General features: G+C 46.7%; 2 protein-coding genes across 3 annotated transcripts; both read left to right on the top strand.

Moving 5' to 3' along the window:
- Positions 1–910: 910 nt before the first annotated feature.
- On the top strand, positions 911–19,827 carry LOC119379047 (endoplasmic reticulum-Golgi intermediate compartment protein 1). 2 transcript variants are annotated; one of them, XM_037648189.2, is made up of 9 exons: positions 911–1,045; positions 13,967–14,101; positions 14,169–14,257; positions 14,382–14,500; positions 14,880–14,981; positions 15,165–15,225; positions 15,351–15,451; positions 15,524–15,646; positions 18,678–19,827. In XM_037648189.2, the coding sequence occupies exons 1-9, from the start codon at positions 996–998 to the stop codon at positions 18,783–18,785; spliced, it is 888 nt and encodes a 295-aa protein (XP_037504117.1). In that variant the 5' UTR covers positions 911–995; the 3' UTR covers positions 18,786–19,827. The 2 variants fall into 2 exon arrangements, with proteins under 2 accessions (XP_037504117.1, XP_037504118.1); XM_037648190.1 differs by lacking the exon at positions 911–1,045 and adding an exon at positions 13,293–13,458.
- Positions 19,828–29,555: 9,728 nt separating this feature from the next.
- LOC119379050 (dynactin subunit 1) lies at positions 29,556–90,113 on the top strand. The gene is made up of 9 exons (XM_037648191.1): positions 29,556–29,710; positions 33,260–33,555; positions 47,940–49,510; positions 50,872–51,124; positions 53,647–53,882; positions 57,527–57,748; positions 61,572–61,714; positions 83,819–83,958; positions 86,404–90,113. The coding sequence occupies exons 2-9, from the start codon at positions 33,273–33,275 to the stop codon at positions 86,814–86,816; spliced, it is 3,261 nt and encodes a 1,086-aa protein (XP_037504119.1). The 5' UTR covers positions 29,556–29,710; positions 33,260–33,272; the 3' UTR covers positions 86,817–90,113.
- Positions 90,114–130,503: the final 40,390 nt, after the last annotated feature.

Raw genomic sequence — 130,503 nt, forward strand, 5'->3', positions numbered from 1 at the left:
TGTGCGTTATCATTAAGGTGTTTTCGATTGGGCTGCCCTATGCTCCGTTTATCATATGCAACGCTGTTGAAGCTGTGCAAGAAGTTCGGCCGGTTCGGCCAGCAAAATGTGTAACTCCCTGCGTCTCGTGGTCGGCTTTCGTGGTTGTAAATGCTCGTGAGAGCCGAGCACGAACATGTGCGTGAGTCGTCGCGACCGGCTGCAAATAAGATACCAGAAACCGAAAACAACGAAACGCTAAGTGATGTGGAACAATATACTGATAACCGTATAACGGAGTTTGTTTCAAGGCACTAAGCATCTTCATGTATTACTCAGCCTAAAAAAGTAAAAGTAATCGCATTGTGGGTGGCAAAACCTGAACTGTTTGTTGGTGCGTACGCATTTACTGCAAGAAGTTTCACTAGCCCCTACAGTGTTGCACTTGATGTGTGAAACGGAGTGTAGTTGAGGGAGCTGCACCACTTTTGGCGTCGATTTGACCGTGTAGTGCGCGCCGTTCACACATTACTTGATTTGATATCGAGCAAGGTTGGGTCGTGGACATAGTTGGCTACAACAGTTCTCTTGCTCTGTAGCTGTCGTGAGAATGGGAGCACACGTTCGATGCCCAAGTGGTTGAAACACTTTTAACGCGTTAGATTGTTTTTGATCGTGTGGTTTTCTTCTGAAGTGCGTTTTCTGGCGAAAAAAAAAGTTTTTTTTTTTAAGCGTCCACGGCCACCGTATGCTATCATCATAGCCGTTTCGTAACTATAACGAAAAGATAATACCCTCCCTCTTGCACATTGTCGAAAAGCAGCATAAGCTGTCCTTTACACTTCGGCGCGCGTTGTTCGTCACTCGAACTGTGATCGCTGTGCGCATGTTCTGCGCATCTGTGATGCGTGCGGTGGCACTCGACTCAGTCTTTTGTGCGTTGCGAGCCCTGCAAGCTGCGACGGCAGGCCTTTGTTGCCTGTGAGCATCCTCCCGGAAAAAAGAGCCCTGCCGCTATGACTGGATCCAGGTCATACATACCCCTGAAGATATCACCTCCAAGAAAGTAAGTGGTGCCTTGAAAGGTTACGGAACACTGACAGGGTGTCGAAAATCTCTCGACTCCGCTGCTAGCCAGGGTTCCCCCCTCCTTTTTTTTTTCTTCTTAGCCGCAGTTCAGTGGTGCACGCACAGAATAGTGCACCATGCGCGCCATTTCCCTGAATGCACTTGAACGCATTGCAATCGAGTGAGATTTGACGCGGCCCGATTGTTACCTGGTGTTTGACGTTTCAACGCAACGCGGAGGCTACAAAAGACGTCTGTTGTGGGGGACTTGGAATTAATTTTGACTGTCAGGGGCTCCCTGCTGCTGCAAGTAAGTTCGGCTCAATATGTGTGCAGTATAATATGTCCACTCGTCTTTCATCGTTGGTATCCTTTCGAGATAAGGGCATCGTGCAGCACGACAGGTATAGGCGTTGATAGTTGCAGACGGAATCACACTTGTCTAGAGCGCCCAACCGGCCGCTTCAGCTGCCGTTTTCTGCAGAAATATGCAAAGACCGACGCCGTAATAATACCTATACATACTCATACCGCATGCTAGGTCCTTGTGCTATAATTCAAGCATGAACGGAAGCTTGTAGCTAACGTGAGTTAGCAGCTGCGGACAACAACAGCGTCCATATCAGCCACGCACTCACCGCTCTAGACAAGTGTGATTCCGTCTGTACAACCAATGTGGTACACTCGATAATGATGTGTGCTTTATTTGCGAGAGAACGCAGTCTAAATGCTGGCAAAACGGTGCAGTAATCGTTGGTCTTTTTCGAGGAAAGTTTACCCAAGTCCATTGACTGTGAGCCATCGAAACCGCGCGGCATATGGCTGCGTCACACTGCCTGCTGTTCCGCTCAGAAAATATCGCGAAAAGGAAAGTTACGCAGGGTGTTTCACGAAATGCAATGGAAATTCCTTCAGATTAGGTCAGGTGAAATAACTGCTTTCCTCTGGATTACTATTGCCACATAACAGTAGCGTATAGGCAAAAAAGGAAACTAGAGTATAGCACCAGTTTTGATTTAAGCGCTGTCAAACTTGCGGTGAAAATGCGCCGTTGTACCTGTTACTTGCTTAACAAAACTTGTTTTTATGCATTCTAGCTCTAAAGTAGCCTGAACACCAGCGCATTTCGTTGCAAACTGCGAGAACGTGCATCTCGAAGCTAGTGTCGCCCTCGAAATTCTTATCCAAGTGGGTGACACTTTCCAAGTCACGGGCTGTGAATGTTCCTGTGAAAGTTCATTAGCGATTGAAGCATTTAATCAACTAACCCCCGCAGGTGTTCCAAATAAATTCGGGGCACCCCGCTACGGCGTGCCTCATAATCGTATGGTTGTTCTGGTGCGTGAGACCTCAGAATTCAATTCAGTTGATCAAATAGTATTTTTATTTGTCTTGAAAACAATGTGGCTTCTGCGCATGGGGCACATGCACAAAGGCATCGGGCTGCAGGATCCCCCACCCCCGAAATGAAATTCTGGCTACGTCCCTGTCCGAGAAGCATTCAGAAACGATTCGAGGTAATTACACAAGTACTTTTTGTTGGCTAATTGGTTCAATATGAGCTTCTAATTTTGCTGCGCGACGTAATCACCAAAAGTTGATTGTGTCGCTCGGGCAGCAACTCTAACCTTTGATCAAAAGGACGTCGTCGCGCGCGCTATCTCGACAGACATCGGTAGACGTCTCCGACCCTTGTACTATATAGTGCCTAGAATATACATATTCTAGACAGTATACTTGTGCGGCTGTGCTCTCACCGCTTACGCCGCGTTGAGACGACAGACAGCGAGAAAACCGTTTCGCTCCCTGGAGCGCCCGTATTCCCTTACGCCAGCGTTTTGTAGTTACGCGAAATGATATCCTAAAGGAGTTAGCTTTCGACCTTACTTTGTATAATATTCCAGTTTGTTGCTATCGCATTCATTGCTTCGTCCTTGCGGCGATTTTTTTTTCTTTTTGAAACAGTGATTACCGCCTTGTCGGACACAATTCAAGATAAATCATTTAATTGTCTCCATATTTTTAAGGCAACTCGAACGCATTTTGTGAAACACCGGATACGTATCTTTGTGCAAAGAGCACGCAGTAGCTGACGAAAAGCCGTGCACCCACTAACTATAGTCCTAAATTGGAGAGTCATATACTTCATCACTTCATCGAGCAAGGACATAACGTCACGGTTCAGTGGCCTTGTATTATATGGGAAGTGAACATTCCGATGCAGCTAGCTGCTCGATCTGCACAGCAAGAGGGTGTGCATGAATCCATGCCGCTGTCAAGAACAGATGCATGCAAGGAAAATTCGAGTGCTTGCATATGGAGCCATAAGATCCTTATCGAACACACCAAATTTCCAGCGCACATGTCTGCACAGACTGAACCCATCCCTTCTACTTCGTTCTCCATCTGGACTCTATTGTCGAATGTGGCTTGGTGTCGCCTTCACGAGATGTTTTGTCTTTCGAGTCGGTACGGATGACAGCGCTGCCTACAATTACTGCGGCAACGAGGAAGCCATTGAGCATGTTCTTTGCCGCTTTCGGAACAGTCTAAGAATGCCGAGCTCGTCGCACCGGAGGTTGGTCGAGGCTTTTTTTTTTTTTTTTCTTACGTGACTGTGGACTATTAGAGAGGCTACAATTTTCCCGTTCCCCACGTCTTTCTTCGCACGCCTGCATTTTGTCGCTCTCTTCTTTCCCCCTTTATTGTAGGGTAGCAAACGAGAAGTGTCAATTCTGGTTAACCTCCCTGCCTTTCCCTCATTTGTATGTAAACCAAGAGTATCTCACTTTTTTATGGCCCGACTAAGGGCTGCAGAGTAGTCAGATCTTTCTTTTCAGCAGATGGTGTTCGCCATTCGTCAGTGACGACCGCATCGGTTTCCTGCGTTGGTTCTCTGTCTGTCGGTTCTCAAATAGCGCGCACGGCATAGCGATGTGCTAATATATGAGGCAGTATCTCGGTTCTGTTTATTTTGAATACGGGAGCGGGTAACACATAGTATTGCGCCTGCTCAGCGCGTGCAATCTTCACCGCTCGCGTAGTCTTCTACGCCGTGTTGTCATTGCCGGCCTTCGGAGCAGATAAGTCGTTTTGCCCTGCGAATGGGCGCCTATCTGTCTGCTCTCGTTAGCAATCACCCCGAATAGCGACGGGATCAACTTATCGGGGCAATGGCGCACACCCCCCATCTCGGGTCGCGCACCTTAGCAGCCTCAATTATCAGCTGCAAGTTTACATACATGTGAGTACACTGCTCTATAGTGAAGCATGCGTCAATAGACTGACATTTTGACCACAACAATGACGGTCTTAGTTCCTGTGCCTCCCTTACTGTGCACAATTATTTTGGCTTCCCCCGGGGCTAATGTGAAACACGTCTTCTGAGACTACTCCCGTGCATACTTTGTTGCATATTGTATTGGACCGGCCACTAGCCACTTTAGGCTATCGGTCCACGTAATCCTTGTATATGCAATTTTCTGTTAATGGAAATAAAGTTTCGTTGATTGATTGAATGGGACCCTCAGGCTTCATCTCTTAGAGTTGAATGCGATAGCGATATGCGCACGCGCGCACCCACACACATGCACACACGCACTATCGCCTTACCACTCGCTAGCCTGCCTTCGCTTCTCGGTGAAAATCTAAACCACGGCCGCCGCCACATAAAATCAGCAGTTCCGTGTACGAATACAACCGATGAGCGAAGCTCCTTAGAAATGGGACGCAAACGACTATATACTACGTTTTGAAACTGTTTATTGCGACGCGCGCCTTGTTTTCTTGTCCTTATTTTATTTTATTTTTCTTGCGCCGCGCGCGGCGTTTCATTGTCTTTTTGCGCCGGCGCCGCATCTTTGTTGCAGGGAGCTTCGACGGCGGGGTGCGGGCCTAAGGAGCCTCGCTCCTAAAAATGAGGCCTATAATAGTGTCACCATCTTTACAATTACCTCGGTCAGCACTATAAATTGGTTATTCACGCGACGAAAACAAAAGTCGCGGAGCGGATATAAGTATTACGGGTTCGTATCGTCCTTTATAAGCCTTACACATATTAGCTTCCAAAATAAGGCTTCTCGATCCAGCTCTGAAGCTTGCGTGCATGGCAACCTTAGCGCCGTATCATGCATGAGGGAAGCCAGGAAGTAGTCATCATAAGCGCGCGCTGGGTCATCCATTAGGGGAAGCCACGCTTCACCGCAGAGCGCCCCCCCCCCCCCCCTATTGGTCGACTCCGAAAAAAAAAAAAGTTTTGCAATAGATGCAAAAATGAAAATGAAGAGATTAGTGCTTGTCAAAACGGTCTGCCTTTGGTCCTCGGCCGCCATTATATATCGTCAAAAACATGCATGTCCTATGGTCTTCAGGAACATGTCCCCATTTCGCACCTACACGTATCAGAGCTCACCTTGATGCGTGTGTGTCCTTGATGCATGCGTGTACAGGGCACCGGCTTGCTACAACGAAGAAACCACATGAGCAACGCGCATGACAGCAGACAAAGCCAACTTTGGCTGCACACGAGTATGTCTAAACTAACGCTGACAAATGCACAAAGCTATTAGTGTTGTAAAGTATATCGTTCCATTCTACGGTTTCTACATGTTTTAGTAGCACACTGAAACTTCCGTAGCATTTCCTGGTCATCGCGCGCATCAAAGCGCTGTCAGACGACCAGTCATCTGATGACGCAAGACAGCTGCGACGGCTCATGCTGTCCTCGCGATCTCTTTCCATCCACCAGAAATTGCATCGCCTCCGTAAGTATAAACTATAGTCGGAAAATGAACGTGAACTGTTGCGGATGGAACCCAGGAGCTTCGAAATCGGGCGTGACGATCGCGTGTGCAGCCCGTGACTCAATGTTCACAAGAATGAAACTTAACTGGCACAGTCGCCGCGCACACTTGAATGGGCTCCTCCCCGTTTTCCTGAAAAGGAGCACACTGCAATGCCTCCCTTTTCGCCCCCGCCCTTCCCCAGCACCTGTAAAAAAATTTTCTTCACAGCTAATGCGTCAGTGTAGCTTCTCTACCTTTCAAGGGAGGAGTGCGATTTGCTATCACGTGTGGCAGGTTGTCTTCGTAGATATGTCCGTAGGGATATACAGACGCTAACGGGAAGTTATTGCTAGATATCTGCGAGCAACATAGTCTTGTCGTAGTTATAACGCGTGTCCTAAATGTGGTGGGCAGACCGCACGGGAAGTGGAGACTGGCAATCGAACACTGACTGTCGTATCATGACAAAAGGAATATGACAAGTTCAGAGAAATGAGAATAAACCAGGAACAGATTAACAGATTGGGAAGTGATCACAAACGCATAAAATTGTAAATAGGATATATATATCACTGAAAACAATAGCATAGAATGAAGTTTGGCAGCTCATATTTAAATGACAACAATTATAGTCACAAGAGTCGAGTAAGAGGTAAGCAAAATACCGGGCAAAGACTGGGAGTAGAGTATAAGGTGCTACATCTAACGACATAAATAACGATAGAGAAGCAAACGATTAATTTGCTGGAAAGGAAATAGTCAAAAAGCTGGTGGAACTAGGAAATTCGGGAAGTGATCGAGGAACTACACGTGAAGCATCATGAGAACATATACAGGTCAGAAAGGCGAAGCGGCCGCAGGACGAAGTCAACAAAAGGTGGGACATATATCTAGAGGAAAAAATATATTGTATAGATATTAGTCGAAGCAAATTTCGCTGGATGACAGAAATCCATGAGAAGGCTGCACTAAGGGTACTTTGGAATCACATAAAATTGCCAGGAAGGAATGCTGTCACAATGCATCGACATATTGTAGACGAAGCAGGAAACAAATGCGAAGGCTGTATACGAGGCGCTAGCTGTTACATCCAAAAAGTAACAACCGATTCGTTTAAGAACGAACGGCCAGGGGAATCTCCTGGTGAGTAACAGTTTTAGGGATAAAGCAACGTAGGGAGATATACTGCCTGAGAATTTCGACTGCAAGAAGGCAGAGGAAGAAGAAAACGTCCAAAGCCACGGGTTTAGATGGGGTTCTCATCAGTCTTAAATTATTAACGAACTAGGACACAGCAGTGAAGAAACACTGTTGAAAGAAAACGCTTACACGACTGGCGAAGACGGGACAGTTGGCAAGGGAGAGAAATATAACATCTCATCTCATATCAGTAGCGTAGCCAAAAAAATTTTTCGGGGGGGGGGGGGGTTCAACCATACTTTATGTATGTTCGTGCGTCCGTTTGTATGTGTGCGTGCGTAGTATAGACCTACTCCATGTTTGTAAACAGCGGTAGGCGCCATCGATATATCTAGGGCCATTGTAGTGACGTCGCGGCGCGTAGGCTCCGCTCAGCCGGCCCAGCTCGAAGCTCGCTACCACCCTCTATGATCACGTGATAACTGACGCAGCAGGTGCAAAAGCTGCCTCCGAGCACCGCGCGTCGGGGCGCCTCCCGCATGTTTACAAGCGGCGGCCGCAACAGAAGTAGTTGCAGTGGCTGTAAGAGGAACTCTGAAATGAAAAATTGGGGGACGCTTAAGCTTCGCCTTTAAGAGTTGAACGCCATAGCGATATTCTGTTCCTAGTGCGCAGTTCGAACACTACGAGTGTTTAACAGAATGCGCGCACTATATATAAGGTGTGTGCCTTATGTAATGGGTAGCATGCTTTAAACCAGGGGCAATTCTGCGCGAGAAACTTTTTCGAAGTTGCGATGCACCCACTACGTGGTCTTAAGGGAATACGCACAGTAATGTGTGTGCCTTTTGTAATGGGTAGCTGTCTTTAAACCACCAAGTCGTTATGATATTGACGTGGTGTGACGCCCGATGGCAATGTACGCTTGTACCACGCAATATTACTGCGATATTACATCTCGTACTGTGACACCTGTATACAGGACGCGTATTTTTGGGAAGCATGGAAGTTACTTTCAGTGCAGCTCCAAGCAGAGGCGTGGCTGTGTGGCAGAACACCTGCTTGCCACGCAGACGGCCTGGGTTCGATTCTCACTCGGACCCAACATTTTTATTATTTATTTTATTTGCAGCTTTTTCGATTTTTCGGTCACGGACAAGATGATGATTTTTCGCTCACAACCAACGGCCCCGACGCCGACGGCGGAATTTCTGCGATACGAGCTCTTTAACGCTATCGCGTTAATATAAGAGCAATGTTTACGTGCAGCTCTAGCTCTGAGAACCTCATCAAAACATGAGGTACCAACGGTGGGAATGTGACTCATATCGATGTTGCGGCAGTCTAGGTCACACGTGTACGTTTTAATTTGTTAACTAATGCAAGAACGACCGGCCCAGCTCAGCAAGATGCTCTTGAGTACGATATGGAAATTCCGAGAAGTAAAAATACATAGTTACGAATTGTCCGTGTACTTAGATTTAGGTGCACGTTAAAGAACTCCAGGTGGTCGAAATTTCCGGAGTCCTCCACTACGGCGTCCCTCATAATCATATCGTGGTTTTGGCACGTTAAACCCCAGATATTATTATTATAGTTACGAATCGTTACGGTAAGTCCTCGCATATAACAAACGTGCCGGGGAAGTTATTCATGCAAACGACAAGGGCGATCTCGGCGACACTTTCATCCGTGATACGCTTGCGATAATGATTGTGCACAAGGAGGTTACGTACCTGTCAGGTCCGCGGGCCGCGGCTCTCTCCGTACGCTCAAGTCGAGACCGCGAAATGCGTACATCCTGTTATCAGACTCGGCAAGTTTCCCGAGTGTTGTTTTTCTGTGAATTTTGATAGACATGGAAATATCGTGAAGCGCATCGCAGCCAGAACAGCCCTGTCCGATACACATGCCAGGTGTGTCATCGCAGCCGCATACGATTTGGAAAAGCATAATCGAAGTCATCCTGTCGCTCGCTGAACCGTGCCCACGCAGAAACACATGCGCCATGACCGAGCCACACCTTCATTTCACGCGAGTGGAACGAAATCCTTTTGACGCGTCTAAGACTTCTGCAGTTATATCAACAATGGCAACAGTGAAGAATTCTTCGCGTATGACCATGCTATCCACAACGCTAACGTGCTTAGAGGTAAACGTGCTCATTATGCCTCCACACAAGGCTTATGCCAAAAAATGCGGTGCGGCACATTACAATGACAAAAGCTTGACAAAGCTAATCTTTTCTGCTGGGTAAGCCGCGGCAAAACATAACTGATCAGCCGGCGCAGGGTCGTAGCCAGAAATTTTTTTCGGGGGGGGGGGGGGGGGGGTCAGTCATACTTTATGTATGTACGTACGTGCGTTTGTATGTGTGCGTGTATATATACGCAAGCAAAATTGAGAATTTTAGGAAGGTTCGACCCCCCCCCCCCCCTCCCTGGCTACGCCCCTTGAGCCGGCGTCGGAGACAAGTTCTCGCCTTTTACAGCTGCGGCTGCGGCTAATTTCTTACGATGGTCTTCGTAAACAGCTATAGAAAAAAAAAAAACTTATTCCATCTTTCTTGTGCCTTCCTGCGCAAATAACCATGACACAGCTCGTCGGTACGCCGCTTTTTCTTCGTTGCACGACGACAAACAGCGCACGCACCAGTGAAAACGCAGCAGCAACTACGATAGCCACGGCGTCTTTTGCCTACCGCGTGAAACCATAGAATACTTGGCGAAACTATAGTGTTCTAGAGCGAAACTAAACGCCCGACGACAGCGCCGGATACTCCCCTGGTGGGCCGCTGAAAACGTCGAAGGTCGTCGGCTCGCGCGCGCGCGTTTTCAGCGGAGCGCGTGCTTCAGGTGATTGCGTTTCCAAGTTTCAAAGAAGGGCACGTCATTCCACAAGTCGGTACGCACAATTCTTATGCCGCGCAGTGCCGCATCAGCCTTGAAAAGATTGAAAAGAACTTTGAAACTGCATATTCAAGAGAAGTGCAAAGGCAAAACAAGCGCCAAGCTGTATGCAGATTCAAATCGTCCTTTATTTTGCGCGCCTTATTTTGATCATTGTCGTACGACAGACCGAGTGGTCCTTACGCATGCAGCAATAAAGTTTAGTCGACTCCTCCCACAATGTCACGCACATTCAGTACCTTCAGGATAGAGCAGACTGGAACACCAGCTGATTTGAAAACCCGTTGTGGTACTGCGCATACCACGAAATATTTAACAGAGATCGCGATTGCGTATCTGCACTGGTACTCTCCGGTAATCCTACTTGCGGTCTGCGAGCCCGTGAGGCAGCCGCGTGACAGAACGGTTCTGTATTGTAGATTCATAACATAAATGCTCAAATGGCGATTGTATTTTTTATCATTACTAACTCTATTAGTTTATTCTGATAAGCCTTTGAAAGACCTTGCATCAACCCAGATAGATAGATAGATAGATAGATAGATAGATAGATAGATAGATAGATAGATAGATAGATAGATAGATAGATAGATAGATAGATAGATAGATAGATAGATAGATAGATAGATAGATAGATAGATAGATAGATAGATAGATAGATAGGAACGCTCAAAGTGCCAAGGGTTCGCTAAGAAATGCTTCGCATTTAATAAACAGCAGTCACGTTTTTTTTATTCGCACTGTTATATTTTCGGAAACCGCAGGACCAGGAAAACAGCTCACGCCAAACTTGGGGAGAATTTATGTGCAAGAACGGAAAAGTGAAGCTAGCAAACGCGAACGCACTTTTCTTGTTTCGCCCTTGTACATTGGTAACAACTTGATGACGGCTAGTCGATTCATAATTAGAGCGAATAAAACAGCGCGACGAGAACAAGGACAACAAAGAACGAAGCTTTTGTCCTATCGTCTTCGCTCCCTTGTTGACCTTGTTCTCGTCGCGGTGTTTCATCCTCTGCCCGTCTCCGACCCCGAATGCACTACAGTGCTGTGTGACTCTAGAACGGCAGTGAAGAACTACGCCAAGGGTATGGTATGTAGTGAGGCCGCGCGCATACTGCGCAAGGTCGAAGACATCGGACGCAAAAGTGCTGCAGTGATTAAGTGGTTTCCGGCCCACGTGGGCAGTGATGTGTCGGAACGCGGGAGAACCACAACGAGACGGCCAATGTGGCCGCGCGAGGACTAACCAACCGCGCGGCTGTCAACACGGCCGACTCGGAGTGTTGGTCGTGGTACAGTGCTAAGGACAGGATGACGACCTTCAACGAAATGGTCAAATGGTAGAGACTGAACAGGCAGACTATGCCGCCACCTCACCCGGGGCTTACCCGGAAGGAGGCATGTGTTATACAGACAATTACAGACGGGGTCCCTGCTCACCCCTGTGCTAGCTAAGTACGTCTGTCCGAGTGTGTACGCCAGTGACGTGTGTATACTGTGCGCGAAGGAGAGAGCTACCGCGGCTCACATCCTTTGGGACTGTAGCGTAAATCCGAGAGAGGCCAGTGAGAAGACGACGATCACGCCGCAGCTAAAGGCTGCAACGAGGATCTACGATCAAGACACACAACTCAAGGCCGTCCAGCAGGTCTCGGCAGCTGTAGAGAGACAGCGACCGAGCGAAACCGAGGAGAAGGGGGGCGGAGCCCCAGGAAGGGGGCCGCGGCCCTCTCGGACCCGCGGAAGTAGCTCGGGAGCAAGGCCTCGAAGAGCACAACGCACGAGACTGACGTAATGGCCGCGTCGCGACGAAGGCTCGTCCTCTCTGCGTGGAGGGAGCCTCATCATCTCTGCAGGCGTTTAATAAAGTTGTTCTCCCCCCCCCCCTAAATTTAAGAACATTTTCGCCTCCATAGAAAATGCAGCCGCCGCGGCCGGGATTCGATCCCTTAATGCGTGAGAATATACTTATCGTTAACATGTCATGTAGTCAAGCATATCGAAATTTCGGAGGAGCCAAATCCATCGAGTTATCATGTAGTTGAGTGTGTCAAGCTGGTGCGTGATTGGTAAAGATACATAACAAAATGACTGGCGCGTAGGACGCGTAGACAAAAGTAGTAGACGGGGCAAGACGCAAGCGGTCTGTTATGTCACGTTTTCATGATGAATATGCCGGTTTGTGTAGTTCTCTATTTCTAAACGTCTTTGCCTGCGTGAGATTGACGTGATTGGGCCATTGTATAAATTCTTGTATGTTCCTAAATAAACTTACTTTGATCTTAGCGCTTGTGCACTCTTTCGCGCGCTTTCTATGTCACGCATCGAAGGGAACGGTTGCCCTCCATCATAATGATAGTACGAGAGCATACCGTAATTTTTCTTTCTTCATCTGTTACATGAATCTCTGCAGAATAGCCTGCGTTTCTTATCGTCAAACCAGTTTTTTCCCCGTATAGTACCGTACTTCAGTGTTGTACTAAAATTTTGCCAAGTGCTTTCCTAATAGCGGACAATTCATTGCATTTCATGGCTGCAACGGCGCGAATTGGCATGGACAAAGGAATAAGGGACGACACACGGCGTCGTGCATTCTCCCACCGAGTTCCCTTTGTCCAGTGGCGTAGTCAGGGGTGGGGGGTGTTTAAATACCTCCCGATTTTTTTTTTTTTTTTTTAGTTTTACAAGTGTCTTTGCCTGCGCACACCCCGAAACAAATTTCTGGCTACGCTAGTGTCCATATGCCAAGTCGCGCTGTTGCAGACACCAACTCACCCGCTCTCCCTGCCTTCTGCGCATTTTACACACACGTGAATTAAACTACTAGAGAGGCCGAATGGCGCGAAGCCGACTCTGTCATTGTCGGACGATGTATGTCACGTTTGAAGGAATGCGCGCGCGCGTGTGCGCGCGTAAAACTCTAGTTATGCTGCAACTTTGTTAGTAACCCTTCAATGCAGCACGACTCGTATTCCACATTCTGCGACATCAGCCAGATTGTCAGGGCATCACGCCATGGGTATCCCGTGCTGCAGATAACGACTCAACTTATGATTTAAATTTCGACAATTAACGTGCGGTACAAGACGACCGGCACAATTCAAATGTAATCAGGGGCGTTTCGATATGGTGCAACTTCAAGCGTTCCGCTCCTTAACTACTTCCTCGTGCAAAAAAAATTGTCGGATGCTGTTCGAGACCGTATCCGTGCAATTTTTAACGACCGTATACCGAGGCATGCTTGATGATATCGACGTCTCAGGATGCAGAGATGCAGACATACAATAGGCGGCACCGCGTACACAACCGCGCCAACCGCGCATGGCGCCAGCCAATCAACCTCCTGCACGTGGGAGAGAGAGTCTAGTGTTCTGTGGAGTCCGCTCGTGGCAGCACCGGCGGGAGCCGTGGTCGGCACGGCTGGGCCGCACAGCCGCACCGCACCTCCTTGCATTGGTGCGCCACCGCTGACAGTGCTCGTGGCCAGCTGTCCGCGTTGAATGTGGCAGCGGATTTATTTATTGAGCCACGCTTGATTTGTACAACTTTATAAACATGGTATTCGATGTCAGAAGGTATGTATGCAGACACTTAACAACAACTCCTCTCATGCTTATTTCATCCTCCGCCGTATTGAGTGAAACAATGCTTTCAATGATCGCAACACGCGGGGCGTTGTGCCTGCTGATCGAGAGTTATGCGGTACTTCTCGATATGTTGGCGTCGCCGATCACACTTCCAATATATTCCATTTAGCGCGGAATAAAACTGCTTGGTGGGGTGTTAGCGTAGCCAGTTGCGTAGACACGCCTGCCGGCGTGTGGGACGTGGCGGCAACGGCACCCCCCGCGAGCGCATCCGTCGAGCTGCATACGTGTACGTTTAGCAAGACTGGGCGGCATGCCAACACATTGATTTGCTAAGATGTGTGCACAGACAAGCTTGAAAAGCTAGACAAATATTTAGTACACTTTCACGTTTATCGACAAGGTTCAATTCAGAGAACCCAATAAGTTAAGCGACGATCTCGCAGGGGATGCCTCGTTACTAACACGACCACTGCAACATACGTTTTGGGCGCAGGTTTGATATCTACCGCAAGATTCCAAAAGACCTCACCCAGCCCACGGTAACCGGCGCTGTGATATCCATCTTGAGCTGCTTCTTCATCTCCATCCTCTTCCTGTCCGAGTTCATCTCTTATATGTCACCGGAACTGTAAGTTATCTGACAACGCTGCGATCAAAATCAATCGCAAGTCGATCACGCTGCTCTGCTTTTTCAGGGTCAGTGAGCTCTATGTTGACAACCCAAGCAGCGCGGACAAGATCCCAGTGTCTATCAACATCACTCTACTGAAGCTCGACTGCAGTGGTACGTGTGACACTCGTTACTCGAATCTTAAGTTAGCCTTGGAAGTTGGTGTACAAAATAGGCGATATTCTGAAAACACTTTATCGGTATTGACAACATACAATTGCTTTATCTTGATTTCCAGTGGTGGGCCTCGACATTCAGGATGACATGGGCCGTCACGAAGTTGGTTTTGTGGAAAACACGGAGAAGACACCTGTAGGTTCTGGATGTCGCTTTGAAGGAAAGTTCTTCATACACAAGGTGTGCTGGAAGAGTTTCTGCTTTTTTTTTTTTACTTTTTTTTCTGAATCATATTGCACCTTACACATTGGCAGTATAAGATGTTATGAGGCTAGAGGAAATTTGAAAATGTATTAAAGGTTTGGTGTTTGGTCTGATATTTCTGATCTACTCAGCATTATGATAATGAATAACCCTAGAAGTTGTCATCTGGACCCTTATTATTCATATATAAATTACTCTTTATCTAACTATGCATAAATAAGAGTGTCTAAAAATGTATCGTACTGCATCTGGGGTGTTGTCACTTGTTTATAATATTTATGTACATGTCTCAGCTATCCGTGCTAAAATTTACAACCAGCTATTCATGCTAAAATATCCATGCTAAAATTTTCAGGTGCCAGGAAACTTCCATGTGTCTACACATGCAGCAGCAAAGCAGCCAGACAAGATTGATATGACTCACATCATCCATGACCTCGCATTTGGTGTAAAAATGGTGAGTATAACCCTGCATTCAGGATGGAGCTGCTGTTTGTAATGCATGTCAGTAAAATACCAAACACCAAAACAGTTACATGAATAAACATTGCACTGCCACAATTAGGTAAACCCCTATACCAGAATCCTGGATAACCACCTGATGCACGCTCCTTACCTCTTTTCTTGTTCCATTCAACAGACTGATGAGGTGCGTGGCAGCTTCAACTCCTTGGATGAAATGGACAAGTCAGGAGCCAATGGTGAGCTGCTTCCCATCAAGGATGGGGTCACTTGAAGTCAGCTGCACTAAGCACGGCCATGACAAATCTGAGAGACTGCAGTATTCTTGTATTCAACTCTATGCTTGTTTCTTCTCCTACCACAGGAATTGAATCGCACGACTACGTCATGAAGATTGTTCCTACAGTGTACGAAAAGTCTAAGGGCGAGCGGATAGAGTCCTACCAGTACACATACGCCTACAAGGTACTTACTTCACCTTCTGCTGCTGTTGTGTGTCATAGGCGATGCTCACCTGCTCATTTGGCCTCTCTGCAGAGCTACGTGTCCATCTCACACTCGGGACGCATCATGCCTGCCATCTGGTTCCGCTACGATCTCACCCCCATCACGGTCAAGTACACCCGTCGTGGCATACCTCTGTACAGCTTTCTTACTTCGGTGAGTGATTCATGATTCCCCTCGGGAGCAGTGACAAGGCAGGTGTGTGAAGACATGCCGCAATAATGCCACAGCACGATTCCTTCTTGTCTGAGCACACTTGAGGGACGTAAATGTGTTCAAGTGAAGGACTGCTAAAAGCTTCGTGTAGTAAACAACTTTTTATTTTATTTTATTGTAAAATTTGATTAAGTGTTTGTATATGTCATTTATGCTAAAGAAAGAGCAACATCATTTTATTCGCTTTAGTGTCATGTTATGCTGAATATATCAGAAAAAAGCATGTTCCGAAATACTTGAAAAATGGGAAATTGCAAAGGGTTAGTTCCTGAATGTGGAAACATTATTTCAGAAATACCTTAGGGCGAAAACTGAACATAATGCCAATGATAACAAATACGTTAGTGCTATGCCATGTAGGATCCCATCTGATAATTACATTGTTAATATGACTTGCTATCAGAAAAGAAGCTTCCTTCCTGTACCGAGTGGCTGCTACTACTCATATAGTTATGATAAATGTTTGCTCTGATTAAATTCTTTTGCTTGCTTTTGTCACATTTTTGTAAGCAGCTATACATGCCCACTATTCTGCAGTAAATGGTAGTAATCTTGGCAATTCTATTACATGCCAGGAATCCAGTGCTTCTCAGTGAACATTGCATTGTTATCAGAGCTCCTGGAATTGTACAGGTGCACTACAACACCATGGCAAGACTTCTTGGGGGACACTTAACATGATATAGATAAAGTTGGCCCGCTTTCATGCTCCTCATAAACTGGCAGCATCAGTCTTACCAGTGTTTGTGCATTCATATTTTTTCCTGACCTAGTAAGCTTTCCTTCAATATTGAAAAGATCCTTTTAGGAAAGTAATATTTGTTTCCTGTTCTTATGCTAACATACCTTATACAGTACACTCTTGACTTAATCATGACTGGTCCGCATAAGTGGTCTGTTGAAAAAACTGGCTAAAATGTATTTTATTAGTGTCCACTTTCCAAAATTTCAACTAGTTTACGAGATACAGAAAGCTTCCTCTCTTTGTTTTTGGAGACAGTAGGAAAAAAATATGTTCAGCATGAAGTGAATATTGTCAGACAGCTAGATACTGTAATATGCATTAAAGGGACAATAAAGGCAAATAACAATTTATGTCAGAATGAAAGCTCAATGTATGACAACTTCTAAAACGGCAATATTATCAACAGCAGTGCCCTACTTACCGAGAAATTAAGCTAAATGTTCCACATGATGAGCGCCACGAGTGGGACATTTTCGAAGTGATCCCGATGACGTATGAGAGTCTGCCTACAATAAATCACTAGTAATCAAACTAGCAGCAATAAAAAAGAACCTTCCGTGCATCAAAAGACGTAATAAAATGCTGTTTGTTCGTTTCCGTTTGATTCATGGAAAAAAGAACCTCTGTGGCGTTGCCATGGGGAACGGCGCGCGTGGTTCAAAGGTTCCGTTTTCGCCGAACTGCGCTTCGCCCGGTGCCCTGCTTCGCTCACGCGGTCGCGTCTCAGTAGTAGTTTCGGGATCGCGTACTGCCGCGTGTTTTGCGCGCTCGTGAAAGTCGCTCTGACAGAAAGTTCGACAAAATGCTGCATGCAACAACGCCGGCACTACGAGCCCTCAGCAGCATACCGCGTTCATGGACTCAAGTCGCTGAATTGCAGCCCAGCGTCGCGAGCCATTGTCTCGTTGTCAAGTTCTCTGTCCACATTCATTGTGGCGATTGCTGCAAGCTTTGATGGCTTCGATGGCCGTTGTTGCTGCTATGGGTCCCGCTACTTTCGCTCTGCTGCTACTAGAGTCGGCGGCCGCGCAGCAAAGGCGGGCAACGTTGGGCACGGCAGCAGTGACGTATGAAAGTCGGAATTCAGGCGGGTGATTTGAAGTGCGCTAATGCGATGCGGACCACTAAAACGTGATTTTATTTCAAAATAAGCACTTCCTTGGCATAAAAGTAGCACTACGAGGTTTCTGGACCACTATTTCAACAATCAACGTCGATTTAATATTTGCCTTTAGTGTCCCTTTAAGTGCAACACTGCAAACAGTTCTCAAATCAAATCATAACTAGTCATTCTGGAATTGATCAAAATTAAATGTATTCACTATGACGACCATAAAGAAACAACGAAATCAAATAATAAAAAAAATCTGAGCAGAAAATGAGAATTTTGCTCTCAGCACTTTGTGATACACAGTTTGGGCTTTATGTTAAAGAAATAATTACAGCTCTAGAAGTTCTATATCATAAGATATCACTCCACTGAGCTAAATAAATGACCCAAAAACATTTCAGATTCAGATCATACTTGTTGCACAGTTAGAAGACTTAAGTGAGGCCTTACATGCGAACGAATAGCTGTAGACAGACAATACCGAAGCACCCGCATTCTTTCATTCTTAACCACGCGTGGGGCCCCGATTTGGAAACTGTGCTTTCACCGACACCAAAGCTTGAGTGCACGTGATCTTAGGTGCTCCCCCGCTGTAGGGCTCTAGTTATAGGCGGCCGTTTCGAGCTGACGCAAAATTGTTCTCAATTAACAACGCTAGCATTATTATACGATGCGTTAGAGCATTTACTATTCAGTTTTGGGATTACCAGACACAGAGCTACAAATTACAGTAAAAAAGTCCCAAACAAAACTTTCACTGTAAGAGGTCCTTTAACTATAGCCTGGAACAACTGTAGAAGGCAACGGCATTTCCTCCTTAAAGGCGAATGAATACGAGCCTGCACCAATGGGTGCATATTATAGATTGACATCATGAGCCAGATGGCTGGTGACTCCGCCATCAGGGAATGCGGCCGAGAACATGAGCGGGACTTTTGTTTTAGTCGCAGAGGCAATCTGCTTCCGTGCTTCGGTCACATGGGGGTGCCTCTCTGCTTTTTTCAAGTTGCGACTATGTAATCTTTTGACTTGAATTTTGCACTTCTTTGGTTGAAGGGCCCATAGAAGAGCTGTGTTGTTACTTATACGGGGCTTGATGCTTTTCTTGTGTACAGGTCTGTGCCATTGTTGGTGGGACATTCACCGTGGCAGGCATTGTGGATTCCCTGGTCTTCACAGCATCTGAAGTGTTCAGGAAGTTTGAAATGGGCAAGCTCAGCTAGAGGCGTGCCTGGGACAAAGCCACAGCTTCTGATGATACTGCTGTCTTCCTTTGCTGCTTGCTCTCAGTTACTCACTTGTGCCTGCACTCCATGTAGCGAAAGTGTTTATGAAATGGCTGCCTGCAGGGAATGCGAGACAGTCTGCTAAGACTTCAAGAAAGGGATTAGATTTGTTGTGCTCTAGGTGCATGTTGTGTGCAGGCATGATTGGGTGGCCAAGAAGGAGCAGTGGCCCGTGAGATTTCCTTTCTATTACAGAGTGCAAAAACTCGTCATGGTGCAAGGCTGGTGTGAGGAACAGCTGGTCTAGTGCCTGCAACTCGTCTGCTGTCATGGTGATAAGGGCACCACAGAGGCCTTTTGGGTTGACTCGGTGGAGGGCTATGCAAGTGCAAGAACATTGAAGAGCTCCCCAGTGAGGTTCTCATGGAGTGTGAATCTGGTCCTTCCTGGGTGACTAGAGAGGCCACGTTGTTTTTTGTTATTTTACCTCCAGCACACGATTACCATCTACTGCTCATTCTATGCATTACTTTTGTCGTGGAACCCAGAGCAGGGAACAAGTCATTTTGCGTGAATGTTCTTGGAACTGATGGTGGTTCTTTCGTTGTTGAAGACACTTCTGTATGTTTGTGCACGTGTGCTTAGCAGGTTTTTGTACTAAAGTTGTTCACAATGCAGTTGCTCTTGGTCTTTTCTGTTGTTAGTGTTCAGCTATTAAGGGCACGGTCTTTTTTAAAAAAGTGTATATCAGTATTTAGGCTATGACAATGTTTTTAGTTGTCTTGTTCATTCAGTTTTTTCTAAGGCATAGCAGTAGATGCATTATTTGAATTAGCTGAAACTAAATAAATAAGGAACTTGTGTTAAGGTTTGGTTCTCGCTACCTTTCATCAAGTTAGAAGGTTGAACGTTGACCTGTACAGGTCGGGCTATTCAGCACATCATGTACTATAAGCAGCATCATTTGCTTTATGTTGCAAGGCATTTATAAGTTAAAGTTCCTCTGTGTGATGCAAATAAATTCATTTCAAAAAGTGTGCTTGCTGGTGTTGTGATGTTTCAGAGCCACAGCATGCTGGTGTAGTTATTTCTTTAACGATTAGATGGATTTTCTTGAAAGCCATAATTTAAGTTTGCCTAGTTGAATGGGACGCAGTACATTGTCAGATATGGCAAACTACAGCGAAAAGTGCAGTATTTAGCCCGCTTGGCTATTGCTGGGCTGCCTAGTGGAGGGAAAAAATTTGTTGCAGTCATAATGTAACTAATGGTTGTGCAAACGTATATGTATATATATAATACGCTTTTTTCTTTTCTGTTCTGGTACCATGGTCTGATAGATATGTGCTGCACAGGTTTTTAGTTTTGGTTTTGAGGTTCGCAAACTCTTGTAACTAGGCAATGGCAGTAATGCACAACCAAGTGAGTACAAATATGCACCTCGGGATTTTGCAATTGGAATTACTTTTAAAGTTCACACTTTCTCTCTGTAATAAAGGATGCAACCTTCAAAATTTCATACTGTAGGATACGCATAGATGACCAGCACAACTTGGCATCCTAACTTGTAAAAGGGCTCATTAGAGGGGTCCTGAACCACTTTTCCAAGTAATCATCAAATGACCTCAGTATCTGAGTTCATTGCCTCACAAATCGATTGCCGCAAAAATTTCTCAAATCTGTCCAGAATGAGCAGAGTTGCAGGCATTTGTCGCGCTCTTTAAGCGCTTTCTCTCTTCTCTCGTCCCGACAAGCATGCTGGAAGCTACACAGGGAGGGATGGCACGGGGTAAAGAAGTTACGTCGGCGCGCGTCATGGCCTTGCGCACACGTGATGGAATGCAGTTGCTCCCTCTTTGTGAATATTCTGTGTGCAAGTGTGGCTACTGTGTCATGTTCGCAGATGATGGAGCGCAGCGCCTGCGCCACATGGCAATAAGCTCATCTGATTCAAATGATTCTAGTGATTTATGTCGGCTATTGGCCAATAGCCTGCAGAGGCCTCATACAGAGGCCTGTGCTCACTCCAAAGAGGGTGAGCACAGGCCTCTGTATGAAAAGAGGGTGCCGGAGAAAATGGCAACTTCGCACTCCACAAAGGTATGGCTGTTTTTCCGCAAGGAAATTATGAGGCAAGGGATCCAGGGGAGCGCTCCCCTGGACCCCTTCCCTCTATTTCCTTGTGCAAAAACAGCCATACTTTTGTGGCTTGTACTTGAACATGAACCGACTAGCCCAGCAACGTGTACTTCTTGTAAGCTCTCATTGCTGCGCACGACTGCGAGATTTGGCTGAGCTTTTCATCACAGTGTCTGCTTTCCGCAGGATGTGTTTTTTCACCAAACAGAAGGGTGGTTCATGACCCCCTTAAGAGTTTTGCCATTTCTACTGTGCACACCTTCACCTCAAGTTGTTAATGTGTGCATGGCCAAGTTGGCACAACAGTGGTCTTATCCCTGCATTTAAAATGCAGGGGTACGACATCTTATTTCCATTGCTTTTATCAAGTCTGTCTCGAAAACGTGAGCATTTTCTTTATGGATGAGCAGCTAGCTCTTGACAGCTTGTATTTACACCCTTTCAAGACTCTTTACCACTCGCTTGTGGGATCATATCACTAAGTAGGAATAATATGTACAGAGCCTATAGCTGGTGATAGGCTTTCTACACTGCACATGAATTTGTGCCAATAACCACCAATGTCTGGTGCATTACCCATGGGCGAGGTTGCCCTTCAGCAACATGAATTTCTGTTGGAGCTAGTTGGTGGGGATTAATCATGAAAGAAGATAAGTCTTGCAAACACTAACTAAACGTAGCTATGAGCTTAATTTCTAGTAATCTGATCCTCTTTCCATGTTCTATTTATCTGCACAATCCTGCATCTTTGAGCATGTGCAGATAAGTTTTTTTATTTTCTGCTGTAGTGCACCCCTCCATTTGATTAGTCTGTTGTCTGGTTCTCTACTCTTGTGTCGCTGCTTTCATGCCTCGCATTCTCTCGTGATGATTACTGAGGTGGCAGTTTTGGTTCATTGGAATTCTATAGTAGCTAGAAAAATAAATAAATCGTTGCATCTCTTCAATATGAACAATTTTTTCTGGTGGATTGCAGGTTTGAAATAAAGTGCATTGTGAAATTATTTTGACCTAGGACTTTATCGACATTTTTAGAACTAATTTTCACAATAATTCAATTATTACTTTGTCGTGTTTAGTTTGCTATTATAAATTTGAAGAGCACATTCAGCTGCTCTGTTCTGCAGTTTTTTAGCTTAGTGAGATATGACCGTATTCAATCAAGCTTCAAAAATTGGTGAAATGACATTGCTTTTCAGATGTGCCTGGTAAGTTGCTAAAACCTGATCGTAAGAATTGCAACTCTCCAGCACCTTTCTTCTAATAAGCATAGCATGCCTATTCCATTACAAGCTTGTGGTCTTCCAAATTATTGAACTGGTCAGCTTTCTTTTGAAACATTTGCTTCCTTATGAAGGTGACATGGACACATTTTTAACATTCGAGGACCTATCCCACTTATTAGACCAAGCTTCTAGTCTAGAAGCTTGGTGTAATCAAGTCTCGGTGTAATCAAGAAGCAAGTCTAGATTGACGCAGCTGAAGATAGCAGAAGTTATGTTGGCATAATAAGCAACCTGCAGGCATACTGTGAAGCTGGTTGATGCACAGTAGGGCACAGGTCGGCAAACTCGCTCGTGAGTCGACTCACTCAAGCTCACTCAGACTCGGTTTGACCCATGAGTCTCAGTATGAGTGAGTCCGGGTGAGTAATATTCTGATGAGTTTGAGTCCGACAGAAAAATTTTGGTGAGCCTGAGCCCGAGTGAGCCCTAAGGGCAAATTTTGATTTCTTGAGTGAGCTCAACATTTTTTTGACGACCAATGGTTCTTCAGCATTACTATCAGCCTTATGTCAGTTCGCGTTTATATACTCACATCTACTCACATCTACTCACACATACTCCAACGCACTAGCATTCACGCGGCCACCTGAATGTTTGTTAATTCGAGGCGGGAGTTTTGACCTCCCCCGCTTCCCCCGCAAACATTTTCACAGGAAATTATTGATAAAAATATCTTGCATGAGTCATATCTATGAATAAACAGGTTGTTACTAGATTGCAACCACCAATATGTCGTATTTGAAGGTGCGAAATCAAAAGGCACCAGGTAGAGCACCGATTATACGAGACATTTATGTTAAAGAGCACTTACAACATGGTCAAAAATGCTGATTATATGCTAACGGTCTCATGAGTCGGACTCGGTCAGACTCAGATCGAGCCGCGAGTCCGAGTGAGTAATATTTTGGTGAATTTGAGTCGGAGTGAGTCCGGATGAAAAAAAATTTAGTGAGTCTGAGTCCGAGTGAGTCCGGTTCATAAAAAATTTGGTGAGTCCGAGTCCGAGTGAGCCCTAAGGGCAAGATAGATTTCATGAGTGAGTCTGAGTGAGCTCCACATTTTTTGCAGACCTATGCAGTAGGGTATCCAGACAGGGCAGCCCTTATAGTTTCCATACAAGAAGAAATCACACTATTTGTGTCAAAATTATATCGATGTTTTCAAGGTGTGCAAAATTTATCAAATGTTTTGTTTTTGATTTGTTTGAATATGTTTTTGACCATACAGCACCCTGCACCACTAGCACCTTACTAGCCACCTATGCTTTTGCGCATCTTTCATTTTGTACATGAAGCTTTCCTCTTTCTCGGGGATTGACATGAGACGTTTTCTCAACATACTATACATATATATATTTGTGGATATAGCACAACTTTGGCCTTTGTGCATGTATCTGAATAAATAACTTGTTATTGGCTGGGCTCCATGCTGGCTCCTGCCTAGTAGACAACTTCAGCATATCATATGTGAACAACTGGGTGTGTGGCCATTCTTCTATAATGCCCAAACATGAATCTGCACTACAGAAGGGGTGTGATGCCCTAAATGTATTTATATGCTTGTTATACTCCTCTGTGCATACTCCTGTCTTTACTGGGTCTCCTACGTATGCTCAGCTGCATTTCCAAGCTGGCAGACAGACTCGAGATTGATGGGAAATTTTGTGCGCAAAAACAAGACAATTCACCAGGGCGAGAGAGACAGGATGGACGTTCTGGTGAATTGTCTTGTTTTTGCGCACAAAATTTCCTATTAGCTATGCACCATGTCGGTGAATATCAAGTTTTGTGGACTCAAGATTGCCTGCCATGAATTTGAGCCACATGCTTGAACTTGGAATCAAACATGTCTTTCAGACCATGAGCATCTCCATTCAAGGTACTGTGATGCAATGCAAGAAAAAGATAAAGTTTATGAAAAAAAGATGAGACAGAAAAAGCGTTAGCTTTCAACTGACCTTGCATAGCGCCTTGAATATAGTACACATAGTACTCCACTGAGTCATGTAAGTCTATTGCGCATGGTACACCTGAAGGCATAACATAATTACTTTCCCCAAATGATACCCATCACAAACTACAAATGGCATTGCATGGGGCTACCATTTCCTTCAATACTTCTTGATCAATGCTCTTTTTTTTCCCACAAATATTGTATATTACTTTTGTCGGCGTGACATAGCTAGACGGTGCAGCTAACACATACAGGGGCCGTATTTTGACGCAGTCACTTTCGGAGATGTCACTTTTAGTGTGTTCCTCAATTCACCTGTTGAGCAAAGGTGGGCAAGTAGTCACTTCGGTAATTGGATGTGCGAGATTCTATGCCACACAAAGCGACAATGTCGCAGAAAGTAGTCGTTTCAGAATATGGTCCCAGGTGATAAGGCTGTGCCCAAACATCTGCTACTACCTTGCTAATTCAAATGAGCTTCGTATCTTTTAAATTCTAACAATGCATTGGATATGCATTTTTTACTTAAAAAATCACAACAGATTAGGGTATTTATCTTTAACACTATCTCTTGTTTCTCCGTTCTTCATGGGGCTATGCAACATGAATTTTATTCGCAATAAAACTTTGTTTACAGACACTGCCATATGTGCAATCCTTCAACTTGATACAACCTCAATTAAAACGAGCAGATAATGGAGTCAAGGAAGGTATAGGAGACATTAATTGAACTGGTTTAAGTGTATTGTAGTAATTATGATATAGATGTGAAGAAAGAAAGTGGACGAAAAGACAACTTGCCGCTGGCAAGGAGTGAACATGCAACCTCTGGATTCAAAGGTTGAAGGATATACATAGAGCGCATATTGTGCTCTGTGTGTGTTATCGTGTTGCTTCCTTTGTCCCTTCCTATGCGCAATGCTACTCGTCCTAATGAACCAACAAGCCCAAGTGGAAACCCTTTTGAAGTTCATTTCTTGTTCATCGGGCCCCTCTTTTCTTCGTTCTTGTATTGCACTCTGTGTGTGTTATCGCGTTCCTTCCTTTGTCCCGTCCCATGCGCAACTCTACTCATCCTAATGAACTACCAAGCCCAAGTGGAGTGTTATTCCCCATTCGGGTTTTGTGGCATGCTGTGTATCAAGAGAGCTCGTGGTTGCAATAGCTAGGCTGTCCTGGTTTCGATTATCGTGTCAGATTAGTAGCTTTTCTTTCTTTTGACGCAACTTACTTTTTCGAAGTGTATTATTGTGGTATATTTGTAAATCCTGCCAATGGGCGGGGGAAAATAGCAGGCACTATTAGACACAAAACATACATACTAGAATTTGGATAGTGTCTAGATGACGGTCCTTGACTCGTGTATTTGACTCAATCCGCATAAATTTACTCAACGAGGAACAAGCCAAGGCCTCTCAGAAGCCATGAACCCATGCACTGCACCTACTAAAGCATTCATTATGACGTGGAACAAATTGCTGTGTGCAATCTTGACAAAATCGAGATGCGTGCTTAGTGTTCCATTTAGGCGGAACAAATTATGGCCCGTCCTGATGAAATCAAGACAAATTGTGCAGCATTCTGTCCAGTGTGGGCTCCTTGCTTGTGTCAAGTTCACCTGCAAAGAAATGTGGTTCATTGGGTTCTTGCGGCATGCTCTGATGTAGTATCAAAGCGAGTTTTCAGAGCAAAACCACTAATTGCTACATAAGCTTAAGTTCTAATATGTCATCAGCCAACAGCTGATGTTCGTCATTGCACCATATTGCTGCCTGCTGTTCACTGAGCATGTGAACACTCTCAAATGTGATGCAATAAAGAAAAAAAGTTCTTGCGGCATGCTGCCAAAAAATCGGGCTCATGATTGCAATACATGCTTGCCATTGTTACAATCGTATTGTACAATGTTTGATTTTTTGCCATGTTCAGCATTGTCTCAATGAATACGATAGTAGGTGTAGTGATGTTTAATGGGGGAGTAATGAAAACCAGACACGTATGCAAAAACGAGACAAGTGCTGGTTCTAGCATTTCTAGTACAGTTCTAGCAAGTCTTGGCTGTTGTTGCCAGCGTATGGATTTGTGGCTTCTGAGAGGTCTCAGTTAGTTCCTCATTGAGTAAAATATGCAGGTCAAGGACAGATGTGAACATGATCCAATTTTTAGCCTAGTATGTTTTGTGTCTAACAGCGATCGCTGCCTTTCCTTGCCCACTGATGGGATTTGCCAATATACTGCAATAATACACTTAAAAAAATAAGTTTTGTCAGAAAAACGAAAGCTAATTTAATGCAAGAATTGAACCAAGGACAGCCCCGGCTGTGGCGATCACAAGCCATGTATCATATGTAGCATACTACAAACAGTGGCGTAAATCCAGAAGAATCTCTAGGGGACGCACACAGCTTGTCATGGTGGCCATTTTGTTTTTATAAATATGGGTTTTATTTTTATTTATGTAAAAATTCAAACCATCCTTTGAAATAAAATTAAAAAACGAGCATGGGTTTCCAGCTCGCGTAATTGCACTGTTCTAGTGAGCGTTTTCTGAAACCGGTCAAGCGGCACGTGCGATTTCAATTGTCTCACACAGCTGAGGGTCATTGAACACATGTAAACATTACAAAATACACTGGCATTAAAAAAAGTAAGGTTGAATGTGCTATACTTAACTGTCAAGCAATTCAAATATGCGGTGTTTAAAAGATGAATCTCAAAGGAGGACATTTGCAAGGGCCACAAGGAAATGATGCTTTGTAGGAGAATTTATTGAACACAAGGAGGCGCACAGGACAGAACACTTGACATATTGTTTGCACTGCAACGGTGGTCAAGTGGGTAGTGCATCCGCCTCCAATTTGGAGAGTACTGGGTTCAATTCCCAATGCCACCTGGTACTTTCTGGCTTTTCCAGTGGGGAGATGTACCCCAGCCAAGTGCTCGCTGTTGTGGGTACTCATTTCTCAAGAAGGTGTCTTCTCCTTTCTGCTCTCCTTCCCCTTACCCCCAGCAACACTGTGCTGTGCTCCCTCATGGGAGCAGAAATAAGCGTCTTTCTTCTTCTCATACTACTGCTACAATTTCATTTCGACTTCCTCTGGACGGAATGCTATCGTTCTGTACCAATAAAAAAAAGATACTGTTTGTCATATGGTTTTCGTTTACTTTTGTTGTTCTGTTATAACACAAGCTTTCCTGCAATATTGGTGTTTTTGCTAACCAACTTACTTTTATTGGTAGCCTTGGATAGGGTGCCCTTGCAGCCTATGTGCTAGTGGACCTCCTTCTGTATAACTATTCTGTATGGTGTGATACCGGTTATACACCAAGATCTCAATAAACCTGATTTGTGAGAACTTGGCTTGCAGAAATAACGCCGGAAACGCCACCGGACAGCCTGTGAGTGTTCCCTTCACTGCGAGTTTGTCCCACTGCATTACACAGCTGCGTTGCGGTGAAGCAATTATAAACATTAGCACAAAACTCTCTTCACTATTGAAACTATGGAAGCTACAGGATGAAATGCAGCTGAACACCGTAACAGCATAGTGCTGAGCTCCACATTTGTGCATATTGCTCGCATCCTTGGCTTCAATGCAGTACTTAATTAACACCTCACAGTGCTATAAATTCGAGCTGACGCTGACCATATGATGCCATTATAGCTCCTTTTAGTCATAAAAATAAATCCCATGAATGCACGATAGCGTTAGTTTGAACGCGAAATAAAACGCGTTAATTGCTTCACAGCAACAGACGCGCGTGCAGAAGCACATGACATATGCAACACCTCTACTTTCGACGTACGTACTTCAAGGGCGCACGTGTTATGTGTTGACGTTGCTAAAAAGAATGCACACTACGACGCGAATTCAGTAGGTAGTGACACACAGCGCCGGTTCGAAAAATGCGTTGCCGATCGAAGAACGCCACTTCGCATGCTCGGGGGCCTCAGTCACGGGAGCTCACCCACGGCCGGGCTAGACAAGGAGCGCGCGTGCGGTCTAGCCCGGCCGTGGCTCACCATAGAGTAGAGCTCACGAACGCCCGCACGCCTCACGAGCCGGCGCCCCGGCGCACGGGCACATCCGCGATTTTTTACATCTAGACTAGAAATACCGTATTTATTCGAATCTAGGCCGGCCCCGATTCTAAGCCGACCCCCGAAATTCGCAACGCCAGAAAAAAAAAAAAAAAACTTAATCAATGTACTCGAATCTAAGCCGACCCCCCCCCCCTTCCCACTTTGGCATATTATTTTTTTCGAAACAAAAACAAAAAAACATGAATAAATACGGTACCTAGCATGTACCTAGAGTTGGTCACGTGATGAAACCCTTCGGCTGCTTCGGCTATGCTCTGGATAGCTTGATACGCACTTATTCTCTTTACATAAGCACACATCAATCACGCGAACATTTGGCCAGAAGGAGGATTCGCAAGCATTAACCTACGTGGGCGACGTGTGCCATCACGGCAAGCGCAGCGCGCACAGCCTCGAAACGAGGTAGCTCTCGCCCTCTCAGACTAGAACCTGACTCAGACTAGACGCATAAAAAAGTAAAGCAGCCGCGTCCTTCGGTGTTTCGATTTCGGTTTGGTCGGATTTCAAAAGAGTTACATCTTGCTTTTGCCGCAATTTTTTCTTTTCGTAACTATTTGTGTTGAAGCTACGTCAAGGAGGTAGAAACTAACAGGCTTTTGTAGATGCGCTGGGAAAGCAGGAAAAATTGTAGGTACAAATTGTAGGTGCCAGGCCGTCTGCCCCGTTCTGTCGAAGCAGCATTCTGCGAAGTGAATAGAGCAGAGGTGGTTGGTTGGTTGGTTGTTCCTTGGCAACCTGGCGCAACCCATCGCGGGGTATCGGCCATGAAACGGGCGGCACCTTATTTTAGAGATAAAATTGTTTTACATGGAGCAGAGGTGGTCAGAGCTGGTCGAGCTGGTAACCGTCCTTAGCTCTCTAACCACTTCTTCGACCGGCACGTTCCCAGGTAGAACGCTGCGCGCAGTCTTTTGGAAACATGTAACACGGATAATGACGTCATGGAATGTTGCGTTTGCCAATTCCTCGATAAACATCCATCAAAATTCGATATCCATGCACCGGAGAAATATGCATGCACGCCGTCAGTCTTGACTTGCAAGAAAACACCAGAAAGCTCGGAATTCTAAGGGCGTTCTGACTTTCTACTCGTACCAATATTGCTCGTACGTCCAGCTAGACTGCACCCACTTCGTGTATACACTTAAAAATCACGTACAACGTCGTGTCAGCGAACATTTAAAGCGTAAAATTTCGTCGCTACAACTGCACGCATGTATTACATGTATGCGCACCTTTAAAAACAGACAATCGTCAGCGAACTAAGTGAGGACACTTACACGTGATATTACGCACGCAGCTGTTCTGAGCCGGGTGGCCGGGTTTAGCCGTGACAACGGTGGTGGCCGTGACCGTCTGAAGAAAAACTAACAGCCACTGGTCCTGTTGCGATGTGTTTCGTTCACGAGCTGCGCTGACCGACTTGTAGGCGCCGTAAGGTATTTACTGTTTGTAAATTCTGCAGATTGATTGCTGGGTATGTCTCAACGAATGGTGCTTATGTGACACGGGACTTCAGTTAAGCCCACCTATTACTTGTTTCTGTTCACAGAAACAAGCAATGCTTGTCTCTGTTCGGTGGGTGTGCCTGTGGATGTTTCTATGTGCTATTCCAAATATTTTGTTGTGGTTTAACCTTTATCATTTGAGAGGGGCAGGAAAAAAATACCCACTCTACAGAGGTTACGTGTCAGCTCGCAGTATGAGAAGCAGTTAGTTTTAGACATTGAATGAAGCATACGCGATGACAGGTCTCTCTAAGCGTGCACATTTCACTTGCCACTGTCAAGTGTGAGCACATGCTCAGGATCTTCCTAAAATTAATTTGTGGAACCGTACTTTTCGAGTTCAACTCGCAGTCGTCAGCTAACCACAGTCCAGACAGAACCTAAACATTCTTTCACAGCTGACCTCTTGTCGGATGGTCAATATTAAAAGTCATCACGCTGCAGTGGTACTGCAGCTCGAGCGCGTAGATGTCCTCTGTCGTTAATATTTCTGAGCGTATTTCGGTGACCACAAGTTGCGTTAATTTAGGGAACATCTTAGCATTTCTCGCGCACCTCGGCAAGCCCCCCAAAACTCGCAATAAGTAGCTACATCGTGAAAATAGTGTACGTAAATTATTTCAACGTCTATTAATAGTAGGATTTCACATATGGATTTCACCTTTTGAATCCATGCATGGAGGACTTGTTCAAATTGAGTAACTACGAAGAACCAATCTCATGATCACCACTTGGCGACTAATAGGTTTTAGCCCTGTTGCTTATTCCCGACTTCATTTAGTACATTGCTGTCTTCAGGTTAATAAGCTAATGATTCGTCTCATTTCTTCCCATTCATGTGTTTATTCGGCTTGAGCAGTGCCCCGTCCACATTAATACCATAGTTGGCCGCTCCAAAGTAGCAGAACGAAATGGAATCAAGCAGAAATTCATGTTGCTGAGATCTAGGTCTGTCGAACAGTTGACATTGAAAGGTTTGATAGTTACGGATTTCAATTTATGCTTGGTAAGCACTACTAAGGTCTCCACTAAAGATGCCTACTGCATGTTGCACTTGCCTGAATTACATGAATGTTATCCTTCCGATTGTGGTGTAAACAGTTACAGGCCTCTCTGGCCTTGGCTTGTCTGCGTGTTTGCTGATTAATGGAAATTGGTTTAGTATTTACATTCTTAAAAGATTTCAATAAATATCATCACACACTAAACTGCACTCTTACCATGTCCTGGATTTGTGCATTTTCAGGATTCTTTATATGATGTTATACATTATACAAATGTTCAAGAGGAAGTGCAAGCAAACAGTATTCAAAGGTTGTTGAGGTGTCACCGGTGGGTTTTGAAGCACGGGGTCAGTGACATTCTGGAATGTCTGAGTAGTCTGTTACGTTCATAATTTCAATACAACCACCTCTTTCACAAGTGCTTGTGGTTTCAGAAAACACTACCAACGAGCAAGCTTCTTCAACACATCCACTTGCACTTCTAAACACTGAAAAATTTTGTAAGCGAGCTTCTTCGTGAGCATCTGGGCTTTTTATGCAGTCAGTAATTGTTTTGCAATTGATCTTTAAGTCAGAGCTTGACAGTCCAACATTTTTCTCAATTTTTTCGTACCGCTTCCAAATGAGCAGTCCAGATGCCTCAAGTCAGCCCCGTGTGCCATGGAAAAGGGGATCTTTATAAATCATTTTAAGAGCAGCTGGTTCACATAGCACAAACAAGTGCTTGCCTACTCAGGTTTCGTAGATGTCAAATCTTGCCAGGATTACTTTCTTCTATGGAATTCATAAACAGAACTGAATCTTAAATTGGAGAACTCTCTTTTTCTCAATTTTGAAGGTTGGCATGGTTTGTAAGGTGCCTCACTTTGAAAGAAAACTTAATCCTGTTTTCTCGTTGAAAAATGAGCTAGTTGACTGAACAAGTAATTGACTGATTTCTTGCACTAAAGTGATTTACAAAAGAAATCTAATTGACAAAAAAGAACTCTTAGTTTGTAATTTTTTCCTGGCACATGAAATTTTTCTCAACTACTTTATTAATAACTCCCGACTTTTGGGTGCCAGTTCCTTTTCTGTGTGCCTTTGCTACTGTGCAAAATAACTGTTGAAGCAGCTGACAACTGTATGCCAATAGCTCTTAAAACACTCTACTCTGTTTGTGGCTGTGCAGTAATACTGTGGCTGGCCCTTTCTAATACAAGGTCACTCATGCTGGCATGCTAACATGAGTATGCTGTCATCATCATCATCCTATTTATGTCCACTGCAGGAAAAAGGCCTCCCCCACGGATCTTCAGTTATTCCTGTCTTGCGCCGGCCGATTCTATATTATGGCTGCAAATTCCATAATTTCCTCATGCCAACCTAATCCTATGTCATCCTTCATTGTGCTTCCCTTTCCGTGGCACTTGCCGCTGCGGTGGTACAGTGGTTAAGGTGCGTGGCTGCTGGCCCGAAAGTCACGAGTTCGATCCTGGCTGCTGCGGTCGTATTTCGATGGAGGCTAAATGCTAGAGGTCCATGCACTTAGATTTAGGTGTACGTTAAAGAACCCCACGTGGTCGAAATTTTCGGTGTCTTCCACCACGGCATGCCTCGCAATATCATATCATGGTTTTGGCACGTAAAACCCCAGATATTATCCCCTTGGCACGTATTCTGTACTTTAGCAGACCACTGCTTATCTGCCCTACTATGGCCTACATATGGACTCTATTCGCATGTAGTCTATTTTTTCCTCCTAATGTCTGTAGAATATTGGGTATTTCCAGTTGCTCTGTAATCTACACTGCTGTCTTCCTATTTCTTAACATTAAGACAAACATTTTCTGTTTCATTGCGTGTTGCATAGTTTTTACTTTATTTGCAAGTGTCTTTGTTAACCTCCAAGTTCCTAATGTCATGGGACTATAAAGGCTCATCTGAACACATGATTTGGAAGAGGCGGAGGGTAAAAGAAAGGGACGTAGTAACCCGATTGGCTACCCTGCACAGGGGAAGGGGAAGAAAAAGGTCGCTGTTGTTTCTGTGGACGTAGTAAGTTCCTTGCTCTACATCGGAGACTGTCAATCAGTCTCGTAGCCTTCAGAAATTGCTGCAGTGCTGTCAATTGCTTTTCGCAACTGTGATGTGCAATCCCATGGTCCCAAGATCTTGATGACAGTGAAGGCTTATTTGTGTAGATGGTTTAGAGTTGTATGGAGGTGAAGCCTTTCAATTTCCAAGGCTATGAGTATTGTACATCTTGCACATGTTAGATTTTTAAAAAAATGATATTGCATGCATTTTACATGTGCAAATATCTTTCAGGGACTGTCGGCAGTTAAACTGGTATAACATGCAGTCTTGTTCATAAAATGCGATATTTAGAGTGAGTTGCGCTTTAATAGTGCAATACCCATGTAAAGTGTAGTTTGTGTGCTTGGATGCAGTACACAGGCCCAACTGTTTAAGTGAATGTTGTGCACGTGTTTAGGGAGAGGTGCAACATGACAACTTACGACGGCAAGGTGATTGAGGTTGGGGCCCGTGTGGTGGTAGTTGGCAAAGATGTGCGTGGTCGAGTGGCTTTTCTCGGCAACACAAGCTTCTCCTCGGGCCGATGGGTTGGTGTGGTCCTGGATGAGCCCAAGGGCAAGAACAATGGCACTGTCCAGGGACGAACCTACTTCTCCTGCTCCGACAACCATGGCATCTTTGTGCGCCAGTCGCAGCTGCGGATCTTGGAGGAAGAACCTCCTGATGGCACTCCAGAGCAACCAAAGCCCCTTGGTAGGTGTACAATATGACTTTTTAACACACCTTTGCTGAATTTGTTTGTAGCCTTACAAAACGTAAGATCCAGAAAGTTTAATATGTAATTAAATTGAAGGCAAACAAATTTTAGTCTATTCCAATTTATTTTTACTCAGATGCTCTGTAAATTAAGCCGCTCTGTGCCGAATAGAATAAGCATTTTGAAAGGAAAACATCGTTCAATTGCATGCTGCAAGCTATACAGGCATCAGGCTCATGTTAATGGGGCCATGACATGGTCATCCAACAATTTGCAGTTTTCAGTGAAAAATAGAAGTATAGGGTCTATCATGCCTATACACATATGAAAAATGGACTGTAAAAGAATATTTCTGTGCAGGATAAGCCCTAGAATATTTCAGTGCCAATAAGGCCTGGTTTATAGCCCCGGCGTTGGGCAGAGCTATAAACCCTGCCCACTGCCTGTGATCGCTATATTTCCATGGTGTTTGTGACTTCATGTGCTGCATGGAGTGCCACCGTCGTCTTCTACCAAAGTTTTAGCCGCTGCAAATCATTCAATTTCAATGCTTAGCTGAACAAAGCTGAAATAGCTCGTATGCACGCACAATTGACCATGGAACAAAATCGTTCACTGGAGCGAAGACGCTCACACAGAAAGGAGCTTGTCACATTACAGCTCACGAGTGTGCCGGTGTTGCCAGACTCTCTGGCCACGCACGTGATTATAAAAGCATTTATAAATTAAGTGCTCTACCAAATACGCTAAAATTTTGCCAGCTTGTTTGCGAACGCACAAGGATTAACCCACATAACATATATGATTGAAAATTGGGTGTCATGGCCTCTTTAAGAACATTCCTTGTGTAACAGTATCTGCTCCAGTTATTGTGAACCCTATCTGTAACCTCGCTTTCATGGAATGGGCTCTATTTAGTCTTTCAGGTGTTCATTATGTCATACCATAGTGTAGTCTGGATTATGGCGCAAGCATTTGTGCAGAACTTGTGAAGCCTTGTTATTTTGGTGATTTGTGAGAACGAGAAGGTGATTCGTACAACAAAAACAAAATGTACCTGCTTCATTGGGCTTCTTTCTGTGTTGTTGATTTTCCAGAAATTTTTTTGAAGCCTTGTTGCCTTGTTATTTATTTTTTAATTTGACAAAACCCGTTGTGGTAGCTTATCGTACGTATCGTGCTCCTGAGCTCGGAAGTGCATGTTTGATGCCTGGCCACTGCTGCTGCTGCATGCTTATAGGGGCAAAGCGCAAAAATAAATGTGAGATTTCACTCACTTAGATTTGGGTGTAAGTTAAAGAACCCCAGCTGGTCAAAATTAATCTGAAGTCCCCCACTGCAGCACGCCTCATAATCATGCCACGCTCTTGGAACGTAAAACTCTGAAATGTAGATTAAAGGGGCCCTCGAACATTTTTGAAGCACCTATTTTTTATTTGTGGGTGTAGACTTATTTGTAGACTGATGGCTGGGGGAAATCTTAAGGGCATAGGGTAAGCCCTATACACCTTATGCATTTTTGGCCATTTTCAGGTACCGTTTTCTCAGTGACTGCAAGGGATACCCACATAATGCATATACCATTTTCTTCCAAATATTCCGCTCTTTTAACTGAAGCAGATTTATTTAAATGTGACTTATATTACAATTTTAGTGAATTTTTTACCACTAGAACCTAAATTCTGTGTTAATTTGCATCTTTGAAAATTTGTCACACAAAAACTGTAATGTGAATAATTTCAATTCTGCTTTGGTAGTTGTATGCATTTGTGCAGAATACAAGAAAAAATAATTAACTGGTTATCTTGGAATATATAGGAAATAATGGTACCTAAGTAATAAAAGACATGGTTTTGAGATAATAGAGTTTAAAGTTAGCAAACAGCTGAAAAACGAGCGTACGTTGCCACAAGCACTGTTCAACTAATTTATTTGGTGGCTACAAACTTGGCAATCATTGCCAAAGTTAATTTTTCCCTTTAGTGCCTCTCGTCTTGCTTGCCTTGCTTCTTTTGTGAGCTGTCGTGCAGCTGTATTCGTAATGTATCGTCGATTGGGGTCAACTTTTTCCAGCAAATTGACTGTGTTTTGGCCAGGCTTCAATCCTAATCATTTCAGAATTTTGGCTCGTGCGTCCATCATTAAACAAAAGAACAACATCCAATGTCGCAATCCTTGAGACTCTGAAGCCTAAACAAAGACAGCAAAGACTATGCGACACAGTTTCGATTAGCTTAACACTTGCACCGCACAGTTCGCACGCGTAATTCGGTCTAATTGCATCACAAATAATATTCATGTCCATTAGAGCATACCCGTTGTCACCCTGCACGCGATTGCCTCGAAGGACGCTGAAGAGGCTGAGAAGTTCATTGATGAAGAGCTTGCTGGTGCATCGTTCAGCACTTCCGTACGTCGCCGGCATTTATTCGCATTTACAAGAGAACTGTATTGGTTGCCACGAACTGTACACTTAATGAAGACCTCCTTTACCCTCAGCATCTCAACTTATCAACAGGCACTAGAGACACAAGGTGTAATGAAGCTAGGAGAAAGTGTTTGAACGGACGCGCTCCGAAGAACAAGTGCGAATAAAAAGGCGCACAGCGTTTTCGGACTGCCTTACAAGTTATACCTGACAATTTCCTATACACAGCGGACTCCAGACGAACATTTTGGCTTTCGTACACAAAGTTTGTTTTTTTTTTTAGAAAAATGGACCGTAAGCACGGAGCGCATACGAGGGGCTTGTCCTAGGGTGCATGTTCACTCACTATTTGCTTTCGGAAAAGCTGGTTGTCAGCCACAAAAAAAAAAACTTTTTAAGAAAAGCACGAATGTGACAAATATGTACAAAGGGACGCCCTTCCCGAATTGCAAAGAAAAAAAATGTTTTTTTTTCTTTCAAATTTTGCCTACCCTGCGCCCTTAACATAGATCAAAGCAACAATATCAATAGGTTTAATGTTTTAATGAAGTCACTAAACACAATGAAGTCACTAAACTGTTTACAACCGCATCAATGCTTAGTGGTGCTAGCCAGAACTACTGCGGGCGGAAATGACGGCAAAGAGCGCAGGCCTATGTTTGGATAAATGTAACGTCAGAAGTGATTGTGGCATATCGTCAAAAAAGCGGGTATAATATTTTTTTTTTGTGTGTGGTGTGTGTGCTTTTCCATTGAACACCAAATAGACACTTTCGCAACAAAAACGATCACTACAACTACAAAACATGATAGATGCATTGGCTACTATTTCGCCTCTGGCTTTATGCTTGTGCGGGTAAGATATTCATACAAAAGGCTTCTCTTGTTTCCTTTTTCTTCTTGCTTGTGTGCGTTTGCGAGCTGCCTTGTTTCACACATGCTGTACATGTGTGAAACACATGTACAGCATGTGTGACGTCATGTGGAGTATTATTGTTGCATTAACGTCATGTGGAGTATTATTGTTGAAGTGGTGCAAGTATCCTTCTTTGAGTATGAGACTGTGAGTTTGAGGAGCCTGTTTTGTTTGCTGTACATTTTATACTAACGCAAACATATAATGTAAAAAAAAAGCTGAGCAACTTGAAAACACTGCATGGGTGCCGAGAACAACTGAGAACAAGGAAAAAAAAGAAGGTCCTGTCTTCTACTTTTTTTTTCCTTGCTCTCAGTTTGTGCCACAAATCTTTCGTTAAGTTTATGGTAGTATTAGTGGGGGAAAAAAAATAAGCCAGTAATGTAACTGTAAAACATGGAGATACAGATCTTAGTGAAGCAAGAAAAGAAAAAGTGGAGCTAGACTACAATAGAGTGGGGAAACTTTGATTAGATCCTACTGGACTAGGTGACTAGTATTTGTCACCGCTCTGAATGGGCACACCGTTAAATATCCTTGATCACGACTGTTGCGCTGGCATGACCCTCCCCATGCTTGCCCCCCCCCCCCCCCCTCTCTTTCATCACACACACACACACACACACACGCACACATACACAGGTGTTGTATTGAAGGAGTGTAGACGCCAAAATCTTCTATGAAGATGTCAAAAACTCCCGACAGGAGGTACGAAACCTCAGTGTGATGACATGAATTACAGTGGAATCTTGATACATTTTTCATGGGAACCGGAAAACAAAATGTATTATGCAAAAATCGTATTAACCAAACAGGTTAAAGAAAGGAAGAAAATATGCATACTCCAGCAGTTCACTTTTATTGAGCAACGTTCAAGTAGGTGCTCAATTTGCGCTGCACTTCTTTTTGCGGCGAAAAGATTGCCTGGAAGCGATTTTTTGCACTGCAGTACCGACACCGTTGCGGCCTCAGCTGCTCTGCAGTGTGTAGGTCGTGGATTGTTGGAATGTGGCTTGAGCTAGTATACTGAAGACTAAACGTAGGATTTATAGAAATATCGGTCAAGCTCCACTTTCACGGTCATATTATCCACTCTTGGGCACAAATGTATAAAGTGCATGAAAACTCATTATTTCTAAGGGACGTTTGCCGGTTATAAAAATAAAAACGTATTAGGCCGAAAAACGTATTATGCAGATTCATATCAATGAGATTCCACTGTAGTATCACGGGACATTAACGTCATGTGGAGTATCAAAGTTGTGACATAAGCGAGCCGATGTGCCATCTACCGCATTTCACGCGTGCATCTCCACTACCAAAACTTCAGCTAACAAAACTTGCAGCTGCGGGTTCCAGAAGCGAGACCATGTCGTCCTCACTATCGGTGCCAGGGGAATTGATCCCTTGGCTTCGGGCGCTAAAATGTTTTCATTCTACACATGGTCACAGTCATCGTATTCACGATACACATCTCTGATGTCTCACCTTTTACAGCTCTCTCCTGACATTTTCGCTAATAGTCATCGCGACAAGTCTGGAAACGGAGCCACACTTCACTCCCTGAATTCAAAATTTATTTGACTTGCTTGTTCTCGGTCAATTCGTCACGGCATTCGCAGCAAGCATGCAAAGATCATGCTGAAGTCGGTCTCGTCTCAAGTTACCGTCCGATCTTGGTGCCTATACTCCTTCAAAGAGGAACTGGAATAGGAGTTGGTAAGCACGAATTCAGAGAAGAGGTGGCACTATTTTCAAGAATTATAATATTTACAATTATAGAGAGCTTTAAAATAGGGCAATAGGTGTGCGGGGCCCCAAAGTGATTTGCACGTGCTGGTTTTGGGTCGCGCAGAAGGTACGCATTTTCGAATACGCTTTTGCACTCACTGTTTCCGTCTTACACTTGCAGTGCTACGGCTGCTAGAAAAGCTAGCTGTAATGAATAATAATCAAAAGCTGATACAAAAATTTGCCCTTGATACACATCTCCTTTAAAATTGATATTTAAAAGATGTGGTGGTAATGAATTCGCTGGTAATCACAATCAGTTCTGTGAGTCTGATTTACCTGTTGTCATCAGCCATCACAAACTTCGAGTCGCAAGCCTAAACAAACAAGCTCTTTCATGGGCAACCAATATCAAGAACATCAGCTATTTTTCGACCAATATTTGTTGTATGCGTGAGATGGGAGAAAGCAAGAGCCTGTGCCAGCATTTATTTGATAAGAACATCATCAATTACTCGGAAATAGGACCAGGCTGTTCTAGGACAAGAGACGCCACTTTGATATATGTCACCATGTTCTTTCACTCAAAGCTTTTGGGGCAAGTGTTGGGGCTCCCTGCTAAATTCGAAGTAGTGTGCCCAATGCAAAACCCACACACAGTTCACATCTCGCATATGCACAGTGGCTTCAGCTCTGATTCTTTGGCTCCCCAAAATGTTTGTGGCCCCTATTCTGAAACTCTATAATGATTATTAAAGCCATTTACTCTGGCACTCCTATGTAGCGAAAGTAGGGCATGTAGGCAAGAGAGCCATTTTCAAGGGGTGCATGCTGCTGGGTCATTGTCGATTGAGCTAGACTGCTGAAATTTTCGAGGACACCAGCATTGTTGAAGGCCGGTGTCGAGACATTTTTGAGGTGAACTTGAGTTTTTCCACCTTATCACTGATCCCAGGTGTGTGTGCCACTATTGGGCATGTAAGTGCAGACCTGCCCAACACTCATGTGTGTTTCCTTGTGGTACATGTAGGAGGAGGTCGCAAAAAAATTTAAGGAAAATCAACAAGAAAGAAGCTTGCTAAAGCAGGTACATTTTGTTTTCGTTGTACAAATTATGACCTTCTTGTTCTCACAAAACACCAGCAACCGTAGTTTTGTTCCTGTGGGCAGTTGAGGACGCAAGGTGTACTGCTGATGAGATCTTCCATAGATCTGTTAATGAGATCCTCCATAGGGAAGCACAGTGTGGGTGTTGCACCTTCCAGCAATGTGTGCTGCTTGCAAGGCTAGTTGATGCAGAGGCAGTAGCCAAAAGAATGAAATTCTTTCAGCTACCCTCCCTGAAATAGGTGTTTGTACTGCCATTCTCAAAAGTTAAGTAATGTATACTACTAGACTGGGGCATTGGTGGTTCATCTGTGCCATTTCTTCTAATTTACTACACTTCTACTTGTCAGCGCCTTGCTGAGCCCATACAAGTGCAATTAACGCCAACTGCATTAAAGTTCACTAGTATTTTCATCTGCTTCTATGACAGTGGAGCGTTTTTGGTCTGAAATGTTGTTGGTCTGTCACCAAACAACCCGAAAACCTTACCAGACAGCTGCAAAACTCCTTTCCTCTCGCTCTTTGCACACTTGTGCCTTTTTTTTTCTCTTCAAAGTAGAGAGAGTGGATCAGCCTAACCAGTTAAAGCATGATCACTGTCACATCTGCGCATGGCCTTCATTGGTGATTTTTTAATCTGGGTGGTCATTTCTATTGACATGGAACTGACAATAATACATGGACTAATGATTTAAAAAAAGAAATCTTTTTCAAGTCACTGTGCGCATCGTGTTGTAGTTCTTGCTGGCCATATGGCCACTGCTTTAAAGGGGTCATGAACCACTTTTCCAAGTAATGATCTAATGGCCTCAGTATCGGAGTGTACTGCCTCCCGAATCGATTGCCGCAAAAATTTCTCGAATCCGTCAAGAATCAGCGGAGTTACGGGGGTTTGGCGCACGCTCCCAGCGCTTTCTCTCTTTTCTCGTGCCGACGAGCGCACTGGAAGCTAGACAGGGAGGGATGGCATGGGGGAAAGAAGTTACGCCAGCGCGCACCATGAAACGCGATCGCTCTCCCGCTGTGATTTGCTTGCGCGAGTGCGGCTACCGTGTACTGAGGAGTGCGGCGCCGGCAAGTGGCGGCACCCCACGGCAAGAAGCGCATCTGATCCGAACGCCGCTCTCGATTTACGTCGGCTATCGGCCAATAAGCATGCTATGTCTCTTGCGACGTACAGCGGACAGACGCCCCGCCCACCGACGAGAGTGAGAACCGGCCTCTGTTTGAAAAGAGGGTGCCTAGGGAAACGGCAACTTCGCGCTCCGCTTGTGGCCATTACGCGGCGCGTACGACTGTAATATTTGGCAGAGCAGTTCATAGCCGTGTCATCTTTCTGCAGGATGTGTTTTTTCAATCAGCCCAAGGGGTGCTTCATGACCCCTTTAAGGGGATATGTGGGCCTTTGAAAAAATTTTTCAAAATTTGAGTTAGAATGATGAAAATTTCAAGGTTTATGTAGTTTTGTATGCTGAACTTAAATACACAGCTTGTTTTAATATATGTTATACCATTCTTCCTTAACAGAGACATTTTGGTAAAAATCGTTTGTCATCTTTCCAAAAAAATGTACTGCATAGTTATTGCTAAACTCCATGTCATTATAACCTACTGTAACCAAGGAGTGCCAAGCAACAAGTTTCATCATTCTAGCTTGTCTAGAACAAAAGTTGTAGGCATTTGAAGTTCATGTTTGCAGTACCAGCTTGATTACTTTGATCAAAAGTGACATTTGTTTTAATAAATAACATTATCTTGCATTACTTGGTAGTAATACGGCACTTACCAAACACTTAGGTTCTAAACAAAAGAAGAATGATTAAAATTGGACTTGTGGAAGCCGAGAAAACGTGATCAGAAGATTGCACACTGGCTGAAAAAATGAAACTGAGAAAATCAGAAAAAACGCAAAGCATTGTTTTTAAGAGTTGTGCAACCAACATAGTAGGTTTATTTGATAGCAAACTCATTAATATGCTCCAGGTGAATAATCACTGCATGGTTTTGCTTGGTGACGGCGCTTTGCTGCTTGAAGGAAGCTGGCCGAAGCTGCCCTCTTCCGCTCTGCACTAGCGAGACGTTGACAGTCTTTCTCTTCTGCCCTTTGGATGCCCTTGCTGCTTTGCTGTATTTGCATTTCTTGCAGAATCCGAGAGGAAGCTTCTTTCATGCCGGCATTGTACCTCATGACTGCCTCTGCGACCGCAGTTTCTACTGCAACTAGGGAGGCATGTTTAGTCTTTGGTATGAGAGACCAGATCACAGAGTGCAGAGATTCGTTTGCATTTTGCGTCTTGCCTCGGTGGCAGCGCTCCAGGAGTCTTTTGTCAGCAAGTCGTTCATAGACAGGCAGGAGCGCCTTGCTGACATGTTCTGGCAAGCTCCGGTGCTTTGGAAGTGGCTCTCCTCTAGCAGCAGCAGCATTTTGCTTGCACCACGAGTTTGTACCACTTGGGCACAGGCTGTGGTTTGGGTGCTCATCTGTCGAAGATATATGATAGTACGTTGCCATTACGGCTTTGTGCATACTATCTACATTGCCCACATTAGACTTCAGTGCCCAGCTATAATACTTAGCTTTGTAATGAGCTCACCTGTCAAGCGGCCTTTGCCACTCAAACCCCCACCATGCTCCGTTTTGTGCTTCTGGATGAGGTTGCGAAGGGCAGTGCCCATCCGCTTCTGCACATGATTAATGCAATCTTCCTTTGCAATGTTTACGTAACCATAAACTTTGGCGTCTTCGAGGGCATGGAAAGATCTACTGTCACCATCACAAAGTATTGTGGTGTAGCGCAACCCATGACGTGCCAGGGAGCGCTCAAAGAGGGCAACAGCCTGCCTCTGGTTCCATCTGGCCAGACTTACTTTCGGTATTTTTTTGGCACACCTGATTGGCTTTCCAGGCACTGTACCCAGGATCATTTTCTGGTGGTGCACGTTTGCAGCCATGGCAGAAGTTTGACAGTACCTTGAAGTCAAGCACATACCCCGAAAATAGCTCTATTACCGCACCCACACCAATATGAGACAAGTGGCCCCTAGTCATCCAACTGCCGTCGAAACAAACCGCGACGTTTCCAGTATTCCCGAAATGGAGCGTTTTGTACAGTTCCTTCACTGCTGAAGCAGAGTCGGACATCACCCCTTTGCAAGCCTCCATTGCAGCTGGGTTGAGCCTTTCCTTCAGGTGTCCTTGATATGTTTTATGATGCAGGCCTCTGTGGGATATTCCCATAGCAGAAAATAAGTCATTGAGCGCTGTTTGCCCATTACCGGTGCTTTGAACTGCACGGGCCGCGAGAATGTTGATCTCGAATGGATTGCACTTTGCCGTTCCAGACACGCGCCGCGAGCTCCACCAGGCTCAATTGCACCGCGATGCCGTAATCTTTCGCACCTCTGGAAATGGAAAGGGTACCTCCGCACTCGTTGCACTTAGCCCTGCTGCACAGTAGTTCGTTAACGAGATCGATGTTGACGACCGTGTACGTCGCGGCCGACGTTGAGGGGGCCGTGTCGTTGCGCATCGTTGCGAGGGTCCGCAGCTCCCGTTCAGTGGCCGAGAGAGACGATAATGCGGCAATTTTTTCGTCGGCTTTTTGTTGGAGCTGATCGCGATCATCGTTGCTGAGGAACGTTGTGTCGATTCTCCGTCGCTGGTCCTGGCTGTCAGGTCCAAGGGAGCCGGCGGTGGGCATAACGATACCGCCCGACGTCGTTGTGCCGGCCGTGGTCTCGTCGACCGATCCGCTTTCCGATAGCGCGCCGTTGCCCGATGTTATCACCGTCGGCGAAACGAAGGCGTCCGCTAGCCTTTTAACGCGTTTCCTGCGCCTTTTCCCGAACTTGTGGACGGTGCGGTACTTGCGGTACGGCGGCATGTCGCACGCTCGCGCTCGTCTTTATCCGATCAATCCGCTTCAAAATGGCGAGGCGACACGCGTGAACGACGCGCGGGCTGGCGCGGGCAGCTGAACACCTGCGCGTCGTGCGGACCAATGAGAAACCTCTATCCGAGCATTTGAACTTAGCGCGCGCCGCGCGGGCGGATCAGAAGCCTCCTCTTTACCACGTGATGACCACGTGATGCCAAGCAGCCAATGATGGGTTCGCATTCTGCTTTTACTATTTTGTGCTTTTGTCTGCTGTGACGCGCCACAGGAAGCTCGTTTTTGGCGGGAAAAAGAGCTGAAGGATCGCTCTTTCAAACGAATCCAAGATGGCCGCGTAACGGCGGCGGCCTGTGGAATGCGACGGCGCTGAAAATGGTCGTTTTTAGCAATGTTTTCGCGAGAAACCGTGTCGCATTAGCTTGTTTATGTGACAATTTCTTAAAAACTACGCGTGTGAAATGCCCAAAACTTCGGATATAGGTGGAAGGGACCCCAACAATAACGAAAATGACAGAATTTAAAAGTGCATTTTTTCGCGATTTTTTCGGTCCTAAAGACTCGCGTCCCCCCTTAAAGGAGTGTAGACGCCAAAATCGGATGGTAACCTTACACAAAACTGACTACAGCATGAGCTTTGTGTATTCGCAAGGAATGCTGTGACGAATTCGAGACAGCTTAAAGCTGATTTATTTGAATTTCGAAGTCTAGAAACGAAGCGTGTTTCTTTTACCAAACTTATTGCGATAACCATTAGTGAGAACATCAAAAGAGAGCTGCAAAAGGTGTGACATTAGAGATGTGTATGGTGAATACGGTGGTATGAAAACAATGGTTTTTCACCTCCACTTGCTTGTGTCCAGGCTCATGGTTGGGTTCCCGATGCTGATATAGACGGCATAATGGTTTTGTTGCCTGGAGACACGGCTGTGCGTGAAGGCACACATGTAAGATGTAGCAGATGGCAGATCGGTTTGCTAATGTCGCCACTCTGGTACTCTTTGTCATGTTGCTGTCACGTGATTGTCACACAGAGCTTTCCTACCTCTTGGTGGGAGTTTCTCAAATCCTAATCGGAAGCGTTTGGTGTCTACACTCCATTAAGCATCACATGTTGCATACAGTGTCTTCACGCAAATGAAGTGTCAAACATGCATAAGTTTATTTTGTTTTTCACATGAAAAGAATGTTGCATGTCAATTGTGTGGCAGAATGTCCTTCGATTTACCTATTGTAATGCTAAGCCTAAATGCCTAAGTAGTGCCCTTCTGGTATGAAGTGTTGCCCCTTGCCCGCATCAAAGCATGCATCACATGATTTGATTGCAAAACCGACATAGTGCTGTGGCAAAAGGGCACGCATAGAAACTGAGCTATACGGACAATGAAGTGCTACGGGCCACGAATAACATGTTACTACACCTCATGTGTATTTTACAAAACTTCATTTAAACAGCCAATATTGTCTGCAATTGACAAGAGGAAGGCGAGTGACTCTCGAATTTCTAAACTTTCCAGTGAATCCTCACTGATGTGTTGCTAACTACACTCAAAAGCATAAATTAAAAGCTTTTGTAATTGTAATTGTAATTGAGAACCCAGAGTGGCCGCCCTGGGTCCTCGAATTGCAATGACGAGGAGCCTTGAGCACTGCTGCTGCATAGGTCTTTTGCTGCTTACGGCCTACTGGAGTGTGGGTGCAGTATGTGTTCACTTCACTAAATCCAAAATTGAATGCAACTTTTTTTCTCTAAATCAATAAGTTGTGTAATTTAATAGAGACCAAAAGAGGGATGGGGTTAGATTTGTTCTTAGTCATAGGCATGGCCAGAGGGGGTGCCCTCCTAAATTTTTTAGTTTGCACCTGTACACATACACACATGCATGCACACACACAGAGACAGAAACACACTACACATACAAGTAGAGGAATTGGACTCCCCTCCCCCCTCCCTGATATAAAATTCTGGGTGCGTAGTGCTCCTGTTTCAAGTATTCGTGGAACACTTAAAGTTCCATCTTGGGAACCCACTTTGAAAACTCCTGCCCTAGATACACCGTCCATTTTGACTGGTGTTAAACCGCCATCTTGCCCTGACTTGAGTATACACAGCAATAGAGAATATACATTGTAGTGAGCTTCCTGACAGCATCTGTGAGCTCGCAATACATGGTCTAGTAGGCATTAATGATTTGAGCGTGTGCACTTGCTTCCACCCATGGTGTATGCATTGTACAATTATTTGTGTGCTTAATAATAGTTGACAATTATAAGAGGGGCATAAGCCATTCTAAGTTGCATTAATGATGGAATATACTCTGCACGTTGGCAATTGCAAATGACTTTTCTTTATGAATAAATAAATTAATTTATCCACAGTTTTCATTTCTGTGCATTTATTTTTCTTACCAATTTGGAGGCTTGGAAATACTCCCCCCCCCCCCCCCTCCCGATACACCTCCATTAGATAGCGATATACTACTTTACTGACCACCACTAATAACTTGTATCATTGGCCTCGCGTTTGACGCGGGTGCAGGCACAACATTTCTTCCCATTCTCACAGTTCTCTTTACTGGAGTACAGGCACAAAAATGTTGTCCTACTGTTTTTTTCTTCTTGTTTATTAGGTAGCTGTTGACTGCATAATTACTGTAAAGAGCCTCGATTCCTTGAGAGCATTACAAATAACATCAAGGCCTTTTATGCTACCCATTCTAAATACACATAAATCACAGTGAAACTTATAGTGGCATCTACTTGACAACTATGAAGATATGTTCACTTGGCAAGATGTTGTTTAATGATTGTGTGCCTAACTGTAGTCTTAATATTATGCGGACAGGTTTTTGTGTTCTTATGGTTTCCAAACATAAAAAATGGTGAGTAAACTGCTCCCTAATCTAAATTACATAATACATTACATGCTTGTATAAGAAAATTCTTGGGGGATACCATCTTATTTTTGTGATGGGCCTTCCACAAATGCTGCATCTTTTATTTTTTTAGTTGTGTTGGTATATCACTGTATAATCTTGCCGTTAGACTAGGCGGTGGGGCATAGAAAACAATCGCAATGCCTGCACATACTTTCCCACTTCTAGCAATAGATTTGCTCCAATATGGGCACTGCTCATGGTTGTTGTAGCTTACGTGTTGCTAGTTTTGCATCAGTCTTGTGATCATACAGCAGCGTATGCTAAAACATTTTCAGCACACTTTTGGTTGTTTGCTGCAGAAAGCCCATATGTCATATGCATGATAATATTGTGCACAGCTTTACATTTCAATAAGTATAGTGGCTAGATCGCAAGTTGGCTTCTTACTGTAAACAGCAAGAGGGAGAAGGACATTTGGCACATCGGAGATTATTTGCAACTTCCTTAAATAGTTTATGTGCATCTGTGTTGCTTTCTTTTCTCAATAGCACTGTTCTAATCTTTCTGGTCGTGTATCCATTGGATGTCAGTGCCACTAGCACAAAAGCAAAACGCTAAACAATGGAGATAGTGATCCCACTAGTAAGTGGTGTAAAAAAATGCGTGGCATTACGTTTCAAGCCTCAGCGCACAGTGTGCAAGTATTTTAAGATGTTCAAAAAAGATGAGCAAGCTTGCACAGAACTTTCTGACCATGAATAGCAGAAAAAGACTGGGTGATTCCTGTGCCTGTTGCAAGAGCTGTGCAAATGCATGGCAATAGTGCAAGACAATACGGTTGATGCATTTTGATATGGTATTCTCGGTGGGCTGCTGCTAGAAGTTTGTTTCAGTTTATTAATATAAGTTCAACATACAAGCATTGATTACAGATATTATGCAGATGAGTGCAAGTGACTTTCTTATAAGGTGTACTTAATTTTGCTTAAGTTGGCATTGCAAATCTGTTCAAGAAGTATGGTCGTGGCATTGTATTTAAGAGCCCAATTCTTAAGTTATGGCTTCTTGCTATGTTCATGTTTTACTTTCAGGTCTTTTTGTGTGTCAGTTTCAATATATAGTTTATTTTGCCTTACGTCATTTTTGTATACTGCAGTGTGGCCAGCTCTAATGTGAAGTTGCTATGTTTTTTATTGCAGCTTTTTTAGTAAGAAAGATAGTCCTTAGTTTTGTGTTCTGCCTCTCTTGCTCAGCTCGTTAGCAATGAACCAACATAAACTTCTTATTCTCATTGCTTTGTTGAAATGGTTGAGGAAAATGTGCCTGTTGGACTGCGCTTGCTGTGCTCCACATCACAAGGTCCTATCCAGCACTGCTGCCCGTAGTCGCAGGGAGTGCCTGCAATAAAAACTTGCTCTCTTTGCAGCCACAACCACTCCGGGCCCAGCTGCTGAGGTTGTAACACTTGAACAGCCAGAGCCCCTCACTCGCACCTGGGTAGTGGAAGAGGCTGGCCAGGACAAACAGGCTGCACAGAAGGAGCAGGATGCTGAAAAGCAGGCTCTCAAGGCCCAGATTGTAGACCTACAAGAGAAGCTGGACACCCTGATGCAGAAAAGGCAGGAGAGCAAAGCGCAACTTCGAGATTATGAACGCACACGACTGCAGCTCCAGCAGCTACTCGAATTCAAGACCAAGATCACAGAGTCCCAGGCTGAGTTGCAGAAACAACTGGCACAAGCACGGCGTGAGGCTCAGGAAGCTCATGACGAACGAGAGCGTCATGCTGAGGAAGTGTCCGACCTTGTAGAATCTATTGAGATGGCCACAGTGGAGAAGGAAATGGCTGAGGAGAAACTGGAACAGCTGCAGCAAGAGGTGGACCATTGGAAGGAGAAGTACGAAATGCTCGAGTTAGATTACAAAATTCTTACTTCTGAGTTATCTACAGGTGAACCCAGCAGTTATAAGGAACGCCAGTTAGCTCAAGAGAATGAAAAGATGCGTGAAGCACTTGTACGTTTACGTGACCTTACCACTCAGTTGAAGCATGAGAAGCAGCAGCACAAGAAAGAACTTGATCGATGTCGTGCTGAGGTACAAGAGCTGTCACGGATAAAACAACAGCTGGAGGAACGGTACCAACAAGCAGAGTGTTCCATTACAGAGTTGCAAGACCAACTGGACATGGCTTTGGGTGCAGAGGAAATGGTAGAACACCTGACAGAGAAGAACCTAGACCTGGAAGAGACTGTGCGTGACCTGCGTGAGGCAGTGGATGACATGGAGAAGCTGCATGATCTCAATGAGGAACTGCTGCAGCAGGCACGTGAGACCGAGCTTGAGCTGCGTGAAGAGCTCTCTCATGCACAAGTGCGCCTGGCAGACAGCCACAGGCGAGTTGAGGCAGCTCATGAGGCCCTGGCCGACTGTGAGCAGACTTTGGCCAAGTACCAAGCATTGGTGGCTCAACTTCGGGAACAAGCTCAGGGCTTGGAGCAACAGCTTCAGTCTGAGCCGACGCCTGTTGCTGTGGAAGCTAGCGAGCTCGCGCTGCGACTGGCCCAGGGCAAGGCGCATGCTCGCGCCGTCGACCTAGAGCTGCGACGGCTTGAAGTGGCTCAGGCCAATCGGCATGTGGACTACCTTACAGCCTTCCTTTCCGAGAACTTCCTAGCGCATGAGCATGAAGGTGTGCTAATGCTGCTGCTGGTAGCACGTCTTGCGGCCAAATGTGGCATTTTGGCCAAGCAACTGGAACAGCGTTGGGCAGGTGCAGCCCCAGGGCCAGGACAGCCCCTTGAGTCGGTGCAGTATGCGCATTCGTGCTTTGTACGGTTCCTTCTAGGCCGACTGCAGGGTCTTCTGCATCAATATGCCACTGCCTTGGACACTTGCAGTGTGGAATTGTTTGCCAAGACAGCTACTTTGTATCCTGAAATGATGGGCCACGAGAAGCTCTTGGACCTGTATGTACAGCTGCTTCGTAAGGATGAGGTGAGTTGCTCCTCATAGTGTTTGGCCTCGGGGCAACTTGAAGACTGAAAAAGTGTGCAACTGGATTACAAGAAAATGCATGCTTTCTTTTTTCTTTCTTGTTGCTTGGTGGCTATGCGAATGCATACACTGAACATTATGACAGTGAACAAATACTGGTCAACAGGGGCGTAGCGTAGCCCCCCCCCCCCCCCCAAATTTTCAATTTTGCTTGCGTATACATACACACACACATGCATAATACACATGCACGAATGTACATAAAGTATGGTTGAACACCCCCCCCCCCCCAAGAAAAAAAGAAAAATTCTGGCTATGCCCCTGCTGGTCAGCTTCCATTAACTTGAACGTCATGGTGCTGTTGATATTGATCTTAGTATCTGGTACATAAAATTAAGAGATGCAGAAATAATGCATCCAAAAACACAGGTGCTTTATTTTATACAAACTTCTGATGTGTCACTGAACCTAATGCATATCCAGTTTTTCTGAGTTTAAGGAGTGGAGCAGGAAAATAATGTGCACCCAAAACCCCATGTGTGATCAGCCTTATAACAAATGTTGCATTTCTTATGTTTACCTTCACAGTTTTAATGTTTATGTAAGGTCGTGTCCATCATAATTTTTTGCTGCTTTTTATTGCCACAGGCCACATGACATCATGTGTGTTTGATGTCTCCCATTTCCTGTGCTGCTAAGTTCTTTCGGAATATGCGACGACTAGCTTTATTGAAGAGAGTGCCTTTAGTAAACCATGCTTCATAATCTGCTGTGTTACTACAGCAGCTTGCCAATGTCGTGAATACTACAATGAAAACAGTACAGTTTTAAAGTGAGGCCTTCTTTGTTGACCTTCTTGTTGATTCACTTGGTTGGGCCAGTTTCTTGCTTAATTGACACTGCATCATAAGAAGTATGAAAGAAAAGGCGAAGCTGAAAAATGCATGCATGAAAGGTTCTAGTTGTACCCTGTGGCATCCTGTCTAAACAAAAATTCAATGCTCAAAGAAGGGCGATGTCACATGGCACTAGCATTTGGATTTGAGGCTTCAGCATCAGCTGGATGGTGTTACCTAACGGCAGGTGGAAAATGCAGACACAAAAATCTATGGCCTCCGATATTTATGGTCATCTTCCAGGCTGTGGAAAGGTACAATTTGCACATTGGGGGAATTTGTTGGCATTTTGTCACTTGAGTGAAAACCCTACACAGGTTATGAGTGTGGTGTAAAGCGACAGTAGAGTTAAACAGCTTGTGCTTGTTTGGGTGTGATATGCCGCTGTAAAGATGGTGACACTAGTCTTTCCTCTCACAGACAATGCTCCTTTTCATGCTTAATGCCACTCTTGTCTTTTTGCAGCTGGATGAGAATGTGTCCCTGGGGAACCTGGAGCGGGCACTGTCCTATTTCCAAAGTTTGTATGCTGTACACCTTTCCAATGAGCGGCAGGATGAAAGGCACTTGCTCGCCCAAAACTTGCGGTGCCTGGTGCTAGCCTGTGAGGCTGTGAAGTGTGCCTTGGGCTTTGTGCGCCATGTTCTTGGTGCACAGGGTGGTGACCTTGCTGCCTTGCTTGATGCTGCACTTGCCTCTGCCTCTGATTTGCTGCAAGGTATGGTAGCACTTCTGGGTCTCTTCCCTTGCCTTTTTTTTTGCCATATAATGACCTTGAGATGTAATAAATTACTCATGATTACCTTATTTGCTGGAATCGAGTCTAGCTTCCTTCTCAATGCCATTGAGAAGAAAGAAGCCAGTTGTGCTTGAGAAGATGATTTCGCTGCTCGAAAGCTGCTCGAAAACAAGCGCATCGATTAACAGGTGACAACATGCACAAAACCGTCTACAGAGCGCGCGTAGTGTGCACATGGTCCCAAAATAGACCGTTCTCGGGCACGGCGCCGCACGACCTCGTCTTTACCAACTTCAGGCTAGATCCAATCGAAGAACCATTGGCTCTACATTTCACGGACCACAAAGCAGTAATAATGAAGGCAAAACAGAATCCACAACTGAACACGACATTCGAGTTATAACCAATACAACACGTTGTATATAACTGTACACACGCGTTGTCACTCATTTACATGTGCGAGTGGGCAATGTCACGGAAGATTCACGGTTATCAAACGATGCCCAGTGCTTCGCCCACTCATCATCATTCACTTTGTGGATATGCGTGGATGTTACAGTGCTGCTGTAAATGGCATACTTGCTTGATTTCGCGGCATGCATCCACAAGCAGAAAAAAAAAAACACGTGACCTCCTTCGAGCAAGCGAGCGATGACGTCATCAATTTATGTGAAATATACAGAATGGTAAAGGCATTCCGTATAGTATTTCTCATACGTAAGAACTCATGAAAGAAGGTAGGCTGTGCAGACATTTACACAAGAGAATAGGAAACCAGACAACACAAAGTTGGCTTATTTCATGACAAATCCCTACAAACTAGCTCATCTTTCTGTTTTTATAAGAATTTGCCCTGAAATATTGCTGTAGTGGAGTTTTTGGTAATTCATGCATAATTTCCAATGCACAGAGCAACAATGACAAAAAGAAATGGTGCATGCACACAGTGCTGACTTAACACCAAAAGATATACCAGTGGAATAAAACTTCTGGAAACAATAAGGAACGTAAGTAATAAGTGACAGGGAATTTCAACAAATTAACGAGCGGCACTAAGAGTGAAAGGAATTCCTAGTACCTGATATAGGCTGATTCAGGGAATGTTTGAAGCTTTTGGACAGAACGAATGAATCGTCACAGGGGTTGAGTGAGGGTTTTTCACATGGTATTTGTATTGGACATGGATGACCTTCCTTTTGCGTCCGATGCTTGACATGTTTCTTACCGGAAGGACCACAAACTAGGTCAAGGTTTATAAATGCTAGAGGTTAAACAGAGAATGAAGTGTTGAACAATGAACAGGCGACAATGCGAGCATTTGCAGGGCTGATTGCATACAACTTCTTTAACACCGACTGCAAGGCTATTGTTTTTTATGATCTGTACAATTTGCTTTAAAATATATTTTATTCTTACAGCCTTTATTCTGTGCCTTATATCTCGCAATGTTTTCATGCGTTTTCATTCAAATAGAACAGTTGTAATGTAGATCAATAGTGGTTGCCGAGACAGTAGATTATACAAATTGAAGTTTGTTAAAAATATTTGTAAAGAGACCTTAAGCTTTTGCAGTACAAGCTACAAAAAGATATATAGGGATCTTTAAAGTCAAGTTTTATTGTGCCTTAGTAATCATATGATAATGTATTAAATTAAATATGATCATTAAGTGTGCTTGAGCCACCCATTATACACATTGTTGGCAATGTAAGCAGCAGTTCAAAGCCTGCAAAACAATTGGTGTACTCAACTGAATCATGGTTGACTTGCTCTAGAATATTAATGTTTATATCCCCTATAACTTGAATTCTTTCACGTGATATGTTGATTAAAGTATTATGTATTGCTGACCAGAATTTAATTAGAACTAACAGACAGTTATGCCAAGGAAAGTATAGGGGACGTTACTTGTAGTAATTAGGATATAAATGTGAAGAAAGTGGACGAAAAGATAACTTACCGCCAGCAGGGACCGGCGCCACAATCGGCGCTCACTAACACTCCCAAGTTTAAATGCACATATATACCCCATAAAGTGGACGGGAGGATGACCGCCGCCGTAGCTCAGTGGTAGAGCATCGGACACGTTATTCGAAGGTCACAGGTTCGGTCCCTGCCGGCGGCAAGTTATCCTTTTGTCCACTTTACTTTCTTCACATTTATATCCTAATTACTACAAATAACATCCCCTATGCTTTCCTTGGCATTATTGTCTGTTAGTTCTCATTAATATAGTGTTTAACAACGAAAAACGAGTCCCTAAAAGCCACCTCCTTTCCTTTGACAAGAATTTAGAAACAGAAGCTGGTGAATTATGTATACTACATCCTGGAATAGTTTTTTGCCATCAAGTGACATAAGTACTTTATCATTCTAGGAATCTTGAAGAGCATTCTAGAGGCGATTCGGAGGAATGTCTAGTGCGTGGCAGTCTATTCAGTTGTAGTTACGGTGTACAGCCCATTCATTGATTATATGTTGGGTGGGTGCGTTGGTTGCAGCGGTACGCAAGGTTCGCCGGCGGATGCCTCATGATGAAAGCCCCATCACATTGGGAGCAGACGCTAAGGAGCAGCTGGAGGCTGAGGTGCGCAGCCTGGGCCAGGTGGTGCAAGCAGCATGTGCACTGCAGCGTGCAGTTTCATCCCGCATTGAGAACGAGCTCCAGTTACCTCTGGACAAGATGAAAGAACTGGCTCACGAAGCCACTGACCGCGTCTATGGCAAGGAGGACCAGGTAGTGAGGGAAAAAAACACCCATTGCTTTGTCTTGTCATGAAATGCCATTTGGCAGATTTGCATATTTCTGTGTTTAAATAGTTTTCACTACTTCACTTGTCTTTTGAGCCATTTCCATACAACATTGCCTGGCTGAAGAGAAGAGTAAAGAGAAATGTCTAAGGAACTTTCCCATTTTTAAGTTTTGATAGAATGTTTCCGGTCTGCCGCAAGAATATTCATAAAGGTCTAGTAATACTGGAGAGCAAAGCAAATGAGCCGTTATGAGGTGATGGTGCGAGTAGGTAAGCAGCCCTCCTTGCGTGAAGCTCAGTTCTTTTTCTTTTTTTTATTAGTGTCTGCAAGTGACATTCCTCTTTGGCCTTCTTCCATGTAGGAGCAGAGCCCACACAGTATTTGTCATTATCCTCACTTTCATTCTTTTTTCTACGTTGTTTTCTTGCTTTGCACACTGTGTTTTTTGAGGCAGTTTTGCATGTTTCGTATTTTATAAAAATGTTCGGAGTTATTTGCGTTAGTGTTGGCTGTTTGTGTGCCGAAAGCGGTCCATGCAATAGGGAGGCAGGTGTCCATGATAGCGTTTTCTGATGCACAATGTTTGAGATGGGGCACATAGGCATTCATTTGAACTTTCAGCTGTTTTTCGGGGTGTATAATGGTGCAATGCTTTGCAGATACAGTTGTGGCAAATCAGTTCTGCGGGATCCCGCAAGGTGGCGGAAAGGTTAAGAAAGGGAAAATAGACAACCACCCGTTTATAGCACGAAGCGGATTTCTCAGAAATACAGTTGTCATCGTGTGTTCTATGGCATACACTTGTTTGCTTGCAGAAGAGGGCCCTTTAAATTGATGTGAAGTACAGCTCGTTTCTGCATGTCTATTAAGAAAGACAACAGTGCTGCCCATATACCTTTGTAGTGTCACTTGGAGTACAGTGGCTGTTCGTACACCACTGCCTTTACACATTCAACTAATTTCGGTACCTCTAAGCAAGCAGGCATAGTTTTGCAGCAAGGATTTGTTGACTGACACTCTTTGCTCAGTGCATCTGGTGCTTATAAAACTGATCTTGCGTTCACCTAACTTGTGACTGTGATGTCATATGCACATGTGGCAAAACTGCAGTCACAGCTCCAAGCTGTTATTTATAAGGTGCTGTGTTGAATGGTTTGTTAGCACTGCATCTGTCCGCCTGCTTGGATAAAGAGATGGAGATTGCCTTTTTGGAAGCAGCCACGTGACATTTTCACTAGAAGCAGCATCGGTTGGGCATGGTGTAAGAATTTTCTTAAGAAGAAATTGTTGAAGTTAGCACATTGTTGCCTTTGGGTGCATTCGCACCAGTGACCGAAAGGGGTCACAAATGGTTCCTTTGGTCGAACAGCAACCCTTTTGGTGCAGCCGTTAACGGACTGATTCTCCAGCTCCGCGACTGGAGTCACAGAGCTACTGAACCAGTCAGTGGCGCAAGGGCATGATGGAATACCTTAGAGGTTATTTTTATGGCCGTGACAACGAAATAGACGTAAACAGAAGCGATCGCAGGTGCGATGAAAAGCGGGTTGCAGTCGCCGGTGTAATCATCGGTCACTGTGATGATTACACAGGCATGTTGATTATAACAACACACCCAACACAGTAGAAATACGCAGGCATTGAAAACGCTAGGCTCTTTCTTTGTTTGCAACATGGGGTAAGTTGGCAGAGATATATAATACTGTTTGAGCAACTGTGAACATGTGTGTGCACACACACACACACACACACACACTCACACACGCACGCACGCGCGCGCACATACGCACGTCTGCCCATTCGGTGTGTGAAATTCGGTGCATGTCGCATTGAGATACTATAAAAATGAGGCGAGTTTGTGTATAATGATGAGTGGCTTTCGCCTACTCATCTGCCATATCATTTTTCTTGATTCCGCAGTGACTGGGAATCCACTGAAATGCCATGTGATGATCTGACTTCATAGCTTCTGAAAGCTCTTTTAAGATTGTTGATTCTATATGTATAACTATTTTTCCTGAAGTGGCATTTTCCACACAGGCAAGAGCCGCCAGGGAATCCGTAATTACAACCCACCTTCTTGGCGTCGTTGACAGTTTAATAAAGCTGATGGCTAGCAAAATGGCTACAAGCTCCGATGTTGTTGAATAGAAAAGACGCTCCAGCCGACATGCATATTCTTCATGTAACTCCGGAATCGTAAATGCTGATGTCGCAGTCTCTTTGGTGATGGAGCCATCAGTGTACACGAAAGTGTAGCCCTGGTACCTGTCAAACAGGTGATGTGAGGCCAACTGCAGTGTGGCAAAGGCTGGTACGTCATGTTTACTGCGAAGTCCTTCTAGTGACGTTTCAATAGTTGGTAGCTCTAGCAACCAGGGCGGGTAGTTTAAATCCGGTGGCCAATGTGTCAACGCAGGAAGTCGTGAAATGGTCTGTTGGTACACATGGGTGTATTTGCGTTCCGGGACGGTTTTCAATTTGTGATATGAGTGGATGTAAAGGGTGTTGCGTGACTAGGCGAAAGAGGTGCCGACAGGTCTCCACATTTCGAATCACATTAAAGTTGGGTTCTCATGCCTCTGCTAATGTCAGGGAACTTGATGTTGCCTGTGGAACTCCCAGACATACGCGCAGGCTTCGTGCTTGTAGCAGCTGAAGTCTGTGTAGAGACGTCTGATAATGTTATGGAGAACTGGCGCGGAGTAGGCAACCTTCTGTCGGATAAGAGCGCAATGGACGTGGAGTAGTGACTCCGACATTCCGCCCCATTTTGTTCCCGCTGTGGCTTCTGTGATATAGTGTGAACTTTCAACAGGAGTTGTTTTTCAAAGTTGTCATTGCTGATTCTTCCATGTTTCTTCGATAAGAGGTCAGCTGCTACACTGAAACTCTCTCAATGCATGCGTTGGAGGGAAGGGCAGTATTATAAATTAGGAACACCTTGCACACCAGCTCGCAGTTGTGCAGTGCTTCAAGGCTAGTAGTGTCCGTGTCCTCTATGAAGCATCGCACTTTGCTGTTGCTGGCCCTCGGGGAAGGCGTTGCAGGTAAGGCCAAAAGAAAGATGAAAAAATAGGCTCTGTAGGGACCCCCCCGTCGCTACAGAGTGGTCGCATATTTTTCGGGACGAGAACTGGTTACAACTTGATTGTGGAAAAAAAGTAATTGATTACTGGTACTCAATTACTACAAAATGTAATTGGATTACCCAGAACATTACAGTTTTCAAAAAGTAATCGACTATATTACAAAATTATTGGAAAATGTAATTGATTACGAGTAATCGATTACTTGTAACACATTATGTACAACTCTGGCGGTCACCTCCTTTCATTGAGGTAACTGCTGACTGGTGGCAAACAAAGGACCACTGCTGGCCAATGGGGCAGACTGCTGACCAACCTTGGTGGAATGGGGGAACAGTGACAATGTTTTATGACCAGCCACCACTCTGCCCGGGTGGCAGAAAAGAGAGGCCAGAGTTTTCCGAATCGCAGTGGTGTCACTCAGCTGCATCAGGAATGGCTGAACTTGCGTGATGTTACTACTGTAACACGTTGCATTTGTTTGGGACTGTAGCATAAGGATTGTGCAAGCCAAATGGAATGCAAGCATTTCTCGCAGGGGCCTGACTGCTTGCGTGAAGCACTGGCAGCTGCTGTGAGCACATTGGAGGGCATGGCTGATGCAGTACAGCCACAAGAACCCCAGCCCAAACCTACAGCCCCTATCCAACTGCGAGCTCAGGCAGCACGCCAACAAGCACGTGATCTTGAAGCTGTGCGTGCCAGTTTGGAAGCTCGAGAGAATGACATCATTGCCCTCAAGAAGGCACTGAAGATCAAGGTATGTACACATTTTACTACACACTGTATCAAATGTCTAATCTGGGAAAAAGTAAGTTATTATACCTATGCTGTATTGCTATTCACTATGTTAACTATGCCAGTGTCTGGGTGACTTCTCCGAATCTGATGCACTCTTGTGGCCTCGCAGACCAAGGTAGTTGTGCTGTAAAGCGTGCGATACTTTTCTATTTTTTCTGGAAATTTCTAAAAAGTTGCCATGCTGGGAAATCACCCACTGTGGTAGCTTAGCGGCCAAGGCATTAGTGGCTCAAAGTGTTCATAACGCCTTTGGCAACACAGGTGTGCTCACTTGTCTAGCAGTACATTCGAGTGGTTGTTTCAGAGCGGTCTGGAGGCTCTGAAAAAATGGAGTAAAAGAGCAACTAAACATTAAGACTAAAATAAGCGGGCCAATACATAAGGAAGGAGGAACATGACTTGCATAACTACTTGTTCTCATTGTAGAGCTTCAAAGCTGTAAAATTCATCACTGTCAACATGGTCAGAGCACTCTCAAATGACCACCCGAATAGGCCATAAAGTAAATCATTGGAACTCATCTTGACCTTTGCAGTTGCAAGAGGCGAAGCCACAGCAATCAGTCAGGTCAAGACAAAACAGATCGACAAAACTAACAAGAAAGCTATAAAGTTACAAACCCTGTGGCTTTGCCAAGGTTGCTCAATGCTCTTGGCCTTGTGTGCCACTGACGGTGGTGTTGCTCGGGTTACATGAATAGGGTAGCCCATGCATCTCTCCTGCATGTTCCAGCTAAAAATATATGCATTTTCATTTGTTTTGCTCACCCTTTGCCTGCGTGTTCTCATAGCACGGCACTCTTGAAATTCTACCTGTATTTTTTCACGTGTTAGTTTTGTAAATATCTCCGTTATGGGGTCAACAAATGTACACAGCCATTTTTATTTAATGCGTATAAGCACAGCCGTAGCAGTTGGGAACATTATCTTGTGGCTCAGTAGCGTAACTAATTGGTCCAAGTGACATTGAAACATCTCTTATGTGAGTGTGAATGTCGCACCAAGTGAGTGAATAAGAATCTATGCACATTTGGAAATGAAGCATGATCTTAAGGGGCTCATCAGCCAAATTTTGTGTCGATTAGGTGGACATTTTGTCAAGTTGAACGCAGATGATATATTTTGCTCATAATTATAGTTGCACAATGTTCCTGCATAAATTGTTAATTTACAGCATGTTACATTGGCATGGTGCTCTTTGGCCACATTTGGCCCTTGCACCATGAAACACCACTCACAATGTTATCATTATAAAATGTAGTGGCACCAAAAATGGTTAATTTTTTATGAGCAGTTCATTGCAAGCATTAGTCATAGCTTGCTCTAACGTGTTCGCAGTAAACAGTATCATGTTCGCAGTAAACTTTTCAGTACAAAAACCTTGTTTACTTAGGTTACCATGATCACATTATTTCTATTCAATGCAATTGCAGGCTGCCAGAACCTACTCAGATAACAGCATTTTATCAGTGTATGAATAAAAATAGGTTCTATAAAGAAAGAATGGAGGAAAACCTGTCATCATATTTAATTGCTTCGTTGGCCATCCACACTTCTTTTTGTGTGTGTTGAGCACTCCAGTTACCTAAAGTGACACTAAAGGCAAATATTAAGTCGACGTTGATTGTTGAAATAGCGGTCCAGAAACCTCGTAGCGCTACTTTTATGCCAAGGAAGTGCTTATTTTGAAATAAGATAACGTTTTAGTGGTCCGCATCGCGTTAGCGCACTTCAAATCACCCGCCTGAAATCCGACTTTCATACGTCACTGCTGCCGTGCCCAACGTTGCTCGCCTTTACTGCGCGGCTGCCGACACTAGTAGCAGCCGAGCGAAAGTAGCGGGACCCACAGCAGCAACAACGGCCATCGAAGCCATTGAAGCTTGCCGCAATCGCCGCAATGGATGTGGACGGAGAACTTGACAACGAGACATGGGATCGCGACGCTGGGCTCCAATTCAGCGACTTGAGCCCCGATGAACACGGTATGCTGCTGAGGGCTCGTAGTGCTGGCGTCGTTGCATGCGGCATTTTGTCGAACTGTCTGTCAGAGCATCATTCACGAGCGCGCAAAACACACGCGGCAGTACGCGATCCCGAAACTACCACTGAGACGCGACCGCGTGAGCGAAGTAGGGCGCCGGGCGAAGCGCAGTTCGGCGAAAACGGAACCTTTGAACCATGCGCGCTGTTCCCCATGGCAACGCCACAGAGGTTCTTTTTTCCATGAATCAAACGGAAACGAACAAACAGCATTTTATTACGTCTTTTGATGCACGGAAGGTTCTTTTTTTATTGCTGCTAGTTTGATTACTAGTGATTTATTGCAGGCAGACTCTTATACGTCATCGGGATCACTTCGAAAATGTCCCACTCGTGGCGCTCATCGTGTGATACATTTAGCTTAATTTCTCGGTAACTAGGGCACTGCTATTGACAATATTGCCGTTTTAGAAGTTGTCATACATTGAGCTTTCACTCTGACATAAATTGTTATTTGCCTTTAGTGTCCCTTTAACCCTTTCAGACGCCACCTATGAAGAACTGTCTGTAAATGCATCAAATCGATACAACGTTACTTCAAGGCACTCGATAGTCTATTGCAACAAAAATAATGTCATAATGGGTTCATTTATGTGTGTTATAGTAATTAATTGTAATTAAATATATATTTATTGTAAAGTCATTCATGCTCTGTTTTTGCAATAATAGAAAGAAATCCTACACCGGAAATATAGTGCTAATTTGTTTTCGGGTATGTCCATTTGGAGCAAAGAAAAATTATACTTTTGACATGGCTCGTGGGAAGGGGCACGTTGAGCAGTGTATTGCCTTCAGCAAACTGATCATATACAACAGAACACAACAAAATGAAGTTAAGACAAATTTATTATGCGCTGAATTCATTTCATCCAAAGTTCAATGTATCTTGCTCTCTCTTAGTCCCTAGCCATTACAAATCGCAAAAACAAGTGGTGTACGCAATTGTGTACATAGCGTGTCAAAAGGTTAATCCGCTAAGTACAAGCGAATTCAATCTTCTCTGTTTTAATTTCTTAGCTTCAGATATGTATGACGTGCTTACAGAATGGATTCTGCAGAAAACAGTGACCTAACCAAAGGCATAGTTGCCGGTTTTTCTTACGTGCTTTAGGGATAATTTTCATCGCTGGAAGAACCTCACTGGTGAAATGTGTTCCCCACCCATGGTAGGGGCAAGGAATGTGCAGTCAAGTACCCGCATGTGAAGGTTGGGTGTTCAGTCCCCATCGATGGCGAGTTTTATACACATCTATGCATTTTCCCTTTGCCTCATGATCATGTCGTGGTTTTGGCTTGTAAAACCCCAGAATATAATCTTTATTTCATAATTGCTACACATCAAATAGGAAGTACAAATAATGATCCCTAATTTTTTCCTGGCTTTATTATGTGTTGGCCACGTATGCTCGTGTCTAGCAAAAAAAAAAAATGGCCCCTCGATTTGCTTCTCTTCTTTAGCCTTCGTTGGGAGATTGTTGTTTTACGCTTTGCGAAGCACACATGCAGCGAAAATGATGAGAAATGTACAAGGCTTGAAATATGTAGCTGCACTAAGTAAGCAAGAACTGTCAAAGGAAGCTTGAGTGCTCTGCATCAATACAGTGTGTGTGTGTGCTTTTTTGTCGAGCCTGAAAGTTCTGTGGAGTAGTATTATTAGTTTTCTTTTTTCGTTAAGATGTAGTAATAGCTTATGTTTCTGTATAATGTGGCTGGTGCTGGGGTGGCCCCTATGTTTTGCAGAGTGAAGAATGCAGTGAAATGTGTGTTCGTAAAGACATGGCAGAGAAGAAACTGGAGGTACTGACTCGGGACAGTGATGAAAGAGTAGACAAGGTTCAGAGACAGCTGGATGAAACAAGGATGCGGCTGCGCAAGAAAGAAAAGTATGTAAATTTTATCTGACCTTTGTGGTACAAGTTGAAATTTATAGAATTGTCGTAACATTTTGCTGCTGTGATTTTTTTTAAGTTTTAAAGTGTCGTGGAAGTGATAGGGGCCACCACCTTGTGAATGCTCGCTTGCACAAATGCCCCTAAAACTGTCTGTGGCAGTGGCATTACAAATGGCCGAAAATCCCTATGTCACATTCACTTCATTTCCATCATTAATATGTTAGAGCTTGCATTTTCCTGCCAGTGTGGGCCGTGCTCTGTTGATTAAAGAGATGTCATTTCATGCTTTCATAGTATTATTTTCTTCTGGTGTGAATATAGAAATTGGCAGTGGTCAGTGTTTAGTATGTAGCTTGCTGTGCTCACTTGATTCACTGTCTAGGCGACTTTCGTTTTATTTGGCTGTCTCCTTTCTTAACCATTATGCTTGCCTGTGTCAGTTGATAGAATTTAGCCAAGAGCTATTTGTTACAGCTTGATATCATTGGGCAATGCGAGAGTTGATGGGAGCTTCAAGTGGCTTTATGAGTGAGCAGGTTTGGAGTTGCATAGTTAGTTCTCTGCTGCATGTGAAGGTGTAATACTAAGGTTTGACCTCCCCGGTGGTCTAGTGGTTATGGTACTCGACTGCTGACGCGAAGATCGTACGATCAAATTTCGGCCGGGGCGGCTACATTTCGATGAAGGCGAAATGCTAGAGGCCCGTGTACTTAGATTTAGGTGCACATTAAAAATTTCCAGAGCCCTCCACTACGGCATTCCTCGTAATCATATTGTGATTTTGGGACATAAAACCACAACAATTATTATAATATTGACTAAGGTTTAAAGGGCCAGTAAGCAGGCTTCGACTTTTTTTCTACACCCCCCAAACAAGCTTGCCAATTCGTACAGTAGACCGCGGCGATCACATTTTCTGAATATTACAGCGCTGCACGCCGCGCAGACCCTCCATTTCGAAAAACAGTTCCCGCACTTTTTTCCTTCGCCGGACCAATCCCTCGTACGCGCAGTGACGCGAACTTGCCCATAGGCAACTTGACGTACCACTGAGCTCGTCGATTGGTCTAAACTAGGTCTCAACAAGTTAATATCACTTCCTGTTCCCACCCACCGCTACGAAACTGCGCCTTGTTTCTTGGCCCTGCAGTGATGCGATTTCGGCCACGCAGTTGTCGGGTTGTCGCGCGTATATTCCTCGCACTGCATAGCACCTGCACGCACTTCACCTTCGATATGAGCAACACGTGGAGGAACAGGGAGGAAGCGTTGTCGGCTGCAAATCGAGCAGAGAAAGGGGGAATCTCCGGTAGCTCTGACGGGTCACCCTTGCTTGGTTTTCCTATTGCACGCGTGGCAAACGGGGTTCTTTTCTCTCGCGCCCCTTCGTCGTCTTGGAAAGCAAGCACGCATTCCTGCTGCATTGTGAACTGTCACAAAGGTTCAAAAATACCGAGGAGCTGAAAACTGCCCGTCAAGTTACGGAGCATGTGCGACAGTGTAAACAATAAACAACCAGGAGCCGCAGCAAGCGAAAGGGCAGTGCGAGTGATCGAGCTCGCCGATGACGTCAATTGATGATGTCGTGTCACGTCGCCGAAGTGGGCGGAGTCACGACAACGGGCTACGCCTTCTCCTCCCTGTGGCGGAGAAGGGTGGCGAGGCCGCGCGAAAATTTGAAACCAGCTGAAATGGATGTTGTAACACCTGTAACTTCCTTATTATAGCACGTATTCGCAAAATTCTTGTGGCAGCATGTTCACATAGTAAAAGCACACGTATTTCTCTTCATTACAATTTTGGACCTCGGGGTTGTTTACTGGCCCTTTAAGGTGACTTGCATACTCTCAGTAATTCTGGCCACAATGGTTTCAGACACAGAAAGCCGTGAGCCATCACCGTACGTAATTCAGCATGCAGCTGTGCACGTGCTCAGCCTCCAAAGGCCTTCAAGGGTTGTGTAGCATGTATGAGCAGTAGACACCCTTCTCTGCCTTCGTATTTGGAAAAGGAGCAGCACAATGTATGAGCTCTCATCATTAGTTCAAGGCACCATAGACGACCTCAAGTCCAAGAGAGACCCAAACAGGACAGTGTAAAAAAAAGGGCGGGGGGGGGGGGGGCAGTTGATTTAGCCTGCCCTGTTCAAATCCACATGCAATGAAGCTCCTTCACCTCTTAGTCTTTCACCCACTGCTCCGATGTGCACAACGTGCAGGTCTCCCTGGGCCTCGTCCACCCTCTTTCCGTGAGAGCATGCAATGTCCGGAATGTTGTCAAGAATTTCTGGCTTAACTCGTCTCTGAGGCTTTTCTTGGCTAGGCTGTAGCCGGAAGTGAATTGAGAGTTAGGAAACAGGAACTGGAAGTGAACAAAAAGTCCAGAAATGGGAACCTGAAGTGAACATATGACTTGAAGTGCATGCCCAGAAGTCTGTTGAGTAAATGAAAGCGGCATAGTGGAAGTTACTTATGATCTGCCCAAGGAGGTTTAAATAAAACTTGGTGGAGTGAAGGCTGCCTATACTTACCAATGGGCCGCAGTGAAGCCGCACCGCGCGCGCGGCAGCCATCTTGCCATGGGCAAGAAACGGGAGCCAAAGCGGGCCCACCGCGCTGACCGCGTTTCTCCACCGTGGTTTTTAACGGTTATGGCATGCATTTAGAGAGAAGTTGTCAAGAATAAGAAGCCAAATGGTCGATAAGAATGCAGTCAGTTTTATTCTGTTTCTTTTGGCATTTTCCTTGCAAGCATGCACACCGAAGAAGGGTCAGTATCACTGCTTTTTTAAAAATAATTATCCTCGTAAGAGCACACCTCACTTCTTGGCACTCATTTTTCTGTTTATTTCATTCGTCATGTGACTGAGTCTTATGCATATGTGGAGTTGGGCCACTTTCTTTGAGCTGAATATAAATGTGGGTATCCAAAGCTCCACACTCAAGGATATGCTCATCAAGGCTTGAAAGCCATTTCTTTTCTCAAGACAAGCTCAAAACCTCCAAAACCAATAGTTTTGGCTTTGCAAGGATGAGCTTCAAATATGGGCATTCATCTTGCAGTTGACACTATTTCAAAGGATATATAGCTTTTCGATACTATTTCGTTGCCTCGGCTCTCTCTTATCCTGTCAATGAATCAATTAAAAACGCCCAAGTGGCATCCTAAGTCGTAAGTTTAAGCCAACGAGCATATACACATTCAGTCTGTCATCATACATTCCATTCCCAAAGTTTGCATATCTAACCACTTAGTCGCCCACAATCTCAATATGTTTCCTCATTTGTCATCAACAATCAAAGTACAGTAGAGTTTTTGTACAGCATTGGGCTAGCTTTTTCGAGACAGTGACTCATCTGTGAAGCCAGCATTTTCTTTGATGGAATTCTGTATACCGTTCTCGTATAGTGCGCTCTGCTGACAGTGCTCGATTAAACTTCGAGCGTACGTACTCATAAGCTGATGGAGAAAAGAATTGCAGCGTTAAGGTGACGGTACCACCGTTGCCATCTTGCGAATAGTTTCTGCTTGAGCCACCAGAAGATGCCACTAAGTCACGTTTGGAAAAAAAGGGAGGAAAATGCACTCTCCGCCGTCGTAGCATGCGGCGGCGAAGAGCCTGTTCCTGCTGCATTCTTTTCTAATCCATTCTTTTCGGGGGTGCCGCTGCTTCCATAATCTCCTTTGAAACGTTTCAAATGTGCGTGACGCCCCCCCCCCCCCTTCCCGCTCCTGAACAACAACAACAGCAACAAAAAAAGGCACGGACCCGAGAGCCTTTGTACTCCCGTGCAACTGTCCAGAAAAGAGGTGCCTCTCTCTCTCCTGGTAACGTATAACTACTAACAATAGAACGGTTAGGCGCCGAGCCGCGCTGCCGCAAGGGTTGCTTGGAAATAATGGTTTGGTTTCTGAACCGACTCTTTCTCTCCCTCGCTAAAAAAGAGTAGAAAGAGAAAGAGTAGTTCTCGAGGAAGTTCTTCAGTGGCCCTGAACACCGGCAGTGTTGGGTCGCGTGGAACAACCCCGACCTTGTGCACGTGCATAGTAATTATGGATTTCTCCACTGTCACCAGCTTTGGTTCGACTGTGAATGTAGTGTGGGTGTCGCGCATGGTCCGCCTGATACTTATGTCTCTACATTCAGAAGCTACCCAGAAAGCTCCTTTCCACTACTTCCTGGCTATCATTACACAAAGCCCCCTTTTCGTGCCTTGCAATGAGCCAAAAATGGTCATATTATATGCATGAACGAAGGAAGGGCTTTGCCTTTTTGCCAGCTAAAACACCATGAGCCTCATGGATCCCTAAACAGGCACCGCTTCCTTTTCCTCTGTTACATAGCTATTTGAAATCTTCAAGAATGTGAATGGGGATTAGGGTGACATCGGCCATGTTGTGGTGCATGCGTGACGAGCAGGCAGAGAGCGAAAGAGGAGGTCAAGCAACGCGACATACATACTTGGAGGGCGCACTCACAAACATACACGAACGCACTGCTCAGCTTTAGCCAAACGTATGAGAGGTATTTTTTTCAGCTATAAAACGAGTCCTCCTAGCACCGCAGCGAAGAGCACAAGTCGTAACACAGATGCGAATTGCGTCCTTTTGGGAGTACTGAATAATAAAATGTGTAAGGGCTCTTTCTTGGCGAAACCCAACCTATGTGTATAGGCCGAAAGTCGACACCCGAAAACTAGCTCAGCTTTTCGAAGAGGCTCTCCAATAAGGCTCACGGAAGCGATTGTTCTTGTACTAAAATTGTCATTTCTACCCGTAGGTTGGCTGCTATTGGCAAAGTTGGGCAAACTTATGCTAAGCAGCCAAGTGTGCAGCTATAGTACAGAACTCAATCTATGCATTGCTTGTACTTTCAGTGCCGGCCAAAATTTCCCAATGTGCATTATTATCAGTTGTCTACGTAGCGACAATGTAAAGTAAGAAATAAATAAAACAGAACACAAAGAGAGACGGAAGTTGAACGAAGAACGCATTCAGTGCGAAATCTCCACCGAAGCGTCAAGAAGGTTGATTCTGACAAGGACTTTTTTTTTTTTGCTGGCTGTCTTGCTTCTGCTAGAGGTGGTGGATGTCGCCGCATCCTTTTTCCCCGTCTTAGCACAGTACACATGGTTGAGAAAGTTTAGAGCCCTCATCAAGCGCGAAAAGTGCCCGTCGCCGTCTACACGAGTGCTACAAAAAAAAATCATTGGTTGAAGTCACGTTATGACGTCACAGATCACCAAAATTTTTGTCATCGGGACGTCATTACATGACATCGCTGCTTGGTCAAAGGTGGGCAGATACCCGAGGAACTGACAAACCGCGTGAGGTGCGGAAAGCTTTCGGTAGGGGTGGGGGAGAAAGTCGACTGAGAAGAAAAAGAAGGCGGCTTTGGCATTCGAATCCTGTTAGTCAAATGCATAAGGGACCTTGAGAGTTTTATTTGGATAGATATTTCGCACACCCCCTGCGCACTTGCCGGGCTTTCGCGAATGCGACGGCGCACCTGTCAGAACCTGATCAGTTCGCGCACATGGTACTGGAGATCTTTTCATTCGTTGCAGATCCGCCGCACAGTGGTGTGGTAAACGAAGTGATCACATAAAGCGGTTGCTTTAGGAAATTCGCACGCGCTCACCGATGCGAGCACTCATAGCGCCAGCATATGGGATGACCATAGCGAAAACTCGCGAACTTTTTTTTTTTCACGTTTTGCCGCCAGACATTTTTGAGATGCGACAGAAGCCCCAGAGCACGCAACTAAGCGCAAGGGTTTCAAAAAAGGTGCCCGCGGCTTCGCATAGAATCATTTTTTGTTACTTTGCTAAATAGTACACAGACTGGACTGGTCTCAAGCATTATTTTTTTTCTTGAGGCACCCTATGTGGTCAATTTGAACTGAAACTTCACCGTGGAACGAAAATTCTATATTTCAGAATCGGCGTCCAGATTTTGTCATTGTGGAAATCAGTATCGATATGTTTTTTCGAAACCTGACGTCAAACCCCTTTCACAAATGACCCAGATATAGAACATTGGAAAGGCGTTCTTTCAATGACAACGTTAGGTGACATTTTGTTCAAATTCGCTGTGCACCCCCCACCCCCCTCTATGTTTTTACCATCTTCGGTGTCTCGGCACTTGTGGGACTAAATTTCGTGATGGCAGCACGCTAGCTGAGTGAGACCCCTGGCTTAGCGAGTGGAAGCTGCGAAATCGGTCCCAGCACCGCATTTGTTATTTGGGGGGGGGGGGGGGGGGGGGGGGGGAGGAGGAGGAGGAGGGGAGGAGAGGAGAGATAGGCGGCTCACACATATGCCTAGCTCAGGGGATAATGGCTGCACCCAGTGAGCTCTCGTTCAAAAGGTCCATCGGAGGGGCACGCTTGAGCGCGTCTATGTTTTCTGCGAAAGCCTCATTTATACTAGGTGTCTATGGTGGCCAATGCCGGCGATACTGAGACGGTAAATGAGCTACGTCGCGCGCTCTGGCCTGTGAAGGGTGCCTACAAAATAAGACGTCACATGATCTACGTGAGCAAAAGGATTATCTGCTAAATTTAGTTTTGCTAGTGGTTGTTAGTTCATATAGCATAAATTGTGCGCGTGTTGTCTATTTCACGCAGTCCAAGCTTTATTCCTGTGTTTCCAAACTTCAGTAGGCGTCGGGACGCGTCCCGTTCGTTTTGCTGCGCGCGGCTGGAAACGCTAGAGTTCACGCAGCCATCCGCACTTTTCGCTGCAGTCGGGGAAATATGGCTCGCTAACTGACGGCTTGCAAAATAGTTACTGCGCATATGCCAGCAAGCTTGTTTTCCACACGAAAGCCTCAACCACAGACTAGCAGACGAATATTTTTTTTTCCCATTTACCACTAATCCCTGTCTTTCCTTTCTTTCGTTTTCCCCTTTCTCTCAGTGGATGAGAAAACTTACAATGAGGCGTGACATTCCTGAATTACGTTTTGAGAAGCCTTGGTGCTGATCCTGCACCTTCGTATGAATGTGGAGGGGTGAACACGCTTAGAGCAAGAAAAAGTCAGGGAAGGAGAAGTTTTACAGATGTTTGCAAAGTGGGCGCCAGATCAACACCCTCTACGACGGAGTTGCTTTGTCGGCACTTTCGGAAAGCGGGAGACAGCATGAACGAATGGATACGCAGCGCGCTGTTGAGTACACAACGAGCGCATAGCAATGGGCATTTCTGAGAACGGGTCGTCCACTCCCATTGTAGTGTGATGACGTCAATTGAGGCCTCAGCTAGTCTAGAGGGTGTTGGCCAGGGGTCGCTCACTATTTGCAAAGTGTCAATGGGCCTTTTTCAGGTTCGAACAGCGCCTTCAGTGGAGATCACCGAAATCGAAACTGGGGGTCCGTGGCCTCCGAAGTTATCCGCTACGCACCGGTAAAAAAATCTCGTGGGTCTGGTATTTTTCGGGATACTTTGCAAACGACGCCAGGTGCCCCTCAGTTCGCACCTGCCTCTCGGTTCACACCTGTCGCCGCCCCGTGCAACGTTTATAGAAACTGTTTGGCCCTGTGACCCCCCAAAAACATGCCGCGCGTCAAGTCACCACCACTTCGCATGCGCAGGCTAGTCTCTAGAAAAAAAGTCCATTGTTATCCTATCGTTCAACCGGCGTCGCGTGAGATAGTCAAACACACACACACACACACACACTGCCAAACAATCGTCACCTCCCCGCGAGGGGAAAGCAGGCTTCCAGGTAATGTCCTACGACCCTCAAATATATGAGGAGGCAAGGTCAGGTTCTTTGTGTACTTCAAAAACGCTTCTACGCTCACCCGAGTACAAAGGCGAGCAACCAAGCAATTCCTGGAATCCTCAGCACAATAGCCTAACCTGCTGGCTATGCATTCATGATGTACAGTGCAACACGCTTTCTTCCCTTCTTTCTTTCTCTTTCCCTCTCTTTCTTTCTTTTTCAGCAGCCTCATGGGGTTACATTGTGCGTTATAAGACGTGGCGACTAGATGTAGCGTCTGAAGTCTGGAGAAATAACCCATCCGTGTTTTGGCGGCTTAGTAATGTTTAGAGGCGTCACTTTTGACGAACGTCCGAACTGACGCGAAACAACTTGATGTTTTTTTCACAGATGGCGCCACCACCAAAAAAATGTTTGCGAGATTTATTATTTCTTGAAAATCTTTTCTTTCAAGCACCGCTTCGTAAAGTTAGTGAGCACTGGTGATTACAAGATACTACATGGTCCTTCTAATGTGCAATACTTGTTGTGAATTAGCCTACAAAAGAAAAAAAAGCAAATTTGCGCGAACCTGGCAAGCAGAAAAATGAGCTGAATTCACTGCTGTCCTACGAATTTTATAATTAACTTACGACAATTTTCTCTTCATAGAAACCTAGAGAAAGGCTTGCTGCTTGAATATTGAAGATTTCGGAGTTTCAGCTTGGATAGTTTTGTCCCTTCGTCGGTAATGCCTGACCAAGTAGAGGCATAAATTGCTGAATTGAAGTAGTAATAATTCAAGAACTGTTCATCAGAACACAAAACAACTTCGCGTAGACATAAAGTACATTGTAGCCTGGAAACCCATTCAATGTTGTTGTTCTGCACAGAACAGAAAAAAAGTTATTTACTCATAAACCTTCAATATTTTGCCCATTTTTATTGGAGCGTGCATCAATTTCTAATTGGTTTACTGGCAATATCTCTTCATAGAAACCTTGCATAACGCTTCGTTAAAAGGCTCAGCGAATTTCATTTCGTTATGTTGAATAGTTTTGCTGCACTGGCAGTACAACGGAGGCTTGTACAGCAAAAACGCTGTTTTTTGCTCACACTGTTTTCATTTGCATGAACTAACGCTCCAGACTAGGCGACAATACTAGCTATCATTAGAAAGCGGAGAACGTAAGCTTTCTAATGCAATACAACTCACATTCATCCATTGAGCAGAGAAAGCACAGTGAGCCAGTAAACAACGACTAAAATGTCGAGTGCTTGCCGCTGGAGTGGGACCGCCACCTTAACGCAAATGCCTGCAGCTCAGATACGCGCCTTTCTGGTCTTTTCGTGCCCTCTGGAGGGGTTGCTATATGTATGGGGGAAGACTGCAGTGAACATCCCCCTGCCCTACTCAGACATGAGCTTTTAATCCTTGATCTCCTTTATTATCTCTTGAGGATCGAGCCTCGCTCTTTTTGGTCAGTCTGCGATTTTTCTGCTACAGAATTTTAATGTTGAGCTGTTTTATCTCCCTTTGAGAAACATGAAGCATTTCTTCGTAATGCTGCCATATAGGGATGCAACTGTCACATCTTGAACAACTTTTTTCAATTTGAACTCATATAACGGCCGGAGTACACTGCGGCTTAGGTTAGGTCACTTTATTTGCAGCTGGAATGAGCATTGCACAGTTTAGACTTACTGGTTTTACGCGCTGCACTGCATAAAGCAAGCACAAATAACAAAAAAAAAGGCACGAATGTAGGAAAAAAGGAGTCCTTGTGTAGTGCCCAAATGGCGTTACTTAAGCTTGTAGTTGCAAGCTACCTTTTTATAACACAACAGGGCAACCGATAACGGAATCTAGGGAGTCACCTGTTTATATAATTTCAACGAATAACAAACGGTGTGTCCTTTTCCTATTCGCGCTCCGCACCAGTGGTATCAACAAGCACAAGAATGTGTACTATCACTGGGTTTTGTAAGTGTTTTATAAATGCGTCAAGCACAGTCGGACAACTCCCGGGTCACAGCCTAGTCCACTCGAAACAATTCAGCGAGAAGTGCCTCTAACATATGCTGATCGCCGTCTTTTGGCTTCATACTTCCCGTCAAACAGCCTGCCCAGATGTGCTTCGAACAATTGGGTCCTTAAGAAACCAGTTAGGAAAACAGAATGACCGTTCGATGTGAAATTAGAGACAGATTGCGAGCTATCAGCATTTGTTCCGGCATATAGAGAAGTTGTGGGGTCTGAGCGATATTACCATATAACCGCCGCCCTCGGAACACACGGACACAGTTCACGCCGTCGGGCAACAAAACGTGGAGGTTTATTAAACACTTCTTTACATATCTGGCGAGCATCGCCGGCCGAATTTGTAAACACGTAACACGCTAACACGCTAAACTTATGCGCTGACATTGAATACTGGGAAACAACACGCACCCTCAAGAGAATGTAAGCCATGCAATACAATGAAACTAAGACATAGATAAGACATAAAATAAGACAACATAATACAATACAAATGCGAAGGCGGCGCCGCAGATGCACGACTCACCACGAGGGCCCGAGGGAAGCGAGCCGCGGTACCGTCCCCCACGGACCCCGCGGCCGTCGTCCATCCGCGCGCGCTGCCACACCCCAAAGAGAGACTCACTCCTGTTTCTATGCGCCGGCCTAAATTCGCGGCGGCGATGCCGGCGCCACCGCGCTAAACTCGGTTTACAGACAGGGCGTCACTGACCTTGGACGAACGCCTCGGCTTACGCCAAGCACGTGCGTTTTAAACACAGCGGCCGCGCCCAAGTTACGGCAGGCGCCTTTACAGGGACGATATAGCACCCCCACATCCCCCCAACCTTAAATCAAAACCATATCCCGGAAAAGACTTAAAGCAACACAGCTACACAAGCTCTACAAAGAACATGTGGCGTAAATGTCCCTACAGAATGTCCGTGCACTGCGACACAGCTGCTGGTCGACACCGCTGCGCTGGCTTGACCTCCGTCCTGGAACCGCAAAGGCAACGTGGCCGTCGGCGCGAGAGAACGTCGCTCGCACCGACACGTCTTCTGGTTGCGGGCAGCACTCAACGAGGGCGCTGATTTGAAGGCAGCTACGCAGGTCACGGGCATGTCGGCCAACGGTGAAGACGATGTGCAGCAGACGGCCATCCGCGGGTTACAACTTCCACTGTGTACGCTCTCGAAAGAACGGTGCAGTCCGGCTAGCAATGACATCGGCGGTGACTGAGATGACAAATGCAATGAACAGTTGCTTTTTCTTAGTTCAATCGTGCCCTGCAAGCTAAAATAAGGGAAGCTGAGTGCAACAACTCGACGCCACGATCCAGCGGATTGTGTCTCACGTGCAACAGGCAGCTAAGCAAAGCCTTAGGCCTAACGACTCGCTCGACACAACTGGCATCCAAAACAAGCACTCGCACAGGCGCAGAAGGGGCAGCCGCGAGGGGACATCAGCTCTCTGAGGTGGCCCTAAGCGCTCGCTGCACACAGCAGCTTACCGAGCGATCGGCGTCCACCGTCCCAGACGATGTCACGACGCCCCGGCGTCGAGCCGCAATGCCAGTAGCAACGACACCCGTGGCCCCTGGCCACCCGGCTACACAAGCCGCGACTCCCAGAGTCAAAGAGATAGAAGAAAACTATTTACAGAAAAAAACTCGGACCACCTACGAGGCTTCTGTACTCACTCGCTTCGGGCTTGCCTACCATCCACGTTCTCTGTGCTTCGCTCTCCCAGGATGCGGACCATGTGACTCTCGTACCGACACTCAGCGACCTTCTTAAAAATAAAAATGAACCGCCTGCGAACAGATAAAACTTAGCGTGCCGACAAGTTCCAACACGCCACAGCAACCAATCTCAAAAAACACACCGCCGACGGTGGCGATGAAAATCCCCCCTTAGGCTTACTCTAACCCATATCACACAAATGCTGCCCCGAACCGCGAAAACTGTCGTCCGATGCTCCAAGAGCCCCACGTTGGGCGCCAGTGTGGGTTCTGAGCGATATTACCATATAACCGCCGCCCTCGGAACACACGGACACAGTTCACGCGGTCGGGCAACAAAACGTGGAGGTTTATTAAACACTTCTTTACATATCTGGCGAGCATCGCTGGCCGAATTTGTAAACACGTAACACGCTAACACGCTAAACTTATGCGCTGACATTGAATACTGGGAAACAACACGCACCCTCAAGAGAATGTAAGCCATGCAATACAATGTAACATAAGACATAGATAAGACATAAAATAAGACATAATACAATACAAATGCGAAGGCGGCGCCGTAGATGCACGACTCGCCACGAAGGCCCGAGGGAAGCGAGCCGCGGTACCGTCCCCCACGGACCCCGCGGCCGTCGTCCATCCGCGCGCGCTGCCACACCCCAAAGAGAGACTCACTCCTGTTTCTATGCGCCGGCCTAAATTCGCGGCGGCGATGCCGGCGCCACCGCGCTAAACTCGGGTTACAGACAGGGCATCACTGACCTTGGACGAACGCCTCGGCTTACGCCAAGCACGTGCGTTCCAAACACAGCAGCCGCGCCCAAGTTACGGCAGGCGCCTTTACAGGGACGATATAGCACCCCCACAAAGTTTTCATCAAGCTCAAAATGTTCTGCTTATAACTGAAACTTCATTCCAGAGTACTTTTTGATCGATTTATATAGCCGTACGCAACACACGATGTACCCAACAACGTCCAAACGCCATCACTCCAGAGAACAGCTGGAACATCTATGCGGCCGTTGCAGCATGCGTTGTAAAAGGCACGCTTTCTGCCTATGGCAAGGTGGCAGCGTGTGACTTCAGCTGAGGGGCGTCTTCTCCACTCCAACAAATTTTATTTTAACCCCCTTGGATCTGCCATTCCTCTGGATAACGAGGCTATGTTAATGGCAGCTTGACCTACTCGACAAGAGAGCTACACCAGCAGCAGCAGCAGCAGTCAGGGAAACCTGGAGATGTTTGCAAGGATAGGTTTGCTCTAGTAATTTGTATGCATGTTATGCTGTCTCTGATAAATTTTCTCTATGCTCACTTTCGTTGTCATGCCAGTTGCATTGTGCATGGGCAAAAGTACAAGGGCATGATTCCTGCCAACCAGGGCTGGGCAAAGATACTTTGAAATTGTATCGCGATACGATACAAGATACTCAGGCAAGAAGTATTGGAGATACAGATACAAGATACTGCCACAATAATTGTATCCGATACGATACTTGGCAAATGTATCTTAAGATACTTCGATACATTCTCAAATTTGTTATTATAGATCCATATAATGTAGCAGCAAACGCGTATATACGAAAATGTCTTGTTGAAAATTTCTTAGCTGTGACCTATTTTGTTTCACATGAATGAAATGTCTGTTAGTATCTCAAAACTTTTGTCCTTCTTGCTCGAAGTACATTAGTTGCCTTCCAAAACAACTTATTGGGTCTTGTTTTAGCTTCTTCACAGGACAGCTCTTTATACACTTCGCTGATAGCGGTTCTTGCTTGTCATTTTTGCAACTGATGGCAGTCGCTGCTCAACTTGCCGACCAGCTAGCGGGTTGCCATATAATCACAATAACGTCAATAAGAAGCCTTCGCACGACGGCACAAAAACCGGTGTGGACTTTTATGTTGTTTGCACAATACCGTATATCCGGACAGGTGTACAGCAGCAACAACGCTGGTAGACTTTTTTTTTGGGGGGGGGGGTGCGCATGGCGTATACGGGGTTTGAGACCGTTCGCTAGGGGCCCGGCCGGCACACATGACCGTCTCCATCCCATTTGTTTTTATTTTCTAAATAAGTATGTTCGTGAGCTACACAGACATGACTGGTCTCAAGCATTTCTTTCGTGAGGAATATGTGGTCACCATGTGCTGAAACATAACCATGGAACAAAAACTCTATATTTCAATCCGCGTCCAGATTTCACTCGTTGTATGCCTCGGCATCGATGTTTCTCGAATCCTGACTCCAAATCCCCTTCAGAAAAAAATCACACCATATCCACGAAGTGAATGATGATTGAGGAGCTGGCTCGGAGATAATCGGGTAAACCGTGAATGCTCCATACAATTCCTCTACTGTCATATAAAGACGTCACACGTTTTTATAGTAGCGATTGTGGTCAGGTTGTTGTCAAACCACAAGCGGTCGCAGACCTTGCAGCTGTGGCCGAACGTATGGTCGAGGAAATCGAGGAAATGTGGTTTTGCCTGCGTTAATGTCATCATCAAGGCGCTCGAAGAACAAGAGGAAGAAGACTTTTCTTTCGCGCGAGCGTGCGCATGCTACAGTTGGCTATGCTATTTGTGGTTTTGCCTGCGTTAATGTCATCATCAAGGCGCTCGAAGAACAAGAGGAAGAAGACTTTTCTTTCGCGCGAGCGTGCGCATGCTACAGTTAGCTATGCTATTTGTGGTTTTGCCTGCGTTAATGTCATCATCAAGGCGCTCGAAGAACAAGAGGAAGGAGACTTCTTTCGCGCGAGCGTGCGCATGCTACAGTTGGCTATGCTATTTGTGGTTTTGCCTGCGTTAATGTCATCATCAAGGCGCTCGAAGAATAAGAGGAAGAAGACTTTTCTTTCGCGCGAGCGTGCGCATGCTACAGTTGGCTATGCTATTTGTGGTTTTGCCTGCGTTAATGTCATCATCAAGGCGCTCGAAGAACAAGAGGAAGAAGACTTTTCTTTCGCGCGAGCGTGCGCATGCTACAGTTGGCTATGCTATTTGTGGTTTTGCCTGCGTTAATGTCATCATCAAGGTGCTCGAAGAACAAGAGGAAGAAGGCTTTTCTTTCGCGCGAGCGTGCGCATGCTACAGTTGGCTATGCTATTTGTGGTTTTGCCTGCGTTAATGTCATCATCAAGGCGCTCGAAGAACAAGAGGAAGAAGACTTTTCTTTCGCGCGAGCGTGCGCATGCTACAGTTGGCTATGCTATTTGTGGTTTTGCCTGCGTTAATGTCATCATCAAGGCGCTCGAAGAACAAGAGGAAGAAGACTTTTCTTTCGCGCGAGCGTGCGCATGCTACAGTTGGCTATGCTATTTGTGGTTTTGCCTGCGTTAATGTCATCATCAAGGCGCTCGAAGAACAAGAGGAAGAAGACTTTTCTTTCGCGCGAGCGTGCGCATGCTGCAGTTGGCTATGCTATTTGTGGTTTTGCCTGCGTTAATGTCATCATCAAGGCGCTCGAAGAACAAGAGGAAGAAGACTTTTCTTTCGCTGCGAGCGTGCGCATGCTACAGTTGGCTATGCTATTTGTGGTTTTGCCTGCGTTAATGTCATCATCAAGGCGCTCGAAGAACAAGAGGAAGAAGACTTCTCTTTCGCGCGAGCGTGCGCATGCTAGAGTTGGCTATGCTATTTGTGGTTTTGCCTGCGTTAATATCATCATCAAGGCGCTCGAAGAACAAGAGGAAGAAGACTTTTCTTTCGCGCGAGCGTGCCCATGCTACAGTTGGCTATGCTATTTGTGGTTTTGCCTGCGTTAATGTCATCATCAAGGCGCTCGAAGAACAAGAGGAAGAAGACTTTTCTTTCGCGCGAGGCGTGCGCATGCTGCAGTTGGCTATGGTATTTGTGGTTTTGCCTGCGTCAATGTCATCATCAAGGCACTCGAAGAGCAAGAGGAAGAAGACTTTTCTTTCGCGCGAGCGTGCGCATGTTACAGTTGGCTATGGTATTTGTGGTTTTGCCTGCGTCAATGTCATCATCAAGGCGCTCGAAGAGCAAGAGGAAGAAGACTTTTCTTTCGCGCGAGCGTGAGCATGCTACAGTTGGCTATGCTATTGTGGTTTTGCCTGCGTTAATGTCATCATCAAGGCGCTCGAAGAACAAGAGGAAGAAGACTTTTCTTTCGCGCGAGCGTGCGCATGCTACAGTTGGCTATGCTATTTGTGGTTTTGCCTGCGTTAATGTCATCATCAAGGCGCTCGAAGAACAAGAGGAAGAAGACTTTTCTTTCGCGCGAGCGTGCGCATGCTACAGTTGGCTATGCTATTTGTGGTTTTGCCTGCGTTAATGTCATCATCAAGGCGCTCGAAGAACAAGAGGAAGAAGGCTTTTCTTTCGCGCGAGCGTGCGCATGCTACAGTTGGCTATGCTATCTGTGGTTTTGCCTGCGTTAATGGCATCATCAAGGCGCTCGAAGAACATGAGGAAGAAGGGTTTTTATTCGCGCGAGCGTGCGCATGCTACAGTTGGCTATGCTATCTGTGGTTTTGCCTGCGTTAATGTCATCATCAAGGCGCTCGAAGAACAAGAGGAAGAAGACTTTTCTTTCGCGCGAGCGTGCGCATGCTACAGTTGGCTATGCTATTTGTGGTTTTGCCTGCGTTAATGTCATCATCAAGGCGCTCGAAGAACAAGAGGAAGAAGACTTCTCTTTCGCGCGAGCGTGCGCATGCTAGAGTTGGCTATGCTATTTGTGGTTTTGCCTGCGTTAATATCATCATCAAGGCGCTCGAAGAACAAGAGGAAGAAGACTTTTCTTTCGCGCGAGCGTGCGCATGCTACAGTTGGCTATGCTATTTGTGGTTTTGCCTGCGTTAATGTCATCATCAAGGTGCTCGAAGAACAAGAGGAAGAAGACTTCTCTTTCGCGCGAGCGTGCGCATGCTAGAGTTGGCTATGCTATTTGTGGTTTTGCCTGCGTTAATATCATCATCAAGGCGCTCGAAGAACAAGAGGAAGAAGACTTTTTTTTCGCGCGAGCTTGCGCATGCTACAGTTGGCTATGCTATTTGTGGTTTTGCCTGCGTTAATGTCATCATCAAGGCGCTCGAAGAAGAAGAGGAAGAAGACTTCTCTTTCGCGCGAGCGTGCGCATGCTAGAGTTGGCTATGCTATTTGTGGTTTTGCCTGCGTTAATATCATCATCAAGGCGCTCGAAGAACAAGAGGAAGAAGACTTTTCTTTCGCGCGAGCGGGCGCATGCTACAGTTGGCTATGCTATTTGTGGTTTTGCCTGCGTTAATGTCATCATCAAGGCGCTCGAAGAACAAGAGGAAGAAGACTTCTCTTTCGCGCGAGCGTGCGCATGCTAGAGTTAGCTATGCTATTTGTGGTTTTGCCTGCGTTAATATCATCATCAAGGCGCTCGAAGAACAAGAGGAAGAAGACTTTTCTTTCGCGCGAGCGTGCCCATGCTACAGTTGGCTATGCTATTTGTGGTTTTGCCTGCGTTAATGTCATCATCAAGGCGCTCGAAGAACAAGAGGAAGAAGACTTTTCTTTCGCGCAGGCGTGCGCATGCTGCAGTTGGCTATGCTATTTGTGGTTTTGCCTGCGTTAATGCCATCATCAAGGTGCTCGAAGAACAAGAGGAAGAAGGCTTTTCTTTCGCGCGAGCGTGAGCATGCTACAGTTGGCTATGCTATTTGTGGTTTTGCCTGCGTTAATGTCATCATCAAGGCGCTCGAAGAACAAGAGGAAGAAGACTTTTCTTTCGCGCGAGCGTGAGCATGCTACAGTTGGCTATGCTATTTGTGGTTTTGCCTGCGTTAATGTCATCATCAAGGCGCTCGAAGAACAAGAGGAAGAAGACTTTTCTTTCGCGCGAGCGTGCGCATGCTACAGTTGGCTATGCTATTTTTGGTTTTGCCTGCGTTAATGTCATCATCAAGGTGCTCGAAGAACAAGAGGAAGAAGGCTTTTCTTTCGCGCGAGCGTGTGCATGCTACAGTTGGCTATGCTATCTGTGGTTTTGCCTGCGTTAATGTCATCATCAAGGCGCTCGAAGAATAATAGGAAGAAGACTTCTCTTTCGCGCGAGCTGCGCCTGTAGCGGTCGCCCATGCAACTAAGGTTACGCTTACGACGCGGGACATTGCCCCAGCTCAAGAACCTGGCGAGCTAGCTCCTAAAATGACCTGTATATGAGATATGGGAGAGGCTTCCTTTCAAATGGCAACGTCATTTTGTTCAAACTCTCTCCGACCCCACCATCTTCACTGTCCCTGCCCTTGAACCTAAATTTCGCGACTGCGACCCGCCGGCTATAAGCTGAGTTTGAGACCCCTGGTGTACACGTAGATGACGTAAAACAGCAGTGAATTTCCATGTTCTAGTTAGCTGCTGGCGTAAGGGATTCTTTGTTGATACACTCACTAACGTGCAATCTTTTAGCAATTTTTCTTCAACGAGAGAACATGTGCAACACAGAAATGTCTCAGACGTATTGTATAGTTGCACAAAGCGTCGCAGGAGACCGCCGCTTGTCGCGCTATTGTCACTTATAGCTCCCATTACGTGGCGATTAGTAATACGAAAAATATTTAAGGCCTAAGACAGGAAAATAAATATAGGTAAAATATAGAGGTGGTTGTGTATCAAACATTCACATTGAATGAGTACAAAAACACAATACAGACGGTGCCCTTAATAGCTATGAGCATGAAGTATCGTCAACTTACCTGTTCAGACAATAGAAAATTCAGTGCCTACGGAAAATTGCCTGAAACGGCTCGCTGGGACGCTGATGAGTAAAACGGAGCATTCAGTAAAACAAAGATTCTCGATTCCCCTTCTTAACATCTTTAACATGGTTCTTAATGATTTCTGTTATTATAATGCAAACTCAATTTCGCTATTTTCTTAAGCGGTAAGCAGAATATTTTGTACTCTATACTAAAGGCACGCCTACGTAAATATAATTGCTTTCAAGATCGCCTTGGCAACGTGTAAATGTTTAAAGAGTAGTAGAAATAAAGCAGACAGAAGAATAAAGCAGAAATATTATTTTGGGGCGCGTTAGAAAAGACATATATACTGCAGGGACCAGACCGGAAAAACAGAGCGGAGACCTAGGTAATGTATGTGGTGCAAAATGACAGCTAAGGAAGCACTTGTGCTAATAATCAAATTATGATGTCATAAATTCTTTGAATAAATGTAGATGGAAGTGAAAAATATGGTACGCCAAGTTATTTTCGATTAGGTAAACGCTTGCTCTATTAGATCTAGCATCAGTACCAGTGGTGCTAAAGTTGTTGGAATCTTATGTGCATATATGTTAATTCATTGCATGCAAGTCAAACTTACACGCACGAGATCCTTCTAATCGCTGATACGTAAAATCCACGCGACGCAAAGCAACCCCATTCTTGCACGCATCACATTTCGTTACGGAGAAAGACTCACGAGAATCTTCAATAACGACACTGTAACAACAACAGAATTTGCGCGATAGACGCCGCACGCAGTGGAGTACGCAGCGCAGGACAGTGGCTAAGAGCAAGTGTCGCGGCATTGGCGCAACTAGAAAGAAACGAAATCGAGAAAACAAAAGGTACGTGGGCTGGGCGTAGACGTCCGCACGCTTGTCTTCTGATTTTCTGCCCTCACTGGATGACTCTGGCGTAAATATAAAATAACATCACTGCTCTTAGACTTATTCAGATGGCTTAGTGGCACCAGTATCAGCTTGAGAAGCGGAGCTTGGCCAGTGATTATTGTGTCACACGGTTTTGTTGCGATAGAAGTATCTTGTATCTTAAGATACACGATACATTTTCGAATGTATCGAAAATACAGATACAGATACTAGTCTTTCGAGACGTATCGCGATACAGATACAAGATACCAAAAGAGTATCTAAGATAGTATCTAAGATACATGTATCTTCGATACTGCCCAGCACTGCTGCCAACCAAGGGTCAGTGGAAGCTACCCACTGGACATTCTGGGTTGAGGGTCGATTAACAAGTGACAGCTTTGTTGTTGCTCTGTCTCATTGTGGGTGACAAAGGAAAAGAATGGAAAAATAGGCAGACAGCCACAAAATGGCTACACAGGCTGGACATCCTACAGGTTTTAGTGAAGTCTACCAAGGGGATATGATGGCTCACTCATCACATTTGAGAACTGTAGAAAGGCTCCGTCAGATGCTTATCACAGTTTTCAGCATCATTTGGCATTTTAATGAGATTCACTCATTTTAAGAATTTTTCTACATTTTAGCCTGATAGTTTGATTATGCACAGGGTCTTCATAGATTTAAAAATAAAACTTCCGCAACATTCTGGATTTTGCAGTGTAGTAAAATTCTATTCAGCAGCAGCCTATTTGCAGTCTGGAGCACACAACACACTATTGGGCATCCCCTTCCTTATATTCAGTAAAGCACTCCTTTGGGCTTTTTGGTACGTGCCAAGCATAGGAGACACAAGATGAATGTGTGGCACCAGTTCATGTTGTCTCCTTGCCTTCCGTAAGTCTTTTGTGCCACCTATGGAGTGCAAGGTTTCTCAACCTTCCTTGTAAGTTAATTAATCTTGTCTTAAAAGTGATCTCTCTTTTTTTTTTTTTACTTTTCAGCAGTCTTCTTAAAATCTGAAAGACTTGTTCAGTTTTGCGTTGTGATTTGAAATATCCTTGAGTCTTCCTGTTTTATTTTTGTTTTGGACAATTATTTCATGAGCTAATTAAAAAAAGGTAAAGAAAAACGTACCATCGTTTCATACCGCTATTGTGAAAAAAATCACCAAGTGAAAATTGAATTTAAATACATGGATCAATAGCCATAAAGATGGAGAGTGCAACAATGCAAAGCAATCTTAAAGGGACCGACAACTGATTTTTCTCGACAACAGTTTTTTACGGCGCGACAGGAAGCTCACCCTTTGTAGCGTTTGTAGCTGCAGTGGTTTATCCGAAAAGCATGTAGTTATTTTATAAGCAGTATTTTTCGATCTGAAAGGCTCCAAACACGCATGGAGGCTTGCTCCAGCAATGCTGAGAATTGATAGTGATGCCGCTAGCCCTTGTGAAAGCTGTCGTTGTTCTGCTTTTGCAGGAGTTACTGTAACTATGCTTAACCACCTTTATTTTGAGCTTTCCAACCATTTTTGAAAATAGCAAGCTGTTACAATGAGATGTGTGGCTTTATACACCTTCCCGGTACTATTTGTACAGCGTTGTGTGCGCCTGCGCCCAAGGTTGCCTGCGCCTGTGTCATGGATGGCTTGTCCCGGTGTCGTTACTCTCTCGATACACGAGCCAAGCCAAGTAATCGAAAACGTAACTGTGCATATGCACGGCCGCATCGAGTAGCAGCGCGCGTAATTTCTCATACGAAGTGTAGGTAGCAAAACTATGTCGCTCCAAAATCTTAGTGACCTGGAAACTGCGTGCACGGCTGCATGAGCACGCTGAAAAGTTGCTCAAGAGGCGCTGACGAGCATGGGATCATTACGTCACGCGAAGGCAGCGCCACTTTAATGCATACTACTAACGCAGGCCTGTATGTACATTATTATGGAGTAATACCTCTTACTATAAAGAAACGAACAATATTTCAATATTAACAAAAAAATTGTCGACCGCGTACAGCACTCAACGGTCACGTGGCTGTCTTCATCGGATTATTCACGTTTTTGCCCCAAGAGGCGCCACAGGTAATTTTTTGCGACTTTCAATTAAGAAATAAAAATATAAATCCATCTCTCACGAAAAAAACAGGTTTGGTTTGAGTCAGTGCGACGGACAATCTTTACATCAGTGGAGTCAAATCATTTCATATTCTGGGCAGTTGTCGGTCCCTTTAAGAAATGGTCAGTATAAGTGCCATAGTAATACACTGAGCTTCACCTTTTGCATAGTAAAAGCTGTGGCAGGAAATACGTAGAGCAATAGAATTAAATTTTGAAGCCAGTGCTTCATTTTAAAAGATGCCTCTGTAATAGCCATTATCCTACATGAAGATTTCTTCTGCACACATTTTAAAAATGTTACACTTGCAGATTGTAAATGTTAATATCTTTGAAAAACACATCATTGAAAAAGCAGAATTTCTACCTCAGAGGCATGCTATGAACTGATTATATTGGAATAATATTGCTCCATTAAGCAAGAACATGTGCAGGCTAGTGCAAAAAGAGTTGGAGATTTTGAAAATGCCATTTGAAAATACCAGACGAGGCTGTGCCCTTGGGAAACGTCAGGGAACTGAGCAACGCCAGGCGTATGTCACTCGTGCTGCACTGGCTATGCATGAAGTACCCAGTGTTCACAGTTGATTGGTGCTAGGCTATTTATTTTGGGCTAAGGCCAAGTTAATTCCTAGACGATACCTACTTTAAAGTTACATGGAGGGTCTATGCCAAGTGATGTTTTTTTTCTGCTGTTTTCTGAATCACTTATTTTTTGGTTGGAAGCTGACGCTTTGCCTCTTATGGGTCTCTTTTAATGTGATCTCTATTTTTGCAGTGTACCAAGTTCTTTAGGTTAGACTCTACAAGTTGGGCATGTTTTTGTTGTTCCAAAGCAGTATTCTGCTAATTTGCTTAGAAAACATACCTTGATTATTGTAACATGTACAATTTATTCATGTTATTTGGATGCAGGGAGTTTGAAGAGACCATGGACCATTTACAAGCTGATATTGATGCTTTGGAGACAGAGCGTGGTGAACTGAAAGACAAGTTGAAAATGATCTCTAAGAAGACTCTGTACAAGGGGCTGTCTGAAACTGTCGGCATGCCAGGTAAGTTACGTACCGGTGGTACGCAACCTTTGTCCTTTGGTCTTGTGCTGGCTATCTGTCACCAGTACACAGACATGGTTGTGAGGTCTACCAATTTTACTGAAATTCTACCGGGCCACAAATGAATGACTGAGTATTTTACCTCGTTTTTTTTAATTGAGCCTTCTGGGGAAAAGTATAAGTGAGCTTTATGAAGCTTCTAAGATTCTGTTCAGGTTGTCCACTCTTCATAAATAGTGCTATAAAATCTCATGTGATAGTCTGATACAGCTAATTTTGGTGCAGTAGATTTCTGCAGGTAAGGCTGGATAAAAGTTTTAAAAAGTTGAGAGCAGTGTAACGTGAGCAGTGTACTACGGTGCACTGGAGCTCTACTGCATACTTTTTATATGTTTGCATTAGTAGAACTTATCAGCAATCTAGTGCAAGATGATACATACAGGCTAGACCAAAGATCTTAATAGAAGTAGGTGCCGACAGCTTGTTGATGACTGAGGTTTCTTCCAAGTTGTCTCTAACATATTGCCGAAATTTTCTACAGTATTTTCAACAGTTCTCATGATAGTACTCTTGTCATTGGTCTGCTTGGCTTTCTAATAATATTTTTGCTTAACTTTTGCAATTCCTGGGAGGGAAAAGCTAGGCTGGGACAACCTGGGCAATCCATTTCCTTTAAACCAAACATTCTTTTACACTGTAAAGTTAGTGTAAAGTTAGCAACAATATGGGTATCGCACAGTCTTTCGGTTGCGCATGGGCCCGATTGGAATTGAGTTTCTCAATCGCAACTTGCATGAATCCACTAATCTCGATCAAGAAATTCGATCTTGATTTGGTTAGATACAGTAATCGAAGAAGCACCATTTACCATCACACCGATGCAAAGTAAATGCCATAAATGGGCAAGAATCCATGTCAGCACACATGTTGAACATAACACGCGTCATGAAACTCGTTTGCCCACTCACAATGTATATAATCAACTGCCTTGAATCCAGTAACGTGCTTTTTAATACTCCACAGCAAGCGTGTGGTGGTTTCAGTGAAGTGCCATAACGCTATGACCGAGCTTTTTGGCCAGAAATGGTCAAAAATACCATTCTTTTTCTATGGTATTTCCCTAATTGATTCTACATATGTTCAAACAACTGAAGAAATAATGAAAGGCGCTTTATTTGCAAGATACATGGAAAAAATATTTTGTTGAAAATATGCAAAGGATTGGCTTTTCTGCACTGCACCATGGATAGTGTTGGAGCCCCTGTAGTGCTCGGTGCATAAAATGCCTCTTCAAAATTAAAGAAGTAATGGAGAGTGACAAGTGAGGCTGTCAAAAAAAGCCTTGGACGCCCCAGTGGCGTTTTGTTTACCTCTGTCGGCACCCACTACCGATATGTCGAGATGCGGTTGTCATCCTATCTGATGGTTCAGAGAAGATATACTTCTCTGTGTCATTGCGGCCGCCCTCAAAGGGGAACAGAAATTATTGTTCACTCTCCGAGTCCGACGAAACTTCGGCAGATAAGCGCCTTTTTCTTCTTTTTTTCTGAGCGTGGCTGTTGCCGATATGCATGCGCATGCAAACCCAGGAGGACGCCATTTTTAATTCCAGTTGCCAGAGCTAAGTTGTTTCTCGACTGAAATGCATGCTTTGAGCGAGTTTTTTAATTTTTTGCGCAGCCATCTGTCAAAGCCAAAAACAACTCGGCAAAATGGATCAGGGTAGCTTGATCGCGGCATCGCGAAATCCTTGTTTCAGCATGGATGAGCCCAGCACGTCTTTGGTAGGGAAAGGGTTAATAAGTCTACGTAAGCATTACATGAATGTAACCAACTTAATATTTTTCATAGTTCACTTATGGAAGTTGGTATGTTTTATTCATAATTTAACAGTAGTCAATGCAGCAATTCTTAATGCATTGCTTTCAGCAAAACTTTTATTAGGGAAGTTGTAAAACAATCTTGTGATGATATTTACAGGGTTATTAATTTTTCTGGGCTGCAAAGAAAGTGCATCAGACCAAGAAGTGTACAGTACTCACGGATTGAAATGTGAAATAATTTTTTAAGTATGACGACTGCTATGAGCAATTGCTTGTAATAACTGAGCAATGTTGCTGCAAATCTGGCCACTAAAGGTAATGGCTGCTAGAGATAAAGGTGAAGGCCGCTAGAGCTGCGAGTATATGGAGTAATGCCTTACCTTTTTTTTTGGTAGGTAATGTTGGGTGGGAACATGTCCCCCCCCCCCCCCTTTTTTTTCTTTAGCGTGAGAAGTATGTAGTCACTTTTCTTCATCAGCGTCTACAACACTGGTCCACACCCAGCAAAAAACGGTGTTTAGACCTTACATAAATGGGGCATTTGTTGGTCTTTATTTTCAGCAAGGTCTTATTTTTGGTCCCAAAGACAAGCATGCAGTGTTGACGGGGTTTTCTTTTGCAGCAAGTACAAGCTGGCCACAGCTGCAGGATGTCAAGGCGGCATTGCGGCATGTGCACAATGAGAGAGCCAAGCTGGAAAGCAACCGTGTGAGCCAGCTGCTGGCATCATTGGCACCACTGGTGCCAGTACCACCACGTGCTGAGCAGCAGCGTGATGCATGTGCAAAGGCAGCACGTGCCCAGAGCCAGGCACTGTCCCTGTGTGTCCAGGTTCGCGTAGTGGACCTAAGCAACCGGCGTGCCTCCAGCTGTGCTGAGGAACCAAACTGGGGTGCCCTGGTTGAGGCACGCCGCTCTCTCGAAGCCTCACGGCATGAGCTGATGCTGCTGCGTGCATTGGCTGTGACGCGTGTGGCCGCTGCCTGGCGTGCCTTTCCTAACCCTGCCATGGTTCGCCTTCTTCAGGCACAATAGTTTCCTGCCTTATGATTAGCTCGACTAAGCATTGCCAAAATGGCTTCTTTTTTTATTTTCGGGAAGCATGGGCCATTATGCTTACACTTGTATAAAATCTTAAAATAGGGATTCTTTGTGGTCCTACAGGAGTCAATATTTTGCACCATTTTACTATTTTACAATTTTACTGTACGGTGCACTTCAGGAATGGAATGCTTTGACCCAGTATAGCTTCTTTTTCAAGCTGTATTTTGTAGTGGGCAGTGGCTTAATTAAAGGCACACGAGGGTAGCATCTAAGCATCTCCTGAGTGCACTGCCATGATAACTCGGTGAAACCCTTTATGGCTGTTCAGGCTTTCTTTTTTAATGCTAAACATTTATTTCATTTGTCTAGGAAACACAAGCATTGTTTTTTTGCCAAGGTTATTAAAGATGTTTCAGTTTTGTAATCACTCATTTCTTGTGATTTTTGTGCTAGAAATGACTTTTGAAATGGAAAGTATGCTATAAAATTATGGTAATGAAACAATATCCCTATTTAATGATTAGTAATTATAATTATAAATATTGTACATCCATATTTTTGAGAAGTAAGGTTTGAATGCTTTATACTTATGTCCGTTTTTGACAGCTAATGGTAATATAACCTGTTATTGTAAGCTTGGTATATCAAAAGTAATTAGCTCAGAGAAGAAGGTCAAACACGATGAGCTCTTCATTAGCGAAGGAACTCGTGATGCCCAAGCACAGTGCTGACTTCTGATTGCATGCTACCTATTGGCCATGTGATCAAACGGTGAAGCGCTGCGCAAGTATTTGCAGCATGACGTGGACACAGCTTTGGGTCAAAAATGAAGACACATGAGGCATCTCAACACGGCTAGATTGCACATGGGAAATTCTTAAAGGGCCAGTAAACAGGCTCCGACTTTTTTTTTTTACATCTCCCAAACAAGCTCGCCAACTCATGCAGGCAGCCGCGGCGATCACAGTTCGTGAATATCACAGTGCTACGCACCGCGCAAACGCTCCACTTCGAAAGCAATTCCCGTGCTCCTCTGCAGGGCCTGTCCAATCCTCTTCGTACGCAAAGTGACGTAATCTTGCCCATGGGCAACATTACTTTGCACCGACTTTGTAAATTGGTCCTCTGCACTACGAAATGGCGTCTTGGCCCTGCGGTGATGCAGTTTTGGCCGTGCATTTGCCACGCTTCTTCACCATGCCGCTAGGTGGACCCTAGCGCCACTCTGGCACAAGCAACACGTGGAGGAAGCCTTGCTCGGTCGTTGGCTGCATGCCGATGACATAATCGCTGACATCGTGTTACGTTGCCAGAGTGGGCGTAGTCACGACAGCGGGCGACGCCTACCCCTCTTGGCTGCCGAAAAGGGTGGGAACGCTGAGCGAGAAACCAAAAGAGGCTGAGGCAGGTTGTTCTATACCCTCTAACTTCCTTATTACAGCACTTATTGGCAAAATTCTTGCGGCAGCATGTTCACATCAATCAAGTGCGCAATTATCACTTCATCACACATTTTCGACTGCGGGGTTGTTTACTGACCCTTTAAAGGTGTCCTGAACCACCCCTCTTGCTTGGTATTATAAAAGCCTTGTAGTACATTTTACTTCTCCCAGAAATATACAGTCGAAAGAATTTGTCACAAAGGTATAGTAGAAGCGAAGGTATTGTGACTGCCATATATTCCTTTTGCTTACTTTCTCAATGCCCCTCGTTACAAGCGAGCGGAGCTCTGGTGGGGCGGCACTGTTGGAAGTGTCCTGCCCTCTGCGTTAAGTCACCTGGCTTCCGTGTTGTGTTGTTTTCTTTCCGCACAACTTGACTGTGCCGATTGGCACAGCTGTCAACCCACGCTTCCGGCTGCCTGTTTCTCGCTGTGCTGCTGGGCACTGCCGCAAGCTCTCTGCATTGTTTCAGTCCTCCAATCCACTGTTTGATTTCGATTCGTCACACACGTGCGTTGTCAGAGGCACATACGCTTACGTGTAGCTAGACACGTCTACCATGCTTTATGGGGCTGAGCCTTTATGTCCTCTGTGCACCGCTTGTTTTCGATCGTGCGTGTAAGTCAGTAGCAGGCACAATCGCACGATGATAAATCCCGCTCTTCGAGCGTTGGAGCTCAGCGGTGCACACTAGGTTCACAAGGTTTGAGGCCATTTATGACATTCAAAACTAATCAAATATAAACGAGGCACAAAGACCACGATGGCAAAATGTAGTGAGGCCAAAGTTTCGCTCAAACGTGGGTGTGTGCTGCGAGTTGAGCTGACGACAGTTGTCTTCTTCTGGAAGCGCATCATTCATACCAAAACTTAAAACAAAGTTTTTGCTTACTTCAGCCTATTTATTTAGCATCAAAACTATTATTCAAATTGGCAATAAAAAGCCGTGCATCTGATCCTAGTGGCATCCCTTGTTTGTCAGCTGTCAGCCAATAGCAAGAATCTTCCAAATGATGAAATTTGGCAGCGACCATTAGCTTCAAAGAGCAAGGATGAGCCTCTGTTTGAGGAGAGAGCACTTGAAAAACTGGTAACTTCGTACTGTGCTTGTGAACTCTGTGTTGCACACAACCACGAAATTTGGCTGAGCTCTTCATGGTAGTGTTTGCTATCCGTAGAATGTGTTTTTTCACCAAGGCCGAGGGGTGGTTCAGGACCCCTTTAAGGGCATTCTATGAACACAGTCTGCAATTGCGACCATGGTGTTAAGAGTCACAGTGTTAGGATGCTGTGCTATAACGCATACACAAGACACGACAGGACAAGCGCTAATGTAGGTCTTGGGTTGAAATCCTATGGAAATTTCAGTTTCCTTGTTTTCCCATTTGTTTGTTATTCCTAAAATATTTAATTATGTTTTAACTTTTTATTTCTTCATGTTGTCTTTTTTCTTTCTTTTTTTACATTCAGGGCACTGCTGTAGTGGCCGAAGGACTGATGCATGCTTTTTCTGCAATTTTAGCTTGTAATAGGGTTTCTAATGCTTAGGCAGTAAGATGAAAGTCCAAAGCTCGGCCCCCTCATAGTGTAGAGCAGCAAGTGGGTGCATATGTTGTTGTTCCAATGTCATTGTGGCATAAGGCCACTTTTAATAAATTTTCATTATTTAGTGGTCTTCTATGCAATGCATGCTTATATTACTTACATTATGTGATACTTTACCTAAGTGAAGCTCGCAGTCTTTTTTTTTTTTCTTAGAACCCAGATGTGCATGCTGTAACCACTGCTATCATTTAACTGTAGTGCACCTCTTGTTGGAAAAATAAATACGTTTCTTTGCTTGAAATAGTATCATAGACGCTCTTAAGATGCCTGTACGTCAAGTAAAGCAGGCACAGGACTGTTGCAGTGTTCTGATGTACAATGCAGTAGTCGTATGCATGCTATTTATCAAAATTCTGGTTTATATGTACAGTGTGCAGTTATTTGTGTGAGGGAATATAATGTAGATTGTTGTTTCTCCTTTCTGGGGTGTTGTAATTAGGGGTGCAGGTTGTATGTAAAAAAAAATACTGTATTGCTGCTCTGGTGCCTTGTATCCACAAGGCAAGATGGGCCATCAGAGTCTGCAAAAGAACTTTTGCTGGCCCATTGGAGGCACCCTGCTTGCTCAAATAGATTCAATATTTTCTACATAACAAAGGCAGTTTCGTGGCAAGGCAGTTATGTCATAACGAGGTTTGATTACACCTACCTCACAAATGTACATGTTGAACTGTTCCACAAGAGGCTGAACTTCCAATGAATGTAGATAAGGAGTCACAAGTTCCATAATTACATTGTAGATCAAAATGAAATATAACAAAGTAAGTCTAAAATGTTTACCATGACTGTCATGTCAAAGAATACTGTACGTTTCTTAAAAAATGTTTCATGTAATAAGAATTTTTTTGTTAAATGAGACTGTTATAATGAGGTTGAACTGTCATTAGGAACGAAAGTTTGTGATTGGCTGTCGCACATATTTCCCACTGTATCAAAGCTTTAGTTGGTTACGCGTAAACTTGCGGCAGCCTTATTTCTATCTTTTATGAGCTGAGAACTATATAAAGCATTACATCTATGCACTTTCATTTTAGGATCCTAGCAGTTGCATATTTTTCTTCCATTTATAACACTAGGCATAATTCATTTAATCTGTTTTGGCCAAAACAACTGTGCGATGTCTCTGTTGGCACACTGTTTCCTACCACAGGGAAACACATGCACAGTTTCTATTTCTCTATATTCATAATGGAAGTATAGTGGGAAATGTGGCAATAATGTCAATGTTCACCTCTGCTAAGGCTGTTAGGCAGCATGGGAATGAACATTTGGTGGTAGTAGTGCCCCAGATATAATGTTTACAGTGATTTACATGCGACAATTGAACAACCTAGCACACAGCGCGTTTTGCACCACCCAAGAGCACTGGGGAATTGCTGGGGAACCAAATGCAGTTGCATCCTGTCAGAAAACCCGCCATGGTGGTTATGGTACTCGACTGCTGACCTGCAGGTCGCGGGATCGAATCCCGGCCGTGGCGGTCGCATTTTCAATGGAGGCGAAAATTCTTGAGGCTCGTGTACTTGGATTTAAGCTCACTCTGTCCGCCGTGTGTGTGTGTGTGTGTGTTTTTATATATATATATATATATATATAATAGGTCATTCCATACTAAGTGTACCAGGTAAATTTTCGACCATCTCCGATCATGCTGAAAAAAATCGTGCTAGTATATGTAAGAAATAGTTATTAAGGCGCTATATTTCGGGTTCGGGAAAAAATTTTGTGTTGCCTAGAGGGCGCTTCGAACTCTGGGCACGGAAGTGAGACTGTGTCACGCTAAATAATTTATATAAAGTTACTGGTTTGAGCAATTACTCCGAGACGATATTTTCCTTTATCTCAAGGCGCTGATCTTTCACGACTATGATAGTTTATTCATTTTTGTTTTAACTTTCACTATTTTTGGCCTGGACGAAAAATTCCAAAATGCTGCATGTTCAGCGCTTTTTAGAAAAAGCACATATTTTTTCGGGAGTAATATATTCACATCGCGGGCCTTATAGTAGGTTCCTATAATAAATGATAAAAATACTGCGGGAGCGAATGAAGCAGAAACATTGCCACAATATTGTCAAAGTTGGAAAAAATGGCATTTTCACCCATAATGCGGCTTCATTGTCGCATGGTAGCGGTCGAAGTAAAATAATGGCTTATACATCGCTGTGTAGTATGTTTTGTTGGTATTATATACAGAAAGTTTGAAAAGAGTAGTTTTTGTTTTAAGCGAGAAAAAAATTTTCTAACCGAATAACCACAAGGCTGTAGGGAGTTTGCCTCGCCTTGACAGCATAGCACGTCAGCGCAAGATTCCAATGGGGGCTTTTTGGCAGCGAATAATGCAAGGCATAGAACTGTTTGTCACTTGTTTTAGTAATACTGCTCTATAAAATGTTAAAAATGGCAATAGGGCTAATATGGATGGGTACCTTCCCCCTTGGACCATCAAAGGGTAGGTATTATTCAACCGTTTCATAGTCCGAAGGGGCAGAATATAGTGTAGTTGATGGCCTGCAGGACAGCTTTAGGGCGCCGTGTTTGGCTTCTGATAATTAAGGTCTTACGTAATAATTAACGGTATAATTAAAGTATACTATGCCTAAGTTGTTTTTATGATGTTTCAGGTATAGGTCAACGCGTGATCGCTTACCACTGGTTTGCATGATGAAATGATATAACCTAGGTGTACAAGTTCGCGATGACTTGATATCGTGCCCATAACTGACACCTCATTCGCCATTTCGGGACACGATTTAACATTTTCCTCCCCCGTTTTCTTAATGCCTCTAGGGTGGTAAAAATGTTAAAAGCCCGTGACCTATTATTGGATGGGCTCTTAACATTTTTAGCACCTTCGGACCATTAAGAAAGAGGGGGAGGAAAATGTTAAATCGCGTCCCGAAATGGCGAATGAGGTGTCAGTTATGGGCACGATATCAAGTCATCTCGAACTTGTACACCTAGGATACATCATTTCATCATGCAAACCAATGGTAAGCGATCACGCGTTGACCTATACCTGAAACATCATAAAAACAACTTAGGCATAGTATACTTTAATTATACAGCTAATTATTACGTAAGACCCTGTATCTTAATTATCAGAAGCCAAACACGGCACCATAAAGCTGTCCTGCAGGCCATCGACTACACTATAATTCTGCCCCTTTGGACTACTTTGATGGTTCAAGGGGGAAGGTACCATTGCATAATTTTAGCCCTATTGCCATTTTTAACGTTTTATAGAGCAGTATTACTAAAACAAGTGACAAACAGTTGTATGCTTGTATGTTTCCCAGTCTGCAGCAGACACTAACCACTGTCAAAAGTGGGGGGGGGGGCGCCCCCCCCCCCCGACATTTCTCAGTGAGGGGGCTAGCGCCCCCCTTGCCTCCCCCCCCCCCCCCCCCGGTAGATACGCCTATGATGCTAGGACAGTCAGGCCCCTGTCGTCTTCGCAAACACTACGCCGGCGTGGAAAAACTTTGCGGCACCTAAAGTTACATTCAAATGAGCAATTAACAAGAATTCGTCAATTAACATTTTAATTATTAACTTTAGGGCCATTGTTTTTATGGGAGTTGTAGGGCGTGACAATTGATGGCGTGCCCACTTTTTAAAAACCTAAAAAAAAAACGCACGTAATTTGAGATAATCACCGAAATTCAAGACCCCGATCGAGGCGATACCGAAACTGAGCGCCCCGGGCGCGCAGAAAATTGGTGAGCCCTGCTACGTCAGACTGGAAGCTCACGTGGCAATTTTTGGAAAAAAAGGCGCGCCGCAGCAGAATATGGTCTCGAAGAACGGCAAGTCGTCACAAATACCCAAATAGACCGCTTATTATTTGCGTCTTTTACCTCCGTAAAAAGTTTTAAACATTTTAAATAGGTTTTATAGAGGCTTTGTGTTTCATGGGCAGCCACTGCGGCGCTACTTCTCGCAGACAAGCGAATGAGTTCTTTACACATTTTTCGAGTTTAACAAAGAACATTTTTTCTTTCACAATGGCAAAAGCACCACTCTAGCCACGAGGACTCTCTTGGTAAGCGAGAAAACGCAAAAAAAAAATCTCACCCCAGCGTTCCCCTTCCGTCCCCTTTGGTCGAGTCGGAGAAAAAAAAAAAAAACGCCATGGATGCAAAAATGAAGCGATGACGTTTTTCACAACGGCCTGCCATGGTCCTCGGCTTTCCGGGGGTAAAGGCGCGATCAGTAAACAGTTCTTTGCAGTGGCGTAGCCAAAGGGGGGAAGGGGGGGTCAACTCCCCCCCCCCCCCCCCCCGAAAAGAATTTCTGGCTACGCCCCATGGTTCTTTGTAATGCATAACTTGCAAGTGACGTCAGTTCCTGCCTTCCGTCCGCCATCACCGAGCACATACGTATTCTCAGTGACCGTGCTGTGTTTACGTTCGTGCGCGGATCGTTCGGCGTAGTGCGCGTGTTTTGATCGTTTGCCTTGCACTTATGATGAAAGAGAATCGTTCAGGACATTATGCAGCCTGCAGTGTCGTCAGTGGTACCGCACGTAATGGTTGAAACAACTTCGCGCGAATCACCTACAGCGGCGCTCTTCGTCGCCTGCATTTTGCGGCGCCCAAACTGCACAGATTTCGTCGCTGATTACTGCATAAAACCACGGCCCAATAACATGTCTGGCGCCCAGTCGGGGTTCGTTTCACCGAAGAGCTAAGAGGGCCTCCCGAAAACCAAGGAGCGGTCGCTGTGTTCAATTCAGTGCTTCACGTTTCGACAAAAATTGACCTCGCACATAACTCCGTGGTATACACTCGGCGAAAAGGTGAGGGGATCGGGAAGCACACACAAACGTTCTGCAACGTCTGAGGTCCTTCCTGTTTACGCGCGCATAAGCCATGCGCTCCGCTTTTCGGACAGCTCTTCCGTGCGTTCGCACGGGTTTGTGATCACGTTTAACAAACATTACGTCCCCGCGTCTGCTCTTTCTTTTTTTATTATTGATTTACACTTCTCGTGCAGCAGCCAAATATCGCACAAATCGCCGTTGCGATGTGCAGTGTTGACGGGAAATGCGAGAGCCGCACAGCTTGAGTTGGTGTCGTCTGCTGCCATGTGCTCGGTCATGGCGGCGCATGCTACGAAATCGTATCCCAGAGTTCGTCGGTGTGACGTAGTTGCAAGTTATGTATATCGGGGGTCCTCGGTCGCCATTATCGTCAAAAGGCACAACTTTTCTTGGCAATGAAGGAAAGGCTGCGGAGCTACAGCACATGTACTGCTCCGCGAAGTAGTCAGATTCGGCGCGCGTTTCGCATTTAGTTTTGGTTTGTGAACCTTCCGTATCTCCTGTGACGACCGTTTGATTATTCGAGTGGCCGTCACAGGCTTAGACAGCGATTTGTTAGTAAAATTCGTCTCAAGCTCCTTCGTCGAGGCGTCGGAGAAGCTGGAAGGTGACGAGAGCTCAGCTGAAGACGAAGACGCCATTTTGACTGTGAGGTGCACGACGTTTTCACACGCGCAAAACCGCGAAATGAAACTGCGTAAAGTAAAACAAATATAAATATCTCCTTGGTGCGTGCTGACCCTCTTTTTTTAAACAGCGTTTGGTAGTAATAATGTTGATTTTTTTTTTTATATTCTCGCGCAGAAAACACGGACGCAATTGTAGGACTATTGTTCTTCAGGGGTAGCCAGGGTCGTAGGCAGAAATTTTTTTCGGGCTGGGGGGCACCTCCTTGATCTGAAGTGGGGGCCGGGCAGGCAGATGTGGTCGAGAGTCATTTTGTGCTCTGCATGCTATGGCAAAAAAAAAAAAAAAAACGGGGGAGGGGGGGGGGGGGGAGGAGGGGGCAAGGGCCCGTTGTGCCACCCCCTGGCATCGCCACTGGCGGTAGCGCACGCGTTTTGGCCTTCCCTTCATTGCCAAGAAAAGGTGTATGCGAGAAACTTCTAGCCACCCTAGCCATAACCCTGCGCATTAGAAAATGACGTGACTGTAAATGTATGAGGCAGAAGAATTGGCGCCCCCTTCGGATGATTTGGGAGCCCCCCTTGTGCAGCGTAAGCATTAGAGGATAGCAGAGACAGGAAACAACGCAGTATGGCCGGTATGGCTAAGGTGGCTAGAATCCTAGTTTGGCCTCGAGGCCCACCACTGGAAACGTCGGCGCCACCGTCGGTGTGACGTGCTTGGCAGGATCACGTGGTCTCAGGGGCCGCGTCAGCTGCTTGTGGAGCACTGCCGCGTGCTTTGAAAACGAGTTTCAAGTCCCACATGCGCTGCGGTCAGTTCAAATTCGGAAGTTTTCTCTCATTTTCTACTCATTTGAAACCATTGTAATGGAGTGGCTGCCTCCGAAGGCGACGAACATGGGGCTCTACCGCTCGGTGGCGCAGTGCCGCGCTTACGCAACGGAGCCCAGTGTCAGCCTGCACCGGTAACCGCGCGACAAGAAACTGCGTGAAGCATGGGTTGTAAAGCTAAGAACTGGCAAGTAGCCATCGGCTACGAGTCTTGTGTGCAACAAGCACTTCCGCGACGAAGACTTTCGTTACTGCGTCGGGCCTGCGATGTTCGGTGAGTAGCAGACAGCGCGCTGAGACGATGGCTCGCGCGCGCTTCCCGCCGGCAAATGATACTTATCTGCCACAGTATGGAAAAGGCACTACCTTTTACCACGTGCGATGCCATCCCAGAACCCTCCCGTGCGACCTTGTAGCGCGTCGTGGCGACCGCTGTCTGCGGGTAGCGGGGCCGGTCGCCGTCGCTCCGTCGAATCAGGACCAGGGGAGAGCTTAGAGCAAACTCAACGGGTTTATTTACATTTTGACAGTGAGTTGTCGAGATGAAGACAGAAGACCGCTCTGGGCGAGGCGCCGCACGCCCTTTTTGTTGACCCCCGTTCCCTAGGTCCCTAGGTTGGGGATCACTACACAAAACAATGCGGACCAATGGTGATGTGGAAGTTCCTCTAAGGGAAGCACCTTCCTCGGGAAGGGACACGCCCTTCATGTATGTTCACAGAGGCACAACACTGACCCGCGCATACACACACACCCTTGCCACTAGTCGCAGCGCCGCCGTAGAACGGGGAGGGGGAGAACGGAAGATGCACGTGCGCATCGACCCCTTTGGTGCCGGCCGCGCGCTGCGTTCCCACGGGAAAGTTTCAGCACGCACTTTCGAGATGTGCCAGGTTCGTGGAATCACTCCGGGGGAGTTAATCCCTTGACCAGCGCCGTCGTCGTCAATCTGTGGGCGCCGTCTCGTGTAGTCGGCCCCTGTCGTCTCCTCCGTCAAGCCGTGGCGAGACAATCCTTTTGGCGCTGGTCCGGCGGGCGAATGACCCGCTGGGTCAAGGCATAGCGTGATCGCTACAACCATAGCTACAACCTCTTGATCGTCGGCCCCGTGCTCAGCGTCCGCAAAATCGGCTGCAGATGCGCAAGTCATTGTTTAGATACGTTGAATGAAAAACGCACAGGGTCCCTTATGCATTCGCCAAAGATGACTAGAAGGCGAAAGCCATATTCCTCTTGTCAGTCGATGTATTGATTCTCCCGCGCCCCCCTCCGAAAACATTCTGCACCTAACGCGGTTTTGCACGGCCTCCGTGACCGATCACGGAGGCAATGCAAAGCGACTATGACGCGTGAATACGTCATCATGTGACATCACGTTATGTGACGTCATAATGACACTACATATCTTGGCGATCTGTGACGTCATATGGTGACACCATCGATTATTTTTTGCGTCACTCGTGTTTACGCAGCCGACGGTCAATCTTCCCGTTTGAAGAGGCATCTAAGGCTTTCGCCTTCGCAAGCTACGCGACGTTTGCTGGCGGACTAGCGAGAGTCAATGCTGCGGCTGTGTGCTGCATTTATGTTGGCAATAACATTTTTTTCAGTCGAGCTTGCGTTCCCTTGACGCAAACACAAACTGCTAAAAAGCCCAAATTTACGTGTGCCACTCTCAAACTCACGTTGGGCCTCTCCAACCCCATGTATTTTCTTGAAGCCTCATTTATTTAGGTGGGAAAGATGCCACCCTGTTGGCGTTAGACACGACACTGCTGCCAAAATTGCTGGGGCACTCCCCAAATAATTACTATCCTGTTTTGCGGCTGCTGCTTGCTTCAATAACTTCTATTTTATTCACCGCTATTTCAAGTTCATGTGGGTCCTAGTTCACAGCCGACGTTTGCAGAACAAGTCCGGCAAACGTTACTGTATTTTCTTTCTTTTCCTTGGCGTTGCATGCTACTACATGCTCGGTCTCGTTGACTGCTTCTCCTTCCACCAGCAATCTCGAAGTGGTGAAGCTTTGGTCTATGAATTTGTTGATTACAGAGAGCGGCAAGTTCACTAGAATGCGAAGGGATCGATAATTAAGGAGCATTAAAAAAAAAAGGCGTAGCATCTGCTCACGTTTTGTGTGAGCATCAAACGAAACGAATGCACTGAATAAACAGAAGCAGCGGCATTTGCCCGCTGAGAAGACCAATCAATACGCAGTGCCAGACAACTTGTCAAATGACATTGAAACGTACACAAATTTAGACCGAAAAAAAAAAAAAAAACACTGAATCGTCGGGACGGCACATCACAAAGTTGCCATGGGCACCGAAGCCGTAGTTGTAACGAAATTGTTTTTGAACTGCTCTGATAACGTCCGCGCAACAATAGTTGTTTGTGTACTCACAAATTCTCATATTTTGCGGCCTAACGTTCACAGCGTGGTGCCAAAACACGCTCGTAGCAAAAGCGAAACCTTGAGTACGAACGTATACATGCAGACGCTCATACATGCAGAGGCACACCGTCAGTCGTCGCGAACCCGTGCGATCGCTGGCTTGAGGCTTCTTTCTGATATGCTCCGTTTGGTTATACAGGCGGTCTACTCTAACGAGATATTTCACATAGTTTGCACTCAGCGAGTGACTACCTTTCACGCAAGAGATTGGTTCAGGGGTCTCCAACGCGGTGACCGCGTGAAGCGGGTGCTCGGTTTTCTGCAGATAGACAGCGAGATGCTGTAGACTATGTTGTGCTTTCAGTTCGTCTAAAATGATTATTTTGACAGTAAAGAACACAGTTCCTTTAGAAAGTACTTACATAAATTCCCTGGAGGGCTTGCGAGGTGTTTTTGTAGAGCGCCGACAGCACAACATATGGGGAGCGCGCAATCGAGGCGCGTCCGATAGAGGGCGACTCCGTAACTCCTCGCAGCCACGAGAGACCGTTAGGGCGTTCGCCTCCAATCCGGGATGTACTGGGTTCGATTCCCAGTGCCGCCGGGCACCCACCGGCAGCACTGCGTTGAGAGGTACACCGGCCTGGCGCTCGGTGTTATGGGCGCTCATTTCTTCTTCTTTTTGAGCTTTGTTATCTCCAGGTTTCTGTCTCACACGTTAGTAGAAGGAAAATGTAATGGCTGTACAGTACGCTTTCTGCTTTAGTGACAGTGGTAAGTTGTCGGTCATGAGTTGAGAATGCATACCATATCGCCTTGAATTACGTGTAATATAATACAGGTGTGGTAGATATACATTTAGTATGCGCACTGGACACATTTCTAACACTGGAATGAATTTTAACGAACTTCCAAATTTTTATAAGAAAATACGACACACACATACGAAACGGCCATGGCCCAACCCGCTGCACCGAAGAAACAAAAAGCTGAGAGACTTGCTGGTCAAGGCGAAAACACACAAATCCGACCACCATCAGGGCTGTAGACCATGCGGGAAACCTCGCTGCAGGGTGTGCAAACACATGGTGACCACAAATACGGCCGAAGCCTGCTATTCGGACTTTGAGTATAAAATTAAAGACGACCTTAAAGGGGTCATGAATCACTTTTCTCAGTAATAATCGAATGACCTCAGTATCGGTGTTACCGGCGCTCTATGGCCATTGTAGCCTTTGCGCCATTAAACCATAACAACAACAGTATCGGTGTTACTGCCTCCCGAATCGATTGCCGCAAAAATTTCTCGAATCCGTCAAGAATAAGCGGAGTTACGGGGTTTGGGCGCACGCTCTCAGCGCTTTCTCCCTTTTCTCGTGCCGACGAGCGCACTGGAAGCTACACGGGGAGGGATGGCACGGGGGAAAGAAGTTACGTCAGCGCGCGTCATGAAACGCGATCGCTCTCCCGCTGTGATTCGCGTGCGCGAGTGCGGCTACCGTGTACTGAGGAGTGCGGCGCCGGCAAGTGGCGGCACCCCATGGCAAGAAGCGCATCTGATCCGAACGCCGCTCTAGATTTACGTCGGCTATCGGCCAATAAGCATGCTATGTCTCTTGCGACGTAAACAGGCAGATCCGCGACGTCAACGGGCAGACGCCCCGCCCACCGACGAGAGTGAGAACCGGCCTCTGTTTGAGAGGGCACCTGAGAAAAGAGGGCGCCTGAGAAAACAGCAACTTCGCGTTCCGCTTGTAGCCTTTACGCGGCGCGCACGACTGCAATATTTGGCTGAGCAGTTTATAGCCGTGTCAGCTTTCCGCAGGATGTGTTTTTTTTTTTCAACAAGCCCAAGGGGTGCTTCATGGCCCCTTTAATTGCGACTCGTACAATGTGGTATACAAAATTCGCTGCGAAGTGTGCAAGCAGGAATATATTGGACAGACAGAAACCGCGTTCCGTTTACGTTTTAACAACCACAGGGCACACGTGAAAGGCCTCCCTAATTTGCCGTTCTCCAAACACGTTAATCTGCCTGGTCACTCTTTTGAGCACATAAGTGTTATACTTCTACAATCCGGCTTCGAAAACACACGGGAGCGCGAACAGCGGGAGTCATATTTCATGAACAAATTCAAATCACTCTCCCCCGGAATCAACGAGAGCCCTGGGCGACTGACGCGCCTCCATGACCAATCGTAGCGCCCAGAAAGGGAATTAATTCATGTATTTATTATACACACGTTAGTTCAGACGCACGGGACGCTAAGGAAACGATCGAGCGCGTGAAAATAGACCCAATCGGTGCCACATGCATCAACCGGCTCGTGCTCTTTCTTTATTTTTTATTTTATTTATATATTTTTTGCATGAGAAAGAGGGGGGGGGGGGTACCTTTAGCCTTGTATCGTGGCCAGAGTTTTCCCAAAGCTGGAGCAGGTCGTATGTACCTCTTCTCGTGTGTGTACGGCCCGCGCCGCGAGCTAATCGCCGAACCATCTGAACTTGGATGCCGTGTGTGTGATGTGTAGAAGCCACAATTGTCTTTTCCCCTTTTCCTTCGTCGCTTGCTCACGCCGCCTTTTTATCTACCGTACGAAACCCGCCCGCCTCCGGCAGCTGTCCGTCTTTCCTCCCGCTGTTCTTTCCCTCCCTCGTTTTGCAGCCGCTGCTTTTTTTGAAAGTGTCGTTTGGCCCCCAACAAAAAAGACGGAACATTTAGGAAGGACACACACACACATAGCGCAGCGCTATGTGTGTGTGTCCTTCCTAAATGTTCCGTCTTTTTTTGCGCTGGTAAATCTATCTTACTCATGAACCAACTCGCTCAAGCAGCCGTTTTGGGTGGGTGGCCTTGTGCAGCGGGTTGGGCGATGGCCGTTTTAGTTCAGTTACATCCTCCGAAGAAGGCTGGACCGCCAGCCGAAACTGTTAGGGTAAAATAAATATTTGTTTTGTTTCCTATATTGTAGTACGAAGTTTTTCACAAATTTTATTACGGTAGCCAGAAGTTCTCTATCCGTCCTATATCTTATAGGGTGTGTTCAGATAAGAACGTCGGTGCACGTCCGTCGACCCCCTGTAATTTCGCCGAAAAAAATATATTTCGTTGTCCGCGTCCCCAAGACCACAAAACCACTTTTAGTCTCGCGAAAAAAAATTTCACCTTCCTTAAAAAAATTTAGAAGTCTCCACTGAGCCGCAACCGCCTTTTTCGAATTTCGCGGAAATGGGATTTCGATGAGATGCCACAAAAAAACTATTGCAGCTGTAGATCTGACAAATTTTCTCTACATACTACGGATAGTTTAAGTTGACGAAACATTATTACTTTGCAGTTTTGATGCTGTTCTTTTAAGAAAAATATTCGCAAAATCGGCAAAATGTTCAATAATGCTCAAATTTAAGATTTTTTTTTCTCCGCGCGTATAAGCGCCAGACTTCCCAAAATTTTTGAGAACATTGCCATATGTTAGCTTAACAAATCTGCTGAACGAAATCGCTGAGAGTGACTTGAAACGTTAACCAGAAATGTTCAACTGAGGACAAGTCTCTAAAAATGCAATATTTCAAAGGTGATTTAAAAAAAAACACCATCTTCGATTTTCTTTAAACTCTTCATAACTAAAGCCAAGCACGTGTTCTAACTTAATCTGTAAAAACATGTTGCATTATTTTTGTGAGGTAGGAGTTATGAAGTACGAAATGTGGCCAAATTGACGTAAACTGAGTAAGCACAACATTGAGCGAGCATGGAGCAATAATTTCCATTATCATTATTTTTAGGTCGTGAATGTGCTCTGTGAATTGACGGATTGACAGAAAAAAAGAGGAACAGCTGGTTCTGAAGAGCAAATTATTACTACATTTTACGCAAATAAAAAAAACTTCTACATGGGTCCCAGCTACTGAGCATGCCGCGATGCTGAGTCGCACGCTTCGCAGGAATCGCTTTCAAAATCTTTCGCGCATGCGAGCCTGCGTACCGTAGTTCTGCCGGGAGAAGTTCAGTCATATCACTGGCAAAAAACCCAAGTCTCCATCTTCACATTCGTCGTCACGACTAGAATAGGAAACCGCAGCTGCGCTCTTATAAGCGATGACACTAGCCACGACTCCGCCCACGCATGCTACGCTCTCGCAAAGGTGCACGAGTTGCTCGAGGGTGTTGCTCGTTTATATGCACATGTTACATACGTCAGTGATGGTGCCCCGAGCCATTTCAAGAACAGGTACCAGCTTCACGAACTTACAGCTACCAAATACGCCTCGGTGCAGTGGCTATTTTCCGCAGCGGGGCACGGCAAGAATGCTTGCGATGGAATTGGGGGCGTCGTCAAGCATCACGCAACCTTACACAACCTCCGCAGCTCCGCCACATCAGTTATTAAGTGCGCGAAAGACATGGTTGATGTTCTCAACACAAAGCTACAGAATGTGACGATGATTCACCTTCCAAGTGCTGACTTGAAAGCCTTCAGGGAAATGAAAACAAAGAAGTGGCAGTGCATCCGTCCAGTGCATGGCATTTAGTCGTGGCACATGTGGCAGTAGACGCGCGTCAGCCAAAAGCGCAACGAATTGCTTGTTGCAAGAACAGCCGAATGTCCAAAGAAGAAAGTGCCGGATTAGACGCTGCTTTTCAGTGCATGAAACAAGAATAACTCCACAGCGGAGCTTCTTCAGCTAAAAATGATTCTCTACAAAATGAAAAACGTTCATTACGAAATCAGGTTAATTTTATTGAGTGACAACCATGCCTCGTGTAAAGAAGCAGGAAGCATCGTTCCGAAGAACGCAGTGATACAGGCGTAACAAAGAAGACATGACACTGAACGTCACCAACAATAATGCACCTGCTAAGTGTAAAAAGTGTTGTGAACTCTTGTGGGTGGTACTCGCATGACCTCGGCTTTCGACGACGGTCACCCTGGGTGCCACTAACACTTAGCGCAAGGCGCCCCCCTTGCCGCATGTAATCAAGATCACAAGGTTGCTTCACCAGGAGCAAAAAACACAACTGCTTCAGGGACGTGAGTGACTCTAACTTGTCTGACTATGACTTGTGACTCTGACGCCCTGTGTATACATCAGGGGTAAATAAACTGTTCCTTCCGAGAGCACGACTCGACTACATTTCTAGAAATCTTGCGGTTAGTCCTTACGTATGGGCCAAAACTTCGACGCGTGCACGCACGCACATGAACAAATATGCACTTTAAGGCAACTCATTGGCTTTCTCTGTCAAGCTCTTGTCCCTCTAGCACAACAGAACACATTGAGGACATAAAAATAATGATAACGGAAACTATTGGTCCATGCTCGCTTATCTTGTGGTTACTCAGTTTACGTCAATTTGGCCTCTTTTTGTGCTTCATAACTCCTACCTCACAAAAATGATGCAACATGTTTTTACAGATTAAGTTAGAACACGTGCTTGGCTTTAGTTATGAAGAGTTTATGTGTTTTATGTTCTTTCTTTTTTCTTTTTTGTTAGGAAGCGCACGAGCGCGGTCGGGCTCCAGAAGCGCCGCTTGTGCCGCCACGCACCGTCTGCGTTATCACATTACCGATGCGCCATGGGAAGCGATAAACATCCAGCCGTGGATCCTATCCAGCCACCTCCTTTGTGAGCCGTACGCAGGCTCGCATGCGCGAAAGATTTTGAAAGCGATTCCTGCGAAGCGTGTGACTCAGCATCGCGGCATGCTCAGTGGCTGGGACCCATGTAGAAGTTTTTTCGATTTGCGTAAAATGTAGTAATAATTTGCTCTTCAGAATCAACTGTTCCTCTTTTTTTCTGTCAATCCGTCAATTCACAGAACACATTCACGACCTAAAAATAATGATAATGGAAATTATTGCTCCATGCTCGCTCAATGTTGTGCTTACTCAGTTTACGTCAATTTGGCCACTTTTCGTGCTTCATAACTCCTACCTCACAAAAATAATGCAACATGTTTTTACAGATTAAGTTAGAACACGTGCTTGGCTTTAGTTACGAAGAGTTTAAAGAAAATCGAAGATGGTGTTTTTTTTTAAATCACCTTCGAAATATTGCATTTTTAGAGACTTGTCCTCAGTTGAACATTTCTGGTTAACGTTTTAAGTCACTCTCAGCGATTTCGTTCAGCACATTTGTTAAGCTAACATATGGCAATGTTCTCAAAAATTTTGGGAAGTCTGGCGCTTATACGCGCGGAGAAAAGAAATCTTAAAAATTTTAGCATTATTGAACATTTTGCCGATTTTGCGAATATTTTTCTTAAAAGAACAGCATCAGAACTGCAAAGTAATAATGTTTCGTCAACTTAACCTATCCGTAGTATGTGGAGAAAATTTGTCAGACCTACAGCTGCAATAGTTTTTTTGTGGCATCTCATCGAAATCCCATTTCCGCGAAATTCGAAAAAGGCGGTTGCAGCTCAGTGGAGACTTCTAAATTTTTTTAAGGAAGGTGAAATTTTTTTTCGCGACACTAAAAGTGGTTTTGTGGTCTTGGGGACGCGGACAACGAAATATATTTTTTTCGGCGAAATTACAGGGGGTCGACGGACATGCACCGACGTTCTTATCTGAACACACCCTATATCTATCTATCTATCTATCTATCTATCTATCTATCTATCTATCTATCTATCTATCTATCTATCTATCTATCTATCTATATATATATATATATATATATATATATATATATATATATATATATATATATAGAGAGAGAGAGAGAGAGAGAGAGAGATAGAGAGAGAGAGAGAGAGAGAGAGAGAGAGAGCATCAGACGCGTTATTCGAAGGTCGCAGGTTCGGTCCCTGCCCGCGGCAAGCTATCTTTTCGTCCACTTTTCTTTCTTCACATTTACCTTACATTTACTACTAAAAACATCCCCTATACTTTCCTTGGCATTATTGTCTGTTAGTGCTCATTAATATTGTGTATAACAAGGAAAACGAGCCCTTAGAAATTAACACTTCTTTCCTTTATATATATATATAAAGGAAAGAAGTGTTAATTTCTAAGGGCTCGTTTTCCTTGTTATACACAATATTAATGAGCACTAACAGACAATAATGCCAAGGAAAGTATAGGGGATGTTTTTCGACGGCCGCGTACGAAGCCGTCGTGGCCCTCGTAACCGAGATGGGCGTTCACTGCAGGGCTTGGTGCCATTGGACGCGGTGCGAAGTTGTATGCATCAACGGAAGCAGCGTTGATGGACGTCACACTCGGATCGCACGAAGGAAGAGGCTCCCGAGCCCGAGGAGACGGAACAGACGCCGCTTCACGTCGGTCGAGCTCTTCCCGCACCACTTGGCGGATGATTGACGCGAGGTCAGACGGGGCTGGAGCGACGTCAACGCTGGCGACAGTCGTTACGTTGGCCAAGCGGCCGAACTTCGGTGTGATGCGCCGAGCTCTCAAGGCTTCAAATGTGCGGCAGTGAAGGATGACGTCACTCACGGACTCTAGATTCTCCTTCGCGATGAGGTACTGATAGACGTCCTCTGCAATTCCTTTCAGAAGGTGACCCACTTTGTCCTCTTCGGTCATCCGAGGGTCCAGGACCTTGCACAACTTGAGCACTTCCTCAATGTACGTTGTGCAGGTTTCCCCAGGAACCTGAGCGCGTTGCATCAGCGTTTGCTCGGCACGCTTCTTTTTGGCCGCTGGATCTCCGAAGCACTTCCTAATCTCGTCGACGAACTTCGGCCACGTTGTCAAGCTCTCCTCGTGGTTTTCATACCACACAGACGCGGTTCCCTTAAGGAAGAGGCCGACATTGGTAAGCTGACCGGTGGCATTCCAACCATTGAACCGACTTGCCCGTTGGTAGAAGCTCAGCCAAGCGTCCACATCCTCACCGGCTTTTCCTGCGAAGGTTCGTGGCTCGATGTAGGGTTGCCATGGGTGACCTGAGGCGGCCGGTGTCGGGAGACCGGAAGCGGGTGCCAGATGCTCGTTGTCCGTTTCGGAATCCATCTCTGGCGGCAGACCAGCAATTCGTCTACTTCGGCGAATCACGGCGTACTGCGTCTCTTCAGTCGGTGCGTCGTCGTTCGTAGGGAGCGCCGTTATCGTACCCAGCACCTCTCACCAAACTGTTATGATGAAAGATGTTTATTTGAAGATGGGCTGATGGGCAAAAGGGGCTGAATGGCTGCCGCCTGGCACCGATACACTCGCAAGACAAGCGCTCTTCGTCCTCCTCTTCTTTTCGTCCTGCCTGTCGCTAACGCGACAGGCAGGACGATATATATATATATATATATATATATATATATATATATATATATATATATATATATATATATATATATATATATATATTGTAATGCAGAGAAAGAAGAGACATAGACACAACGCCTGTTCAATAGGCCGGCTGTTCTATTCTGCCTCGTCTTTCTCGTCTTCCCGCTTGCTTAGCGCGCGCCGTTGCAATAGCGGCGCTATCTTCCTTACACTCGGCCACGCTGCAGCACTGCATGGCTATCCAGCTGCGGAATTGTTTCTGGTGGGCGGAATTGACTGTTCCTTGTTGGTCTTTGCAGGTTTCGGTCCTTGTGCGACTGTGTTCGGTGAAATGCAGGTATTTCAGGCGGGCGGCACTGGCTATTGCGGGAAGGCCGCAGCTGCCGCTTCGCACGTCGCATTTTCGAGTGCACTGCAAGAGATTCACAAAGAACGGTGGGCGACCGAATCGATGTGCTGTGGCCGAAGACAGACCGTGTCCTCTGTAGTCGGACACGTCTGCGCAGGCTTGAAGAAGTGCGTCCGCTTCGCGTCGATGCACTTCCATCATGCGCGCAAGGCGGAATGTACGGCGCTGCCATATCAGGGGCGTCCATTGTTGTAGGGCTCCGCATAAGGTCAGGTTTATGGGACCCACTAGTTCTGGTTTTGTCTCAGAGAGGAAAGTAGAATGCAGGGGCAATTCTTCGGTGTTTTTAGTCGCGTTGGTGGCATTAGATTCCTGGATCTCAACCAGCACACGGTGACCGTCCGCGCATTCGGGCAGTGACTGCTCTCGAATTTGCGGTAGCTGTCCCGGTGGGCCTGAGGGCATGTTGATGGTTGTGGTGGGCTTGTCCGGTTTCCTGACTTGGAGCGTGTCAGGCACTGGGAGATCTGGAACGTGCATGTCCTCACGCGCTGGCGAGCGTGGAGGCAGCATCGCCAACTGCTGGGCCTTGTGGGTGGTATCCTTGTCTGGTGTGGTAGGTTCTGGAGCAGGCGTCGCGGAGTATGAACTACGTGGCATGGAGTCCTGCTCACGTCCGGTATCCGTGTCGGGCGGGTGGCCTTCCGCGTCCGCGATGATGTCTGCGCGGGGACTGCGGGAAACAGATGCACGATCGAGATGCTGCCCTTCACAAGCTGTGTCTGCGAAGACCGGCTGGTTGGCACTGGGCTCAGCTGCATCATAGGGGCGCTGCACCTCGCGAGCTCGGTCTCGAAGGGAGGGCAGGTTTGTGAACGCCTGAGCTGCGCCGTCGAGATTGTGCGTCTTACAGCTCCCATCCGCGGTAGACAGTGGGTCGGTAGGCATGCAGGGGGTCGCCGGCATGAAAAAGTGGTCAAAAAACAGTAGTCAATCTTGCACACCACTGATGCCAGGATTGTTGTTTCACGCCTTCATAGTTGTGCCATGCTTTGGCAGCATCACGAAGGCGGTCAATGGCCACGCACCATTTCTGTTGGTCCGTCCACGCCTCTCGAGCTCCAAGAGCGTTGACGGTGGCCACCCAATTGTCGGCGTCGCCTTGGAAGCCGCGGAATTCCGGTAGTTCGCAGGCAGCCGGTGACGGTGCTACGGTAGGCGAAACTCCGGGGCATGACGACGCCAACCAGTCGAGTTGGTATGAGAGCTCCGTGAGGGCACACCGCAGCTCTCTGCGGCTCTCGGGTGAGCTCTCTTCATGGTCTTGCGAGGCGGCGGTGGCCAACGCGGCATTGAGCGAGTGCAGTGCTGGCAAGGCGGCAGGACACAGCACGGAGATTGACGCTGCCAAGGCGTTCACCGTGACTCGGAGTCGCGCGATGGTGGCGGAAAGCTCGGCGGCGCTCTCGGGCGATCCGCGCGTGGTGCCTGTGGTGACGTCCGAGGAGTATGGCACGATCAGAGTACTCACAGAGGAGGGACCCTTGTCCGAGGGAGCTTCGACAGCACCCCTAAGCGGCTCGGGTGCCAATGGAGTACTGAGTAAGCCGTTGTCGCTGCGGGAAGCGTGGACGGCATTCCCGGGGTCCTTGCCGTTGGAAGCGTCAACCGCGTTCCGAGGTAACCGGTACCCGTGCGATGGCTTGTCGTGAACTGGTACTGCGGCGTCAATGAAGGAGGCTTGAGCCGCCGAGGAGGCCTGGACGCCGTCCACGGATGGTGCCTGAAGCGCCGACAGATTGGCAGGTGGTGGCGAGGAGGCATGTACGCCGTCCCTGGGCGAGAGGAGCCCGTGCGTATTGTTGCCGCGAAGCAGCACGTCACCGGACAAGTAGTTCCCCGGAACCACAATGGAGGCCTGGACGCCGTCCGCTGGTGGTGGGATGGATGCTTGCCGCGGTGGTCTACTTGCGGGTTCCATCAGCGAGGAAGCGTGACAGCGTTCCTCTGGAAGACGCGTTGCCTCAAGCTAACAGCTGGGGTTCGCAGAAGCCTTTCGACGACTGCGCCATTGTAATGCAGAGAAAGAAGAGACATAGACACAACGCCTGTTCAATAGGCCGGCTGTTCTATTCTGCCTCGTCTTTCTCGTCTTCCCGCTTGCTTAGCGCGCGCCGTTGCAATAGCGGCGCTATCTTCCTTCCTACAATATATATATATATATATTATGACGTCTTGGTTGACGCGACGTTTATTAGACTCAAGGCCTCGGAAGAGAATGGGCCGAGCGCGCACACACCCGATGATGATGGCAATGACACGCGGTGACGATGAGGACAGAGAGACAAACGGATGATGATGATTATGATAATGCACAGATGAGAAAGAGCACATAACTAGTGCCCACACTAATTTCCCCCACGTGTAAGCGGACATCCTGGCCGCTGCAAGTCAAGGTGACGAGGAACGTCGCGTGAAGGGTTTCATGCGAGAAACGTGCACAATCTCGGTGCTGCGGTAACGGCGGTCTGTTGGGAGTACAAGTGGTGTCACACGATAATTAACAGGCGAAGTCTGTTCTAGAACTATGTACGGCCCGATGAAGCGTGGTTGAAACTTGTCACAGAGGCCAGGTGTGCGAATAGGTGTCAATAGCAGCACCTCGTCACCAGGTCGAAAAGATACAACACGATGGGATGCGTCGTAAATGATCTTCCGATCCTGTTGTCTCGCGTCTGTGTTGATGCGAGCATGGCGGGACTGGGCCAGTCGGGAAATGTAGTCTTCGCTGGGAGACTGAGGTAAGTTAACATGGCTCTTGAAGAGGGAAACGTCGAGAAAGGTAGCAGGGGGACGTCCGTAAACGAGGTAGAACGGCGAGTAGCCAGTTGTGCGCTGAACGGCCGTGTTGTAGGCGAAAGTGAGGAATGGTAGCAGGGTATCCCAGTTCTTGTGGTCTGGTTGGATGTAGACGGCTATCATGTCAGCAAGAGTACGATGAAACCTCTCGGTGAGACCATTGGTCTGAGGGTGGTAGCTTGAAGCTGTCTTGTGAGTAGTTCCGAAAGCGCGCAGTACTTCATTTAACATTTGTGACAGGAACACCCTTCCACGGTCGCTAAGCAGAATACGAGGAGCCCCATGACGCAGTATTATGCCGTGAAGAACGAAGTCGGCAACCTCGGTAGCTGAGCCAGTAATCACAGAGGTAGTCTCGGCGTAGCGCGTCAAGTGGTCTACGGCGGTCACTATCCATCGTTTGCCAGTAGATGTGACGGGAAGAGGCCCGTAAAGGTCGACACCTACAACCTCGAATGGCAGTGTGGGGCACGGAATTGGCTGTAGAGTTCCCGCAGGTGCAGATGTCGGGAGTTTACGGCGTTGGCATGGGAAGCAGGAACCGACGTACCGCGCTACGCTAGTATAAAGGCCGGGCCAGTAGAAACGACACCGAATGCGGTCAAGAGTTTTTTGAAAACCAAGATGACCAGCAGTCAAATCATCGTGGAAGGCTTGAAGCACATGAAGTCGAAGAGCGCGTGGTAGCACAGGAACCCAGCGTTGACCGTCAGGATGGTAAATGTGGCGGTAAAGAACGCCATTTTCCAGCTTAAATTGCACCAGTTGACGACGAAGTCGCGCGTTAGGTGGATGGGAGGCTCCCGAAAGGTGGTCCATAATACGCCTGCAGTATGGATCGGACAGCTGGCGGGAGCGAAATGTTGGCTCGTCGTCCGAGAAGAGATGGCCTATTGAGGCGAGCGTAGGAACTGCGGTAGAAGTGACGGCCGAGGTCTCGCCAACGCTGATCTGGGTAGTAGGAAGCGGGCAGCGAGAAAGAGCGTCGGCGTCTTGATGTTTCCTACCAGACTTGTAAATTATGTCAAAGTCATACTCCTGCAGGCGTAGAATCCACCGACCCAAGCGTCCGGACAAGTTCTTCAGAGTGGAAAGCCAGCATAAGGCGTGGTGGTCCGTAACAATTGTGAAGTGACGGCCGTGGAGATAGGGACGGAACTTCTGCACCGACCAAACCACAGCCAAGCACTCCTGCTCAGTTATCGTGTAGTTCTTTTCGGCAGCGGTGAGTACGCGACTGGCATATGCAACCACTCTCTCTTGTGAAGAGGTGTCGCGTTGCAGAAGAACGGCACCTATACCGCGGCCGCTAGCGTCTGTATGAAGGATAGTCGGTGCGGCTTCGTCAAAATGGCAGAGAATTGGTTCGGACGTGAGGGCGTCCTTTAACAGGTCGAAAGCTGTTTGGCGTTCTTCAGACCACCGAAAGGGGACGTCGGAAGCAAGTAGCTGGTGTAGTGGAGCAGCTATTGAGGCGAAGTTCTGGATAAACCGACGAAAATAGGAGGCGAGGCCAAGGAAACTCCGCAACTCCTTCGGTCTTTCCGGGCGCGGAAAGCGAAGAACCGCATCAATCTTGTCAGGGTCTGGACGAATTCCATCTTTGCTAACGACGTGTCCCAAGACCTTGATAGATTTGCTGGCGAAACAGCATTTCTTAGTGTTGAGTTGGAGACCAGCGCCGGCAAGGCACGTCAACACTTCATCTAAGCGTTGCAGGTGCTGAGGAAACGTTGACGAAAAGATAACAATGTCGTCCAGGTAGCAAAGGCAAGTTTTCCATTTGAGGCCGCGCAGCACGGTGTCAATCATGCGCTCAAAAGTCGCGGGCGCGTTGCACAGCCCGAAAGGCATCACGTTGAATTCGTATAGCCCGTCGGGGGTTGCAAACGCCGTTTTCTCTTTGTCGCCTTCATGCATGGGAATTTGCCAGTATCCTGAACGCAAGTCGAGGCTTGAAAAGTATTCCGCGCCTTGTAGGGAATCGAGGGCGTCGTCAATGCGTGGCATTGGGTACACGTCCTTGCGGGTGATCTTATTGAGCGCCCGGTAATCCACGCAAAAGCGCACAGAGCCATCCTTTTTGCGGACCAAAACAACAGGAGATGACCAAGGGCTAGATGAGGGGCGTATTACCTCACGTTTGAGCATGTCGGCAACGTTTTCTTCTATAATTTTTCTCTCAGCAAGAGACACGCGGTAGGGCCGGCGGTGTACAATAGATGTTCCGTCTGTCTGAATTCGATGCGCTGTAGTGGTAGTGCGGCCCAACGTAGACGAGTAAACATCGAAAGAACTTGCGTGTTTCTGTAACAATGCGAGCAGCTGCTGCGTCTGTGAAGCTGTCAAGTCGTTGCTGATGGCTGCGGTAAAGGCGGAGGAAGAAGCACGCTCCCCGATGGAAAGGTCTTTAGATGAGACGGCTTGCAGGGGCATGACGAATACAGGCTCGTGGTCGGCAACACGGGCCACCGTAGTGTTCTGTGCCAATAGAATCTTCTCCGATGTTGAATTTACGGCGGTGATGAGAGCAGACCCATTGCGAAAACGAACGACACCGGACGGAAGAAGTATGCCTTGACGAGTGCAAAGTGATGAAGGGGAGACCAACACGTCGCCGTGGTCGATGTCGTTGGACGTAATGGTGACAATTTGTTCGTGGAGTGGCGGCAGTTCGGTGTCTTCCGCAGCGATCAGACGAAGTGGCTTCTGGGTGTCGTCGTCGAGCATGAAGTCGGTGTCAGTGAGGTGGACGACGCGTTGGCCACAACAAATAGCCGCGGAAGCAGATGATAGAAAATCCCACCCCAAGATTAGTTTGTGAGAGCAACGGGACAGGACAGCAAACTGGATGTGATGACGGATACCGTCGATAAAAACACGAGCGGTACAAAAAGCGGAAGGGCGAATGATGTTCCCCTGGGCAGCGACTAACGTGGGTCCATCGTAAGGCGTCATCACTTTGTTCAAACGTTGACACAAATCAGCACGCATAACGGAAAATGTCGCACCCGTGTCCACCAAAGCATCGACATGCACTCCTTCCACTATGACAAAGACCATGTTGCACGGGCCTGATGGAGGAATATCAGTCCTGACTTGGAATGCAGTTTTCCCCCCAAAAACTGCATCACCTAGTTTTCCGACTGATTATCTGTGGCGAATGAGGCAGGTCGAAGTGGAGAAGAGGAGCGGCGAAATGGCGAGGGTGAGCGGCGTCGTGCGGATCGGCTGTTCCGTGGTGGATTCGACGCGAGCGGAGATGGAGACCGGTGCGGGGGCGACGAGTAACGCTGACCATGGTAAGAGGCCCCAGACGAAAAATCCCGTTCACGCATGTCGTAACCTCGACGCTCGTCCTGCTGGCGCTTTCGGCAGAAACGAGAGATGTGGCCGCGATACCCGCAGTAGTAGCATACTGGGCGGGACGTGCGCCACGGTGGTGAGTAGAAGGCGTTCGGAGCACTTGGAGATATTGCGGTCAGGTGGGCAGGTGAAGGGTCAGGCAGCGCCGAACGGAAGGGGACCGGGGGCGCAGCAGCAATTGACGCGTATGGTGGTAGCGGCAAAGTCGTTTTTACGTCGCCGGTAGGCGCGGCGGCAACTTGGGCGTAGGTTGGTATGGGCCGAGGAGCAGGTGGCTGTACATGCGCATGGGGAGGTCATGGATGTGAGTTCCTCCCGGATGATGTCGCGCAAGGCCGGTCCAGAAGACTGTATTGAACACGGTGACGGAGGCGAGAAGCCCATCGACTGTAGTTCTTCCCGTATGATGTCCCTGATGAGGTCACGGAGATGTTTATGAGACGCAGAGTCCTGTTCACCAATGTCTGGTTGTAGACGAACCGAGTCCAGGGCATCGAGGCGCTGACAAGTCGTGACGACGTCAGCGACGGTAGTTGGGTTCTGTGCAGCGAGGGCATTAAAGGCAACTGCCCCTATGCCCTTCAAAATGTGGCGTACTTTGTCCGATTCGGGCATGGACGAATTGACACGCCGGCATAGCGCAAGAACATCCTCGATGTACGACGTGTACGACTCGCCGGGATATTGTTGGCGAGTATCGAGGGTCCTCTTCGCGACGGCGGACCGAATGGCCGGTGTGCCAAAAACATGGCGGAGCTGCCGCTGGAAGGTCGCCCAGTCGGGTAAGTCAACGACGTGGTTGAAGTACCACGTCTTCGCGACGCCGGTTAGATAGAAAGGGACGTAACGCAGTTTGGCGGCCTCGTCCCACCGATTAGCGGCACTCACGCGGTCGTAGTCATCGAGCCAGTCTTCGACGTCTTCTCCACGAAGACCAGCGAAGAGCGGGGGGTCACGGTGGTGGCCTTGTATAATAACAGGAGGCAAGGCTTGCGACGGAGCGGTAGAGACGGCATCAGCGCCGGCAGGCTCGTTCTGCGACATGCTGCCGGACAGTGGTGGCAAGCGGCGGCCTGAACGAAGCTCCAGGAGGTAGAGCGGGCTGGGAGAGGACCGAGGACCAAAAATCCACCTCCACCACGTATGACGTCTTGGTTGACGCGACGTTTATTAGACTCAAGGCCTCGGAAGAGAATGGGCCGAGCGCGCACACACCCGATGATGATGGCAATGACACGCGGTGACGATGAGGACAGAGAGACAAACGGATGATGATGATTATGATAATGCACAGATGAGAAAGAGCACATAACTAGTGCCCACAATATATATATCGCCTGCCGCGATGGTCTAGTGGTTATGGTGCTCGACTGCTGCTGACCCGATGGTCCCGGGACCAAATCCCGGCCACGGCGGCCGCATTTCGATGCAGGCGAAATGCTAGAGGCCCGTGTGCTTAGATGATTTAGGCACTCAATAAAGAGGCTTCGAAATTTCCGGAGCCCTCCACATACGGCGTCTGTCATAATCATATCGTGGATTTGGGACGTAAAACTCCAACAATTATATATGTAAATTCTGTACACGAGAAATGGACCATGGGATCCACGAAGAGACAAGGAGAGGGTATGCAGCTTGGTTGAGCGTTGAATACTTGTAATTCCTTATACATGGCGCTGAATCCACAAGCTCCATTGCGGTAGATATAGCGGGGCTCCACCTGGCCGAGGACCTACCTGTGAAACCAGTGCTTTGTGGTCCTGAACCCGCCCTCCAGGCCCTCACTATCGACCACTGGTCCGGATTCTCGGGGACCATGCTGAGTGCGAAGCTTTCGGCACTTAGCGCATCAGGTGCCGCCATGTCATTCCGCTAGCTGTACTCGCATGTGTCAATTGCTGAGAACGAAGAGACGGGTACCCTGTCCACCACCGCAGTGTCTCGCTCACACGAGCTGTTGCGGCATCGGACTTCACCAGAGGCCACCTGAAGAAGCTGCTGTCTGCCATGCATCCGGACACCAGGGTAGCTAAACGGCAAGGGTTTAAAATAACAACAGCGAGACTCCACAGCGTCTAAAAGACATCTTGCAGAAGAATGGAGAAATCTGTATTCTGTTCTAAAGGGTTACAAGTTTCAAAATGTTTATAACGCTCATGCATTAAAAAAAAAACATTCCGACATAAAGACAGCATTTTCAAAAGTTTCCCACGAGACACAAAGCTGAATATTACCGCTGCTTGGGCAGGCGTCTTGAATTTAGATTTTCCGTCAACCACACGTATTATGCAGTTCGAGCGATTGCAGTCACAATTTGCGGGAAAATTCAGTTTTCTAACATCATGTGGTCTCCAAACTTTTCCCGTCTACTGTACAGTTAAATGATGTTACAAGGCAGGATTACCGAAATTTTGTATATGCTAGAAACCCATTCGGTGTCTAAATGCGAGAAGCATGCGTCTATGCGTGCGCATCGCAAAGTGTTTTAGAACTTTCTTTGCGAAAGCTCTTTGCCCCTCCTTTAAAATTTTTTCACAATGCAGCGAAAGCATGCAGAGTCCAGACAGGCGGTCGTCGGATATTGTCGAACGAAGCCACGTCTTCACACGCCGTGTTCGTGCTGAAAGAACGTTCGGGACACCACGTTGTCGAGGGAATGGTTGTGGCCGTTCGAAGAGCGCGACTGATGGAGCGATATATCCCCTCAGCGAATGCAAGATCAATCTGGCCTCCACTGAAGTCTGTTTTCATCCATGACTGACGCCAAAGTTCAACTTCGCAGTCAAAGTTGTCAAAACCGACGTATTTATTAACAGGCTCGCAGAGCTTCTTCTTAAAATCTTCATTGGAAAGCTTCCTCAACGCACTTGGGTGCAATAAAGTAGTGCAAATGCGGGAGTATTACGCTCTCCAATTTTTCTCTTCCAGTGCTGAGAAAGATGATACGGCGGTAGTATTCTTCCGGAGTAGAGCGTTCGGCCTGTGCATTCAATTGGCGCGCAACCATTCGCGGCACACTGACTTCTGCACCAAGCTGTACTGCGGTCTCCTCGGTCGCAGAAGAAAGGTCCGTTTAACACTTCTTCCGCTTTTGCGCTGTTCTCGCCAACTGTTTCAGTCAGGAGCCGCATACGCTGCTGCGCCTTTAAAATGTCAATCTGGGGCTTTGCAACATGTTCGGCACCGGTTCAAGGAGAGCAGAATATATTGCGATAATGCATGGTGAGGCAAACCAAAAGTGAAGGCGAGTATAGACTGCACAGTAAACCACTTTGCACCCTTAAGGGGGTTTCAAGCAAGCAAAACCCCCTTTTGCCTAACCAAAATTTGTAAAAATTAGGGTGTAAGGGTGTTTTCCTTTCCCAAATAGCCTTTAAGGGGTAATGCTCTAACTAAACACCCTTTAGGAGTTAAGGGTGTTATGGGTTATCGAAACATCCATGGCCCATACCACAGCGTGCCAGATGATAACTGGGACTCGCTGATTAAGATGTCTTTGGATCTTAGGCGAGTTTACATTAAAATATATGTCTCTTTTAGGGCTATCTACAAGCGTATCATTAATTTACGCCTATTCTCTTAATATTTAATGTTCATTTATACGGAGCAGGAATATCTCCACCGGGACTGAACGGCGTCTTAAGATACTATGGCTATATATACCAGATGGTCAGTGTAAGGCTGTGTAGCACAAGAAAAAAAAAAGCACAAGTGCTCCGTCCATGTGGTATTTTACAATACGTTCTGTTGTGTGTGAGGTTTGGCGCGTGCGTGCACATTCTATGCTGATTTCATCTGTAATTTCATGTTCCCTGAGTCCTGACTGGTAAATTTTATTTTTCACATTTTTTTTTGTGATAAGGGCGTTTAGGCCATTGGAAATTCCCCATGATAAGGGTGTTAGGTCACTGGCAACACCTTATGGTATGGGTGTTTTGATACGTGAAAGCACCCTTTTTCCTAGGGTGCAAGGGTTTTAGTTATAAACACGGCAAAACCCCCTTAAGGGTGTAAAGTGGTTTACGGTGTGCACGATAATTGGTGTGCAGTTTCCCGCGTTTGCCTATTCGCAGACGATGACAGCTTTGTCAGGGTCTCCATAACTTCAACGAAGTGTTGGCGAAAGAGACGAATGCTTTTATATTTGGAAATCTACCTGGTTTTATATCACTGTAAACCACCTCGCACCCTTTTTCCTAAAGGGGTCATGAACCACTTTTGCAAGTAATAATCTACTGACCCCAGTATCGGAGTTTACTGCCTCCCGAATCGATTGCCGCAAAATTTCTCGAATCCGTCAAAAATGAGCGGAGTTACGGGGATTTGGCGCACGCTTTCAGCGCTTTCTCTTTTCTCGCGCCGACGAGCGCACTGGAAGCTACACAGGGAGGGATGGCACGGGGGAAAGAAGTTACGTCAGCGCGCGTCATGAAACGCGATCGCTCTCCCGCTGTGATTCGCGTGCGCGAGTGCGGCTACCGTGTACTGAGGAGTGCGGCGCCGGCAAGTGGCGGCACCCCGCGGCAAGAAGCGCATCTGATCCGAACGCCGCTCTCGATTTACGTCGGCTATCGGCCAATAAGCATGCTATGTCTCTTGCGACGTAAACTGCCAGACGCCCCGCCCCCCGACGAGAGTGAGAACCGGCCTCTGTTTGAAAAGAGGGCGCCTGAGGAATCGGCAACTTCGCGCTCCGCTTGTGGCCTTTACGCGGCGCGCACGACTGTAATATTTGGCAGAGCAGTTCATAGCCGTGTCAGCTTTCCGCAGGATGTGTTTTTTCAACAAGCCTAAGGGGTGCTTCATGACCCCTTAACCAAAATTTGCAAAAATTAGGGTGTAAGGGTGTTTTCATTCCCCAAATGTTCTAACTAAAACGCCTTTAAGAGGTAAGGGTGTTATGGGTTATCGAAACACCTATGGCCCATACCACAGCGCTTCAGGTGGTAAGTGGGACTCGCTGATTCAGAAGTACTTGGATCTATCTACAAGCATACAATAAATTTACGCCTATGCTGTTAATGTGTAATGTTGACTTATACGGAACACTAATATCCCCACCGGCACTGAACGGCGGCTTAAGATACTATGGCTATATATACCAGAGGGTCAGTGTAAGGTATATAGCGCGAGCGCTCCGTCCATGGGATATTTTACAATACGCTCTGCTGTGCGTACGGTTTGGCGCGTGCGTGCACCTTCTATGCTGACGTCATGTGTAATTGCATGTTCCCTGACTGGTAGATTTTATTTTTCACGTTTTTTCAGTGAGGAGGGTGTTTAGGCCATAGGAAGCACCCCATGATAAGGGTTCTAGGCCAGTGGCAACACCCTATGGTATGGATAATTTGATACGTGAAAACGCCCTTTTCCTAGGGTGTAAGGGTGCTAGTTATAGACACGGCAAAACCCCCTTAAGGGTGTAAACTGGTTTAATGTGGCATGGGGCATGGAAGGCGCATTCTTCCTCCTGAGAAGGCGTTCTCGAAAGAACTTGATTGTCGCTTTGGTGGAGGCCACCGCGTTTCTGACATCCGCCACCGTGCTTGCCTTGTTCAACTTCACAACCACGAGCCATGTACTGCTTCGCAACGATGCGAAGCAGTACATGGCTCGTGGGTGTTTCAGGAGTTGCTCCTTATGCTCGGGGCTTGTTCATCGCCGTAGTAGCCGCTAGTTCGCATTGCTCCCGCTAGCTTGGCTCAGCGCACGCTCGCGCGAAAGAGAAGTCTTCTTCCTCTTGTTCTTCGAGAGCCTTGATGATGATATTAACGCAGGCAAAACCACATATAGCATAGCCAACTGTAGCATGCGGCGCTCGCTCCACTCCGGCGCGTGCTCTAGTTTGATAGGAGACCGCTAGAGGGCCACAACTGCGCGCTTCTTCTCGACAGTCGTCTGTGCGCTTCGGTACTAACAACATGAACGAATAAGACAAGGTGGCGGAGCGGAGTGCTCGCAAGGCTGCAGCATCGCGGGCTCGCCGCCAAGACCCTGACAGCTCGCGAGGCCGCAGAGAGACGTCAGCGTCGTGCGGACCCCGAGATACAAGCCCGCGAAGCCGAAGCAGCGCCGAAGCGGCGGCAAGAGAACCTCGAAGAGGTACGTGCGCGGGATGCAGCGGCTAAGCGCCGAAAGCGGTCGCTACCTGAAGTTGGTGGCGCAAGCACGATTTCCTCGACCACACGTTCGGCCACAGCTGCAAGATCTGCAACCGCTTGTGGTTCGACAACCTGACCACAATCGCTATTATAACAACGTGTCACGTCTTTATATGACAGTAGAGGAACGGGGCATTCACGGTTTACCCGATTATCTCCGAGCAAGTTCCTCTAACATCCTTCACTTCGTGGATATGGTGGGGATTTTTTCTTTGATTCTATTGGCCTGGTGTGCGACCGATGGCGGCGCTGCGAACGGCGCCTGTATGACGTCAGAGCGAGGATTCGCGCGCTTTCGTCTGCTACGTAGGCCCAGCGCTGTGTTGAAACCACCGTTGTGGTAAATCTCAACAGAAAAGCAGTTCAATTGTTATCTTGCGTATGGTGGCTACTGACGCTGTTCGAACAACCACGGGACTGCTTTGAACATTCATTTAGAACTACAGCTCTTTGTTCCTTAGAACTGCGGCCGCTTGTCCCCGCGGCGAGTGCTGCGCAATGATGAAGTACTGCTCTGTGCCTCAGTGTAGTTCGTCCGCTCGTGAAAAAGGCGTTAGCTTTCACAACTACTCTAAGGACCCGAAGCTGAAGAAGGAGTGGATCGTCAAGCTAGGAATGGGAATGCGCCCCACGCCTTCATCGACCGTGTGCAGCAACCACTTCGCGGACGGTGACTTCTGCTACCCACCGTACGCGCCACTCTTAGGCAAGCTTGTGACCGCGTTTAATCGCCTCGCCAATACTTAAGCCGTTTATTGTGCGCAAGCTATAAGCATGGGCGACTTACACCAGGTGCGGTGCCGTCCCACAACCTGCCGCGAAGGCCCCTAGACAAGGAGCCGACGACGCGGCCTCCGAATCGCTTCGCACGTAAGCGTGCCTCGTGAGCTCAGCTGAGCGGCGCAGGATATCTGAGAATATATACGGCTGCATTTGGATGGTGTATAAAGGCGTTTATTGACGGCACTAGTCGACGAAGCACAACGGCGACAGTCAAGACAGAGCGCGGACTCCGAGCGCGAGGAGCGTGCTGTCAGAGAAGAGCCGAAGGGGACGACCCACTAGAGAGCGCCCGAGAGGGCGACCCATTACATAGACTTCCAACGCTTCGCTACAATTACCCCGGGTACGAAAAAGGGAGCCGCCTGGCGACCTAACTGCTTGTCACTATGAGCGGGTCATGATAGGGCTTCAGGCGCTCCACGTTGACAATGTCGCGCCCTCGACGGCGCATGTCCGAAGATGGTTCAATGGGCTCGATCAGGTAGTTGACCGGGGATGTGCGTTCGACGACACGGTAGGGGCCGTCGTACTTGGGCAGCAGTTTGGAAGAGAGGCCAGGTGCAGTGGTAGGGACTGAGAGCCATACGAGTGCTCCAGGGCGGAACGTGGGCGCAGAAGTGGTGGTGTCACCGCGAATGCTCTTTTGCCGCTCTTGGTCATGCGTAGTAAACGTCGTGGCAAGCTCCCGACACTCCTCAGCAAGTCTGGCTGTGGCAGAAATAGGCGCACACTCAGACGGATCCGGCTTGTATGGAAGGATTGTGTCGATTGTGTGCGACGGGTGTCTGCCGTACAGTAAGAAAAAGGGGGAGAAACCAGTAGTGCTCTGAGGGGCGGTATTATAGGCGTAGGTGACGAAAGGCAGAATGGCATCCCAATTGGTGTGATCGGCGGCGACGTACATCGAGAGCATGTCGCCGAGCGTGCGGTTAAAGCGTTCGGTGAGGCCATTCGTCTGCGGGTGGGAAGCAGTAGTTTTCCGGTGAACAACGTTGCACTCTTTCAGGATGGCTTCGACGACTTCCGACAAGAAGACACGACCTCGATCGCTGAGAAGCTCCTGGGGTGGACCGTGGCGCAGCATGAATCGGTGCAGCAGGAAGGAAGCAACATCGCGCGCTGTAGCCGCTGGGAGGGCGGCAGTTTCGGCGTATCGCGTAAGGTGGTCAACAGCGACGATGGCCCAGCGGTTACCAGCCGACGTTAGAGGAAGTGGTCCATACAAGTCTATGCCAACGCGCCCGAACGGACGGTCAGGGCAAGGCAGAGGTTGCAGAACTGCCGGCGACAGGTGCGTTGATGTTTTGCGGCGCTGACAATCGATGCAGGAGCGAACGAACTTCTGCACGTAGCGGTACATCCCTCGCCAAAAGTACCGTTGGCGAATGCGGTGGTAGGTTTTCGATACCCCAGAGTGTGCGCACTGCGGATCAGAGTGGAACGATTCGCATATGTCAGAACGCAGACTGCGAGGTATTACGAGTAGCCACTGGCGGCCGTCGCCGTAATTGCGTCGGTGGAGGAGGTCGTCGCGAACGGCGAAATGGTGGGCTTGACGACGCAACGCGCGAGTGGATGGTGTTGCCGATGGATCAGTCAGCAAGTCTATCAATGAGGCGATCCAGTGATCCTTGCGCTGTTCAGTAGCGATGGTGTGAATGTCGATAGAAGAAACGGCATTGTGAGACACTGAGCTATGGGTATTGTCGTCAGGCAAGGGGGAGCGCGAGAGTGCGTCGGCGTCAGCATGCTGGCGTCCATTGCGGTACAGCACGCGGATATCGTAGTCCTGTAGGCGAAGTGCCCAGCGGGCGAGGCGACCTGAGGGATCCTTCAGTGACGACAACCAGCATAGTGCATGATGGTCGGTGATCACATCAAATGGGCGACCATACAAATAAGGTCGGAATTTCGTAAGGGCCCAGATGATCGCCAGGCATTCCTTTTCGGTGACGGTGTAATTGGCCTCGGCTTTAGTAAGCGTACGACTTGCATACGCCACGACATATTCAGGGAACCCTGGTTTGCGCTGCGCAAGGACAGCGCCAAGGCCAACACCGCTAGCGTCTGTGTGTATCTCTGTAGGAGCCGTAGGGTCGTAGTGGCGTAGTATGGGAGGCGACGTCAACAAACGGCGGAGCTTTTCGAAAGCGTCGTCGCACTCGGACGACCATGAATGGAGGGGCCCGTTACTTCCGAGGAGCTTCGTCAGAGGCGATATGATAGTCGCGAAATTTCGAATGAAGCGCCGAAAGTAGGAACACAGTCCTACGAAACTGCGCAGTTCTTTGACGGACGTAGGTTTCGGGAACTCGGTGACGGCGCGAAGTTTGCCTGGATCGGGGAGAATTCCGTCCTTGGACACGACGTAGCCGAGGATTGTCAGCTGCCGTGCTGCAAATCGGCACTTCTTTAGGTTCAGTTGCAGACCGGCGTCGCTCAAACGCGTCAAAACATGCCGTAGGCGTTGAAGATGAGTGGAAAAGTCTGGAGCAAAAACGACGACGTCGTCGAGGAGCACAAGCACGTGTGCCATTTCAGGTTGCGCAGAACAGTATCCATCATGCGCTCAAAGGTGGCGGGCGCATTACACAGCCCAAACGGCATGACGTTGAATTCGTACAGGCCGTCGGGCGTGACAAAGGCGGTCTTCGGTCGAGCGTCGTCAGCCATAGGCACTTGCCAGTACCCTGAGCGCAAATCGAGAGATGAAAAGAATTCGGCGCCTTGCAGGCTGTCAATCGCATCGTCTATTCGCGGCAGTGGATACACGTCCTTACGAGTGATCTTGTTGAGTCGTCTGTAGTCGACACAGAACCGCACAGAACCGTCCTTCTTCGCAACAAGAACGACAGGAGACGCCCAGGGGCTGTTGGAGGGTCGAATAACATCGCGTCGAAGCATGTCGTCGACTTGCTCGGTGATTACACGGCGTTCTGTGGGAGATACGCGATATGGACGTTGCCGCAGTGGCAGGTGGGCGCCAGTATCGATGCCGTGCGTAACGGCCGACGTGCGGCCGAGAGGCGTTTGAGCGACATCGAAAGAGGAGCGAAATTCTTCCAACAGGTCCAGAAGCTGGGAACGCTGGACCTGCGTAAGGTTGTCAGCTATGGTGGAACCAAACACGTCAGCGGGTGATGAACCAGACATCGAAACAGCACTGAGCGTACTGGAACTGCGGCCGTGCGTGTCATCGGGTTCGTCCATAACTTGTGCGTCTTCGAGGGGTTCCACGCTGCCGAGACATTCCCCTCGCACCAACGTAACACTGTACGGGAGGGGTTGATTACAAAAATAGAGGTGCTTCCCTGAGTGATTTGAACAGTCGCGAAAGGCACCAGCAAGCCTTTCCTCGTGCAAATACGGTCATATGGCGAGAGGAGTGCAACGGTGTCGGATAGACTGGCGCAGTAGACGGACACCGCCGTTGACGAGTTTGCAGGCAATTTGATGTCGTCTTTGACGAGTACCTTTCTCGCAGCCGATGGACTGTCTTCTGGCGTCAAATTAGAGAATGGTGACAGCTCTATTTCGGCTGGTGCGCAATGAATGACGGCGTCGTGGCGGGAGAGAAAATCCCATCCGAGGATGACGTCGTGAGAACAGGCAGGAATTATGATCAGTTCGACGGCGTACATAGCGTCCTTAATCATGATGCGGGCTGTGCACACCGCTGTAGGGTGAATACGTTGGGCGCTGGCTGTACGGAGGGAGAGCCCGGAAAGTGGCGTCGTCACTTTGCGCAGTATTCGGCTAAGCTTTGCGTCCATAACGGATACAGCGGCTCCAGTGTGGATAAGGGCAGATGCACGAACACTGTCTACAAACACGTCTATCACGTTCGATGGGCTTCGCTGAGGGCTTTCGCAGTTCGATCGCGTCGCAGCCCTTGCCTCGTGGACTGCGACGACTAGTTTTCCTGGTCGCGTGGGACCAGACGTGGCCGCATCGGTGACAGTGAGCGGCGCCGTGGTGACGGTGAACGGCGGGTAGAGGGCGCTGGGCGAGACGGCGGTGACATAGGCTGCGATGAATCGTAATACGGGCGGCTCGACTGGCTTGGCATGGTTGAGGCGACTGGAGGCGACTGCACGCGATTGCAATAGCGGGCGACGTGACCGGCGCAACCGCACGCAAAGCAGATGGGGCGGTTGTCGGAAGTGCGCCATCGGTTCGCCGAGGTGGGTCCCATCCATGGCCCAAGACGCGGTGGACGGGGCGGCGGCTGATAGGACTGCATGATGGGCTGCAGTCGTGGCCTAGGAATGACGTCGGCGTACGCAGCCGGCACACTCGCCTGGAAGGCCTGTGGTCTGGCGACGACTTCGGCGTAAGGATGTGGGGCAGACACAGGGATCGCTGGGGGCGGCCTGGCTACAACTTGCGCGTAACTGAGTGGCGCAAGCGCCGGAGGTGGCTGGTGGTATTCCGGCATGACCTCCGCGATTTCCTGTTGAATAGCGTGGCGTAAGGGAGGCAGCAGTGTGGTCGACGGCTGTTCAACATGCTGCGACTGAGGCAAGGTCAGTAGAGAAAGCTGGCGGGCAATTTCCTCGCGTACAAATGACTTGACCTCGGCGAGCAAGCCCGAGTGATCAGAAATGGCCGACAAGCCAGCGAGGTCGGCGTCGCGTGATGGAGGTCGACGGGTCAGCAACCGCTGCCGGCGCAGCTCCTCGTAGCTTTGACAGAGCGTGATCACCTCTGTCACGGTACGAGGGTTCTTGGCGAGCAGCATGGTGAAGGCATCGTCGTCGATGCCTTTCATAACGTGTCGGATCTTGTCAGATTAAGACATGGTTACGTCGGCCTTCTTGCACAAGTCGAGGACGTCTTCGATGTAGCTGGTAACGACTCACCGGTCTGCTGAGCTCGTTCACGTAAACGCTGTTCGGCTTGCAGTTTACGTACGGCAGGTCGGCCAAACACGTTGATGATGGCAGTCTTGAAATCAGACCACGTGAGGAAATCGGTTGCGTGGTTGTTGTACCACAGGCTGGCCACACCCGCGAGGTAGAAAACCAGGTTGCTCAGCTTTCCTGCCTCGTCCCATTTATTGGGTACGCTCACGCGCTCGTATATCGCGAGCCAGTCCTCCACGTCAGTGCCATCCGCGCCGTGAATATAGGAGGGTCGCGGATGCGGGGGGAACCGGAGCATGGTGGTCGTACAGGGGAAGTGTTTGCTGGGCGGCGTCTTGAGGCCTGGTAGAGGGCACGGTTACGGGATCGAGCGCCAGGGGCATACGAACGGACCGAAGCTGGTTGACGGCGCAGCACTCTCCACCAAATTATAAAGGCGTTTATTGACGGCACTAGTCGACGAAGCACAACGGCGACAGTCCAAGACAGAGCGCGGACTCCGAGCGCGAGGAGCGTGCTGTCCAGAGAAGAGCCGAAGGGGACGACCCACTAGAGAGCGCCCGAGAGGGCGACCCATTACATAGACTTCCAACGCTTCGCTACAGGTGTACATACGTATTTTACTTATAAAAGGCAAGCGCGCGCCTAGCAGAGTGCTTATCATAAAGTCATAAGCGAAAACCTGTTGCTGCTGTGTAGTGCACATTCTCTAAAAAGTTTTCACCTGGGGCAGTGCAGACACCTTTTTTTAAAAGCGGAGCTCTTTAAGCTTTTCGTTAGGCTGAGTGGCGTGAACTGGACCCAGCTTGCCTTTGCCACGTTAATCTCTGTGGCCCTGTGCGGTGGTATAATCAGCGATTAACTATTTGTTATATTCTATAACCCATGCGACGGCCCTGTGAGGTATTAATAATATGAACTACGACGTAATATCGTTCTCACTGAACCAACATTTCGGGACAAACTGCGATCATGGTCATCGGCAGGAGGGGTGTGCAACAATTAAGGCGGCACTTGCGCACTTGTTTGCAGGACGAGAGCTGCGACGGTGGATGCGATCTCTGTTGACGGCCTCGACCGCGCATTCAACAACGTGGCCTGCGTCGTACACCGCCTCGATGAGGCACCGCGACCTTTCACAAGCATTCAACAACGTGGCCTGCGTCGTACAACCGCCTCGATGAGGCACCGCGACCTTTCACAAGCTTATCTACATACTTGTAGATGCCGGAGACGGCACGCTTACTGAAATATCGAAAGAAACACCCAAACTAATTAGTATCGTACGGCGGAAACACGATAACGAGCGAGAACACTCACACATGGTTTCACTTTCTCACCAGCAATGCGGTCGGTGGCATCGGCGCACTCGTCGGCTATCCGGGGGATTTCTTGGCCCTGCCGATTGGCCGCAACTAAAACAAGTTCAAGATTACACTCGAAAACATTCGTTGTAGGCGTTAGTTGACTGTCGCGAGGCTGTTCGTTCGACAATTGTTCCCGCCTGAAGCAGACGATCCGCATACAGAGCAGCGGCTGCTGCAGCGCGGTTGAGAGCGGAGTGGCGGAGTCTTCGCTCTGACGTCACATGCGAGAGGGCGCCACTCCAAGATCGCGAAGCCAATAGCCTGTACTAGGGTACTAGGGTGTACGCCAGATCAACGCCTCCCCTAGAAAGATGCCTGCCGTGTGAGCCAAAAACCTCCTGCCCTACCCTTTCCCTCCTTCACCGTTTCTAATGAGGGCAGTAGCTGGCGATCCTTGCGGTGGCCGCCTGCAACACACATTTGCGCATGCGCACATTACCCCCCTCGACGTCACACCACGTCAACCCCATTGAAAACAATAGGGGAGAACGTGGAGCCATCTCTCGACAAGCGACCACAACTCAAGGCAGGACGGCTACAATCAACGTTTCTAGAACTACTTCAGTTTGAAAACTCGGCTCTGTTGCGCGGCTTCCGCCGCAAGCGGAGGCGGCGAGTGGCGCTGTAGTCGCGTCAGGCTTCAGCGAGGTGCGCCGACCGCTGCTACGGCTGCTACCGTATCGGTAGTATCGGTGCGCCGGATCAGATGCAGTATTGAAGAACAGATTCCGGATCTTGTAATACGCAGCAAAAGAGATTACACGTGTTACGCGTCTGCAATGCCGACATGTTTTATGCCGAGCTGCAGAGAAGCAAAAGGACAAACAGAGAGAGAGAGAGAGAATAAGAATAGAGAAAGGCGGGGAGGTTAACCAGGGCTGAGCCCGGTAGGCTACCCTGCACTGGGGAAGAGGGAAGGAAAGTTAGAGAGGTACCTAAGTAAGCTGGCGCAGGACATGACACTGCAAAAGTGGCAAACATCACAGTTCACACACCATCGACTGTATTCTCTCGACCCATCTCTACGACTGCGGCTACTACCTGGTCTTTCCCGGGAAGAAGATACAGTGTTGTGCCGTCTGCGTTTGGGTGTAACGTTCACCAACACCCCCAAAAGGACAAACAAATGACCGTGGCACTTTTGGGCTCAGTATGATCAGGCGGGATAAAAGGCTGCCAGACAAATCACAAGTTAATGACACAAGTTAATCACAAGTGTTGCTTGCTAGGCCATACTAAACTTGAGAAAATCCGCGAAAACCCACGCAAACATTAAGTTAGGGCAATTATGATGTTTTATCATTTTTTCTTTGTACTTTGCTGAGAGCTTGGTGCATGCGTTGGGGTTTTGGTTGTTTCAGGCCAGTGTGGTTTTCAAGCATATGTCAGTTGTAAGTTCAGCGTGATCCTTCCTTCGTGTGTGCGTCTTTTTCGCTGATTTTTTCAAGTATCATTAATGAGCGATTCACGAATGCCAGGATCGAAATGCCTCGTTTTTCCTAAAAATATTCATAGGTTGATGTGTAATTATTGTAAATGCTGAAGTAACCCGCAAACATTTCAATTCAACACGTGATTTATGCGCATTTTTGACATGCACTATTGCACTCTATAAATGTACATGTACCACTTGACACTTTCAATAATTCATTTTAATGATAGTTTTCAGCTAATTCCGAAGCACCGAGTTCGGGAAAGCTGATTTATTGACAGCAGGGGCTTGGCGAGAAGTTTAGTTCCCGAAGGGAGGGTGGGCATAGAAATACTGAACGCACCCATGTCTACGCCGCTGATTACAGTCAAGGTACATGTGAGTAATAATTGCGGGAAATGTTTATTCATTGGTTTACGGGGTTAAACATCCCAAAGCTACTAAGACTATATAGAGATGCCGTAGTGGAGGGCTCCGGAAAATTTAATTCGACAACCTGGGGTTGCTGAGCGGGCACCGGAATAGCACAGTACACGGGCACAGCATTTCACCTCTATCGAAATGCGAAGGCCGCGACCATGATCGAACCTGCGTCTTTCGGGTCAGCAGCCGGAGCATAGCCAGAAATTTTTTTCTGGAGGAGGGGGGGGGTGGCGGGGGGTGTTCAATCATACTTTATGTATGTGCGTGTAGCACAAGCAGAACTGAAAATTTTTGGAGTTCTGAACGACTACCCCCCCCCCCCCCCCCCCTGGCTACGCCAGTATTCCACTGTTATCTCGGTGACTTCACTGAAGCGAAAGGTTAGTTGAAAGGCGTGTCGTTTCAAAACAGTAAAAATACAATAATTAAGCTGGAACACGACGGTGCAATTTTAATGTTTAATGCTTTCAAGAAAATAAAATTGTTCAAAAAGAAAAGCAGTAAGTGCACGAAAATTTCAAAAGCATTTTGTGAAGGATTAAATCATACGCAACATTCGGCACTTAAGTGTGATTTATGTCGTGTAAGCTAAGGGCAGAGTCATTACTGTTAAGGCCATTTTCGATCTCAGCTAGTCGCGGCCGGTCTAAACGTAGTTCATATCGAGTGCGTCTGGCTCCTTTCCACAACTTGCACGAGTGAGTCAGTCATGACCGACAGATTGATCCTGGTCACGCTTTATCGCGATCAATTTAATCGAGTGACACATCGATAACTTTCTGTATCACGAGCTTGCGAGACTGAAATTCGACAAGCGCGCCCTACAATTACGGTGGCTACTACATTGCTTTATATTGATATGAATAACGACAGCGGAATGTGCAGCGGCCTTTCGCTGTATTCTTTCTGTTCCTTGGGCACTACACATCATCAAAATCTGAGTTGCAATAAAACCTGTAATTAGTCAAGGCTAAGAATGTCAGAGGAAAGACAGCACGAAAGAATTCCCTCGCGAGCCTCCGACGAAATTATGCAATGGCCTATTTGTTTCTAAAAACCTACGAGAACATTTACAGACTCTTTTGGTAGCCAGCCACAAAAGGTTTGTGAAATCAACTCTACTCGTATTTCAATATTGCACATAGCCATTGAGCAACGCTAATGTCTGTAGCAATGAACGTGACGAGAGCAGCAGCGACGGCCGTGCTCACGGTGCCTGCTGTCATTCGCGTAACACAGAACACTTGCAGACCCGGTCTCAAATATCGTTGCTGACAATCGTGCTATTTAACACTATTACATAAACAGAAAAATAAGTCGTTTTCGCAACTCTGTTGATAAACAATTCAATATTTGTGCTGACAGCCGCGGCCGTCCGCCGCCCGTAATCGCGCTTCGCCGTCTGCTACGTAGAGCCTGTTGCTGCAGTAGCGCCACCTGCACCGGAAGTCGGGTGCGCGCCGCGTTCAGAGTACGGCGGAGGCGGGGAGTTTGGCAACTGAAACAAGTTCTATAAACGTTGGCTACAATGGGGTAGCCAGCGACTCCGCAGGTACCGCAGGCATGTTTTTAGAGGAGGCGTTGGCCAGATATGTTACCCGCCATTGAAGAGCAGCCATCGTACCCTTGGCCTACGATGTTATCAGGATTGAGGCCAAAATCGTCAACAGTCTTGAGAATTGTGGCAGAAATGGTTTCTGCTCCATGCTTTTCCAGCGGAATCATGCCAACGAATTCTCGTACAGCCTTGAGATATGTGCCTATACAAACCGGATACCAATCGGGAGCTGTTCTGTGCCTGATATGTCCGCAGATTCATCTTGCAGCAGCGAATACTTCCCGGGCTTGTTGCACGCACTTACAATGTCTCTCCGAGGTCCTCGCAGTTTTTTATCAGCTCGTTTTGGATACTGGCTGGTGTGTATATACTTCGCGTTTTCGCGCTGTTGTCGAGGTGCGCCGCTTGTAGCGCGTGGTCCCCAGCGTCGACGCGAGAAAGGTCCTGAAAAATCGCGCTTTGTTGTTGTTTTCCTCGCAGAGGCAAATCATGCATGCCGCAGAAGAGCACAGCCGCTGCAATCGAGCCCAGTTTC

The sequence above is a fragment of the Rhipicephalus sanguineus genome, chromosome 1 (genome assembly GCF_013339695.2).
Source record: "Rhipicephalus sanguineus isolate Rsan-2018 chromosome 1, BIME_Rsan_1.4, whole genome shotgun sequence".
Lineage (NCBI taxonomy): Eukaryota > Metazoa > Arthropoda > Arachnida > Ixodida > Ixodidae > Rhipicephalus > Rhipicephalus sanguineus.

What these genes read in the sequence shown, in the direction of transcription:
- LOC119379050 (XM_037648191.1), top strand. Translation starts at nt 33,273, where the DNA reads ATGACAACTTACGACGGCAAGGTGATTGAGGTTGGGGCCCGTGTGGTG. An exon ending in AGAGCAACCAAAGCCCCTTG is followed by an intron (nt 33,556 to 47,939) that starts GTAGGTGTACAA and finishes CTCTCTTTGCAG; the next exon opens with CCACAACCACTCCGGGCCCA. An exon ending in CGGCTGCGCAAGAAAGAAAA is followed by an intron (nt 61,715 to 83,818) that starts GTATGTAAATTT and finishes ATTTGGATGCAG; the next exon opens with GGAGTTTGAAGAGACCATGG.
- LOC119379047 (XM_037648189.2), top strand. Translation starts at nt 996, where the DNA reads ATGACTGGATCCAGGTCATACATACCCCTGAAGATATCACCTCCAAGA. An exon ending in ACTGAAGCTCGACTGCAGTG is followed by an intron (nt 14,258 to 14,381) that starts GTACGTGTGACA and finishes CTTGATTTCCAG; the next exon opens with TGGTGGGCCTCGACATTCAG. An exon ending in GAAAGTTCTTCATACACAAG is followed by an intron (nt 14,501 to 14,879) that starts GTGTGCTGGAAG and finishes TAAAATTTTCAG; the next exon opens with GTGCCAGGAAACTTCCATGT.